Source organism: Malus domestica, chromosome 03 (genome assembly GCF_042453785.1).
Source record: "Malus domestica chromosome 03, GDT2T_hap1".
NCBI classification, from domain to species: domain Eukaryota; kingdom Viridiplantae; phylum Streptophyta; class Magnoliopsida; order Rosales; family Rosaceae; genus Malus; species Malus domestica.
Window position 1 is genome coordinate 9,121,032 of NC_091663.1, and position 142,547 is coordinate 9,263,578.

General features: G+C 36.6%; 12 protein-coding genes and 5 long non-coding RNA genes across 24 annotated transcripts; 9 read left to right on the forward strand and 8 right to left on the reverse strand.

Moving 5' to 3' along the window:
* Window positions 1-10,708: 10,708 nt before the first annotated feature.
* Window positions 10,709-14,511, forward strand: LOC103421782 (laccase-17-like). The gene is made up of 6 exons (XM_008359827.4): window positions 10,709-10,962; window positions 11,188-11,339; window positions 11,468-11,712; window positions 12,753-12,881; window positions 13,015-13,989; window positions 14,107-14,511. The coding sequence occupies exons 1-6, from the start codon at window positions 10,843-10,845 to the stop codon at window positions 14,235-14,237; spliced, it is 1,752 nt and encodes a 583-aa protein (XP_008358049.3). The 5' UTR covers window positions 10,709-10,842; the 3' UTR covers window positions 14,238-14,511.
* Window positions 14,512-15,969: 1,458 nt separating this feature from the next.
* On the forward strand, window positions 15,970-19,212 carry LOC103422555 (laccase-17-like). The gene is made up of 6 exons (XM_008360621.4): window positions 15,970-16,157; window positions 16,578-16,729; window positions 16,875-17,119; window positions 17,207-17,335; window positions 17,521-18,489; window positions 18,833-19,212. Exons 1-6 carry the CDS (start codon window positions 16,041-16,043, stop codon window positions 18,961-18,963), a joined length of 1,743 nt encoding a protein of 580 aa, XP_008358843.3. The 5' UTR covers window positions 15,970-16,040; the 3' UTR covers window positions 18,964-19,212.
* LOC139194422 (uncharacterized) lies at window positions 19,140-19,584 on the reverse strand. Its single transcript, XR_011579233.1, has 2 exons — window positions 19,450-19,584; window positions 19,140-19,350 (listed from the first exon to the last, which is right to left on the reverse strand). It is a non-coding gene; the product is annotated as an uncharacterized lncRNA (long non-coding RNA).
* Window positions 19,585-20,618: 1,034 nt separating this feature from the next.
* On the reverse strand, window positions 20,619-21,776 carry LOC103421790 (protein PXR1). Its single transcript, XM_008359833.4, has one exon. It carries the CDS (start codon window positions 21,668-21,670, stop codon window positions 20,843-20,845), a length of 828 nt encoding a protein of 275 aa, XP_008358055.3. The 5' UTR covers window positions 21,671-21,776; the 3' UTR covers window positions 20,619-20,842.
* Window positions 21,777-25,020: 3,244 nt separating this feature from the next.
* On the forward strand, window positions 25,021-40,683 carry LOC103421798 (DNA-directed RNA polymerase III subunit 1). Of its 2 annotated transcripts, XM_008359842.4 has the most exons (28): window positions 25,021-25,209; window positions 25,402-25,478; window positions 25,589-25,718; window positions 26,061-26,213; window positions 27,289-27,466; window positions 27,574-27,758; window positions 27,867-27,976; window positions 28,129-28,228; window positions 29,390-29,605; window positions 29,740-29,888; window positions 29,992-30,130; window positions 30,221-30,361; window positions 30,977-31,165; window positions 31,301-31,511; window positions 32,575-32,668; window positions 33,306-33,540; window positions 33,828-34,019; window positions 34,889-34,987; window positions 35,803-36,009; window positions 36,088-36,363; window positions 36,782-36,929; window positions 37,037-37,188; window positions 37,637-37,792; window positions 37,868-37,984; window positions 38,108-38,217; window positions 39,128-39,332; window positions 39,458-39,660; window positions 40,281-40,683. In XM_008359842.4, exons 2-28 carry the CDS (start codon window positions 25,405-25,407, stop codon window positions 40,369-40,371), a joined length of 4,260 nt encoding a protein of 1,419 aa, XP_008358064.3. In that variant the 5' UTR covers window positions 25,021-25,209; window positions 25,402-25,404; the 3' UTR covers window positions 40,372-40,683. The 2 variants fall into 2 exon arrangements, with proteins under 2 accessions (XP_008358064.3, XP_008358068.3); XM_008359846.4 differs by lacking the exon at window positions 40,281-40,683 and having other exon boundaries at window positions 39,458-39,664.
* Window positions 40,684-41,094: 411 nt separating this feature from the next.
* On the reverse strand, window positions 41,095-44,251 carry LOC103421812 (BTB/POZ domain-containing protein At5g60050). The gene is made up of 2 exons (XM_008359853.4): window positions 43,179-44,251; window positions 41,095-42,270 (listed from the first exon to the last, which is right to left on the reverse strand). The coding sequence occupies exons 1-2, from the start codon at window positions 43,824-43,826 to the stop codon at window positions 41,314-41,316; spliced, it is 1,605 nt and encodes a 534-aa protein (XP_008358075.3). The 5' UTR covers window positions 43,827-44,251; the 3' UTR covers window positions 41,095-41,313.
* Window positions 44,252-49,469: 5,218 nt separating this feature from the next.
* LOC108173070 (uncharacterized) lies at window positions 49,470-52,698 on the forward strand. 2 transcript variants are annotated; one of them, XR_011579232.1, is made up of 5 exons: window positions 49,470-49,692; window positions 50,123-50,336; window positions 50,451-51,590; window positions 51,926-52,184; window positions 52,283-52,698. It is a non-coding gene; the product is annotated as an uncharacterized lncRNA (long non-coding RNA). The 2 variants fall into 2 exon arrangements; XR_001789678.3 differs by having other exon boundaries at window positions 51,926-52,698.
* Window positions 52,699-52,908: 210 nt separating this feature from the next.
* On the reverse strand, window positions 52,909-53,547 carry LOC139194640 (uncharacterized). Its single transcript, XM_070819530.1, has one exon. The coding sequence runs from the start codon at window positions 53,545-53,547 to the stop codon at window positions 52,909-52,911; it is 639 nt and encodes a 212-aa protein (XP_070675631.1).
* Window positions 53,548-54,987: 1,440 nt separating this feature from the next.
* LOC139194423 (uncharacterized) lies at window positions 54,988-57,565 on the reverse strand. 3 transcript variants are annotated; one of them, XR_011579235.1, is made up of 5 exons: window positions 57,395-57,565; window positions 57,153-57,312; window positions 56,979-57,047; window positions 56,223-56,281; window positions 54,988-55,184 (listed from the first exon to the last, which is right to left on the reverse strand). It is a non-coding gene; the product is annotated as an uncharacterized lncRNA (long non-coding RNA). The 3 variants fall into 3 exon arrangements; XR_011579234.1 differs by having other exon boundaries at window positions 55,069-55,178; window positions 57,395-57,552; XR_011579236.1 differs by lacking the exon at window positions 56,223-56,281 and having other exon boundaries at window positions 55,123-55,184; window positions 57,395-57,552.
* Window positions 57,566-61,734: 4,169 nt separating this feature from the next.
* LOC139194424 (uncharacterized) lies at window positions 61,735-64,299 on the reverse strand. 3 transcript variants are annotated; one of them, XR_011579238.1, is made up of 5 exons: window positions 64,130-64,299; window positions 63,888-64,047; window positions 63,714-63,782; window positions 62,958-63,016; window positions 61,735-61,919 (listed from the first exon to the last, which is right to left on the reverse strand). It is a non-coding gene; the product is annotated as an uncharacterized lncRNA (long non-coding RNA). The 3 variants fall into 3 exon arrangements; XR_011579237.1 differs by having other exon boundaries at window positions 61,803-61,913; XR_011579239.1 differs by lacking the exon at window positions 62,958-63,016 and having other exon boundaries at window positions 61,858-61,919; window positions 64,130-64,287.
* A 1,492-nt stretch (window positions 64,300-65,791) lies between these two features.
* LOC103421832 (putative pentatricopeptide repeat-containing protein At1g12700, mitochondrial) lies at window positions 65,792-68,034 on the forward strand. The gene is made up of 2 exons (XM_070818908.1): window positions 65,792-66,513; window positions 66,619-68,034. Exons 1-2 carry the CDS (start codon window positions 65,934-65,936, stop codon window positions 67,764-67,766), a joined length of 1,728 nt encoding a protein of 575 aa, XP_070675009.1. The 5' UTR covers window positions 65,792-65,933; the 3' UTR covers window positions 67,767-68,034.
* A 3,328-nt stretch (window positions 68,035-71,362) lies between these two features.
* LOC139194425 (uncharacterized) lies at window positions 71,363-72,292 on the forward strand. The gene is made up of 2 exons (XR_011579240.1): window positions 71,363-71,464; window positions 72,218-72,292. It is a non-coding gene; the product is annotated as an uncharacterized lncRNA (long non-coding RNA).
* Window positions 72,293-73,953: 1,661 nt separating this feature from the next.
* On the forward strand, window positions 73,954-75,351 carry LOC103427202 (putative pentatricopeptide repeat-containing protein At1g12700, mitochondrial). The gene has a single exon (XM_008365273.4). The coding sequence runs from the start codon at window positions 73,954-73,956 to the stop codon at window positions 75,349-75,351; it is 1,398 nt and encodes a 465-aa protein (XP_008363495.4).
* A 1,625-nt stretch (window positions 75,352-76,976) lies between these two features.
* On the forward strand, window positions 76,977-79,419 carry LOC103427177 (uncharacterized). The gene is made up of 3 exons (XM_008365249.4): window positions 76,977-78,030; window positions 78,409-78,951; window positions 79,153-79,419. The coding sequence occupies exons 1-3, from the start codon at window positions 77,098-77,100 to the stop codon at window positions 79,252-79,254; spliced, it is 1,578 nt and encodes a 525-aa protein (XP_008363471.1). The 5' UTR covers window positions 76,977-77,097; the 3' UTR covers window positions 79,255-79,419.
* Window positions 79,420-82,837: 3,418 nt separating this feature from the next.
* Window positions 82,838-86,793, reverse strand: LOC103427176 (probable serine/threonine-protein kinase PBL5). 2 transcript variants are annotated; one of them, XR_528276.4, is made up of 6 exons: window positions 86,507-86,793; window positions 85,406-85,689; window positions 84,984-85,173; window positions 84,462-84,853; window positions 83,518-83,919; window positions 82,838-83,146 (listed from the first exon to the last, which is right to left on the reverse strand). XR_528276.4 is itself a non-coding variant. In XM_008365248.4 (5 exons), exons 1-5 carry the CDS (start codon window positions 86,592-86,594, stop codon window positions 83,617-83,619), a joined length of 1,257 nt encoding a protein of 418 aa, XP_008363470.3. In that variant the 5' UTR covers window positions 86,595-86,793; the 3' UTR covers window positions 83,317-83,616. The 2 variants fall into 2 exon arrangements, 1 of the variants encoding a protein (XP_008363470.3); XM_008365248.4 differs by lacking the exon at window positions 82,838-83,146 and having other exon boundaries at window positions 83,317-83,919.
* A 10,802-nt stretch (window positions 86,794-97,595) lies between these two features.
* On the forward strand, window positions 97,596-101,460 carry LOC103407762 (enoyl-[acyl-carrier-protein] reductase, mitochondrial). Its single transcript, XM_008359879.4, has 10 exons — window positions 97,596-98,080; window positions 98,174-98,271; window positions 98,727-98,858; window positions 98,948-99,091; window positions 99,163-99,265; window positions 99,398-99,497; window positions 99,649-99,725; window positions 99,823-99,901; window positions 100,627-100,745; window positions 100,853-101,460. Exons 1-10 carry the CDS (start codon window positions 97,899-97,901, stop codon window positions 100,950-100,952), a joined length of 1,134 nt encoding a protein of 377 aa, XP_008358101.3. The 5' UTR covers window positions 97,596-97,898; the 3' UTR covers window positions 100,953-101,460.
* A 2,821-nt stretch (window positions 101,461-104,281) lies between these two features.
* On the reverse strand, window positions 104,282-107,404 carry LOC103421855 (mitogen-activated protein kinase homolog NTF6-like). The gene is made up of 6 exons (XM_070818909.1): window positions 106,947-107,404; window positions 106,415-106,544; window positions 106,169-106,306; window positions 105,279-105,611; window positions 104,906-105,089; window positions 104,282-104,807 (listed from the first exon to the last, which is right to left on the reverse strand). The coding sequence occupies exons 1-6, from the start codon at window positions 107,108-107,110 to the stop codon at window positions 104,632-104,634; spliced, it is 1,125 nt and encodes a 374-aa protein (XP_070675010.1). The 5' UTR covers window positions 107,111-107,404; the 3' UTR covers window positions 104,282-104,631.
* Between the last annotated feature and the right edge of the window lie 35,143 nt (window positions 107,405-142,547).

A 142,547-nucleotide genomic window follows, 5' to 3' on the forward strand; every position in this document is an offset into this window, starting at 1 on the left:
TCCCAGCGAGTTTCTACCTTTCACGACCTAGGTAAGCATTGAGGTTCCTCGTTTCTCTTCCTTTTTTATGTTTACTTCAACTTCTAAGTCGACATGCTCATTTTGGTGAGTTTGGGAAGCAGAAACAACAAGAATGGATTGTTTCCCAGATTCCGGTGGAAATCCAATAGGTTCGAGTCCTTTTTTTCGACCAACTCTGGCCACAATCGAGGAAACCAAAGGTATATTTCGATCCCTTGTCCTCTAAGCTTCGTTTTGATATATTGGAAGGCTAAGTTTAGTGGAGTTTTGGAGTGGTCAGAACTGTGTAAAACCCTGGCGGTTGGCAACTGGCCAGAGAAAGAAAAGGAAAAAAAAAAGGCCTGAAGCTCAAACCTGGCCCAAGCCCAACCTAAACAGTTTGGCCACTGTTTCCAGCTTGGCCTAGTTCTGAAATGGGCTCAGAATATTCTTTGTGTTGACTTTTTCGGAATTTTCTCGGAAACCCTCTTAGGCTAATTTCGATGTTCCTAGTCTGTTTTTGGCATCCATTTAGTGAAATTCCAAAGTTTTAATGTGGTTGGCCACCAGGGCATCTCAATTGACTTTTAGGGTTGACAGTTGACTTTTTATAAAATTTGCCTAGGACCACTCTTAGCGTATTTCGGCGCGCTGATTTCGAATCCGCCGTCCGTTTCTCCAAATTCAAACATTTTAATTGAGTTTTGCTAATGAGTCACAATATTATGCTTAGGTGCGATTACTATTGAAGACTTCGGCTTCCTAGCTCGAACGGATGTGACATCGTAAGTAAATATTTTCTTTGATATATACATATATTTATTTAGTTTCCATATATACATCTAATAATGAATTTTCTATATGACTGTTGTAATTAAATTAACATTTATAGAAAATGACGTAACGACGAGAATTAGGAAATCATTATAAATCTTACAGGATGCCTTAGCTAAACTTACGGCTATGAATAATGTTATGTCGACTAGAATTATCAAATCATTGTGGCATGATTATATTTGTGTTAATTGCTCATCGTTTGTTGCACCGGTGTTAGTACTCACCCGAGCCAGGACCAGTCTTTCACCTGTATATGCACATTGCACGGTACACTCACTTTGGATCCATTGTAGATGTCGGTCCTGTCCTAAATTGTTATAGGAAATTAGGACTCGTATGTGTTGTGCATAGCGCCAATCTTCACATGATTGTAATACCATAACGTATATCATTGTTACACCCAGTCATGTTCATGTTAGAATAACTCTGCATGAACTCGTGTATCAGCATGTATCAATGAGCACTTGATATGATATGTTTGCTTATGCGAGATTGTGTGATTACGGACGTTGTTTGTACCATACTTAGGGCATCCGTATTTAGATCTCGTATAAATACTCAGGGGACTTAAATGTAATTATGTAATAAAGGAAAGGACAAATATGTAATAAGTGATGAGCCCTTATTCTATAAAAGAGACTCTTCACCCTCACAATTAAGGCAGGCCTCCTCACCCCCAGAGACCTCACTCTCACCTCACAAACTGTCTCACTTCAAAGAGCCTCATTCTTACATGACAGAGGCTCTTTCCCTCACAATCTTCTCAGAGAAATACAATAATCAATGTGGACGTAGCCTAAACATTAGGGTGAACCACGATACATCTTGTGTTATTTACTTTCTTGCAGATTCACGGTCGGATTTACATTGTTCCAAGACCCCTCTGGTTTTGTGCATCAACATTTGGCGCCGTCTGTGGGAAACGACACGAAAAACTATGTCGGCTCTCTTTCATTTTTTTCATCTCACCACCGTGAATCTGCAAAAACCCAGAAACTCCCTCCTTGGGCTTTTCCAGAAAACCCACACAGAGACACGGACACAAAGCCCTCGTCTCTCTCTCTCTCTCGGTGGAGAAAGTAAGCATGGTCTCAACTTCTCTCTCCACTCACTTTGATGTTTCCTCCACCTCTACCAGCTTCAAAGCCAGGCCCTTCGAATCCTCTAAACGGACCCTCTTGCCCAAACCCTCATCACTCTTCCATCTCTCATAACAACGCGCTATCTTGAGGATAAACAAGTTGCGGGGGCGTCCATGACTCGGCTAGAAAAGCTGGCCATTTGCACACCAACTGGCGAAGCTAAGAGTGGATGTGATTGAGGTGGGGTTCCCAGCTTCGTCCAAATATGATTGGGAGACAGTGAAGCTGATAGCAAAAGAGGTTGGAAGCCGTGTTGACAAGTGCAGCTACGTGCCTGTCATATCTACATATTGTAGGTACGTTCGTGGCGACGTCGATGCTGCATGAGAGTCGATGAAGGACGCAACGTGCCCATGCATATCCATATTGACCAGCGAAATCCACATGAAGTATAAGCTGAACAAGACTGCCGACCAAGTTCTTGAACTCGTGAAAGAGTCGGTGAGGTATGCTAGAAACCTTGGAGCTCAGAACATTATGTTTGCCTGTGAAAACGCTAGAAAACTGACTTTTGGTTCCGGCGACTCAAGCCTCCAGCTCGTCAAACTCTCGTTCAATCGGGTTTCCGGCGTGGTTCCGACGACCATCGGAGTTTTCAATCATATCAACTCACTTACACTTCTTCCAGCCGAGTCGCTGTGTCGAGAATGGACTCTACGACTGTGATCCGAATGCCATGTGTACTCGGGTAAAGCTTGGCAAGAAGACGGACGGGTACCAATGCAGATGCGTTGATGGGTTCAACGGCGATGGCTTCAATCATGTGTCGGGCTACCGGATAGATGTGAGGCATATATACCAAAGCTGCTGATGTCGGTGCAGATCTTGTCAGCAAGGTTGAAAGAAATATTCCCGAGGATGACCCAAGGAACCCAACTGTGATAGCTGATAATGTCGGAGACAATGGTGGAGATATAGCTGGCATGGGATCTGATCTTTTGTGGATCCTATGTTGAATCATCATGTGCTGCCCTTGTGGTTACTTCCATTTCCTCATTTGAGCTCTCTGAGTCAATCAGGGCTGGGGTCAAGGCCAGCAGTGATTGGGTCATGGACAGCATGGGCAAAGAGACAAGATAAGATTCTTCATCATGAACCTGCCCATTTTCTGAAAACCAACTATCGACCACCAACTTCTGAATCATATATGTTCCTCTTTTCTGAAAAAACAAAAGCAAAAGCAAAAAACAAAGAGAAAGCAAAAGCAAGGAATAAACACCCCACCAGAATAATGTGATTTACTTTTCTTGGCAGATGTATGATGTAATTTATTTTTTGGAGACATCTGAATAACCCCATCAGAGGGTAATCAAAATAATAATAAATAATAAATAATAAAATAATAAAAAATAAAAAAAATGGCAAAGCCCAAATTAAATGGGCTGGAATGTTGTGTGGAGGGCGAAGGCCCATAAGCCCAAAATAGCACCAACCAATGACCAAAAGTACGTCAGTACTACAAAAAATTATTCGGCACCCTGCTGCTATTATCACCAACCAGGTGACCAAGAGTACGCCAAGTACTACAAAAAATTATTCGGCACCCCGCCGCTATTATCGCCAACCAGGTGATCAAAAGTACGCCCAGCACTTCAAATTATACATGAGCATCACTCATGTCAATCATACATAAACATTTCATGAGCATCATTCATGTCAATCATACATAAACATTCATAACCATCATTCATGTCAACATTCATGAGCATCACTCGTGTCAACATTCATGAGCATCACTCATGTCAACATCCATGAGCATCACTCATGTCAATCAACAGAAACATTCATGAGCATCACTCATGTCAATTAGCTTCAAAAGCTTTACTACATAGCTTTAACTTCAAAAGCTTTATTACAGAGCTCTAACTTCAAAAGCTTCATTTACAGAGCTCTAGCTTCAAAAACTTCATTTACAAAAGCTCCAGCTTCGAAAGCTTCATTTACAGAACTCTAGCTTCAAAAGCTTCATTTACAGAGCTTTAGCTTCAAAAGCTTCATTTACAGAGCTCTAGCTTCAAAGCTTCACTTGCAAAGCTTCACCTACAAAGCTTCAGTGCAGGGTATACAAATACCGCATCCGAACAACCGCCACTTTGGCCCATACATGGATTCAATTTGAAGTCTCCAGCCAACAGACTCTATTGACCGAAGACTTGGGGGACTACACTATACACCATATATTGGGCCTCAACTGGGCCTCATGAAAAATACTTGGAGGACTTAGCCCATTATTTATGTATTGAAGAGCGAGCCCTTATTCTATAAAAATGACTCCTTCACTTTCATTAGAGAGCACCCATTATTCATGTACTGAGGAACGAGCCCTTATTTTATAAAAGGGACTCCCTCACCTGCATTAGAAAGCATCGCCGCCAACTGAGCAACCGCCTCGCCGCGATCATCACTCCTAACCCATTATTCATGTACTGATGAGCGAGCCCTTGTTTTATAAAAGGGACTCCCTCACCTTCATTAGAGAGCATCGCCACCAATTGAGCAACCGCCTCGGTGCGAGCATCATTCCTAACCCATCACTTATGTATTGAGGAACGAGCCCTTATTCTATAAAAGGGACTCCCTCACCATCATTAGAGAGCATCGCCGCCAGCTGAGCAACCGCCTCGCCGCGAGCACCAACTCTAACCCATCATTTTTGTAATGAAGAGCGAGCCCTTATTCTATAAAAAGGACTCCCTCACCTTCAACGCCACAAGCTGAGCCAACCAAGGCAACACAAGTAGAGCAGCCTCGCAATATGTGCTACTTCTAGTTGAGCATCATTTCAGATTGAGCACCGCCTCGTATCAAGTATCAATCCTAGACGACATCTAGTTACTTCGGCCCACACATGGACTGAATTTCAAGTCACTAGCCAAAAGACTCTCTTGACTGAAGACTTAGGGGACTACTGTTTGTACCATACTTAGGGCCTCCGTATTTAGATCTCGTATAAATACTCGGGGGACTTAAATGTAATTATGTAATAAAGGAAGGGGCAAATATGTAATAAGTGATGAGCCTTTATTCTATAAAAGGGACTCCTCACTTTCACAATTAGGGCATGCCTCCTCACCCCCAGAGACCTCACTCTCACCTCACAAACTCCCTCACATTCAGAGAGCCTCATTCTCACACTACAGAGGCTCTCTCCCTCACAATCTTCTCAGAGAAATACAATAATCAGTGTGGACGTAGCCCAAACATTGGGGTGAACCACGATACATCTTGTGTTATTTACTTTCTTGCAGATTCACAATCGGATTTACGTTGTTCCAAGACCCCTCCGATTTTGTGCATCAACATATGTCATGTGTACTTACGAAATATTGTGTTGTATTGAATTCTTGAGATATTGCATACTACGGTAAGTATTTTCATACTATACATAGTATGTATATTTTGGAAACTATACTTGTTTTATGGCGAGGGGTTATAATGTTTTCAGAAATGTTTTATTAAAACTTTATTTTCAGGCCCACTCACCCTTGGTTTTTGCCCTTCGAGGTTTTAGTAGCTGAGTTTTTGCATCGACGAGGATTCTTGGCAAATATTGGTATTGGAGATTACCTTTAATGGTATAATTCTCATCCTATTTTACTGTACTTTACTTATGCTCTGACATTACGTGTGAAATGAGTTCATTCCCGCTCACCAGTGCACTCTTATATTTAGGCACTATTATGTTTAAATTTATTCACATTTTCCACTACACTACACTTTATGGCTTTGTCACTTTCCAAATATCAGCCAGCACAAGTCAATTGGGAGTCAAAGTGGGCATTCCGGGTTGGGGTGTTTAACTATTGGTAAAAAATAATTAATTAATTAAATCCGAAATTAATTAAAATTAATTAATTAAAGAATTTAATTATTAGAACCCGAACCCCAAGGCCCATCGTTTGATAATTAATTATATGTTAATTATCAATTAATTAGTACACCCCAAAGCCCAAACCTGAGGTTGAGCCCAATTTTATTCTTCATTGTTCATCAGTCCAATCATTTTCTATAAGGGACAAAGCTTTATAAAGTGAGGGAATTTTTTGGTAATGACCAATGGGGGAAAATGAAATTCAACTCAAAATTTCTAGCAGTATGACTATTCGATTGTGATCTTAGTACATATTGTGTTAATTCCATACTCTTAGGGGGCGTTTGTTTGCCCTCACTAGCTATCACTGGACTGGATTGGACTAACTATTAGTTCAATCCGATGTTTGTTATCACACGGGACTAGTCTTAATGAGACTAGCCCGGACTCGCCTACACTAAAGGCTTCATTAAGAGGTCTTAGTGTGGCCCCCAACAACAACGGGATTGCTAGTCCCGTCTCCCTCTTCTGCAAGCAGCATCGCGCGAACCCGCATGAGCAGCATCAACCCTCCCTTCTCCACTGACCAAACCAGAAACGGTTGTCGTCGATCTCCATCGTCCTATAAACCTAACGCCCTTTTGGCATCTGTGTCAGTGATTTGGGGTTTTTTTGCCATATGGGTCGACCCAAACAACGGCAAAAACGGGTCTCATAGTGACCAAGATTCTTCCACCGACAGCAAGATTGAAAACTTTAGCATGGATGCAGTGACTGAGTGATTTCTCTTGACCAACTTTGATTTTCCCAGAAAATACAGAGAGGGGATGAGAGAGAGAGAGAGTTTTCTTGTCTAGTAGCAAGTATGGTGTGCAAATGTTGGAAGCATGGAAGCAAAGCAGAGGCCAAGAATGGCAACAACCCACTAATCTATATATCTTAAATCCCCTGCACCACACACCAACTATAAACCACAAAGATAGTAATAAGAGGGGGGAGAGAGAGAAAATGGAGGAGAGGGAGACACTGGTACATAAAAAACAGGTGGGTCAAAAATGGGGAGAAAAGGGAAATAGGAGGGAGAGGCGGAGGGACAAAAATGGGGAAAAAGGAAAGGGGGATGGAGAGGCGTCGTAAAAAAATGAAGGTTCTAGAAAAAGAAAAAGAAAAATTAATATATAATAAAAAATTAATTAATATATATTAAATTAATATAAAATAATATAATTTTGCAATTTTGCTTCTTAGTCCGACACTGAATCAAACACTTCACTAAATCAGTCCAGCTTAGTCTATTCTAAGCTAATCCAACTTAGTCCATGAAGCTAATTTAGTTCGAGATAGTCCGGTGCAACAAACGCACCCTTAGGTTTTAAATAAAAACTAGCTACCTTTTTCATAATTTTTTTTTCCCATTAAATTCACTAGCTACCTTTTTCATATTTTTTTTTCCCCTTAAATTCACTTAAAATAATGTGGGCTAAAATAAAAAGGTGAGTATATAACGAGACCATGAAATCGACAAACTAGTATTAAAGCCAAACAATGATGTGCAAACTAAGATTCATGAACTTTATGCCTGACAATGTCCATGCATGTTTCACGACTATACATATGAGTTGAGAACGAACCACACATTATAAATTAGAGAAATATTAATAGCTAGTTGGTTAAAGTAGAGATATTGAGATCAAGAAAATAATTAACTAAGAACAAATTAATTTGACATCTGCATAGATAAACCTAAAACCTGTAGTAGGTGCACCAGCAGGGGTAGGTCTAGTGAGCCTGATGACGACGATTTATACATTATATATCGACCTGATCAGTACATACAATGAAATCTTACCATCCACAGTCGATTTCGATCACGACGTTCAGTGCATGCATAGCTACCTTTGCTTAACAAAAAATCACGTCAAGTGAGGTTTACCCATCGACACTATTTATCCCATGAGATAATAATTAATTTAAAGAAAGAATATTATATTAACAATTGTAACAACGACAGCTTCATATGTCAACCTTTTAATCTGCTTTTTAATTACGATTAAACACTGTACGTGAGATAAGTTGCATTGCATGTGGAATACATGAGGTCTAAAACTTACGTTTGAATAAATTAACCAACAGAATTGTCCGCGATATAATAAGATATATAATTTGGCTTTTAGAGATAAGGACTTAAATAAGATGATTCTTTATAACCCGAAAGGTTTTCTATATCTAAAAATGATGATTTATTGCCACTTAATACTACAGTCTAGTGGTAATTTAGTACTACGGTCTAGTGGTATTTCTCTTCACTTGTAAGTGAGAGTTCTAGGTTTGATTTTTGTCAAAGGCAAATTTGAACCACATTATTTTTAACTCATTGTGAGGCTTAGCCTACTCTCTCATCCCCTAGTGTAAAAATATCGTTTGTTAAAAAAAATATTTATATAAAATCACAGGTTTACTACTATTTACAAAAATGTCGTCTTTATTGCCTACAATGTAACCTCCACCATCAAAGTTGAAAAATGTAACCATAGATTCATTATCACCCATATACGTAACTTCCATTTTCATTATCTAAAAATGCCATCTTTATTGTCTATAACTATCTACTTATTGTCTTTTGTTTTGTTTTTTCATATTTATTCAAATTTGATAATGTGTGGAGAATGCACTAGTTTAGGTTCGATAATTTTGTGGTACGGTCATTTAGGTAAGTTATATAGTTTAGGTATGATAGATTCAGTACGGTCAATTTGGTATGATTTGTATTTTTTATGTTTTAGTTCACTAGGTCCAATAAATTAGGTCTAATAGATTCGGTACGGTCGATTTGGTACGATTTGTATTTTTTATGTTTTAGTTTACTAGGTCTGATAAATTCGGTACAATTAATTTGGTACGATTTGTATTTTTATGTTTTAGTTCATCAGGTCTGATAGATTCGGTACGGTTAATTGGTACAGTTTGTATTTTTTTATGTTTTAGTTCATTAGGTCTGGTCAATTTGGTACGGTTTGTATTTTTTATGTTTTAGTTCACTTGGTCCAGTAATTTTTGTATTATTGATTCGTTACACCTCATACATTATTTATAATTTACAAAATGCTTTTCAAATTGTTTGCGTTTGAATCCCTAAAAAGGGTAATATAGGCAAACTAAAAATATAATAAATTCATAAAAAAGTAATTAAATCTAACATAGAATATATAAGCTGATGTCGACATGAATCAAAGAACTATTTTTAGTTTTTCATCTTACATACGGTATTATTAGAAACACAATTTTTTTACAAATTAAAATGGAGTTTTCTATAATAATTAACAATAGAGCTATTTAAACCACGAGGAAATTCTATAAACATATGCGAAAATTAGAGGGGGGGGGGGGTTTATCTAAATGGGGATGACTGTTTTTCTTTCTATATCTCTCCTCATCATATTTTCTTTGTTTTTCTGTATTTTTTTATGCTGACATGTATTTTCTTCTAGAAAAATGAAAACTAAATTATAAATGTGAAATTAAAATTAAAAATAAAATAGTTATTAGATGGTGAAGTACTAATTTTTAAGGCAAAAATGCTACTCTATCATATTTTTCCTATAACATTTGTATTACTTCTCGAATGGGACCCACTTGTATTGGTGAGCCCTACCTACATCAGAAAAGTGATACAAATATGACAAGTATAATATTACCTTTTTAATGTTAGATGGTGCATGTATTAAATGGGACAATTCTTATTTTAAATAAAAATGTCACTCTTACCACATTTTCCATAACATATTTGTACAAAAATGGCCAGTTTATTACCATCTATTTGTATCATCATTTTGTACCACTTATGTAATATAGATGAGACTCATATGCGTTGGTGAGTCTTACCACTATTATAGAGATTATACAAATGTATGAAATTACACTCAATTTTTAATCACCTCCTATTCAAATACGTTGAATGTCTTTTAAAACAAGCAATACTATCCACACTAAAAAGGTGAGGAAGTGACCAAGTCTCACAATTAATAGGTTAACAATAATGTAGTTTAAATACGTTGAATTAAAAATGAAAGAAATTTAATGGAAATGGTGCTCTTGAATCCTGATGAAGGCTTATGGGTATTACCAAATCTTTATACAAAGCCAATGGTCTAATGAATAGTTTTTTTTTGGTGTCACAAGCTTCACCAAAATAATTGGACAAAAATGCCCCTTAAACAAAAAACTTCAAAAGCAACCCAAAATTAGTTTTTTTCGTCATTTTAACAGTGTTTTTTGAATAATTAATTTTTTGTACAGTTTTTTTTTAATAATTAGTATCTTACAATAAGCTAGCAATAATGTGATTCAATCAGTTATTCATTAAATATTATTTTCTCTATTTTTGAACACGTTCGAAACATCTTAAGAGGTACACCACGTGTTTTAATAGAAGTGGTGAGAAATTTTATTTTTTAAGTTATTAACTTTTAAGCACACATATCCCACCATTTGTGTATTGACATGTGATGTATCATCTCGTGTACCAGTCACACTGAAAAATCTCTTCTTATTTTGAAAATATTTCTGTTTTGTAGTCTTAGCTAGAACATTTTCACTATTTACTCCTCGCAAACTAATTAATAAACTGATTTGTGATAGGCCTATTGCATCTGCAAGAACAGATGCATGCCATCTGTTAATAGATTTCATTAAACATTATCGTAATATATAGTTGTTGCTGAGCCTAGAAGTATTTTCGTAGGTCAAAATCACGTCCAAACAATGGAGAGACGTAGAATACTTAGGAAAGAATCGACTTGAAGGAAAGGAGGTCAACAGAAATGGAATGTCTTTGAAACCACTCTACATAACAATTGCGTTACAAATATTAAAATACATACCAAAACTGATGAAGCTCTTCACCTCTCTATATATAAAACAACCCCAAACCTTCATACACCACATAGTACTCAATTTCAGCTGCTTCATCCAAACCCTAAATATCTCTCACTTTCTTCCCCCTCCTCCCCCCCGCCAAAAAAAAACCAAAGAGAGAGAGAGAGAGAGAGTAAAATGGGAGTTCCTCTTCTTTCGTCACCAACACTTCTTAGACTCTTCCTCTTTTCTCTCATTACGTTGTGTCTCATTCCTCAACATGCTCTTGCAAGCATAACGAGGCACTACAAATTTGATGTATGTTCATACGTATAGAAAATGTACTTTTGTCAAACAGTTTGACATTATATATTCTTGTTTGAATGTGTGGTAGAGATGTCAATCTTCAAATACCATTCTAGTTGTCAATATCAGAGCAACCTCTAACACAATCTTGTCGCACATATAAAGTTTGTCTCTATACATGCACATGTTTCTATTTTCCTTTGGTTCTTATTTTATGTCTTTTGTATGATTTTGCAGATCAAACATCAAAATGTGACAAGACTATGCCACACAAAGAGCATTGTAACAGTAAACGGGCAATTTCCAGGGCCTCGAATTGTTGCTAGGGAGGGTGATCACGTCCTTATTAAAGTGGTTAATCATGTTCAAAACAACATTTCCATCCACTGGTAATTAACAGTTATACACAAGTTCGGAAAGAATGTATATGTGCTCGCTTAAATTTGATGTCATGCATGCAATTTGAATCAGGATAAAAATGGAGGTTAATTAATCATTCATTTCTTTAAACTACCAGGCATGGCATTCGACAACTTCGATCGGGGTGGGCTGATGGACCTGCATATGTTACCCAATGTCCTATACAAAAAGGCAATAACTATGTCTACAACTTCACCATTACAGGCCAAAGAGGCACTCTTTTCTGGCATGCTCATATATCATGGCTTAGATCAACTGTTTATGGTCCCTTGATCATACTTCCCAAACGCGGTGTACCTTACCCATTCGCTAAGCCCTACAAGGAGGTTCCGATCATCTTCGGTAATGCTTATCTGCATAACAGTACTCCAAATAAGCATATATATCGAAATAAATTTTGGTCTTATCAATTATGTTCTCACAAGGAAAAATTAATATTCGGTCTCTAGTTACTAATGTTCATTGACTGAGACCTTATTAATTTTTTCAGATTTTGATCGAAGTCCCTAGCATTAATTAATGTATTAATGAATTTACATGCAAATTACATAATTTTTAAAAATGAAAAATAGTAATTGATTTAGGGTTTAATACTCACACCTTTATTAAACTCCTAATTTTTCAATTTTTTAATCCTAAATGTACCCATTCTTAAGTATACCAATTTATTATATTTTTTAATATAAAATGTACCCATTTTTTTATATAAAATCTATTCAATTTTTTTCTAATCCATTTTTAAAACTTATATAGGTACATTCTTTTTCATTGATTTGAGAACGTATTCATGTCAAGTTTAATTGAAGAAATTTACTAATGTTATTAACCTAATTTCTTTTTTTCTTTTTTTTGTATGGTAGTAAATGTTTTGGAAATATTAATTTTTTGGTTAATTTTGATGAATGTACCCATATTGTGTGTGTGTGTGTGTGTAACAGATTGGAGACTATTATTTATCTTTTAATATTTTATTTTGAACAAATGAGATTATCTACACTAAAAGGGTGGGGAGTTGGTTAAGCCTCACAGTGGGCTAACAATAATGTGATTTAAATTTGTATTTGACGAGAATTGAACCAAAGACCTTTCACTTACAAGTGAAGAGGAATACCACCAGACCGTATTACTAAGTGACATCTTTTAATATTTTTAATTCGACAAATTATATGTTTTATTTAAAATCTCATTAATATAAACAACTACAAATTTTAATGTTTAATTTAGAAAATGTAATAACCTACATAGAAATACTCATACATTAATGTCAGAAACTTCGATTGAAAAAACTGAAAGCTAACAAGGTTTTAGTCAAAGAACATTTATAGTTATGGACCGCATATCCAAAATCTCTCTCTAACAAAAGCTATACAATGTGAATACAGGAGAGTGGTGGAATGTAGACACTGAAGCTATTATTAGCCAAGCCTTGCAGACAGGTGGAGGGCCAAATGTCTCTAATGCTTATACCATCAATGGACTTCCAGGGCCCTTGTACAATTGTTCTGTCAAAGGTATTAAAGTAGTGCGGAAAAAAATGATAGACCATTTCATAGTTTTTAACTTGAAAGACACGATTTTAAATCATATTGAGCAAGCAACATTGTACATGTGCGTTTTTTTTTTTTTTTTTTTTTTTTTTTGCAGACACATTCAAGCTGAAGGTTCAATCTGGGAAGACTTACCTTCTCCGCCTAATCAACGCTGCGCTCAATGACGAGCTCTTCTTTAGCATTGCAAACCACACCCTCAAAGTGGTAGAAGCTGATGCGATCTATGTCAAACCCTTTGAGACCAACACAATTCTGATTGCCCCGGGGCAGACTACAAATGTTCTGCTCAAGACCAAAGCAAATTTCCCCAATGCCACATTTTTCATGACCGCTAGGCCATACGCGACTGGACTAGGAACGTTTGACAACTCCACTGTTGCTGCTATTTTAGAGTATGAATCACCCTCCAAAACCCTCCATTCAACCCTCCCAATGAAGAAGCTTCCGCTCTTCAAACCATTTATGCCTGCTCTAAACGACACATCATTTGCAACAAAGTTCAGCAACAAACTCCGTAGCTTAGCCAATGCACAATTCCCTGCTAATGTCCCCCAAAAGGTTGACAAACACTTTTTCTTTACAATAGGCCTTGGAACCAACCCATGCAGCAACAGTAACCAAACCTGCCAGGGACCTAATGGAACAATGTTTGCGGCTTCAGTCAATAACGTTTCTTTCGCAATGCCAACCACCGCTCTACTTCAAGCCCACTTCACCGGGCAATCAAATGGGGTTTACAGCCCTTACTTCCCAAGCAGTCCTTTAATTCCATTTAACTATACAGGCACCCCACCTAATAATACAATGGTTGGCAATGGTACAAAGCTAATGGTACTTCCATTCAACACTAGTGTGGAGTTGGTGATGCAGGACACAAGCATTCTGGGCGTCGAAAGCCACCCTCTTCATCTTCATGGATTTAATTTCTTTGTTGTTGGACAAGGGTTCGGGAACTTTGACCGGAATAAGGACCCTGCAAACTTCAATTTGGTCGATCCTATCGAAAGAAATACTGTGGGTGTGCCCTCTGGTGGATGGGTTGCAATACGATTCTTAGCAGATAACCCGGGTGAGTTAATTAATAGAAAGCAGTACTATAATATAGTGTTGCAAATCTAAAGTAGCTTATCCAATTTAATCAAAGACTTTATTCTAATCAACTATGTGTTCAAAAATGCACATGCAGGTGTATGGTTCATGCATTGCCATTTGGAGATCCATACTAGTTGGGGCTTGAAGATGGCTTGGCTAGTCCTAGATGGAAAGCTTCCAAACCAGAAGTTGCTTCCTCCCCCAGCAGATCTTCCCACATGTTAATGTTTGACTCAATCTGAGCTGCATTTTTTGGATTAGAAACTGCTGCCATTATTTTGTAACCCTTCTTTTATAACTGCACAACTTAAATTTTATTGTATTTGTCCAATTATGTTTCAATAATTCTTGTACTGATTCCTGGAATTTTTGTTCATTCGAATTTTTCCATATGGAGTTGGGGAAGAAAAAGGTTGAGGGGACACTGTAAGGTTTCAAATATTCTAATGTAATCAAGAGGCTGAATATGAAACAATGAATGCTGTACGATTTTTCATCACGACGTATCTGATAGCTAATTGTGTTTAGTTTTCGGTCATTGTTTTTCAACCAAGTAGACAATCACCTAAACTAAGGATAGGAAGTTGCAATCCTACAAAACTCTACAGCAGTTTTTATACTTTCATAATAACAACGCCGGATTTATAGAAAACAAAATTAACTCATCTTTGTGTTGTATCTCTAGATGTACTACAATGTAGGTGTCTATCTACACCATTGCCCAAAACCAAAGAAAGAAATGAAGAAAAGGAGCACCAATCCACCATAAACCACCAACAAAGCTACCGGTTGCATTAGGACATCAACGCCACCATGAGACATGAACAAAAGACACAAGCCCAAAAGGGCAAATCTATCACGGACAAAAGGGACACTATAATCTAGAAAATTCATATCACAAAAATTCAGATCTCTTGCCACTTACACACTACCTTAAAAACCTAAGAGAGGATTTTGGGAGAAGAATTGGATTGAAGACAAAAAAAAAGTGATGGAGAACCTAAGCCTAAACAAAGCTTAGACATAGACTTAATCACCACAAAGGTGACTATTACTGACAACAATAGAGTATAAAAAATGAAAAAAAAGGGATCGGAGCGGAGGGGAGGGAGGAAAAGTAGAAGTGCTTCTCCTTCCTCTTTCCCCTACTTCGACTTTTGCACTAGGTTTTCGCTGAGGATAGGGTTTTGCAAATCTTTTTTATTTTTTTAATAACAAAATAACGGTTTAGTGATATATATTTCTTTCAACTTTTAAGTGAAAGTCTTTAGTCTTCATTTTCTTACCTGGTCATAGTTACTCGTTTTGAAGTGATTTTTAAAATAATTGATAGTGCTTTGGTTAAAATTATTTTGGGTTTCAAAAGCATTAAAGTGCTTCATGCAAGAAACATCAGTTATGTGCTTCTTGTAGATAGTATTTTAAGTGCTTTTTTTTTAGATTCACTTGCATTTTTACTAAGGATTGGTTTCAAAACATTTTCATCAAAAGTGTTTTCAATCATTTTTAAAACACTTATAAACGAGCCATTCCTTTTATAATAAGAAGCCCCCACACAAATTGCTGATACTTAAAGGGACATGCAAGGTGCCAATAAATTTCACATTATATTCATTAGTTCCCTCACTTAACTAGCTACTTGTGTATACATGCATGCAAAGAGTTGTTTATGCGTGTTACCCTTCGTGACAGACTCTCATAGTTGTTGATAAACCAGGAAACTAATATTAAGTAGGTCAAAATCACGTCCATTTATGCAGAGGGACGTGGAAATAATGTTGGACTTGAAGGGAAAGGAGAGAGGTCAACAGAAAATTTTGATTGTCTTTGACACCACTCTAAAGTTGTTCTAACAACCATACACGCATATCCCTATAATATAATAGCTACTCGACCAAACACTACTCTTCCCTCTCCTCTATATATATACACAACCCAAATGCTTATCTTCAACTCACACCTGATTTGAGCAGCTTCTCACTTTCTTGTAGAAAAACGAAAGAGAGAGAGAGAGGGAGAGAGAATAAAATGGGTGTTCATCTTCTTTTAGCTTCACCATTTCTTAGGCTCTTTCTCTTCTCTTTCGTAATGTGTCTCATTCATCAGCATGCTCTTGCAGGCATAACCAGGCACTACAAGTTTGAAGTATGTGCATATTCCTCAACGCATGTATAAATATATATAGACACATCAACGAGGAAAAATATTACAGTTTAACATGTTATGTTTCTCAAATAAAAAATTTGTATATCATTTGGTCGTTTGATCATCACAAACACTTTCCTTAATTTTGAGGCGAGAGATACTCTAATCACAATTTGGCCTATTATTATGCTATGAAATCAATCTCTTCGTCTTTCCCATTGATCATTTGAATTTATATTAGGTTGTCTAGTTTAACTGTCTAAAAATATACTATTAATGATACCTAACAAGATAACATTGACCCCGTAGCCAAAGCTTGTAACATAGTTGAAGTTTGAGCCCTTGCAGATGCATGCATGCAGCCTTTTTTTTCCTTTTTGTTTTGGGTTCTTATGTTTTCCCTTTTGAATGGTTGTGCAGATCAAACAACAGAAGGTGACAAGACTCTGCCACACAAAAAGCATAGTAACAGTGAATGGGCAGTTTCCTGGGCCAAAAATCATTGCTAGAGAGGGTGATCAACTCCTGATTAAAGTGGTTAATCATGTCCAAAACAACATCTCTATCCACTGGTAATCATCAACTACAACTTCATAAGCAATACTGAAACTATAATCATCATTCTTTGTTTAAACTTTAATACACACCATCACCATGCATAACTAATCTAAATTAAGTATTGGTTAATATTGTTAATTAATTTCTTTAAATTACCAGGCACGGCATTCGACAGCTTCAATCGGGGTGGGCTGATGGTCCGGCATATGTGACCCAATGTCCCATACAAACAGGCAATAGTTATGTCTACAACTTCACCATTACTGGCCAAAGAGGCACTCTTTTTTGGCATGCTCACATTTCATGGCTCAGATCAACTGTTTATGGGCCCTTAATCATACTTCCCAAGAACAGTGTTCCGTACCCTTTCACTAAACCTTACAAGGAGGTTCCAATTATTTTTGGTAATTAACTTTTAACTATATTTTCTGCCTATAATAGTACATACCTGTTGAGAAAAGGTATATATACAATTTATACTTGAAATACAGGTGAGTGGTGGAATGCAAATCCTGAAGCCATAATTAGCCAGGCCTTGCAAACAGGTGGAGGGCCGAATGTCTCTGATGCTTATACCATTAACGGATTCCCGGGGCCCTTATACAATTGTTCTGCCAAAGGTATTAAATCGACTATGGAATGTCAATTGTCATTGATAATGTGTCGATATCATTATAATAAATAAAAAATGAAATCGATATAGTCTTGCGAATGTAGTGCTTCCATTCAATATTATAAAACATATCATGCGCGAAGAATTTATGTTACTCTCATCTCAATTGTTTTGCACGTGACTTTCTTGCAGATGCATTCAAGCTGAAGGTTCAACCTGGCAAGACCTATCTTCTCCGGCTTATCAACGCAGCACTCAATGACGAGCTTTTCTTCAGCATTGCAAATCACACTCTCAAAGTAGTAGAAGCCGATGCCATTTATGTCAAACCCTTTGAGACTCGCACAATTCTCATCGCCCCCGGCCAAACCACAAATGTTCTTCTGAAGACCAAACCCAACTTCCCTAATGCCACATTTTTCATGACTGCTAGGCCATTTGTGACTGGTCAAGGCACATTTGACAACACCACAGTTGCTGGCATTCTAGAGTACGATTCGCCATCTAAAACCAAAACCCTAAACACGAAGAGACTTCCGCTGTTGAAACCCAACCTCCCCGCCCTAAACGACACATCATTCGCAACCAAATTCGCCAACAAACTTCGTAGTTTAAACACCCCACAATTCCCAGCTAATGTCCCTCAAAAAGTTGATAAGCACTTTTTCTTCACCATAGGCCTTGGAACCAACCCTTGTAGCCAAAACAACCAAAGATGCCAAGGACCCAATGGGACAATGTTTGCAGCCTCGGTTAACAACATTTCTTTTGCAATGCCAAACACTGCCTTGCTACAATCCCATTTTTCTGGCCAGTCAAGTGGGGTCTACACTCCTGACTTCCCAACCAATCCCATAACGCCATTTAACTATACTGGCCCCCCACCAAATGATACCATGGTGAGCAATGGGACAAAGCTGATGGTGCTGCCATTTAATTCTAGGGTGGAGCTGGTGATGCAGGACACTAGCATTCTTGGTGCTGAGAGCCATCCTCTGCACCTTCATGGGTTCAATTTCTTTGTTGTGGGTCAAGGATTCGGGAACTTTGACCCGAATAAGGACCCTAAAAAGTTCAATCTGGTTGACCCTGTTGAGAGGAACACTGTGGGTGTGCCCTCTGGTGGGTGGGTTGCTATCCGCTTTCTGGCTGATAATCCAGGTAACTATTTAATTGAATTGAACCTAAAAGTAAATTATTAAAATCATAATTATATACTATTACACTACTAATCGCATACGAGAGAAATTCTTGTGTCTGACACTCTGGATTACCTCGATCATCTAACCTCTATGATTCAACATCGTTCACTCATGGTGCCCTAATCGGGCATCTAGGAACAAGAATTCCATCATGATCATGGAGGTAAGACTTATGTAAAGACAGAGATGCGTCAGTAGTGTGATTAGTAATAGTGAGTGTGCCAATAACAACTCTCAACAATAAATCAAAAATTCTAATTGTTGATTGATTGCTTGTTAATGTATCATGTGTGAATACACAGGAGTATGGTTTATGCATTGCCACCTGGAGATCCACACAAGCTGGGGCTTGAAGATGGGTTGGGTAGTCTTGGATGGCAAGCTTCCCAATCAAAAACTGCTCCCTCCCCCTGCAGATCTTCCCAAATGCTGATGATCTTTTCAATCCATTACTTCTGACCATAACTTGTCCAAAGAATTTCCTGACCCATTAATATTAGTTTATTCTTTGGCACCTTTTGGATTTTAATTAATTTGCCAAATTAAATTGTTTTGAGTGTGATTGCATATTTCTTAAGAGGAGCTGAGGGAAGCAAAAGAGTGAAACAATACTTAACACTCCAATTATATTATTAATGTACAATGCCTCTCAATATTCAATAATATTTACTTAATTAATCAATTCAATGCTTTGTATTCAAATGATACAGGTTGAATTCCTAATAAACAAAATTGATAACTATTATGCATCTATCGGTTGGTGACATCCGCCAAGAAAAATATATTCTTGTCAACATACTTGATGAGGAATCAAATGAATCTGGTTTGCAAAGCAGTAACATTATGCTTCAATAAGAATGAGACCACAGCACCAAAACACATATATTGTTAAAAAAAAAATATTCCATCCGTGACTCACCTGTACAAGTACCTCCAAACGAGGTCCGAGGTTGCACAACAGACCCCAGAAGCACACAACTTTCGCATTCCTACTTACAGTCCCGGCAAACCCAAACTCTTCAGATAATACATAGGAGAAGAGAACAATGCTTTCACAGATGTACCCGTTGATGTCAAAGATGAATTTCACTTCATCCTCTCCTTTGCTTTTGACTATAAAACGCAATCCCATAATCCTTCTTCCACCAACGGAGACTTTAGTGTCTTCTGGGACACACAGAACCATGATTTTTTCTGGTCGAAAACACAGAGAACCATGTAGTTCCCATAAACCGATTAAACCTTTCCTTATTTTATATCCAAAACAGAGGGAATTCAAATATACCAAACATACATAATATATCTAAAGAATCATTGTAGAGAATTAAGGATTCTATAGCTTCTGCAGTATTCAGTTGTTGAACTGGTATTGTGTACGCTTCTTTTTTGTGTTTTCAATTACATAAATAAACATGGATATGATAAGACAAACAGGAAGAACAAAAAATTGACAAAAGAGAAAGCAAGATGGCTGGACATTTTGTTAAATAAGAGGAAACACGAACATGCAAGAGTTGATACAGAGATAACAAACCTGGTAGTGCTGTTATATAACTATGTACCAAAGTATCTGATAGGTTCAAGAGTAATTCTGTTCCAACTTCAAAAAGGTATAAGCCTTGCGGAAACAACATGACATACTATTTAACCATGTTTATCCTACAATTCACTGTATTATAAGTGGACTGATCCAAGAGGAGAAAAAGATGCCAAAAATTAAAATACGCTGGTGGAGAACCTTACGCATATGCCTGCCTAGGATCATTATATCCAAGAGCAAAGGAAGCACCAAATATCCGTCGAAGAAAAAAAAAGAACAGAGAATAAAAAGTAAAAGGATGTACTTACACAAAGAACGTAAAGGCCTGGGATCCAGCAACTGAAAGAAGCAACCTTAATTTGTTAAAAATGTATCTACAATTTTCTCAATTGTTTAAAACATCCTCTTATGGTGCTTTCTAGGCTTTTTTTTCCCTCTCATATATCATTATTTCATCAGCCATCTACAGAATTGCAATTGATAGAATCGGCATAACACTTGACATACAAAACTGAATGCAGAAAACACAAATTGAAACAACAATCAAATTAAGAACCAAAATCGATATGGCATTAACAATATTTCCGTTGCAATCAATAATATCACCAAAAACAAACTACAGCTCAGCTTAGTAATTAGCATTACATAGAAAATAGTATCCCCACAAAATTACCCTGAACGTGCTGAGCAGCAGACCTCATGGAATTCAAATCTCCACCGAATTCCAGAAAACTCAAAATCGACAACTACGAAAAATTGTGTCGTAGTGTTCTCAACTTTTCCTCCTCTTCTTTTTCTTGTCCCCTTGCTCTCCTCCTAAAGCACCAGAGCTTCCATCTTCTAACACCCCACTCTTCCTCTTCTTACTCTCTTCCTTCTTTACCTCTTCGCTCCCTGTTTTAGCCCCGCCATCTCCCTTCTTCATTTGACCCCCGTTTTCACCGGAATTGCCAACATTGTCCCTCTTTTTCTTCTTCTTATTTTGTGTATCAACTGAATCAGCCGGCTCTCTCTTTTCAACACCGCCATTCGCCCTCTCTGCAATTTTGACCCCGCCATCTCCCTTCTCAATTCGATCCCCATCTTCATTAGAATTACCTACATTGTCCCTCTTCTTCTTCTTCTTCTTCGTCCTAAGTACCTCTACTGAATCAGCTGCCTCTTCCTTTTCACCACCCTCCCCTCCCATCTCTGAAATTCCACCTCCATCTTCCCCAAATTTACGAACTTCACCCTTCTTCCTCTCCTTCTTCTTCACCCGGGCATCCACTACCTGTCGCTGCGTTTCCGGCTTGGACTCAAGCCCATGACTCACCTCACTCACACCGGTACTCTGCGCCGGATTCTCTCCGACGATCTCTGCGTCGTCGTTTTCGGTCTCTGACCTGTGCCGCCGCGACCGCTTCCTTCCCGATCTCGGCGATTTGAGCTCCTTGTGCAACTGCTTCAGCTCCTTGAACGATGCCAAGGTGCGTCGGAGGTAGACGCTGAACTCTTGCGACGCGCCGGTGTCGCTGGAGACGAAGGAAGAGAGAGTGGAGGTCGCTTTGGAGAGAGAGATTGGCTTCGACGAGAGGACGATCCCCGATACCGTTTTCATGGTTGGGAATTCTAGGGTTTTAGGTCAAAGGGGGCGAGATTGGACACATGGGTTTAAGTAAAACGCGTATTTATTGCTTTGCCAACTGAAGCTAGATTCGTCTCACCCTTCAGCCTCCCAACCGTCAAAATCAAGTTATTTAAATATTTTTAATAGCGCTTTACTACAGTGACGGAGTAATGAGAAAATGTTCTTGGTTCGAGTTCGATCTTCATTAATGTTGATTTTCTGATAGATAATAATTTAACCTATTAATATTATTGATTCTAAAAATGTTATTTCATTCACACTTTACATATTGTTGAATACATTATACATATTGAATACACGCATATCTGCTTTTTCAATTAAAAATTTAATACACCCTACATTATTTTCTATAGTACCCTCACACCCTTGGCTGAAGCTACATGGGGACAAGGAGGGGCTGCCGCTCCATTACGTCGGAAGTCGCCATTGAGGGTGAGGATTTCACTCCTCTGGTACTCTAAACTGCAACCGAAATCTGATGCGCTACTTTGCTGCTTCTGTGTTTTATGTTTTGCTACACCTTTTGCGTTTTATTTTTTTAAATAGGCCAAAACGACGTCGTTTTTGTCCTGGGATAAAAAAATATAGAACGGCATCATTAAGGAGAGCTACAGTAAGGTTGTCATTATTCAAGATTCTCTTAAGTTATTTGATAGTATGAAGGCATTAGGTGTGCAGAGAAGTTTCAAGTCCTGTGAGACTCTATTTAGGGCCATTATGCGCCACACCCGATATATGATGGCTAATGCAATGTTGGTGAGGGAATACAGCCCAATAGGTATGCTTATAAATTAAATGAGTCACTCCGTCATGCCCGCAAGGTATTTGACAAAACACCCAAGTTAATCAACTTAATTGTTTCTCTCATGAATGCTACGCTCATGAGCTACTATAGAGAGAATCGATGAAAAGATACCTTGTATCTCTTCCATAACACGATATGAGTAAAGGGGCAGTGATGAAAAGCCCAGTAATTTCACCATACCCATTGTTCTAAAGGCGTGTGTGAGGTTAACACTCACATATGAGAAAATAATACATGGGTTTGAGAAGAAACATGACAAGGTTGCATTGAATATGTTTGTGGGTTATGCATTAATTGAATTGTATTCCAAATGCGAGAAATTGGCGAGGCTGTGAAAGTGTTTGACGAGTTTTCGCAACCAAATGTTTTATGGAGCGCGACCAAAAGAAAGTCTACCCTTTTATATTTCGCCCCTCTCCAAGACAATTCATGACTTCGCTACTGCTCATACCGTCATCCTAGCTCGAGTTACTAGCTCAACATACGCAACGAGGATGAATGCTAGGTTAGAATCCAATAATACACTTTTAAAGGAAATCATGGTGGCATACGAATCTGTTTCGGCCTATTATATCGCTAGCACTTGAACTTAGAAGCAAGCTACAGTTACCTTGAATCAATCAATGAATGAATGGAAAAAAACCGCTTACGGTTCAAGGACCCCGTATCTTCTACATACTTTACATTCTCTACATTCACTCCACATCAACATTGTGTATACCACATTTGTCTGCTGATTTCAAATTCGAAGGCAACGATACTTCCATTTGCACTGTTAACCCTATCCTATCTTACTCTGGGGCTTGGTTTTTAGAAATGGGGTCGAGACTAAAGTTTTACTTCAAGTCACTTACCCTTCATGCAGTCACCTTTTGCTATTATTTTTGTTGTACCATTTCTATGCTTTCCCGTCTCTGTGCTATGGTGTTTTGCATTAGTTCGTAAGTCTTTGGGCATGACCTTCCTTTTATATTCTACTTATACTTACCGTGAGAAAAAAAAACTCCATCTGAAGCTTCCATGACATAACCCAACAGAAAAGCAAGTACATGCTTAATATTGATCACGATGGCGTTGAAATCACTCAAATACGAAAAATGTGAAGCCTCCCAAAACGTCAATTTATGTTTCATCGGTCAAAAATAACATTTTTTCATCAACGTGTTTGTACTTTTATTAGTTAGCGTTTTGTTTTAAGGAAAACTAACGAAAAGTAAAAAAAAACTTTAGTTTTAATGAAAAATGACAAATAAATGTGTAGTTAATATTACAAAGAAAAGGTAAAAATAGGTTTTTCGTTAAAAGTGAACAGTACCGGAAGTGCTTCATTAAAACTTCCTTTGTTCTAAAGTAGAATATACGGTTGGAGTGCATTTGAAAGTTTTGTTGGTAAATTTTATTTTCATTATTAAAATCTTATGAGGCCTAAACAGTCATTTCATGTAGAATATGTAGGTCATTTAATAATAATTGTATAGTGGGTGCTAAAAAATCTGCTAAATAACCAAAATAATCTCTGAGATTTGCATAACTCATCACTTTGGTCCCTAACATTTCAAATCAATAATAGTGGTCACTGAGATTGTCTACCATCCATTATTTTGGTCATTCTGTTAAAAACTCCGTTAGATGTCCCGGAGCTATTAGCCAGAAGTTTGGGCAATTTTCAAAACTTCATAACTCAATCATTTCGTAACCAAATTCGACTCATAATATATCAAAATGAAGATAGGAAAGTGTAGAATATAATTTTACCAATTTGGAAGCCCAATGGCTGCCGGAGATGGCCGAAAAATAGCCTCAAAGTTGACTGGTCCGAGGGAAAACTGGAAAACTCGCCGGAAACTAGGTAAACTTTAAACGTTCATAACTTCTTCAATACTCAACGAAATCAAGTGATTCAAAAACGAAAATCATACTTCTCGACGAGAAAAGGAAAATGGTAACTTTTTCAATGGCTAAATAGCCTTGGTTTGGCCGGAAAACGGCTTGAAAGTGGCTAAATTGAGACCAAGACAACCACTTTCGAGCCGTTTTCCAGCCAAACCACGATGAGTTAGCTGTCAAAAAGGTACAATTCTCTTCGTCTCGTTGAGAAGTATGATTTTCGTTTTTGAATAACTTGATTTCGTTGAGTATTGAAGAAGTTATGAACGTTTAAAGTTTACCCAGTTTCCGGCGAGTTTTCCAGTTTTCCTTCAGACCAGTCAACTTTGAGGCTATTTTTAAAATAGGTATAATCTTATTCTACACTTTCCTATCTTCATTTTGATATATTATGGGTCGAATTTGGTTAAAAAACGACTGAGTTACGAAGCTTTGAAAATTATCTAAACTTCCGGCCAAGAGCTCCGGGACACTTAACGAAGTTTTTAACGGAATGACCAAAATGATGGATGGTGGACAATCTCAGGGACCACTTTTATCGATTTGAAATGTTAGGGACCAAATTGATGAGTTATGCAAATCTCATAGACCATTTTGGTTATTTAGCCATAAAAAACCTTCTAAAATTCAGTTTTAACATTTCAGCCGGTTTGAGCGGTTCGAACCAAACCGGTCGCTGAAGCATGTGCCGCTAGCCTAAAACCCAACCCAAAACCTTTCTGAGCGCTCTCTTCTCTTTCACTCTCTCTAACTGCAGCAGTTGCTTCTGCGCCACCTCCATTGAAGACTCCACCGTCGGCGCCGCAGCCACCATCCGGTACTGCTATTTATCATATCTTTAAATTTGCAGCAGTGTAATGGAAATACAAATATACAATTTTTTTTCCGTTTAATTTCAATAGTTATGATCAAATTAAGCCGGCATTCGAGTATTTCAATCTAATTTTGTGATTAATTAATTCATCTTTAATTAATTAGTTTTCGTCTCTTTTGGGTATGATCAATGTAGAGGATGAATAGAGGGCAAGCCAAGACCATAATCTTTACCAAACAGCCTTTCATCGAAGACGAAGGACACCTTAGAATGTAAGCCCTTTTCATTTTTCTTCAAAAAGTAAATTTTGATTTGTTCAATTTTGTAAAGTGAGACGCTTTCGGTTTGTATAATTCAATGCCTGTTATCATTGTGCCTGTAGAGAAAAATGGAAATTCAGTGCGATGTCCGACAAGGAGATCAGGAAAATGGCTGAAGTTCAAATCTTTAAAGGTCAATATTATGATTCCAATCGGAAGCCTATTGAAGGCGGCTTATTGGACCCCCGCTTGGTACTCTCCCACCCTTTAATTGTTGCTTTTGATTCTTGTTGAAGCAACTTCGGTTGAATTATATGGAAATTGTCGAAATGTTAGACTAATCCATGGATTTGTGCAGGCATTAGGACTGACCATAAGAAGTATTAAACAGGATTAAGGGAACAAGTTAACCAATACACTCAATATAATTGACTCACACACAGAATAACATTTTCTGAAAGTTCTAGTTTTGTTTGAATTCATTTCACATGGACGAGTGCAATTAGAAACGATTCAAATAAAGAACAAAGAATGACCAAGTAGTACTCTAACAGTAGATTATTCTTTCCTTTGGATGTTCTGGTATTGCTTCAGGGTCCTGCAAATAGGAGTAGTGGTGCATGTGCTACCTGTGGTGGGACAACGAAGGACTGCCCGGGGCACTTTGGATACTTGGTGCTTGCCCTTCCTGTTTTCAATGTTGGGTATTTAAGTACTATTGTGGACATATTGAAGTGCATTTGTAAGGTACAGAGAATATGTTAACTCCATTTGTAATTACTTTCTAATGAATTTGAATTATGTTCCTTTATATGTTTTTTTTTTCCTATTAAAAAGTTAAATCTAACAACTTTTTATATATTTCTTCTTTTTAGTTTGAGATTGGTTGAGATTTTGGGATATTTGATTTTACGAGACTTAGGTTTAGGCCACCAAGTGCCTAAAATTGAATCTAGGCTCTCCATTTTACACCTTATCTGGCCACTGTCAAGGGAAATTCAGTGCTTCTCAAATAATTTTGAGAATTTAGCATACATGAAATGTGGTTAAATTTACATCTAAACAATGTGTTGGGCTAAATGCTTGAGCTTGGCTTTTATTTAGGTCAGACAAGAACATAAACCTTGAACGTATCTTGCTACCACCTAGGACTGGCAAGAGGGGAGGGTCGGGTTTGTGCACTGAGTGTTGGATCCAATCCCCTCCCCATTCCAGGTTGGGTATGGGGATCCCTATTGAGTGAACGGATTCCGCAATGTGGGTCAAGTTCCCCATCCCATCCACAATAATTTATTTTGTATAATTCACAAAAAAATAATATTAAATAAAGATATTCGCTAATATGATCAATAAAAAATATATATATACACTTTATGTAAATTTCTGAATAAAATAAGAAAAAATGACTCAAATAAATATACAAGTTGTGATCAGTCAAACCATAACAGTCACAAACTCTGGAACTTTATGTATAATAATCTTGATGTTTTCTGAAACTACATCATTGAGATTTATGTTTCTTAATTTCTTTTAGTGATTCATAGTTCCCTTCATATGGTTTAGAGAATGTTTTCTTTTTTGTAATAGATTAAGGCTTTTATTGTTTTCTCTTGCAAAATTCATGAACTAATGGGGCAAATAAGGGAAACTTCAGTTTTGCTAGAATTAATAACCTCACCATTGTGTAAAAGAGACCCATACTCTTGCACTAATGACTCAAAATAATAACTGCTTTGACACTGGACTCTTTACAATGCAATCTTATTAGCCAAGTAAACCCTGTTTTTACTGGAATTTCAAGTTGTTATTGCATGATATGCAGTTATGTTCTGGCATACTTTTGGAGGAGGGAATGCGCATCGAATTTTTGAAGAAAATGAGACGTCCCAAAATGGAGCCCATGAAGAAAAGTGAGTTGATGAAAGTGATAGTGAAGAAGTGTAATAGCTTGACAACCAATAATAGACCAGTGAAGTGCTCCAAATGTGGATTTATAAATGGTTTGGCTCATATATTCCCTCTTGATACTTTATCGTTTTTGTTTTTCTGGCTGGATCTTCTATCATCTTTCAAAAGTAGTCATGGCTTGATATGTTATGCTTTATAGGTTCAGTGAAGAAGGCTGTGGGTGTGCTGGGCATTATCCATGATCGTTCAAAATTTATTGGTGTTATGGATGATTTTAGATCAGCAATATCTCACACGAAAGAGTCCAAAGCGTCCTTTAATCCGGCTACTCATAATCTAAACCCTGCTAGAGTTTTTTCACTGTTCAAAAGGATGGTTGATGAGGTACTACTTATAAAATAGTTAAAGAACAATGAAAATGGTGCATGGTTATATATTCTCTTGCATTCTGTTCCTCTTGAAGCATATTTGTATTTTCTATTGTTATTGCAGGATTGTGAGTTGCTTTATCTTTCAGATAGACCAGAGAACCTCATAATGACAAACATTGCCGTGCCGCCGATACCTATTCGTCCTTCTGTTATTGTGGATGGATCACAGAGGTCATCTCAATATTTTATTTACTCAATATGAAGCTTTTGCTCCCTTTTCTTTTCATGTTTGTAAATAGATACCATAAACATCTTTTTTCAGTGCTTTTATGGTAGTACAGCTGCAAATAATACTTATTAGGGTTCTACTTTTCCTATTGCAGTAATGAAAATGACATTACAGAGAGGTTGAAGAGAATTATTCAATCAAATTCTAGTCTCCGACAGGATTTAATAGAAGCAAGTTCTGCAGCCAAATGTTTGGTATGAATCATGGAGGATATATGTCCTCCAAAGTTTATCACCAGTGTCTCGTTGTTTACTTCACATTTGTACATGTAATTCTTCATGCTTGATATAGACCTACCCAGGCACTAGTATAGAAATCTTGTTTCGTATATAATGCTATTTGCACACAAATATTTTAGGTTTCCTGAGATTTGAGTCACATTCATGATTTTGTGCCTTCTTTTTCTGTTGGTTTGGCCAAACTACATTCTACTCTTGTCTTAATAGTTTAAAACCTAACAAACACACCTTTATAGTTCCTAACCATGTCAAATTTGTCCAAATAATACGTTGTGTCAATTTTGGTGATGGAACATGCATAAGTCACTCAGAAAGATATAATTGCAGCCAATAGGGATTCAGAGTGGTTTTCAAAAGGTGTTCGTGGTGATGTGGGTGTGTCCTAGAAACAGGTACGTGCTGCTTTTGGGAAACCATTTTGGTGCCAGGGCATCCAAGAAGATGTATACTCTTCGTAGATGTGCTGCCTTGGCCTTGTTGTGGTGTATATGGTTGGACCGGAACAATGGAATCTTGAAGGAAAGGAGGAGGATCTGAGCTCAATTTGGGAATGAATTAGACTTTAGTTTTAACAGGGCCTTCTTTGTTCAAAAAATTTAAAGACATTCTGTTTCATCCATTTCTTCTGGATTGGGAGGCATGTTGTACCAAGAGCTTTTCAGGAAGCTGTTTTCTATGTTTCGAATGTAGGTTTTTATTTTTTATTTTTTTTGGGTCGAGAATGTAGGTTATTTGGCTGCTGGTTCTGGGGTTTCTTGGCTGAGGGATGCTTGTTCTTGTACAGTTGTAATTCAGTTTATTGTCCTATTTTCGTTGGCTGAGGATAGTATCTTTTTGTGGACTGGTGCTCCGCCCTTGGTTGTACTGTTAACCTTTATTGACCCAATTGTTCTGTTTTGTATAAAAAGAAAAAGAATTGCATCTGTTTATTCATTAGTTGATTGCTGACTTACTGTTTAGAAATCGTGAGCTAATTATGTGGCCGCTTTTTGCGCAAATGCTGTTTAAAACATATTTGAATATCTTGTTTGCTGGTGAAGTTTAATAGGATAGTAGATATTGCTTGTGGTTCTATAGTATGATTTGTAATGCTTAATGTTGAGAACTGTTGTTCAGGCGAGTTGGGAGATACTTCAAGTTGAGGTTGCACAGTACATAAACAGTGATGTTCGTGGTGTTCCCTTTTCCATGCAAACTTCCAAGCCATTGGCTGGTTTTGTGCAGCGCCTGAAAGGGAAAGGAGGGCGCTTTCGTGGGAATTTATCTGGGAAGCGTGTAGAATATACTGGTCGAACTGTTATATCACCAGACCCTAATCTGAAAATTACCGAGGTTAGATATTCTTCTAAAATCTCTGACATAATTGTGCTAATTTTATTTGCATATTCTGCTAAAACCTCTGACACAATTGTGCTAATTTTATTTGCCTGTTATGTTTGTTTCCTCTAAATCTTGATTGAATCTAGGTTGGAATCCCTATCAAAATGGCTACAATATTAACTTATCCAGAACGTGTTTCCCATCATAATATTGAGAAGTTGAGGCAGTGTGTCAGTAATGGACCTGATAAGTACCCTGGTGCCAGAGTGCTTAGAAATTCTGATGGGACTGAATGGTACGTAATAGTTTTGTGCTAATGTTGCTTGCTTTTGGGTTCTTTTCTTATATTGAAATGCTTGCTTTGTTGCTGATGTTGAATTTATTGTTTTGTGCCGAAGGGTTTTAAAGGTTAACAGAAAGAGCATTGCTGATTCACTAAAATATGGTGACATAGTTGAACGCCACCTAGAAGACGGGGACGTTGTTCTTTTCAACAGACAACCAAGCTTGCATCGGATGTCTCTCATGTGTCATAGGGTGATTAAATGTTTATAATTATTTTTGTATGTGGCATTGTTTTGTGATTTTGTTGATATTTAGTCACATGTTATCATTTTGTATATGCAGGCTAAGATTATGCCTTGGAGAACATTGAGGTTTAATGAATCTGTTTGCAACCCATACAATGCTGATTTTGATGGTGATGAAATGAATATGCATGTCCCGCAAACAGAAGAGGCCCGGACAGAAGCTCTTACGTTGATGGGGGTAAATAAGATTGGATCACACTTCATTGAGATATATGCCTATGGCTAATGGCTATGCATAAAAATACAGTTTTTCACTACATTATTCACAATCATTGGTATATTTTGAGCATTGCAGTGTCTTGGTGTTATTATTCTGATCTCTCAGTTGGGCAAGCTGCTGTTTTCTAGGTGTTGTGCTTTGATTGGGTCGTTTCTAGCATCGCTAACATCTGTAAATCCATTGTGCTTTGCTTTCTTTGGATTGATCTTCTTGTCCATTTCCCTTGTAACTTTATTGTTTGTCATTAATTAGATTGGTGCCTCGAAAAAAAAAAAATTTGACCAAATGAGCTTGTTCGTTTCTGCTATGGTAATGAGTTTCAGTAGGTTATTTCTATTACTGTCTTTGTTGCTGCCCTGTCAAGCTAGGTAAAACCCTAATTTTGGTGGTTGTCTCCTTGGTCCTGGGAGGTCATACATCAGTGATGCATTATAGACTGTGAATGCGTTTTATTTTCGTTTCTATTCCCTATTTTCTTGGTGTGGAAAGTCATGCGTCGTCTCTTTTGGCTTATACTTCTGTTGATTGTTCGCTGCAATTGTTTTTGGTGTAACATTTCAGTGTGTTTGTCAGGTGCAAAACAATCTATGTACTCCAAAAAATGGAGAGGTTTTGGTTGCTTCCACCCAAGATTTTCTAACGTCCTCTTTCCTTATTACAAGGAAGGACACATTTTATGACCGTGCATCTTTTTCTCTCATGTGTTCATATATGGGGGATGGAGCGGATACTATTGACTTGCCAACACCTTCTGTAATTAAGGTGAGTTACTGAAGCCATCATTTATTTCTGTTGTAAATTTGTTACACAATTGTACCCTTACACTTGAGAATTTCAGTTATATGTCTATATCGTTTCTAGTATTTATCTTTTCTCTCCTTAACTGTTGTTTTGCAGCCAATAGAGCTATGGACAGGAAAACAATTATTTAGTGTTCTAGTACGCCCAAATTCAAATGTGAGAGTCTATTTGAATTTTACAGTTACAGAGAAATCCTACACCAAGACTGGAGATGGAAGAGAAATTGAAGCAATGTGCCCAAACGACGGATTTGTTTATTTTCGTAACAGTGAGCTCATAGCTGGGCAACTTGGGAAGGGTACTTTGGGTCAGTTTTCTTGATTAATTCTGTGTCTTTTGATAGTATATGTTTGTCTATGTCCTGCATTGTTTAAAATACCTAGATAGACCATTTCCACTACATTTCATTTGATAGAAGAGGAAGGATAAAAAATAATTTTGCATTTTTTACGAGAAACAAATTTGTAACAACAGATTATTGAAGTTATAGAGGATAAGATTTTCTCTGACAACCTGACCTAACAGCTACCTGAAAACCATACAATAAGCAATACAGTAAACAAAACCTTCTAGGTAAGCAGCTCCCTCATATGCATTAATAACCAAGAAATATGCATTTGTAGTGGGGTAAAAATTCATCAGAACTCCTGAGGCTCGGGCTTATTGAATTGTGAATATGTGACTGGAGAGAGGGGAAAGGGGAGGATTCTTTTATTTTTGATTTACAAGGGTTCAAGGGCTAAACTACTCATTTTGCTTGTTAGGCCCAGTGACCACCTGAGCTCCCATGTCACACAATATATGTTGTCTACATGTTTGGCTCAAGTCACCTCATATGTGAGGGGGTGGGTTGAGAAATCTCACATCTAGAAATCAAAGCCATACATACTTGTATGCCGTGTCCTCCTGGGTCTCTCATCCCATTTTTCAATTTGTTTGGCTTGGATGATTCATTCAATCAAATGCGTTAACTGCAGAGTGTAGTTACATGGAAGAAATTTTTGGTGTTACGTAGACTCCAATATTCCTTGGAGGGAAACAAAGGAAATACTTAGCTTCGCTCCATTTTAAGTAAACCTATTGTTCTCAAAAGAAGTTAATGAGGTAAAGGTTAGCATAACTGATAATAAACTCTCAGAATCTTTATACAGAGCTAAGATAGTCATGACTTCCCTTAGAACCTTGTAACCCTACCAAAAAATTTAGTTGAGAATTGGGTACGACTTTTTCTGATCTAGTTAATTTTCTTGATTTGAAACTTGAAAGTCTCTTGGACTTTTATTTTCATTTTATCATATATTGCATTTGGATATCTGAGTGAGTGATATTGAACCATTGAGGCTTACAGTTTTGCATTTATATCATTCCAGGGAACGGCAATAAGGATGGACTTTACTCTGTTCTATTGAGAGACTATAAAGCTCATGCTGCTGCTTCTTGCATGAATCGCCTGGCAAAGTTAAGGTATGTATGCAGCACAATTATTTCTTGAATGGTAGTTCTTTTAAACCCATCTTGACATTTCAAATTAGTTTTATTGTCTTCTGTCATATTTCTAACCTATTGTTTATTTTATTGCATACATTTATCAAAAATGTTAACTAAAAAGGTATGACTAAAAGTTACTCAGCAAGTTGAATTTTTTAACATAATATACCATGTATGCTGACCCAAAAAAATCCTAGTCCGACGTATTTGAGATGGGTGATCAGAAAATAAAAATCATGTTAGAGGTGGTACATTTTTAATGCTCTAAATATTGTGTTGAGATTTAAAACTTAGAAGGTTTCTATTTGCAAATTTTTTTATTTTTCTTAGACGATTTTGTCTTCCTGTTGTAGCTTTGATGATTATCCATCACCGAGTTTTGACATTCCATGATATTGATGCTGTATATTATTTTGCTTCCCTTTAGGAATGTCTAACCTTGCGTTCGTAAATTAGAAATTATCTTTTTCAATCATATTCATCATCTAATCTTCTAGTTGGATGACTCATCAAATGATGCATCCATATTTTGATGTCATTGTTCTTTGTGCATTTAAATGGTACATACAACAATATTATGTGTTTAATTTTGTCATATTTGCATGGGTGGCAGTGCCCGATGGATTGGTAATCATGGATTCTCAATTGGGATTAGCGATGTACAACCAAGTGACAGTTTGTACGATGAGAAAGAAAAATTAATTAAAGAAGGTTATGACAAATGCGGTGGCCAGATAAAGTTGTATAATGAAGGACAGCTACCACTTGTACCTGGTTTTGATGCCGCACAATCACTTGAGACTGGGATAACTAGTTTACTAAACAATATTAGAGATCAAACTGGAAAGGTGAGTTTTTTAATTACTGTTTCCTTTGTTTATGCATTGAACTTCCCTTTTGGGTTTCCTTTTAGTGTATTTTTTAAGTCTCAATCTCAATTCTTAGTTTTAAAGTACAAAATTCTAGTTTTAACTTCTTAGAGTATGTCTGTTTAAAATTACTTTCATTTGAAAACTTTGCGCCATGTGTGTTGGAGTAGCACAGTTTGTTTAGCAATTATTTATATTTTCTATTGTCATGCAAGAATATTTCAAAGACGATGGTTTTGAAATTGTCTTTTGCCATGTTTCTATAGTTGTGCATGCAAAAGCTCCATTGGAGAAATAGTCCCTTGATCATGTCCCAGTGTGGTTCTAAAGGATCTCCTATCAATATCAGCCAGATGGTTGCCTGTGTTGGCCAGCAATCAGTTGGGGGTCGTCGTGCACCTAATGGATTCATAGATCGAAGCCTTCCTCACTTCCCTAGATTTGCAAAGATGCCTGCTGTAAGTTCTGTGCCGATTTTAGTCAATTTTGTATGTGTGTGTGAGATGTGATGTGACTCATATCATATGCTAATTTGACATGCATATAGTCTCTAAAAAAATTTGTCTGGCATATATGGCTATAAGATTGTCTACATTATGGATTGAAGGCAGGTTGCTCTTTGTGGCTTCGACAACGATTGAAATTGAAGAGAATAGGGAGAGATTAGAAAGATAATAGAATACTTCAAAAAGAAAGGAGGCATGCCAACCCCTTGAAAAACTCTATAATTGGTTATGTTTAGAAAAATTCGTGCTTTGCAAGAACATTGGTTTTTGTTTTTCTCCCTGATAAAAGATTAAGTTGTTCGGAAGAAATAGGAGGATATTTGAGAATGTGGCGGGTGAGGAGGTGAGTGGTTATGGGACAAAGTTTCTTTTTTAATTTATAGCTTCGGAATTTAAGGAGCTTTCTTTTCTTTCTCTCTCTCTCTCTCTCTCTCTCTCTCTCTCTCTCTCTCTCTTTTATTTTATTTATTTATTTTCTGTTTTGTAGTTAATTCTGTTTTTGTCTTGATGTTTTCTCATAGGACCAAGGTGTTGCTGTTGTTCTTTTAGAAGTATACTACTTGTTGTGTTCACTTACATTGTACTGTTTTTTTTATTTTTATCTTAATGAAGTTATGTCTCTTGTGAAAACAAAGAAGTGAAACCAGCTGAATGTTTATTATTTGAACTTTAATGCAAGTTTTTGTAAGTCCATTGTGAAACCTAGTATGCATTGGAGGTATTCACTTTGTGTTTATAGTTTGATGAATTATATAATGTTTTTATCAACCTTTTCGTCTGAATTTATGTGTTTAATGAACATTCTGTTATTATTGATGCAGGCAAAGGGCTTTGTTGCTAGTTCCTTTTACAGTGGCTTGACAGCTACTGAGTTCTTTTTCCATACAATGGGCGGGCGAGAAGGGCTTGTGGATACAGCCGTATGTTAACTAGTCATAACTTCATCAATCTTCCGAGTCACATTATTAATGTGTTTTTTTTTTATTTGGTTCTAGACCCACTTGATTTGGGCCTGTGCATCACTTGTCAAACTTACAGATTGCTTGCTACTGGATATTTAATATAGCTAAAATATATGGGGTGATCAAGAAAATTATAGACGGTGAATAGTATGAGTTAATACTTGTTCAGCATGTACATAGAATAGCTGATATGTCATGAAAATGTTCCTGGACAAGCCCCTTATTTGGTTGTTGTTTGTATTTTGTTGCTTTATATGATATAAATTGCTATTCAAGTTTCCTAACAGTAATTTAACTCAAAAAATAATAAAGTAAAAAGAAAAGGAACAGAAGTTTTATTACTATAGACAAGGTTTCGAGACCCCAAACTGACTTTGTCTCGTAATTACTCCAGCCCAAACTGACTCTGTCCCGTACTTTAGGCTTCTCAGCATGAAATGTAAAACACCACCTTGGAATTACCTAATACACCTATATTTCTTTTAACAGACATAGCAAAAGAGCTGATGCACACTAAAATTTAAAATATTTGGTTGATAGTCTACTCCCTCTCTTTACACATTATACACAAATGTAAGAATTCAGTTTAATCTAGCTCCATCTTCACACATTAGAAGATTCAATAAAATTAGCAGTAACCTCATTGTCAAACCTGGACAGATTGTTAATCTATTATAACATTTGAATGTATTTGTGGGGTTCAGTTCTATCAGCCAAACAGAGTTCTTTGGGTCTTGAAATACTTTGTCTTTGATTTTTGTTTACCTTTGCAGGTGAAAACAGCTGATACTGGATACATGTCTCGTAGATTGTCAAAAATTTTGGAGGACCTATCTGTCCAGTACGATAACACAGTAAGGAATTCAAGTGGATCTATAGTTCAATTTTGTTATGGGGATGACGGTATGGATCCTGCAATGATGGAAGGAAAAGAAAGTGGAGCTCCTTTGGACTTCAACCGATTGTTTTTGAAAGCCAAGGTATGAAACGTTGATTTTCATTTGGTTCAGAAGTAATCATGGACTTTTCATTGTTGAGTTGATGAGGTCCATTTACAGGCCACATGTCCTGCTGGAGGAAGTGATACCTTGTCTCCTGAAGAAGTGTCTGAAATAGTGAGTAGCAGGCTTTCAAAACACGATATGACTCCTGATGGCGGTTGTGCTGCTGGTTTCAAAACTTCTTTGGAGAAATTCCTGGATAAATTTGTAAAAACATTTAGAGAAACACATGAGACTTTTGTGCTGGATCAAAATCCTGCATGGAAGGAAAAGTCTGCTACTCTGGATAAGATTGTCCAAAATATATCTGGTGTTACTTCTCAACAGCTGAAGGTACTTATTTTCCTATGTTTTAGTGCAAGTAGTCACCTTTTGCATTCCCTATTTGTTTTTACTTTTTATAGTCTTAGACATATCAATAATGTGAGCAACTTCAAATGCAAGCGTCTGCATGTGTACTTGCCAAAATTGTATTGGTGTAAGGCATTTGGATGTTTGATGTATTTTATATCAGTGTGCAAGTTGGACATTCGTTCACGATTTTTTATTATGAGATTGTTTATGTAATTTTGGGCTGAGCCATTTCCTGTTTGTAATATTTGGTGTTATGTTCCTTGTGTATCTTTTGAAATTGTCTGGTTATCTATTGTTTTCTTCTGAGAACTAGAGTTAGCCCTTTACATTTTTGGAGTTTGTTGGTTAGAACATATGATTGTGCCTCTATTGAATTTCCTTTACATTTAAATTGTAGGTCTTCCTCGATACTTGCATTTCTCGTTATCATTCAAAAAAGGTCGAAGCTGGGACAGCAATTGGAGTAATTGGAGCTCAAAGTATTGGCGAACCTGGGACGCAGATGACATTAAAAACTTTTCACTTTGCCGGAGTTGCAAGCATGAGTATCCTTGATTCATTAGAATGAGTAAAGTTAAATATGTATAAAAGCTGCATGGACTTTTGGCTATTTACTGGTTGGTTTTAAATTTGATCCTTAACTCTTTGTTAGACGTTACCCTTGGGGTCCCTCGTATCAAGGAAATAATAAATGGAGCAAAAAAGATCAGTACACCCATCATCACTGCAGTACTTGAGTGGGATACTAATGCGAAATTCGCACGGCTGGTAGCAGGCCGGATTGAGAAAACAAATCTAGGGCAGGTATGTATTTTAACTTATTTGTTACTAATATTGTAAATTTGACAATAGCCTACTGTTGATCACTCAATGAAGTTTATATTTTATACTGTTGTATATGTAGTTTTCAACTGAACGTGATTAGTTGGCAATGCAAATTAAGGTTTCTGTTTTTTTCCTGTTACCTTTCTTAACAACTTTGGATCGGTAGTCAATTAAGTTTTTTGGCTTAGTTGGATTGCTCAAGAACAGGTTTTTTTTAGAAAGTCAAACTAGTGTTTGATTTGTTTCAGAATGTTTTAAGGTAAAGGTTGATGTTCTATTAGTAGTGTATCTTACTTATTGTTGGACGTGCATGGATCTAATATTCTTTAACCACCCGAAACTTTTCTTCCTGGTGACTTGGATAGGGTTGTCTATTCTCCGTCTCCATTGTATGATTTCACTTATACATTTGGCTGTTGTTTTGAAGGTTGCTAAGAGTATAAAAACTGTAATGACTTCAAGAGCGGCATCTATAGTCATCACACTTGATATGGTCATGATTCAAGATGCACACTTGTCTATAGATGCTAATGTTGTAAAAGAATCAATTTTACGAACACCGAGAATCAAACTGAAGAGCGAGGTGAGAATTTGACATGTTAGTTAGCTAACTTTTATATGTTCTTAATAATGACTCATGGTCATGTCTCATATGCAGCATATTAGGGTTTTGGATATCAGAAAGTTAGAAATTCTTCCTCAGGAGGCTGATAGGAGTAGGCTCTATTTTCACCTCGACTATCTAAAGAGTATGCTCCCAAAAGTTATAGTACGGGTGAGACTTCTAATTTTTTTCTGAAAGTTATTTCATAAATGACCGTGCTTATTTTCCTGTTTCGATTTACCAAGTTTAGAATATATCAAGCTGATGTGATTCATTAAATTCTTTCAATAACAGGGTGTAGGCACAGTTCAGCGTGTTGTTATTAATGAAGAAAAGGTGAAAAAAGAGAAAAATGATATTGAAGTTAAAGGAGACGAAAAGAAGTACAAGTTGTTTGCAGAAGGGTGAGTTTGTTATAAAATATAATTTCGCGTGACGTAAGGTTTGAACGGTTTACATGTTAGATCTCTTCAAACTATTATATTTGCATCAGTTTGGCCTGATGTTTGATTATATTTCTCATGCAAAATGGTGATTGATATCTCTCGTACTGGTCCACATTCGGCAATCGGCATATGATTTAGTGCACATTTAGTTAGGAGTCTTTCTGGGTTCTTTATTTATGATGTAATGTGTATCCAAATTGGATGATTTATTTGTGATGCCATGTGAATTTTCAGTTGCTGCTCATAGTAAACTAATTTATTTATTACAAAGTCACTTCCAGAAAGATGGAACAGTACCCTGAATACTTTAACCTTGGCGTCAGTAACTTCACCTTTTAGTTTTGATTAACATTTACAGGAAAAAAAGCTTCACCCAGTAGTGTCTTCCACGTCTTTTCTGTCCTGGAAAAGGACTAAGATGAAATATTCAATAACCAATGAACCTTAGGAGCCAAACTTGGCATAGGCAGATACTTGTTATGTGCTTCCATCGTCAAAATCTTTAGTTTTCATTGGTGAAGATGCCTTATGAAGAAAAGATATCATTATCCCGAACGTAGACAAACAAAATAGAAAAGATATAACCCAACCCAAAAATGATGTGGTGGGTGGGAAACCAGAGGGGAAAGAACAGGGTTGTTTCATTCCCTCCGTGACAGAAAGAAAACTGAGTGAGTTATAGGTTATGCAATATAATTATGGGCATTAATTGAATTTCGTTGTGTGTGTGTGTGTGTGGTTTCTGTAGTTTTCATCGTATTGTGTTATGTTTCTAATTTCCAAGCGGTAGTTGTTATTTTGCTCCAAGAAAATGATTCTAAATGTCAGCTGTTTTGTTAATCTTATTGCCGGTTGTGTTACTTTATAGCACCGGTCTTCTAGCGGTAATGGGCACTGAAGGAATTGATGGTTGTAAAACGACAAGTAATGATGTTATGGAAGTGCAGCGGACACTTGGAATTGAAGCTGCTAGAGTCTGTATCATTGAGGAGATAAAGAAAGTAATGAAATCACACGGAATGAACATAGACGATCGCCATATGATTTTTCTAGCGGATGTTATGACATACAGGGTAAATTCCTTTGATACCGAATCTTTTACTGGAAATCTAAAAAGAAAAATTGGTGCACACTGATGTATTAGACATGCAGTTAGAGTGAGGATGCATATTCATGTATAAATTATTCTACATGACAGGGTGAAGTTCTTGGAATCACAAGATTTGGCGTTTCAAAAATGGACAAGAGTGTTTTGATGCTTGCTTCATTTGAGCGGACAGACGATATCCTATTTAATGCTAGTGTAAACGGGAGAGTTGACAAGATTGAAGGCGTAAGTGAGAGCATCATCATGGGTATCCCAATGCAGATAGGCACTGGAATGTTCAAAGTTAGGCAAAGGTAAGAATTTAGTATTTATACATGCGTTCATAGTTTGAGTCCTTATGTTGCGTAGGTTCACTCTATTGCACATGTATGCTCTCCGAACGTTCAGTAATTTTGATGCGACAGTGATAAGGAAGTCTGATTATATTATGTTCTTAGAGCAGTAATACCACACTAAATATGTTTGACAATCAACTGTGGTTGCAACTGAAAATCTTCTCGACAAGTGTTATTCTGAACTTGCCCGATCTCCTGGGTTCACCGAATCAAATTTGAAGTCGGCAAACTGTCAATCTGTCTAGTCATTATAATTAAATGGATTAACTCCATCCTGTTTCAGTTAATGAATCATTGTTTCCCCTTCTTTCCTTGAGTCGTGCATTCGGCAGCATCAGTTTCTGTGTACCGCTAGTTTTTTTTTTTTTTTTGGACAAATGTGCACCGCTGGTTGAAGGACAATTTAAAGAACTGCATTACTAATCGCAATAGTGGTTTGCATGCTTTGATCTACTTCTGTATCTAACATGCGCCATATCTAATATATTTTGTTGGTTTTATGGCCTTACTTTCTGTTGTTTCGGGTTTTGTTTTGTGAACCCCCCGGAAGCTTTAACTGAATGTTTTTCCATGAGCAGTGTTTCTTCTTGTCTGGAGCAACCCACAGATTTGGGACTACCACGTTCAGATGTGCAGCTGGATTATGGGCCACAACCGATTCTTACCTGATTTGAAGAAAAATGATTTGTGAAGCGTCTCACTTCTCCACAACTGCGTCACACAGCCTCGACGCTTACATTTTGGTTGCTCTACCATCATGTCTAGATGGCTCGCCTTTCACCTCAGTTACCTGAGGATTGACTGGAACATCGGGTGGTCCTTGCAGCTAGACCTGTAAACGGGTCGGGTTTATTGGGTTTGGATCGGATTCAATCCGACCCGTTAAGTGAACGGATCACCCGAACTTGATCCGTTAAGCTAACGAATCATCTGTTTCACCCCGTTAACAATTATTATTATTATTTTTTTGCATAGAGTTTATTTTTTGTTGTTAAGACTTGACTGGAATTATTAAAACATCCTCAACTAACGGATGCTAACGAGTCTAACGGGTTGACCCAAAGTGACCTGTTATTTAACGGGTTGTTAACGGGTTCACCCATTAGCGACTCAACCCGTTAAGCATCCATCCAAATACTAAATATTAACGGATCGGGTTAACAGGTCGGATCCAAAATGCCAGGTCTACTCGCAGCAATCCAATATTCGGCTCGGTTACCAGATCATGCACATGCTCGACTAATAGAACTCATTTTAACTGGGAAGCTTGTGCTCTTTGCAACATGTGGCAGTCGGATTTCAAATCATTTGTGTAAACTCGTCTGATTCATTAGCGGCTTTAACTTTGCCTACGATAGATGGTACAAGGACAAGTAGCTATCTCAGATAAAATTGCATAAGGAGTACCTGTATAATTTTTATGTAAGATTTTCACAGCATTGATGATCTTCAAAACCTAAAGTTTTCATCAAAAGTGGGTACAGGAAACAAAATATATCTTTTTATGTAAGATTTTCACAGCATTGATGATCTTCGAAACCTAAAGTTTTCATCAAAAGCGGGTACAGGAAACAAAATATATCTACATGTACATTTCTGTGTTGATTTTATTCAGCTTGGGTAGTCACAAACAGTTATTTCTACCTGGGTATTTTCGTGCTCCGATACGTGTTTGATAAATGCTCTTCTCCACCAAACCTCGAACGCCTTCCGAATGTTGGGGCAGTCGTCTCCCTTGTTTAGAAACCGATCGAACCAATTAAGCAAAATAGTCTGCTGCTGCTGCAATGGCAGCGTGAGAATTGTCTGGCTTATTCCCTCTTCAACCAGTTGCTTATCAAAAGACCTCGAAGAAGCCCTCCTCATCCATCCGAAGTCTTCATACAGAGCTTCCAGCCATGTTGATAGCAGCAAGAATCTCGTTTCTTTGGGCGCAAGCAAATGCCTGCTCCCAATTGCAACGCACAGCTGAGCAGTGATTCTACTGATTTCGTGCCTGTACATGGTTGGAATGTTCGAATGCAGGACAGCAAGCTCCTTCTGATCCGCCCATAACTTCACAAACTCATCACCCATTTTCTTGTCCACCAGAATACCAACAATCCACTGCATGTTATCGGCCTCTCTCGCTATCTCCGCCATCAAAACCCCGCGATCCCGCCTGCCATCATCTGCGGATGTCGCTTCAGATAAGCACAGAACAAGAGAACTGAGACATCTATGGCAAAGATGGTAAAGGGTTTCTTTAGAGACATCAATCATGTTGCCGTCACTGGCTGCATCTTCTCTGAGCAACCGAGAAATGAGAGTTTTTATTTCCCGACGAGCTCTATCATCCTTCGCTTGAAGAACTCCGGTCAGCAATCTCATGAAGATATCATCGGCTCTTGCAGAAATGGACGGTTCAGATGACACTCTCATAAGAACTTCACCGGCTAAGTCTTCATGAAGCTGGAGCTCACCAAGTTGCGATACAACTTTCTCCTCTTCTTCCTCAGACCATGGAACAGCTTCCAAATACTCCAGGCATGAGGTAATCCCTTCATCAAACATGATAGCAGCAGATACCTGCAACAAAACATTAATTTTACAAATATCCACCATCACTAACGCAATGAACAAAATTAACGCAGACGTGATCCTTGTCAACCAATATTCGAGTTTTTTTTCAATTTTGAATCGATTTACAACAATTCTTTTGTATTTTCATATATATATAATACAGAGTCGGGTCGTTGTTTTAAGGTTTGATGAATTAGGAAAACAAAAATGCAGCTTTGCACAAGAAATTGCAGATGAAAAATGGGACTTCTAGGTTTTAAATTCTTATGATAGATTTTTTATTCTGTCAATTCTATTCCATCCAAAATAAAGTGTTTTGAAGGAAAAACAATACATGGAAGCCCTAACGGAGTTAACAAAAGGATCCTCACTCCACATTATAACAAATTTAGATACAAAAACTCACAAATTTTAAGTCAAGGACCAAAGCTTCAATTGAACTATAGTTCAAAGAATATTACTCTAAGTATCTCGACATTTACAATAAGGATACCGCTAGAGAGATTAAGTTTTTTTAACCAAATTTGCAAATCAAATTATTTGGTTGTTGATGATTGAATTATTCCTTAAGCGTTGATTAACGTGATTATTTCTTATTCGTGATACATCATTTAATTTTCAATTTGATTTAAAATTTTAATCTTTCTAGTATTACCTTTTCAGTAATATATCAAATTAAATACGCAATACATAAATTTCCTAATTACGATCATTTTTGTTTGCGTCTGCTTTAGTAACTTCAATACATCATGAACGTGTACTGCCTATCCCAAAAGTGTACAGATTTCCAAAACCCATATGTCCTAATCCAAAATTTTCTCACCAACCAAACAGAGTATAAGACGAAGACGAACAAAACAGAGAAAAGGCTTATAAGCTACAGTCAACAAAAGCTAAAAGCCAAAAGCACATACCTTCAGCAAACCCAAAACCCTAGAGACCTCCTCACCCATCAACCTCCTCTTCAAATCATCATAATACATGAGAACCACAGCCTCCACATACACCTCCACATCATCGCAGTCCGAAATCTCCACGCAGTGCGAAACGCCCCGATCTTTTCGGAGTTTTTCGGCGAAGAACCGGCTTTTCGCCTCCAGGACGCTCTTGTGCACATCCATCGAGACCCTGAACCCGTCCTTGGCCACCACCATCAGCCTGACGTCGCCGGACACCAGCCCTCCCCAATTGGGGTTCCGAAATGGCGCGTTTTGGAGGAGCCTGTGGACTTTCTCGTGGACCTTCCGGTCCGGGAGGAGCTTGGAGTTCCGGTGCTGGCCGTCGGACATCATCTCGTGGAGGGTTTGGGACTGGGTCACCCGAGTCAGGGACTGAGTTGTCCTGGCGAGTTGCGGTGGCGGTGGCGGCGGTGGCGGTGGGGGTGGTGGCGGCGGCGGCGGTTGGGAAGGAGGGGAGGAGAGGGGTTTGAAGGCCGAGGAGGTGGGGGAATATAACTTGGAGAGGGATCTTGACGGCGAGAAGGAGAGGGTTTGATCGGAGATGAAGCCCTGTTTGATCATGGCTGACACCTCCTTCGATTTCAGCGCGTTCTCGGCCGCCATTGGAGCTCTGATAGCTCGGTGGGGGAATTAAGTGGGTGGTCAAGAAAACCCAGAAGTGGGATTTTTCTGGGGATGCAAGGATGAAAGAAAGATGGGTTCTTGGAGGATTGGAGTGAGTGAAAGAACTGAAATGTTCTAGGAAAGTAGAAAGCGAGAGAGAGAGAGAGGGAAATTAATAAAGAATGGTTTCTCGGGAAGCAGACGGTAAAATATTTTCCGGGAAAATTGAAAAAGTAGGAATCCAAGAAAATCGAGAGAGAGGTAATGGTGTGAATGATTATACCGAACCTGAGAAAAAGGGTTTGTTCAAGGAAGGAAGAAGGTAATTATATTAACAGGTGAGCTGCCCACTCACTCAATCACTCACTCCAGTCGTACGATATTGTTTTATTTGCTGTAAAATTGTGCTTTTTTGGGTAGGGAATGAAGGAGGAAGGGAGTTTATGGACCCATCTGTGTATTATTACGTATAAATTATAATATTAATCAGCTTTTAATTAGTCTATAAAATGGATCTGACTTTGGTTTAATTAACCCTAATCCAGATTTTGATAATCTAATCATAGTAACAATGGGATAATGGTTTTTCTTTTTTTGATAGAAAGAAAGTGTTTTAGTTGCAGAGGAGGGCATAGGAGTTTGGGGAAATGGTGTCTCAGGCCTTCTGTTTTGTGCAGGAGTGACACTGTCATTGCATATGTAGTGGCTAAAGCAATATAGGAAATAACTTCCGTGCGACGGGTGAATGATATCACTTGAGGAGCGCGATTCTATGTTCGTTTTTGCTCTGCCTTGGTGATGCGCTCCTAGCTCGAAGAGCTACATGCTGGAGATAGGTTTAACGATGAATTTTGGCACTGAAGTTTTTCTACTGGTAATCTTGAAGGGTGATCGAGATGAGAAACTGATATTTGGGTACAATGAAATTAACTTTTTTTTCTTTCAAGTTTTCTGTGAAGTCATGTTACGTTACGTTGCCCAAACTAAATTATTTGTGGGTGATTTTAAAGTATTAATTTGATTTGTGAAGGATGATTACTCTTGAGATAGTGTGGCTGGGTGAATGTTTATACAAGAATCATTATAATTCATAACCAGTGCCACATGCTTGGACCAAATGATGTTTTAAGACTAGCACCCAGAGGCATTATTGTGTTTTGCAATGCTGCTCCATTATCCTTGTAATATTTGTGCAAAGTCAATAATAGAGTGAGTTTGACCACTTAGTACTACGATCTAGTGATAATTTGAACCACATTACTGCTAGTCCATTGTGAGACTTAGCCCACTCCTCCATTACTTAGTGTAGATAATTTTGTTTGTTTGGAAAAAAATAAAAATAAATAAATGAATGCTTAATTAACCTTGGCTAGTTTTTTAGACATTAGACACTAATTTAGAAGATGTAACGCTAAACCACAGCAAGTGGCCCAGTAGTAAGAATGCAAATTGCAGCTTCCCAAATAAACAAAAAAATGTGGGAGGTCCCGAGTTCAATGCTCCGAACTGGTGAGTCTGTTTTACTACCACGAGCAGGGTGAAATTCTCCATAACCTCTTTGGGCCTAGAGGTGGTGGATAACAGTGATTTGTCACTAGTTAATCTCTTTATAAAAAATAATTAAAAATGAAAGAAAAAAAAAAGAAGAGATAACGCTACATAAAAGTTAGGGCTGAGCAAAAAGAATTTTTTTATAAATATTATAAGGTAAATACAGTAATAAATAATAATTTTTAATACATTTATGAAATCTGAGCTTGGAGGGGATGGATAACCGTGACTTACCACTAGTTGTTCTTTTTATAAAAAAATAATTAAAAATGAAAGAAAAAAAAAAGAGATAATGCTACATAAAAGTTAGGGCTGAGCAAAAAGAAATTTTTTATAAATATTATAAGGTAAATACAGTAATAAATAATATTTTTTTAATATATTTATGAAATCCATAACCTCTCTAGGCCTGGAGAGGATGAATAATCTTGACTTGCCAATAATTGTTCTCTTTATAAAAAATAATTAAAAATGAAAGGAAAAAAAAAGAAGAGATAACGCTACATAAAAGTTAGGGTTGAGCAAAAAGAAATTTTTTATAAATATTATAAGGTAAATAAAGTAATAAATAATATTTTTTAATATATTTATGAAATACAGCACTCACTCGCTCATAGACATGGTGAAGATGATGCGGACAACCACAATTGCTTCTTCTTTAAAGGTTGGTTATGGCATCGGCAGCAGACTGAGACTGAGACTGAGACTGAGAGGTATGCCGCATGTGCCTTGTCAGGACATATAGCATAATGATAATGAATTTTGAAAGAAAGGGCTAATACGCGAAGCAAAGAAGTTGCTGACAAAAATGGAAGAGAGAGGCTGTCCTCGAGACAATTACACCTATAACACCATTGTCCGGGGGATTATCAATAAGAATGAGACGTCAAGGGCAATATGACTTGTTTGAAAAATGGTGGAGAAAGGTTTTTTGGCAGATGCATCAACACACGAGTTGGTTCTTAACCTACGCTCTAAAGATGAAGTGGATCCCGCTTTGTTGCCATTGATATAAAAAGCATTATGAAGTCAATTTGCATATTTGAAAGTCGGAACAAAATGTGCTCATGAACTTTGAAGCTGCTTCGCCTTTGAAAACCATGGATCATGTATGTTATCTGTACTTCATTTGATTAAGCCCTGGTTTGGCATTGAGGTGCTTAAAAAAAAAGTAGGGATGAAAAAAAGTTGGAGTAAAATTTGTGTTTGGTAACTCTGCTTATTTTCAAAGTCACTGTCATTTTAAATATATCAATTTTGATTTTGTTGAGTAAGATTGGATTGGCGTTTAGGGTTAGGAAATTGGGGGAAGAAATGAGAGAGAAAAAGGTTTTTTTTTATTTATTTAAATTAATGGCACATCTAGTATTATACCATTTTTTGTCATTTCACAGTCGCAGCTATTTTACATAAAAGTTTACCAAATACTATAATACTGTTTTTTTCCAAAAGCACTTTTACAAAAAAGTTTACCAAACATTTAGCAGTTTTATTTCACAACTACTTATTCTTACAACACAGTAAAAATAGTTTTTTTTTTCAAAGCACAGTAATACCAAACCAACCCTAAATTTTCACCGTCGTAGCCAAACTTTTAGCATATTGTCATAGCTGGTTGAGCAATGTCATGGTTTGGAACTGCAATTGCAAACATTCAAGTGTGCGATGATGTTCTGCAGCAGGATGATTCCTTTTTTCCATTTTGTTTGTATAATTATGTTGTGAGGTAAGAGTCTAATTTGGCACCAAACAAACAATGTAATACATAGACGATGGAGTCCACGCCAAATTCCATTTATTCCTTCTAAACTTTTGATGAGTACAGCTGATATGACGACGTCACAACGTTACTGACCAGAAGAATCGTTAGGTGACTAGTTTAACCGATTTAGTATGCTTTTAGAATCGTGTCTAACTATTATGCCACTATGAATTGTTGTTGACACTCAAAATTAATATCTTGCTCTCACAATTAATAAATATTTTAGAGTGTGAATAACAATTTTCTAAGTCGAGACTCGAGAGAGTATCTCCTTACACTACTTAAAACAAAAATATATATACAATTCTATGGGAAAAAAACTCGAGTGGAGAGTGCATTTTCACCTAGCACGCTAGGTGACGGGTCCAATTTAGTTCATGAGTTACAAAATTGGGTTAATTATATTTCACCCTCTCAGGTTTGAGTATAATTGTAACCTCATATAATATTTAAAAACATTTTAATCACATTCGTTAGTCAAACAGTTAATTTGATCGGTAAATGACAACTTGGCAAATGCAGGGTCTATATATTTGTTGATGCGGCAATCAAATTTGTCTGCATAGATTATAAAATAAATTATAAATACAAATTGGGCCCTACCCCTTCAATCCGAGACACACTCCGTGCAATCCACCCCCTTCGCCTGCTACGAGATGGGTTTGGAAGATGAGAACTCAGAGAACACAACGAGGGGTGTTGGAGTTGTCGCCAACAACGGGTGGTGGAGGGGTGCGGATGGATTGAGGCTGACCGTTAAAAAAAATTATTAGTTGTCTAACCATGTGGCACAAATGTCACTTAATACTACGATCTAGTGGTATTCTTCTTCATTTGTAAGTGAGAGGTCTTAATTCAATTCTCGCCAAAGGCGAGTTTGAACCAAATTATTGCTAACACATTGTAAGGCTAAGCCCACCCCCTCCCCCTTATTGTAGATAATATCGGTTGTTAAAAAAAAAAAAAAACCATGTGGCACAAATTGGCAACCTCGTAAGCAGAAATGTGAAATACAATATTACCGTGTCATTATTTAACTAACAACTTAACAACTTTTCTAACAATTATATGAAATTGAAATGAAATAATAACTAAACGTATAAGATTGAAATGTTTTAAATATTTATAAAGTTGTAATTGTATTCAAACCTGAGAAAGTAAAACGAAATTTACTCTACAAAATTGGAGTTATTAAAAGTTTAAAACATAAGGTACAATTTAGTTCATGAGTTACAAAATTGGATGGAATTCTTGGGTCATGGCCTGCAAACTAGAAAATGGGCTTTTTTTTTTTTCAAATTTTAATTGAGGATATTTATGTAATTTTATTAAAAGAAAAGCTAATTCCTATTTTCTTCTTAGATCCATACTCATCCTGCCGTCACTCCTCCTGTCCTCTTCCGAGCAAACTGCAATCTCCGCGCGGTTCTGCAAAAACCTAGCTCAGGACCCCAACCACCATTATCATCCTTTGCGGCTCTTCTTTTCTTCCAGCAGTTGAAGCGCCGCCGCTTGACCAATGGCCAGGAAGCACCTGCTGACCACCGATAGAAAGTAGTCAGGCCATTTTTCATTTTCTTCATCCATTTTATATCATATTTCTTTTTCAATTATATCAAAATTGAAAATTTTGAGTTATTTTATAGTTGGAGGTTTTTTATTGTGTAGATTTACAAGGACAAAAAGCGTGGGAAGATTCTGAATTTTGGCGTTTGTTTGGGAAGCTTCACAATGTTTGATTGAAAAACAACTCAACACATATGAAAGAACTTCTGCCCCATTACGCATCCACTCTACTTTTCTTTAACTCTTTAACTTTTAATCGTGTATGCTTACTTCTGCAAAAATTTATATTAAAAAAACTGTTACTTAGTGTTAACGGATGAAATGGTGACCCATTAGCTCAACAGGTTTGATCCGAATAACCCGTTAAATTCACAAATTAATTTTGAGTGACCCATACTTAATGGCTAAGATTAAAACCAAGCCGAACTCAATTAAACTGACCCATTTACAGAGCAAGACTCAAGGTAGACTACGTACTCGTTACTTTATAATATACTAAATTATTTTGCTTTTTCTTTTTTCAAAAAAAAAAATTAATGCACTAATTAACCTTGGCTAGTTTTTAAGAAATTGGGTTATTTCAGAAAAGGTGAAAGCTATGTCAAATTTAGGGCTCAATAAAAAGAAAAAACTTTTTAAATATTATATTTTTTTGGCTCAAAATTTTTAAATATTATATAGTAAATACAATAATAATATATTTATTTATGAAAGAAAATAATAAGAAAAATAAATAAAAAGATAAGTTTTTTTTGTTGTTTTGTTTTACTGTTGGAACTGATAAAATCGGTCCTTAGTTCTGCAAAACAGAAAAAGCAAAAAGCAAATATGGAAGGATATGAAACTTGAGATTTATCGACGAAGCCGGTTGGAGGTTTGAGACTCGCTCACTCACAGACATGCTGAAGATGCTGCGGACGACCACAATTGCTTCTCCCTTGAAGGTTGGTTATGGCATCGGCAGCAGACAGAGAGTGAAAGTGAGGGGTATGCCACCTGTGCCTTGTTTTCTTCTTCATAAATCAACTATTTTTCTATTCTTCAACAATTACTTGGCTCCGTTTCACTCTCGACCTTCTTATCCAACCAAATCTGCAAAAACCCAATTGCTTCAGCGTGTTAAAGTAACTAATCTTGAGGATGCACTCCATGTGTTCGACGAAATGCTTCAAATGCATCCTCTGCCTACCATTGCACATTTCACTCAAATCTTGACTCAAGTCGCTAATTTAAAATCTTGACTCAAGTCGCTAAGTTAAAACATAAGGTACAATTTAGTTCATGAGTTACAAAATTGGATGGAGTTCTTGGGTCATGGCCTGCAAACTAGAAAATAGGCTTTGTTTTTTTCAAATTTTAATTGAGGATATTTTTGTAATTTCATTAAAAGAAAAGCTAATTCCTATTTTCTTTTCAGATCCATACTCATCCCACTGTTACTCATCACGTTTTCTTCCGAGCAAACTGCAACCTCCGCGTAGTTATGCGAAAATCTAGTTCAGGACCCCAACCACCATTCTCATCCTTTGCGGCTCTTCTTTTCTTCCAGCAGCTGAAATGCCGCCGCTCGATGAATGGCTAGGAAGCACCTGCTGACCGTCGATAGAAAGTAGTCAAGCCATTCTCAAGCGGTATAACTCCCATTTTTCATTTTCTTCATCCATTTAATATCATATTTCTTTTTCAATTATATAAAAATTGAAAATTTTGAGTTAGTTTATGGTTGGACGTTTTTGATTGTGTAGATTTACAGGGACGAAAACCGTGTGAAGATTCTGAATTTTGGTGTTTGTTTGGGAAGCTTCACAATGTTTGACTAAAAAACAACTCATCACATATGAAAGAACTTCTGCCCCATTACACATCCACTCTACTTTTCATTAAGAGCAACTCCACCCTTGGTGGTTGCTCGGGGACAGGCGAAGGGAAAGGGCCCGAGGGCCAATGGATAGGCCTCCAGCCTTGGGCAGCCCGAGTGAATGTGGAAGCCCGAGGGCCAGGCCTGTGGAGAATTGACAAGCATGCAGCCCGAGTTGTGTGTGCTTTTTTAATTTTTTTTTGTGTCAGGCGCGCGCCCCTCACTTGCGAGTGGGGGCGCATCAACCGACAAGTTTACAGGGCACAGGGCCCGCACACCAGGAAATGTAGTGACTGTTGGAAAACCACGTGGCTTCCCATGGTCCGTTCGATCCCAACGGCTCTTTAATACGAGCCATCCGATTTCCAACGGTAATATAAAAAAAAAGCTGATTTAATATCAACCGTTCGATCTGATATCAATGGTTGATGTTAATCTGCTTTATAAATTAAAAAAAAAAAGAAAAAAATAGTTTTAAAATTAAGAAAAGTTATTGTTGTGACATGTGGCACAATTTGGAGTGTTGGAGTTCAAATTTTTTTAAATCCAACAGCAAAGATTAATTATTTGAATAAAAAAATAAAAAATCCGAAAAAAATATTTGAAAATTAAAAAAAAATGTTTCTACTTTTCTATAAATACCTTCTCATTATCATCTACCTTACACCACAATTTCATATTTTCTCAACTACTTTCAATCAAATTCCTATCTTTCTTTCAAAGTTTCAATCCAATTTCTTTCAACAAAATGACTACTACTGCAGGTACGAATTGATCGCTTCTTGAAGATGTTGCGTTGTACTAGTTGGGTTGAAGTTACTCATAGTTCGCTTACGGGTAATGAGATGCAGTTGCGAGAAATGTGGAGTCTTATTCATACCAATTATCTTGAGAAAATGGGTGGGAGTAGAACCAAATAATCGATGTCTAGTCGTTGGAAATTACTTAGCCAATCGTTTACTATTTGGAGAGACGCCTTGGCACAAGCTAGTAGTAATCTTCGAAATGGGGAAATTACACAGATCAGGTAACAATCTATTATTTATTTGTTTGTACTATACCCAAATTTACATTGTAATTATTTGTTTGTATTATTTATTTGTTACCTAGTTTAATTTATAATTATTTGTTTGTATTATTTATTTGTTACCTACTTTAATTATAATTATTTGTTTGTATTATTTATTTGTTACCTACTTTAATTATAATTATTTGTTTGTATTATTTATTTGTTACCTACTTTAATTATAATTATTTGTTTGTATTATTTATTTGTTACATACTTTAATTATAATTATTTGTTTGTATTATTTATTTGTTACCTACTTTAATTATAATTATTTATTCTCCCCCATTGTGTAGCTAATTCAAGCACAAGCTTGGTATGGTGCCAAAACCAAAACCAAAAATAAATCATTCAACCGGTGGGAATGTTGAAATATTGTCAAAGATTGTCCTAAATTCAGAGTTGTGCATGTCGGTCCAGAAGTTGTCATGAACAGCACCTTGCTATACTCTACACCTGATAATAGCTCGCAAGAAGATGATGCAGAAGAAGTGCCTGAAACGTCCATCCCTGAACAAGCGTCGGGTTTGACCCGTTATCCAATTAGGCCTCAAGGTAAGAAGGCTTCAAAGAGAAAATGAAGTGCTTCCAAGCATGATTATGCAAAGTACATGGAAAAACTTACTCGCCATAGTGAATTGACTTTGGCGTAGGAAATGACGAAATTTGAGGCTGATAAGGCTAGAGATGAGGCAAAAGCTGCAGCTGTTGAGAGAGAATTTCATGCTAATCAGAGAGAAAGAGAGCTACTTAAGCAAGAAAGGGAACTGGTTAGAGAAGAAAGAATGGTTCAACGAGATCGTGAGATTATGAACACTCCTTTAGAAGGGAAGTCTCCAAATTCTAAATATTTTTGGAAGTCAGAGAAAGAGGATGTGGTGCGTATGAGGCATGCAAGAGAAGCGAGAGCAAGATGAGATGGTCCTAGCACGACAAGAGAAGATCATCCTAGCACCACAAATTGGTTAAGTGATGATGATTAGAGTACTTTTTGTAATCGGAGCCCATAGTTTTCCAATCACCTTGGGTTGTAATTTATTATTTATTGAATTGAGTATTTTATGTTGAATTTAGTACTTTATTTAAAGTGAGAATAAATTTATTCAATATGGTAATATATTTATACTAGAAGAGAATCTTTATTCAAATGACATAAACACACCAAATAAAATTACATAAACACACCAAATAATAAAAACCTCACCAAATGAAGTAAAATAAAACACACCAAATAAAATTACATAAACATACCAAATAATAAAAAACACACTAAATGAACTTAATTATCTTCAGCTTGTTTCAATACCCATTGGTGCTCTATCAAGTCATTTTGCGGTGCATTGTGCATGTTTAGCCTTTGAAATGTTGTATATCGTTGAATGATCCTTTCATTGTAACGTCCATCCCTTTCTAATGGCTCATGTTGCATAGGCTCATCAGTGGCGTCATGAGCACAATATATACGTGTTCTTGAATTGTTCATCGTGTCTGACTCATATTCATCAATGGCTTCGTAATCATACTCATCTTCCATAATCATGTTGTGAAGAATGATGCACATCATCATGATGGATCGAAGCGACTCTACATCAAATGATCTGGCAGCACTCCTGACGATCGCCCAACGAGCTTGGAGGATACTGAAACAACGCTCCACATCCTTCTTGCACCCCTCTTGACATCTTGGAAAGTGTTTTTCCTTTGCACTTTGCGGACGTGGCACTGTTTTGACAAATGTTGACCACTTTGGGTAAATGTCGTCAGCTAGGTAGTATGTCCCGTCGTACATACGTTTGTTGACCTCATACATGACTTTTGGTGCATTTCCTTGTAGGATATCGTTGAACACTGGGGATTGGGCAAGGACGTTGAGGTCATTTTGAGCTTTCGGAACCCCGAAAAGGCATGCCAAATCCATGTATCAAAAGATGCCATTGCTTCCAAAATGATACTTTTTGCTTCTTTTCTGTCTCCATAAGCGCCTTGCCATGCACTTGGACAGTTTTTCCACGTCCAATGCATACAATCAATGCTCCCAATCATCCCAGGAAAACCTCGCATCTTGGCCTTATTCAGAAGTTTTTCCAAGTCCATGTGAGTAGCTTTCTAGAGGTACTCTGCAGTGTAAATAGATTCGACTGCTCCGCAAAACTCATCAGGGACTCAAGAATGGTTGATTTCCCCATCCTCGCTATCTCATCCACTTGATCTGCAGCTGCTCCATACGCAAGCATCCGCAGCGCATCAGTAATTTTTTGCTCGGGAAGGAGACCCATAACACCACAAGCATCCTTCTTTTGCACAAAGTAAGAATCATGGTTGCAAACAGCAATCATGATTTTGTTGAACAAATGTCGTTCCATTCTAAAACGACGTCTGAAGTACGTATCAGGAAATGCACTATTATGGCTAAAATAATCGTCCAACAACTTTTCACCTCGTTGTTGCCTGCTTCTATCAAGGTTTCTGGAACGGGTGGGCCTGCATATATGAGCCACAGCTTGGATGACTTGACGAGAATGTGAGTCTCTGGCCATTCTTGCTTCGTCATCTCTCCTTCTCCGCTCCTCATCCTCTTCCTTATCATTTTTGGCTATATGGAGATTGAACATTCCTTCAGATTGGTTAAACAATTCTTCCTCTTCTTGATCGATTTCCCACATCATGCTTGAAGAAGAAGACATTGTAAGTAGAAACTATGAATAATGATACAGATTTTGATTTAGTGAAGAAGGAAGCAAAAACTATGAATAATGATAGAGATATTAAGAAAATTGGTGTGAGATTTAAAAGGATGGATGATGGATTATATGAAGGATTCTGAAATGATTAGGTTGTAAATAGTGCCACGTGGCATGCCGTCGTTCGTTAAAAATCTGATAAGAATATATTCTAAAAGATTCTGAAAGATAACAACATGTGGCACGACGGCATTGGATAAAAATCTTATCGAATTCCATTACCAATAATTATCTTTTTGAATAATGACACGTGGTGCAACGAGAACGATTTACAATCTGATTGGAATCTATTTTCAAAGATTCTGAAAAAATAACGATACGTGGCACGATGACATTTGATAAAACTCTTATCGAAATCTATGACCAATAATAGTCGTTTTGGGTAAATGACACGTGGCGCAACGAGAACGATTTAAAATATCTTATCCGAAATTACAAAAAAAATTATTTAGTATTATTTTGTAAAAAAAAATTAATAAATATTTTATTGCCCATTGCCAGGGCTATTCAAGTGCAAGAGTAGAGATGCAAAAGACAGTTATTGTTCATTATGGCAGTTACTGTTCACAGGGTGGATTGAATAATGGATTGCCTAGGGGAAGGGCTCCAAGGGTGGAGTTGCTATATGACACACCCAGTCCCGAAGGAGGGCATGCTGGCCGTCACGTGAGAGTGACGTAACCATTTGCACAGTACGGAAGCTTTAAGATACAATTTATAAGTTGATACACCCGAAGGTGAGTCCTGATTTTGTCCAATCTGTCAGAACACCGTCGAATTCCTCGTAGTCACCACACCTTTGTGATTCCTGAACCTGGAGGGGCGCAAAACCAAAATTGAGTGGGTCAGTAAAACAATTCTTTTTCCAAATCCAAACATTTCTCAAAACGTTGTAACCCCTCTCCGTAAAACCTGTATACTTTCCCAGAAATGTAAAATATAAATATACATATATATTCTCAAAACTTCAAGTCGTTAACTCAACATTTTCATAACAATTATGCCATGCCACATCATCTCAACATTTCTCATATTAATTATGCCATGCCACATCATCTCAACAGTAATAAGGTATGAATGCATCAACATAATCATATCAGGTGCAAGAAAGTAATCAACCGTAGGCCCTCTAATAGCCCTGTACGGTTGAACCTAGAGCTCAAAATCTATCATTATCACTCTACCGGAGTCACCTCTGTGACCCGTCCGGCCTTCTGCACGCAAGTTACGCTCTAGTGCTTCTCATAAATCATCTGTGCACATAATCTAAGGTCACCCACCAGTCGGAATCTCACTAACACTCTCGCGACTGGTCTGTCGTACCCACTCCGCGTGGACTGTACGACTAGCATCTACTTGGATCCAAGGCGAGCGTGCGATGCGGTGAATACTATAAGCACTAAACCATGGTGCAGGATTTGAGCTCAATATATATCATCATCATCATAACAGTAATTAAATACTCATCTGTGCGTCCACCGCACCATTTCATACATATGCATCATAAATCAATTCTTACCTGTGCGTCCACCGCACCAATTCATACATATGCATCATAAATCAATTCTTACCTGTGCGTCCACCGCACCAATTCATACATATGCATCATAAATCAATTCTTACATGTGCGTCCACCGCACCAATTCATACATATGCATCATATATTAATTCATGCATGGCATTTCAACTCACATTTCTATATACTTTTCATATCAATTCTATGCATGGTATTTCACTTCCCGTTTTTCCACATAACTCATATGCATTTCATTTTAAACATATTTTCATTTCAATTCAATTTCTGGGAAACGTCAAGTATATATATATACGGAAAACAAAACTGCCCACTCACCTGGAGTTCGTCCAACAACTCCCTAGCACCACACATCAAGGCGTCATGACGATCGCCACCTAGAATAGTAATCAAATCCAGGCTCAGAATTCATATCGATAGAATACATAACTTATATAAAATACGTCACTACGTTGATCGATCCGGAAGATCTGCCACTCAGATTTTAAATCCATAACTTCCAGAGGTCCACATTATACCTCTAGGACAACATCCTAAAATTTCATTACCATCCAACGGTCGGATCTCCGTCAATTTCCAAAACTAAGTGACGGTTAACATTTTATATTATGGACTTACAATTCCAATTCCGGAAGATCCGTAACTCGGATTCCCAATCCGTAAGTTCCAATAATCCTCAAATATTACGTATTACAACGTATCAAAGTTTGGTGACGATCCAACGGTCGGATCATCAATTCACATTTTCACCTAAATGTGAAAACTATAAAACGTTATTTGAACACCTAACCAACAATCCTCAATAACTTTCTCATACGGTGTTCAATTTAGGTATATGAATATACCACAGTGATCTACTCGACGTCACGGACGTCGACATATTTTTAAAATAATTTATTTTTATTTTTTATTTTTACTGTAGCACCTTCTTCTTCCTTGGGTCGCCGGACTGGTTTTTCCGGCGGCCGTTTTCCGGGCAGTTTTTCAAATTGCCATAACTTTGTCATTTCTCAACGAAATCAAGTGATTCAAAAACGAAAGTTGTAGCCCTTGAAGAGACAAAGAGAATGGTACCTTGCACAACACCTAGTTCGCCGTGGTTTGGCCGGAAACTGCCTCGAAAGCCTCGGAGGTCGCCGGAAACTGGGTATTTTTCAAATGAGTATAACTTCTTCAATACTCAACGAAATTGAGTGAAACAAAAAGGAAAGTTGTAGTACTTGACGAGACGAAGAGATTGATACCTACCTCGACTCCTAACTCGCCGGGGATTCGCCGGAAAACGCCTCGAAAGCTCCGGCCAAACTTTGAACTTGTCGATCTCCGTGTTCTTACGTCCAAAAACTTCCAACGAAGCACTCCGAGCTTCCTTGGGACCTTACTAAACTCGCTGTGATCTTGTTTTAGCCTAAAACGTAACCAATTCAAAGCTCATGAACAGTGTCATCTCACGGCAACTTTAGAACTAGGGTTTTCGAAGTGAAACTCACCTGAAATTGGTATCCCCGTGCTCGTGAAGTCCCCAGGATCACGATGGTGGTCTTAAATGGAACGTTGGTACAAGATTGTGGTGGTTCTTGGTGGTTGCCGTGAGTTCGAGAGTAAGAGAGAGAATGAGAGAGTTTTCAGAAAAGAATAAGAGAGAGAGAGAGTCTGGAATGAAAGAAGAAGAGAGAAGAAAGGTTACGGGTTTTAGGGAGGGAATTCAGGGTAGGAGGCCCTACCTAAGTCCAAGCACAAATTAACACATACAAATATAAATCTAACCCTAGTTTAGGATCTTAAAGTAAAACAAATGTCATACATTTACACACCTTAATCCCGTTTAAGGTCACATTGGTCATCTCACGTCCTCGGAATTAATAATTCCGGGACGGGCTGTGACAATCTCCCCTCCTTATAGAATTTCGTCCCCGAAATTCCAATCACCAACCAGAACATCAAAACTCATAAAATAGTCTCGGATACATAACTCTCATCCGTTCTTCTGTCTCCCATGTAATTTTCTACTGAATGATTTCCTTCACAAAGCTTTTACTACTTACTCTGTCTTAATTCTTAGGACCTTCTTTTTTCCAATCCAAAGTCGTCCTTGGTTCCTTATCAAGTCGAATCCAATTTAATTCTCAATAGTTGCACTAGAATCTCATGTGACGACTCTGCCACCTAGCGACAACGCATCGAACACAAAATACATTAAGTACCGTTGCCCTGTCTGGGAAAAAGTTATTACTCAGCACTGGAGTAATTTTACTAACTTGGTACATTGACCAACTATCACTTCAAATTCGATCATAACCATCTTGTGTACAAGGAAGCTTGTACACATAATCCAAAGTAATATCTTTCCATTTCCACTGCGAAACAGAAAATAATTATCTCAATCCAAAGGTTTATCTCTTTCTGCCTCAATCTGCTGACCGATACAACGTCGGATGGTATAATAAATCTTATTACTTCCGGAATATTGCAGAAGCTAAACAATGTACTTCATCCAAATTTGCTTGCTTTAAATCCTCAGCATTAGGCACATACGTTTTCGTTTGCTTGTATCCATATACCATTTGAGTCTCGAGTACGACCTTACCAAACAGGCCTAACTTGAAAATTAGCAAGTAGAGCTTCTTCTCGATCTCCAATTCTCAACTTTACTTCAGTTGATTTCCAATCCACAAGAAGATAATCTTGGCAAACGTGCCAGACATTAATCTTACTGTAGTCTTCTCGCCAAGTGCTTGAGCTAGAACAAACTTTACGATCACCCTGATCGTACAATCATGTTCATTAAGCAATACAATTCACTTTCGCTGCCTCATATCAAAATCCTTCCAAGTAATGGATATTGAAGACTTTTTGGATTCGTAAAAATCTTGCATTCTTACCAAATATAATGCCTTCATAACTTCACAGCAAGAATGGTAATCATGACTTCCAAGTCACCCGTAGGGTAATTCATCTCATGAGGTTCCATTTATCGTGAAACGTATGCAATCACCCTAACATTTGCATCAACATGCATCCAATACCATTCAAGAAACATCACTAAAAATTTATGATTACCATTATTCTCTGGGATTACTAAAATACGTGCATGAGTGAGGAAATACTTCAGTTGTTGAATCCTTTGCTCACAATTTCCTTCCCACTCATACATAACCTCCTTTCTCAACAGTCTCATCAATGACAAAACAATGACTAAAAATTCTTTCACAACCATCCAAAATAGCCTGATAAGTTAAGAATTTCCGAATCTCAATTATGGCTTGTGGTTGTTCCAATTTCTCAATTTCTGCTATCTTTTAAGGATTCACTTGAATACCTTAAGAATATATAACAATTCTCAGAATGCCACTTGATTCGTTTAACTTTAGCCTTTGCTAAACTTAGCATACAACCAACGTTCTCTCAATCTTTGCTTCATCGACTTAATACATTTACATGCTCTGCTCTAGCTTAGAGTATACCAGAATATCGTCAATGAAAATGATATCAATTTATCAAGGCATTATTGGAATACTTCATCCATCAACTCATAAAACAGCATGAGTATCCATATAGCATCACCAAACTTCATAAAGACTATAACAAGTCCAGAAAACCATCTTATGATCAACGTCACTTAAAATATTCAATTGGTAGTAACCAGATCTCAATTCAATCTTTGAATCTTCGCAATTTACTTCTGAGCTGGTTAAATAAACATCAGTACATCACCATGGATAACGGTTCTCAATCGTTACCCGACTCCATTGTCTATAATCAATGAACAGTCTCAAGATCCATTTTTCTTCCTCACCAACAAACTGGGCTCCTCAAAAGTGTTGTACTAGGTTGAATAAAACTTTTATCAACCAATTCTCTCAACTGAATTTCCAATTCCCTTAACTCATCCTGAACCAATCTCCAATATAAATTTATACCTGGCAACAAATCAATAATGAACCTCATATCTCTGCCTGAAGGCAATCCAGGTATACTTTCAAGGAAGACATCAAGAAAAGTCTAACTCTTTCGACATTATTCACACTACTCCAAACAACATCATTTAGCACCACATGAGCTAAGTATTTTTGACAGCCTTTCGAAAACAATCTCTTTGCTCTCACAGCATAAATAACAGCCTGACTCAATCCATTTTGCATACTTACAAAAGTAATCTCTGTTCATCCAGATCGATGGAAAGTACTGGTTTCCCATAACATTTCGTCTTGTCACAATTATAACCAACCAATCTAATGGAACAGAATTAACTGATACAATATATATTCTATTATTATTAAGCATTCCAAATAAGTACAATACTAACGTAAAATAATCTACCGGTTTGCTTGCTTAACGAATCCACGAATGAGTTATTAATATTACGGTCTGCAGCCCGCAATACTGATAAATCATCGTTGTCTCGATAAGTAGGCAACCACTCTCAAAGATATAACATTACTATTTTGTCACTCAATGCAAAATACATACACTCATCTCAACTACATTTATTTACTACTCTCAAGGTAATAACATACATAATAAGAAATATATCAGCCGAAGTCAACTAGAATGATCAATACGACTGATTCAACTCTTATCTCAATAGTACGTCGGCCGGATCCACTCCGCGTGGTCGGTACGGCCGAGCCTATAACTCACCAATTTCTCATGTGTCAGTCGAATCCACTTCTCATGGTCTGTACAGCTGAACATATAACTCATCAAATCTCTTTGTACTCACGGTCAATCCGACCAAACTACTAAGTCCATAACTCTGCTGAATCGACACTATGATATCATGGAAAATTGTTGAGTACAACTGATTCTAGGGACGATTCACAATTCTGTGTCCCATCTGTTCACATAAACACATGCATTAATTTCACACTTCCCAAAGTGTTAATTTTGTACCTGCTGCACAAAGTACATTTCCTTTACTCGAGACACCTTGTCTCAAATATCTGGGATTACCAGTATATCCATCACTTTTACTCTGACCAACGACATTAAAACCTCAGCTGGAAGAATTAACTCTAGCTTCACTTCTTTCGAAGCTCTGAATCTTTCTATATCCTTGATAAGACGAATCATTAACTTTATCGTCTTCTTTTAAATTCCCATTCATTTCTTATTCTTCTTTATTCTCGTTGATCATGTTCTCAGAGTCCTCAAGACTCAACAGCATCTCGTATATTCCTGGTAAGAAGTATAATGGATAGTGGTCACCCAAAATACCACTTCCCTTTTTGCCACCCAGCTTAAAACAACATAACACCTCCACCAAATTAACAACCATATCTGGATGGAACGAGGCAAGTCTGAAAACTTTCTATAATATCCCTCGATCATCACCTTCCTTGTCTCATATTTGTAAACTCTTGTTTACTACCATCGATAAATGCCGGAGGGATAAACTTTTCCTTTAAACAAGTCCTTAAACAATTCTCAATCGACTGATTCCTCTGGTGACAACAATTCATACTCCTGTTTCCACCAGGATACAAATTCATAACCAAAACCAGGTAGTCGTCTCGACCCCTTGTCAGAAGGAAATTTCCTTTGACTTGCATAACCTGAAACATCTTTTCCAAATGGTTAAACCGTTACTTCGCTCTCTCAGGTTCATCATTTCATAAGGTGATTCAAGTTCAACTCATTACCCATCTTAAAATGTCCCTTTAGACAATAGACTGAAGCACCATAGTAATAGTTTCCCCCTAAACCGCTAAATCAGGGAGACTAAGTTCCTCTAACTACGTGGCTTGCTACGAGGCGGTGTAGTTCTGACAGAATTCACTAGGACTTCTCAAGATGTCCAAGATTGCAACCATGCTCTGATACCAACTGACACACCCAGTCCCGAAGGAGGGCATGCTGGCCGTCACGTGAGAGTGACGTAACCATTTGCACAGTACGGAAGCTTTAAGATACAATTTATAAGTTGATACACCCGAAGGTGAGTCCTGATTTTGTCCAATCTGTCAGAACACCGTCGAATTCCTCGTAGTCACCACACCTTTGTGATTCCTGAACCTGGAGGGGCGCAAAACCAAAATTGAGTGGGTCAGTAAAACAATTCTTTTTCCAAATCCAAACATTTCTCAAAACGTTGTAACCCCTCTCCGTAAAACCTGTATACTTTCCCAGAAATGTAAAATATAAATATACATATATATTCTCAAAACTTCAAGTCGTTAACTCAACATTTTCATAACAATTATGCCATGCCACATCATCTCAACATTTCTCATATTAATTATGCCATGCCACATCATCTCAACAGTAATAAGGTATGAATGCATCAACATAATCATATCAGGTGCAAGAAAGTAATCAACCGTAGGCCCTCTAATAGCCCTGTACGGTTGAACCTAGAGCTCAAAATCTATCATTATCACTCTACCGGAGTCACCTCTGTGACCCGTCCGGCCTTCTGCACGCAAGTTACGCTCTAGTGCTTCTCATAAATCATCTGTGCACATAATCTAAGGTCACCCACCAGTCGGAATCTCACTAACACTCTCGCGACTGGTCTGTCGTACCCACTCCGCGTGGACTGTACGACTAGCATCTACTTGGATCCAAGGCGAGCGTGCGATGCGGTGAATACTATAAGCACTAAACCATGGTGCAGGATTTGAGCTCAATATATATCATCATCATCATAACAGTAATTAAATACTCATCTGTGCGTCCACCGCACCATTTCATACATATGCATCATAAATCAATTCTTACCTGTGCGTCCACCGCACCAATTCATACATATGCATCATAAATCAATTCTTACCTGTGCGTCCACCGCACCAATTCATACATATGCATCATAAATCAATTCTTACATGTGCGTCCACCGCACCAATTCATACATATGCATCATATATTAATTCATGCATGGCATTTCAACTCACATTTCTATATACTTTTCATATCAATTCTATGCATGGTATTTCACTTCCCGTTTTTCCACATAACTCATATGCATTTCATTTTAAACATATTTTCATTTCAATTCAATTTCTGGGAAACGTCAAGTATATATATATACGGAAAACAAAACTGCCCACTCACCTGGAGTTCGTCCAACAACTCCCTAGCACCACACATCAAGGCGTCATGACGATCGCCACCTAGAATAGTAATCAAATCCAGGCTCAGAATTCATATCGATAGAATACATAACTTATATAAAATACGTCACTACGTTGATCGATCCGGAAGATCTGCCACTCAGATTTTAAATCCATAACTTCCAGAGGTCCACATTATACCTCTAGGACAACATCCTAAAATTTCATTACCATCCAACGGTCGGATCTCCGTCAATTTCCAAAACTAAGTGACGGTTAACATTTTATATTATGGACTTACAATTCCAATTCCGGAAGATCCGTAACTCGGATTCCCAATCCGTAAGTTCCAATAATCCTCAAATATTACGTATTACAACGTATCAAAGTTTGGTGACGATCCAACGGTCGGATCATCAATTCACATTTTCACCTAAATGTGAAAACTATAAAACGTTATTTGAACACCTAACCAACAATCCTCAATAACTTTCTCATACGGTGTTCAATTTAGGTATATGAATATACCACAGTGATCTACTCGACGTCACGGACGTCGACATATTTTTAAAATAATTTATTTTTATTTTTTATTTTTACTGTAGCACCTTCTTCTTCCTTGGGTCGCCGGACTGGTTTTTCCGGCGGCCGTTTTCCGGGCAGTTTTTCAAATTGCCATAACTTTGTCATTTCTCAACGAAATCAAGTGATTCAAAAACGAAAGTTGTAGCCCTTGAAGAGACAAAGAGAATGGTACCTTGCACAACACCTAGTTCGCCGTGGTTTGGCCGGAAACTGCCTCGAAAGCCTCGGAGGTCGCCGGAAACTGGGTATTTTTCAAATGAGTATAACTTCTTCAATACTCAACGAAATTGAGTGAAACAAAAAGGAAAGTTGTAGTACTTGACGAGACGAAGAGATTGATACCTACCTCGACTCCTAACTCGCCGGGGATTCGCCGGAAAACGCCTCGAAAGCTCCGGCCAAACTTTGAACTTGTCGATCTCCGTGTTCTTACGTCCAAAAACTTCCAACGAAGCACTCCGAGCTTCCTTGGGACCTTACTAAACTCGCTGTGATCTTGTTTTAGCCTAAAACGTAACCAATTCAAAGCTCATGAACAGTGTCATCTCACGGCAACTTTAGAACTAGGGTTTTCGAAGTGAAACTCACCTGAAATTGGTATCCCCGTGCTCGTGAAGTCCCCAGGATCACGATGGTGGTCTTAAATGGAACGTTGGTACAAGATTGTGGTGGTTCTTGGTGGTTGCCGTGAGTTCGAGAGTAAGAGAGAGAATGAGAGAGTTTTCAGAAAAGAATAAGAGAGAGAGAGAGTCTGGAATGAAAGAAGAAGAGAGAAGAAAGGTTACGGGTTTTAGGGAGGGAATTCAGGGTAGGAGGCCCTACCTAAGTCCAAGCACAAATTAACACATACAAATATAAATCTAACCCTAGTTTAGGATCTTAAAGTAAAACAAATGTCATACATTTACACACCTTAATCCCGTTTAAGGTCACATTGGTCATCTCACGTCCTCGGAATTAATAATTCCGGGACGGGCTGTGACACTATAACTCTTTCAGTTTTAATCGTGTATGGTTACTTCTGCAAAAAATTTAAATAAAAAAATTGTTACCCGGTGTTAATGGGTGTAACGGTGACCCATTAGCTCAACGAGTTTGAATCGAGTAACCCATTAAATTCCCAGATTGATTTTGGATAACCCATACGTAAAGGCTCGGATTGAAACCGTGCCAAACTCAATTAAACTGGCCCGTTTACAGGTCTAGACTCAAGGTAGAGTACGTACTCGTTACTTTATAATATACTAAATTATTTTTCTTTTTCTTTTTTTAGATAAAAATAATTAATGCACTAATTAACCTTGGCTAGTTTTTAAGACATTGGGTTATTTCAAAAGAGGTGAAGGCTATGTCAAATTTAGGGCTCAGTAAAAAGAAAAAAACTTTTTAAATATTATATTTTTTGGCTCAAAAATTTTAAATATTATATGGTAAATACAATAATAATATATTTATTTATGAAAGAAAATAGTAAGAAAAATAAATAAAAGATAAGTTTTTTTTGTTTTGTTTTTCTGTTGGAACTGATAAAATTGGTCCTTTTTTTTTTGAGAGAAACGATAGCATTAGTAAGTTAAATGTTAGATTAGCTACCGATGGAGTTCGAACTCACGCCGTCATGTAAGGGCACAACACATTTTCACCACTGTGATAAAAAAGGGCATTTGAAAAGAAATTACAAGGGTAACAGGAAAACAAAAACACCAAAAAACTGTGATAAAATAGGTCCTTAGTTCTGCAAAACAAAAACAGCAAAAAGCAAATTTGGAAGGATATGAAACTTGAGATTTATCGACGAAGCCGGTTGGAGGTTTGAGACTCGCTCGCTCGCAAACATGCTGAAGATGTTGCAGACGACCACAATTGCTTCTCCTTTGAGTGATCCATACTTAAAGGCTCGGACTAAAACCGAGTTGAACTCAATTAAACTGACCCATTTACAGATCAAAACTCAAGGTAGAGTATGTACTCTTTACTTTATAATATACTAAATTATTTTTTTTTCTTTTTTCAGAAAAAAATAATTAATGCACTAATTAACCTTGGCTAGTTTTTAAGACATTGGGTTATTTCAAAAGAGGTGAAAGCTATGTCAAATTTAGGGCTCCGTAAAAAGAAAAAACTTTTTAAATATTATATTTTTTTGGCTCAAACTTTTTAAATATTATATGGTAAATACAATAATAATATATTAATTTATGAAAGAAAATAATAAGAAAAATAGATAAGTTTTTTTTGTTTTGTATTTCTGTTGGAACTGATCAAATCAGTCCTTAGTTGTGCAAAACAGAAACAGCAAAAAGCAAATTTGAAAGGATATGAAACTTGAGATTTATCGACGAAGCCGGTTGGAGGTTTGAGACTCGCTTGGTCGCTCACAGACGTGCTGAAAATGATGCGGACGACCACATTTGCTTCTCCTTTGAAGGTTGGTTATGGCATCGGCAGCAGACAGAGAGTGAAAGTGAGAGGTATGCCGTCTGTGCCTTGTCTTCTTCTTCATAAATGTACTCTTTTTCTGTTCTTCAACAATTACTTGGCTCCGTTTCACTCTCGACCTTCTTATCCAACCAAATCTGCAAAAACCCAATTGCTTCAGCGTGTCAAAGTAACTAATCTTGAGGATGCACTCCATGTGTTCGACGAAATGCTTCAAATGCGTCCTCTGCCTTCCGTTGTCCATTTCACTCAAATCTTGACTCAAGTCGCTAAGTTAAAACATTATTCGGCAGTCGTCTCCTTGAATAACCGAATGTGTGCGTCGGGAATGCGTCCTAATGTGTACACCCTAACCATAATGATTAATTGCTTTTCCCATCTCAACCAAATGGGGTTTAGTTTGTCTGTCTTGGGAACATTCTTCAAACTTGGTTTTGAACCGAATGTGGTGACCTTCAACACATTAATCAATGGCTTCCTTCTTGAGGATAGAGAGGCTGATGCTGTCCGGATTCTGAATAATATGATGGAGAGTGGTAATTGTAAGCCAGACGTGTTTACATTCAACACACTAGTAAAGGGTCTGTGCATGAAAGGTAACAATATTGCAGCTATTCAACTACTTAGGCAACTGGAAGAAGGAGGTTTGAAGCCTGACATTGTTTCCTATAACACGATCATTGACAGTCTATGCAAGGATACTATGGTTGTTGATGCTTTGAACCTTTTCTCTGAAATGATGAGTAAATGTATTGACCCCAACATCATTACCTATAATACTTTGATTCACGGAGTGTGCAAATTAGGGGAGTGGAAAGAAGCTGCGAGACTGTTGAATGAAATGGTGAGCAAAGGTATCTTTCCAGATCTGCAAACCTTCAATGTTTTGGTAGACACCCTTTGTAAGGAGGGCTTGATTGGGAAAGCAAAAGGCATGGTCGAAATGATGACCGAAAGAGGTATTGAGCCTAACGTGGTTACTTACAATTCGCTCATGGATGGTTTTTGCTTGCGAGGAGAAATGAGTGAGGCGAAGGAAGTCTTTGATCTAATGCTTCGCCAGGGATCCATTGTTAATGCTTATAGTTATAACATATTGATAAATGGCTATTGTAAGCATAGAAGGATAGATGAGGCAATGCTGCATTTTAAGGAAATGTCTGGTGGAGGACTGGTTCCAAATACTGTTACTTATAGCACACTAATAGATGGTTTCTGCAAGCAAGGCAGAATACGCGATGCACAAAAGCTGTTTTCCAAGATGCAAGCTTGTGGCCTTCTTCCAAATGTTCAAACTTATGCTGTATTACTGGATGGTCTGTGTAAAAACCAACAATTGTCTAAAGCAATTGAATTGTTTGAAGAGATGAAGGGCAAGAATTTGGATCCAAATATTGTGGTTTACAGTATTCTTATCGAAGGTTTGTGCATAAGTGGAAAAGTTGAATGCGCAAAGGATCTCTTTAGCAGTTTATCATCAAAAGGACTTCAGCTTAATGTCAAGACGTTTACCATAATGATTAGTGGACTTTGTAATGCGGGTCTCATAGATGAAGCAGAAAGTTTACTTTCAGAAATGAAAGCGATAGGCTGTTCGCCGGATGGTTGCACCTATAACACAATTATCCGAGGGCTTTTTAATAACAATGAGACATCAAGGGCGATGGGACTTATTCAACAAATGGTGGAGAATGGTTTTTCTGCAGATGCATCAACAGCTGAATTGGTTCTTGAGTTATTGTCTAAAGATAAAGTAGATCCCGCTTTGTTGCCGTTGATAGAATAAGCACTATGAAGTCAATTTGCATATTTGAATGTCGAAACAGAACCTACTCATGAACTTTGAAGCTACTACGGCTTTGAAAACTGTGGATGTTATCTGTACTCCATTTGATTAATTCTCACTGTTGCCTTGAGAGCCAAACTTTTAGCATATGGTCATATCTGATTGATCAATGTCATGGTGTGGAACCGCAACGCCTAACATTCAGGTGTGTGATGGTGTCTTGCAGCAGGATTATTCCGACTAATGTTGATGTGATTCACATTCTAAATTTCAGCTGCACTAAATTTCTGCTGTAGGATTATTCCTTTTTTTTCTTTTTCTTTTGCTATATCTACTCAGCTGCAAGTTTCAGTTTTCAAAGCAGAGTGTTTCGGCTTAGTTACCTATCGGGAGGAAGCGTCAGGCTACTTGTGGGTAGGCGTTTTGTCAACTTTGTTAGAGGTATGCTGCTTGTTATTTGGTGGTGTTTGCTCTCTGCTTTCGTTTTGCTTTATTGATTTTAAGCAGAAGTAGGGTTTACTATGTTTCTAATATACGGTAAATAGTGAAAATGGAGAAAAGCAGAAGTAGGGTCTACTATGTTTCTAAAACAAGTGTTTTTTTTTTTTTTTTCAAAGCATATTGAACAATGCCCATTTAGTAAAATTTTCAAATAATAAGTATACCCCATATTCTACAAAATTACAATTTTTTCAAGTGCATTATTCTCTTTGACAATTATTATATTACATTCAAATATCTTTTTTAGTCAGCTAACATATTCACATCAGTTTTATAAAAAAGTTTACCAAAAACTCAGATACTGTTTTTTTTTTTTTTGTTAAAGCACTTTTACAAAAAAAAAAAAAGTTTACCACACGCTCAACAACTTTATTTTATAGATGTTTATTCTCTCAGCACAACACAGCATAAACAATTTCTTTAAAACGCACAAAAATATCAATCTAGCAGCCACGCTACACCTAATTTTGGTGTAGAGTAAAAAGGAAGAATTTTTAAATAATATACGGTAAGTGGTGAAAATGGAGAAAAGCAGAAGTAGGGTCTACTATATTTCTAAAACAAGTGTTTTTTTTCAAAGCATAGTGAACAATGCTCATTTAATAAAATTTTCAAATAATAAGTATACCCCCATATTCTACAAAATTACAATTTTTCAAGTGCATTATCTCTTTGACAATTATGATATCACATCCAATATCATATATTTTTTAGTCTTCTAAGGCAACGAAAATAGGGTTAGAGGGCTCTCTTTAGCCCTATAGCCCTCCAAGAAATTATATTTTAATAAACAGTGTCATGCCATATTTCATACCATCTTCAACAGAATGGGTCAAAGGGTCATAGGCCAAACGTAGCCCTGTGACAAAAATATCATCTCCAACCGAGATGGCCAAAAGACCATAGGCCAAACATAATTTATTACCTTAATTGAATTAATATGGTTAATTAAATTAAACTATCATATTAAAATAAGATTTTCGGACATATTGGAAGATTATTGAAAGAGGTGGCCATTAGAGAATTATTGAAAAAAATTAAAGGAAAGATTATTGGAAGAAAATAGAATATGAAGAATTGAAATAAAATAAGGGAAAATAGTATGGAATGGTGAAAGGTATGTGAGAAATGATGTAGGAAAAAAATTAGAATTTTTTTTTTAGAAAAAAATTCTTCCAAAAAAAAAGTGGGTTGCGCTAAAAAAAAATAGAAAAAAAAAAGTGAGTTGGGCTAAAAAAATTCATCAAAAAAAACGTGGGCTGGGCTCATCGGGCAAGTTGGCTGGCTGGGGATGGCCAGCCGATTGGCCTCAATTGCTGGTTTTGCCATGATGGGGCCCATAAGTCCTTTGACTTAGCCCTCGATTGGAGATGATTTTCGTGTCATTTCGAACTATTTTTAGCTCTATGGTTCTCTGGTCGGATCGGCCATCTCCAACCGAACAAGGGCCAGATGGGGACCAGGATCCTCTCCTGAGCTAAGGATGAGGATCCTCCTCATCAATTGGTGTGGACCGTTGGATGAAAATTCAACGGCTACAAACAGAGGATCCCTTTAAAGTTATAATAATTGTAGCCGTTGGATTTTCATCCAACGGCTCACATCCCTTGATAAGAAGGATCCTCATCCTTAGCTCAGGAGAGGATCCTGGTCCGGCCAGATGGCTCCCTTTATCCCTATAGCTCTCCAAAAAATTAATATTTTAATGAACAATGACAGACCATATTTCTTACCATCTCCAATCAATGGGCCCAAAGGGCCATAGGCCAAACATAGTCATGTGACAAAAATTCATCTCCAACCAAGGAGGTCAAAGGATCATAAGGCAAACATAATTTATTATTTTAATTGAATTAATATGGTTACTTAAATTAAATTACCTCAATAATTTTTCGAGTAAGATTTCGAGTGACACGTGTCGCTAAAAACTCTCCAAATTTGTTGTCGATATGGAATCTCAATATTTTTTGGCTTGGATTTCGAGTGTCACGTGTCGATATGTGAGTAACTTTACAAATTTCTTATCGATATGGAATCTCAATAATTTTATGTCTACGATTTTCGAGTGCCACATGTCGATATGTTAGTAACTTTAGATTTCTTGTCGATATGGAATTTCAATAATTTTACATCTCGAATATCGAGTGACACGTGACGATATATGAGTAACTCTCCAGATTTCTTGCCGATATGTAATCTCAATCATTTTTCGAATAAGAGTTGCTGCCATAGTAGATAATGTGAGAATTGTCTTATTGAAAGCAAAGTAGCAGCATGCATACATTGTGGCTATCTGGACAAACTGTTTCTTACTGAAGCCAACTTGTATTTGTATATTTTATGAATTTAGATATGTGGTTGGATTAATCTATATAACGTAATGACTGTAGTTGTTTTTTGTGAACCTTCTTTTATGTTATTGGAAAATATTTTGAATTTGATGTATGGAATTACTATTTTTCTTTGTTATTTGAAAATTTGTGTGGTTTTCAATAAGTATAAATATGAGAAAAGTTCAACAAACAAACAAAGATTTGTCAATTTTTTTTCCCTTGTCCTATCCGGTTCAGTACCAAACACAGTACAAATAATACGGTTATTAGTCAAATACTGCATCAAATGCCCGACTAATTTAGTCAGTACTATCATGTGGCTATTTATCCTATCCGACATAAATAGTTAGTACAGTCCGAACTGCCAAACAAGACCTAATTCTTCCTCCTCCCCCGCTTCATTTGCATAGTGTTCATTAATTTTGCTTTAGTTGGGGTCATCAAATTTGATTACATTCTTCAATCTCTACTGTACTCATTTTGTGATAAGTCAATTAGGATTTGTAAATCATTTTAATGCATATGAGATACAATTTCTACTTTTCAACATGCTTTCCTCATCTTTGAACATCCCTTCATTTCATTTTGTCAAATAGTACATCAATTTCCATCTTCATTGTCTTAATATGTTGTTACAGTAATTTAACTCATGTTTGTCCATAAATTTGTACTAATTTTACTTCCTACATTCTCATTTTGTCTATAAATTGTTCTAAAACTTTAATGTAAATTTCTTTATTCTTTATTTATTTTTCTTTTGTTGATGCCAGGTGTTTCCATTTACTAAAATTGCATCAAATGCAGACTTTATTATGTTGATGAAATTGAGAGCATCAACTCATATTATCTAAATTCTTAGCTCAAGTAAGTCCTCAGTTCCATATGCTTTTTATTTTTTGATATCTAAGTGATTGACATGGTTTTTGATCATTAGATCATGTGATTTTACATTTACGATTACATTGTTTCTGACTATTTATTAAATGTAATTGGAGAAATTGTTTCTTTAATCTACTCATACTATGGGATTTCAAAGTTGAATCCGCTTGCTTTCAATCCTTCCGAACAAATTCTCTTTATAAAGTAACAAAACAAAAATATTTCTTGATGAAAAAAAGTTGTTTACTCTATTCAAATGATCGATTGGTCACGCCCTATTGGTTCTAAACATAAATATACCAAAATGGATTTTCAATTTTCCATTTTACATATTTATTGGTTCAAATTTAAATGCCATTGTAAACTTAGACATCTGTTCATTACACTTAATTTGAGTTTACAGTTTTTTCGAACATATTTATCTATACAATTTCTAATCTCGTAGCAAAGCATGGGTCAACTTTCTAGTAATAACTAAACGTATAAGATTGAAATGTTTTAAATATTTATAAATTTGTAATTGCATTCAAACATGAGAAGGTAAATTGAATTTTACTCTACAAAATTGGAGTTATTAAAACATAAGGTACAATTTAGTTCATGAGTTACAAAATTGGATGGAGGTCTTGGATCATGGCCGGCAAACTAGAAAATAGGCTTCTTTTTCTTTTTTAATTTTAATTGAGGATATTTATGTAATTTCATTAAAAGAAAAGCTAATTCCTATTTTCTTCTCAGATCCATACTCATCCCGCTGTCACTCATCCCGTCCTCTTCCAAGCAAACTGCAACCTTCGCGCGGTTATGCGAAAATCTAGCTCAGGACCCCAACCACCATTCTCATCCTTTGCGGCTCTTCTTTTCTTCCAGCAGCTGAAGCGCCGCCGCTCGACGAATGGCCAGAAAGCACCTGCTGACCACCGATAGAAAGTAGTCAAGCCATTCTCAAGCGGTAGAACTCCCATTTTTTCATTTTCTTCATCCATTTAATATCATATTTCTTTTTCAATTATATAAAAATGAAATTTTGAGTTAGTTTATGGTTGGAGGTTTTGATTGTGTAGATTTACAGGGACGAAAAGCGTGGGAAGATTCTGAATTTTGGCGTTTGTTTGGGAAGCTTCACAATGTTTGACTAAAAAACAACTCATCACATATGAAAGAACTTCTGCCCCATTAAGCATCCAGTCTACTTTTCTTGAACTCTTTCACTTTTAATCGTGTATGGTTACTTCTACAAAAAATTTATATAAAAAAATTGGTACCTGGTGTTAATAGGTGAAACGGTGACCCATTAGCTCAACGGGTTTGATTCGAGTAACTCGTTAAATTCACAGATTGATTTTGGATAACCCATACATAGGGGCTCGGGTTGAAACCGAGCCAAACTCAATTAAACTGACCCGTTTACAGGTCTAGACTCAAGGTAGAGTACGTACTCGTTACTTTATAATATACTAAATTATTTTTCTCTTTCTTTTTCAAATAAAAATAATTAATGCACTAATTAACCTTGGCTAGTTTTTAAGACATTGGGTTATTTCAGAAGAGGTGAAGGCTATGTCAAATTTAGGGCTCAGTAAAAAGAAAAAAAAAATTAAATATTATATTTTTTTCCCTCAAAATTTTTAAATATTATATGGTAAATACAATAATAATATATTTATTTATGAAAGAAAATAGTAAGAAAAATAAATAAAGGATAAGTTTTTTTTTGTTTTGTTTTTCTGTTGGAACTGATAAAATCGGTTTTTTTTTTTTTTAGAGAAACAATAGCGTTAGTAAGTTAAATGTTAAATTAATCATTGACGGAGTTCGAATCATACCGTCATGTAAATGCATAACACATTTTCACCACTGTGATAAATGATGATTTGCAAAGAAATTAAAAGGGTAACAGGAAAACAAAAACAGCAAAAAACTGTGATAAAATCGGTCCTTAGTTCTGCAAAACAAAAACAGCAAAAAGCAAATTTGGAAGGATATGAAACTTGAGATTTATCGACGAAGCCGGTTGGAAGTTTGAGACTCGCTCGCTCGCAAACATGCTGAAGATGCTGCGGACGACCACAATGAAGGTTGGTTATGGCATCGGCAGCAGACAGAGAGTGAAAGCAAGAGGTATGCCGCATGTGCCTTGTCTTCTTCATAAATCTACTCTTTTTCTGTTCTTCAACAATTACTTGGCTCCGTTTCACTCTCGACGTTCTTATCCAACCAAATCTGCAAAAACCCATTTGCTTCAACGTGTCAAAGTAACTAATCTTGAGGATGCACTCCATGTGTTCGACGAAATGCTTCAAATGCGTCGTCTGCCTTCCGTTTTCCATTTCACTCAAATCTTGACTCAAGTCACTAAGTTAAAACATTATTCGGCAGTCATCTCCTTGAATAACCGAATGGGTGCGTCGGGAATTCGTCCTAATGTTTACACCCTAAACATAATGATTAATTGCTTTTCCCATCTCAACCAAATGGGGTTTAGTTTGTCAGTCTTGGGAAAATTCTTCAAACTTGGTTTTGAACCGAATGTGGTGACCTTCAACACATTAATCAATGGCTTCCTTCTTGAGGATAGAGAGGCTGATGCTGTCCGGATTCTGAATAATATGATGGAGAGTGGTAATTGTAAGCCAGACGTGTTTACATTCAACACACTAGTAAAGGGTCTGTGCATGAAAGGTAACAATATTGCAGCTATTCAACTACTTAGGAAAATGGAAGAAGGAGGTTGCAAGCCTGACATTGTTTCCTATAACACGATCATCGACAGTCTATGCAAGGATACTATGGTTGTTGATGCTTTGAACCTTTTCTCTGAAATGATGAGTAAATGTATTGACCCCGACATCATTACCTATAATTCTTTGATTCACGGAGTATGCAAATTAGGGGAGTGGAAAGAAGCTGCGAGACTGTTGAATGAAATGGTGAGCAAGGGTATCTTTCCAGATCTGCAAACCTTCAGTGTTTTGGTCGACACCCTTTGTAAGGAGGGCTTGGTTGGGAAAGCAAAAGGCATGGTCGAAATGATGACCGAAAGAGGTATAGAGCCTGACGTGGTTACTTACAGTTCGCTCATGGATGGTTTTTGCTTGCGAGGAGAAATGAGTGAGGCGAAGGAAGTCTTTGATCTAATGCTTAGCCAGGGATTCATTGTTAATGCTTATAGTTATAACATATTGATAAATGGCTATTGTAAGCATAGAAGGATAGATGAGGCAATGTTGCTTTTTAAGGAAATGTCTGGTGGAGGACTGGTTCCAAATACTGTTACTTATAGCACACTAATAGATGGTTTCTGCAAGGAAGGCAGAATAGGCGATGCACAAAAGCTGTTTTCCAAGATGCAAGCTTGTGGCCCTCTTCCAAATGTTCAAACTTATGCTGTATTACTGGATGGTCTGTGTAAAAACCAACAATTGTCTAAGGCAATTGAATTGTTTGAAGAGATGAAAGGCAATAATTTGGATCCAAATATTGTGGTTTACAGTATTCTTATCGAAGGTTTGTGCATAAGTGGAAAAGTTGAATGCGCAAAGGATCTCTTTAGCAGTTTATCATCAAAAGGACTTCAGCTTAATGTCAAGACATTTACCATAATGATTAGTGGACTTTGTAATGCGGGTCTAATAGATGAAGCGGAAAATTTACTTTCAGAAATGAAAGCGATAGGCTGTTCGCCAGATGGTTGCACCTATAACACAATTATCCGAGGGCTTTTTAATAACAATGAGACATCAAGGGCGATGGGACTTATTCAACAAATGGTGGAGAATGGTTTTTCTGCAGATGCATCAACAGCCGAATTGGTTCTTGAGTTATTGTCTAAAGATAAAGTAGATCCCGCTTTGTTGCCGTTGATAGAATAAGCACTGTGAAGTCAATTTGCGTATTTGAATGTTGAAACAGAACCTACTCATGAACTTTGAAGCTGCTTCACCTTTGAAAACCATGGATGTTACATGTGCTCCGTTTGATTAATTCTCACTGTTGCCTTTTGGTTGGGAGCCACACTTTTAGCATATTGTGATAACTGGGTTAGCAATGTCATTGTTTGGAGCTGCAATTGCTAACATTCAAGTGTGTGATAATGTTCTGCAGCAGGATCATTCATTTATTCTTTTTTATTTATAATTTTGTTGTGAGGCAACAGTCGAATTTGGCACCAAACAAACAATGTAATATATAGATGATGGAGTCCACACCAAATCCCATTACCCAACTGCTAGATTTTGATGAGTACAGCTGAAACAACGCACCAAGCCGGTTTTCAATCATTTGACATGGGTGGTCGTTGTTGGTCTCACAACTTTGCTAATTAGAAGCATCGTTAGTTGCAGTGGCGGAGCCAGAATTCTTTGTGAGAGAGCAATCGAAGTAATTTTCACAAAATCAACATACTCATTAAATTTAAAAGAGAGAATCAAAAGAAGTGTATAATACAACTAAGTGGGAGGTACAGAATATAGGAAGAAAATACAAAGAAATCTGATTTGAATTGTTTGGCAGAAAAATGAGGGCAAAGAGGAGAGGAGAGCTGCAAATAATAGTTGATTAAGTTGCTTTAGAAATAACTTTAACTTGTTGATTTTAAAACCCCCTCCTTGAGTTTCACTAAACCACAAAGACAAAATAACAAAACTGTTAGAAAAATATAAGGCACGACGTCATTCAAAGTAACATTTTCACGAGTACAATTTGTCTTTTTTTTTTCTCATGTCTCACGGTTCTACTACTTTAGGCTTGAGGCCACTACAAATTTCTTATACTATGGTCAGGATAGGCTTGTAACGACTTTGGTCCTTTATTGGCTACGCCCATGGTTAGGTGGCTAGTTCAATCGATTTATCATGATTTTTTAATCTTGTCTAACTATTATGCCACCACAAATTGGTGTTGACACTCAAAGATGGTATCTTACACTCACCATTAAAACTATATGAGTGTGAATAACAGCTTTCTATGTCGAGACTCAAGAAAGTACCTCCTTGCACCAAAACTTATAACAAAAAACACACACACACACACATACACAATTCTATGGAATGAAAACTTGAGTGGAGAGTGCATTTTCACCAAGCGTGCTAAGTGATAGGTCCAATTTCGTTCATGAGTTACAAAATCGGAGTGTTATTAAAACATAAACACTTTTAACACGTGACATGTTTTAACTGGACAAATACTTGTCACTCAACCTGCCAAGACACACCCAAATTTTCCCCCAGCTTCTTGTATAAACCTCTTGCCTCACATTCAATTGTTCCACATGCTAATTATATGATCAATGTTTTTTCTTTTCGGTTACAATTCTTGAAAGGAAACCAAAATCTTCATGAGAAAGAGGTTGGTGTGCATGAATATTTGTCATAAAAACTGCCTGCTTTCCCCCAAACCATACAATTTCTCCTTCTAGCAATTTAGACATGATCAAAATGTGTCATTTAGGCAGAAAGGTCAATCAACTTCCAACTTCCTCGCAGTCGACTTCGTTCATTCCATAACAAACTTTAGGACACAACACACATCTCTCTCTCTCTTTCTTTTTCTGATCCGAACAATTTTGCAAGGAAACCATCTTTCTGCCACCTCCTTTCACGAAGCCAAACTCAACAGAAATGGGAGGCAGCAGCACCAACAGCAACCACAAACTCGAAGACTCCGAAAAGAAATCATCACCTGCTCTAGTGGCTCCGCCAATGATAGGCTTAAGAGCCACCCTCACTTGGGTTTTTCTCACCATTTCTGTTCTCTATCTCCTCTACTATTCCAACAGCCTTCTCTACGACCGCCAAGACTGTCCAACCACCACTTTAGATCCCTCGACCGAACGCCATCTGGAAACCCTCTCCAATGTCGCTACTTCAGCTGATCTCAAACTCGGGGAGGATGGCAAAGAAGACGACGAAGAATCCCCACAAGTGCCGGTACTCTATCAAAAGCCTCACAGATTCGACACGGAGCTTAAACACATTATGTTCGGGATAGCTGCTTCGTCGAATTTGTGGGAGAAGAGGAAGGAATACATCAAAGTTTGGTGGAGGCCTAAGGAAACTAGAGGGGTAGTTTGGTTGGACAAAAAGGTGAGGACTAGAAGAAATGAGGGACTACCCGAGATTCGGATTTCAGGTGACACCAGAGGATTTAAATACACGAATCGCCAGGGACAGCGATCTGCGTTGAGGATTTCAAGGGTGGTTTCGGAGACACTGAGGCTCGGAGTGAAGGATGTGAGATGGTTTGTGATGGGGGACGATGACACGGTTTTTATGGTGGAAAATGTGGTGAGGATTCTTAACAAGTATGACCACACGCAATTTTATTATGTGGGAAGCTCGTCAGAGAGTCATATTCAGAACATATTTTTCTCGTATTCTATGGCGTATGGCGGAGGAGGTTTTGCTATAAGTTATCCTTTGGCAGTGGAATTGGAAAAGATGCAGGACCGGTGCATTCAGCGCTATCCTGGATTATACGGCAGTGATGATCGAATGCAGGCTTGCATGGCTGAGCTAGGCGTGCCACTTACCAAGGAAACTGGATTTCATCAGGTACGAGGGAAACAAAAGATGAAAATGTTTGAAAATCGGTAGATTTTCTGTTTGTTTTCCATTTTTTTCCTGAGTATTTTGATTGAATCGGAAAATTTTGGATCCGAATGAAGTGGAAATGTTCATTTGTTTATTTACGACTGTGTCATCTGCCACTTCATTCGGTGACAAGAATTTTGCGATTTAGTACTAGTGAGTTACATTCTTATTGAGTATTTTGCATCAGCCATTTTCTGGCTTCAATTTTTGTGGCTTTTTCGTAGATGAAATTTTATGTGGTGGAGTTTTCAGGTGTCATTTTACATTTCTTGGTAAGCAAGAATTGTTGAAATAACTTCCAAATACAAACTATGAACTCTGTGTCTTGTGCTTGTGCAGTATGATGTGTATGGAGACCTACTAGGCCTTCTGAGCGCACATCCTGTGACTCCATTGGTGTCGCTTCACCACCTGGATGTAGTTGAACCAGTTTTCCCGCACATGAGTCGAGTGAAAGCGCTTCATCATCTATCCCGGTCCGTCAAGCTTGACTCAGCTAGTATAATGCAGCAATCAATCTGCTACGATAAAGATCGATACTGGTCCATCTCTGTATCATGGGGCTATGTAGTTCAAATTGTTAGGGGAATCATGTCTCCGAGAGAACTAGAGACGCCCTCCAGAACCTTTCTGAATTGGTATAGAAGAGCTGATTACACAGCATATGCATTCAACACTAGGCCTGTGTCCAAGCACCCATGTCAGAAACCCTTCATTTTCTACTTGAGCTCAACTCGCTATGATGAGGGTAGAAAGAAAATCATTGGCTACTACACTCGTCACAAATCTCCCGTTCCTCACTGCCGATGGAAAATGGCCTCACCAGAACAAGTTGATTCCATCGTAGTACTGAAAAGGCCGGATCCTCTTCGTTGGGAAAAGGTATGGTGTTTCCAGCACATGAAATTTGACTCGTCATTTGAATGCATGGTTTCTTTTACAACACGTAAAAGCATATAGCAATCAGACTTATGAATTAGGGTTACTGATTTTACTGCACTCACAGATCCTAGATTCCTAATACAATCCTCATATTTTTCGTTCACAATTCCGTTACTAACTGAAAGAAACTTCCTTTTGCAGTCACCAAGGAAAGATTGTTGTAGAATTCTTCCATCGCAGAAGAACTCGACCATGTACTTGTTGGTCGACAATTGCAGACTAGGTGAGGTTAGTGAGTTATAGGTAGCTTATAGGAATTGGGAAACATCTCTCCTTGATCTATTTTTTTGTATCTGGTTCTGTTTCCCGCGGTCCGAGATTCTTGATGGGAACAGAATACAGAAAGCTCAATAGAAAGTTCATAGAATATCATCAATGAAATGAGACAGCTACTCAGTTGTAACTTCATCATTAGAGGGAGTTAAATTCGGATTTTGTTCAAGTTCTCTCCCGTTCCTTCGGACCAGGATCCTCTCCGAATCCTTTTTGAGGGGATCCTAGGATCCTAGGGATCAATTCATCGTAGCCGTTAACTACATAGCTCCATGACCAAATGGACGGCAGTGGCGTTCTCGTAGATGCCGTGGATTCTGACGACGTGGGGGTCCTCGGAGAGGTGGTGCATGATATGAATCTCTCGCTAGACATCCTCGTAATCCTCCCATCATAGGAGCTTGCGCTTGGGGATGGACTTGCAGGCGTAGGGGTGTCCGAAGGAGATTTCAGTGCAACGTTTGCGAGGCGGTGGAGGCGAACGTCCTCTGTTGCGTTGACGAGGCGGCGCTGTGCTAGATGTGCGACGAGAAGGTTGACAAAGTGAGCAACCTCGTCAGCAAACACCAGAGGGTTCCTCTGTCCTCCCACGTGCCCAAATGCGATATCTACCCGGTAAACTTCAAAGTTCCGAGTCCCACAGCGAAAAAGTCGACAAATTTGATCGTATAAACACGAAATTCAAATTGGGTTTTGCTTGAATTTTTGTGTGTTTATGATTTACATGAGGCTGTTGAGTACTTTTCTACTTAGAAGATCGAGCCTTGCTACGTGGAAAGGATAAAAGAATTCAAAATGATTTCCAGCCTCGTGGTGCACGGCTAGATTGAATTGATTCTTAAGATTCTCACAGAAATGATCCGGTCTCATTCCTTCACCACTAATTATTAGAATGGTATTATTTTTAAGGCCTAATTGGATAAATAGTCTCCCGTGGTTATAAGGTATTCGGATGATAGCCCTTGTAGTAAAAAAAATGCACATTTACCCCTGTGATCTAAGTTTGTTAGGATTTATGCCCGAAATTAGAACTTCTGTTATTCCTCCGTTAGTAGCTTGCAGGTGGGTCTCACGGGTAAGACTAAGATGGTCATTTCATCATTTCCATTTCATCCCTTCCATTGTTGATCTCCTTTCAGAACAATGAAACGGTCATTCATAAAACTAGGTTGGGTTTTACGAAAATTTGTAATGACATTAACTAAGTTGGAAAATAGTGAGGTGAGGTCATGAAATGCTTTTAGAACACCAAAAACGCTTATAACATATTTTTCAAAAAAATGTTCAAAATATTTTATAAATAGCTGGGCTACTCTCGGTATAGCAATTAATTGTGTGGTGCAACATCAACTTCTCCAATATTAAAAAACACTATTTTTCAAAAAGAAGTACATGATGTATGCTTATTTTAGGAAACACTTATATTAAAGTTTTGGATGTGCTTCTAATGGAAGCCCATAAGTGATTTTCTAAGAGCAACTCCAACGTTGCAAAGGCCCCCTAGGGCAACTCACTATTGAATAGCCTTCAGTGATCAGTAACTGCCTTTTGTATCTCCACCCCTAAACTGAATAGTCATGGCAATAGGCAATAAAATATTAGTATTTTTTATTTTATAAAATAATAAAAAATAATTTTATTTGTAATTTCATATATGATTTTTAATCGGTCTCGTTGTACCACATGTCATTAAATAAGAAATTACAATCCAAAGTATTTGAGAAAATATAAAATTATGGTGTAAGTTGGAAGATAATGATAACATATTTATAGAAAAATAAAATTATGGGCTAGAGCCGATTGCTGGGGCAATTGGATGATTGGAATCGCCGGTCCATCGGGGCTAAAGAGCACACTGGACTTGCTCCAAACAAGCATATCCAAATGGGTGTCAATATGCTTCCATAAAAGCACTTCAAACAAAAATACTTGGATGAGTTATCAGTTTTGTATAGACACACTCCCAAACGGAAAACCATACCTTCCGCGAGTAGAACTCATAACCAATGATAACTTGATGGGAAAAATGAAGATATCAATTGCATCAATTTTGGTACAGCTTTTCCATAAGAGAGTGTATGCACGACTCTCTCTCTCTCTCTCTCACACAATAATGTAATAATAATGGATGATGATGAATGCCTTGGTTTTATTAGACAAATCTTTGAATGTGGTAACACTTTCCCAATTGGTCAAGCTTTGCATGGTATTATCTCTCATCACGTCTTGTCACCAAATAGAGCACAAGCATCACGTTTTGTACCAAAGCAAACATGGTGCCTTTTTGCATGGTCTATCACCCTCAAGTGATAGAATTTAAATTTTGAGATTTATGTCTATTCATTATATAAATTTAAATTTTAAATTCATTCAACGATGATAAATAGGATGGTGAATAAAAATATTCCCAGAGCAAACATTCTCTAACGATTTTGGCACTCCCAGTTTTGACTACCCACGCTTACAAATTGAGTATCTTATGATTTTCGACACTCACAATGCATGTGTTGGATGCTAAACTGAGACTGAAAGCCCCCACACTAGCCTAACTCTTCGCATTGATTGAAATAAAAAAAGCTCGACTTGTCCAAAAATATTATTTTTCTTCAATACTATGTAACATTAAAAACGATACGGGATAATGAGTGAATGAGATTGAAATAAAAGATCTTAACAATTATGGAAATCAAATCTAACGACTAAAACACATATAGCATTGATGTCAGTCCCATCCAAAGAATTCCTCTTTTTTTTTTTGTTCAAATAAGGGAGGACACTAATTCCGATGGCTGAAGTAATGCTGGTTTGGAAGTGCTTTTAAAATAACTAAAAGTGTTTTTAGTGAAATTGTTTTTGGAACCAATCCTTAATACAATGATAAGTAAACCCTGGAAAAGCAGTTTATTACTTCATGCAAGAAGCACAAAGTAAGTGCTTCTTGTAGGAAGCACTTTAAGTGTTTTTGGAAACCAAAAGCATTCTCTAAAAGAACATCCAGTCATTTTAAAAGTAGTTCCAAACAAACCTGTAAACATCCATTTGCCAACAAAGTAACAAGTTAACATCTTTATACAAATTTGTTCAATGGTACTTATTAAATCAAGGCTATATGTCGCAAGTGCGCGCACCACCGCCAAAAATAGCTCGACTTGTCCAAAAAATTATTTTTCTTCAATATTATGTAACATTAAACGAAACAAATAATGAGTGAATTGAGATTGAGATAAAAGATCTTAACAATTATGGAAATCAAATCCAACGGTTAATACACATATAGCATTAATGCCAGTCTCGTCTAAAGAATTCCTCTTTTTTTTTTCTTTTTTTTTTCAAGTAGGGGAGGACACTAATTCATATGGTTGAAGTAGTGCTGATTTGAAAGTGCTTTTAAAATGATTGAAAGCGCTTTTAGTGAAAATGCTTTTGGAACCAATCCTTAGTATAATGGCAAGTAAGTCCTGAAAAAGCAATTTATTACTTCATGCAAGAAGCACGAAGCACTTTAAGTGCTCCTTGTAAGAAGCACTTTAAGTGCTTTTCAAAACCAAATGCATTCTCTAAAAGAACATCCAATCATTTTAAAAATAGTTCCAAACCAATCCATAAACATCCATTTGCCAACAAAGTAACGAGTTAAACATCTTTTTACAAATTTGTCCAATGCTACTTAAGAGCTCAAAGCACTTTCGGCAGCCTAAACGATATTTACCCTCCTAAACCCTAAACCCTCAAAACTTACCACACTCAGCCCCGGTTACACAATAACAAGTCATTCACCGGAATCTCCAATGCCCCTCTTTGAATTGGGTTAACCGGAAGAGGGGCATCATAAGCTCCCCAACAACGATGTTCCCCGCATTACCTGCATGCAGAAAGGAGGAAGTAGATATGTCCACTTCGTTTTTACAATAAAGCTCGTGCACGAGAACATCCACTATTCTGCAGCTATATTGTACTGCAGAAAATGAAACTGAAACAAAAGCGGAAGTATACACGCCCGGTGGGAAACAAAAAGAGAAAAACGAGGCAATATGCGAAAGAATGGAACTATTATAGAAATTAAGGCTAACTAATCCAATAATGTTTCTACAATGAAGCATTTTTTACATACACTAAACGCCATCTCTCATGTACACCGCAAAAAAGAAAAGAACGAAAAAAAAAAAAGAAAAAAAGAAGAAGAAAAGAAAAGGCAGAAATTCTGTGTATGAACATTGAGGATGGCAGTCGTACCTGTTATCTTCTATGATGCAAAAATTGATAACTAGGCACATCATCTACAAGACCGCAAAATGTTATTGGCTGCTTTATTCTTTAATGTAATCCTCTGGCCTAGTCTCTCTCTGGCCTGTCACCTCCAATCTGTGTTATATCATCATCTCTCCTCACTTTTGGAGAAGATGGACCCTTTATCGAGGTTTGAACTGGATCGGTTTGGGGGTCATATTTCTGGGATGCAAGGTAATGCAGCGCTGTAACTATGTCAGTTATGACAGGCCGCATATTGGGCTGCTCTTGAACGCACATCGCAGCAATAGCAAGAGCTTGGTATAATCCCCTGACTGGATAGTGACCTTGAAGCAACGGATCCACCATTATTGAGAACTTCTTCCGGTCTCTGAACATGGGTCTTGCCTGAAAACAATATAATGGTTAAGGATACACAACCAGTTGTGAAACCAAACTACTGATAATTATATACATGTAACGAATTTCTATTTACTCCACTGAAAAGATAACAACCAATATTTCCAATTCTATATGGACTACATCGGCTAGTTTCTATGCATGTGCGGGCAACTCAGTTGGAAATACTCAACATTTCTACTTTGGATATCAAAGTAGGGACAACAAATCAACCGCAAGATGAAAAATCCCCCAAGGATAGTCCCTTTTAGCTGAATGATGCCCCTGTTCATTTCCTTCATCTGTAAGGAAAGTAAGTTTCAACAAAATCCGATCATAATACTTGTATCCAGCCTCTTGGGCCCGACCTAACATATGCCTACAAATCTGATAAACAAAGGCTTCCAGAAATATCAGCATTTCCGAGAATTATTGTGTAGCACACAATATTTCAAAGAACAGCAGCTACCATGAATTTAACATATCCAGTTCCACCAAATGAAGTGTAATAGTAGATATCGAAGAAGAGAGTGCAACTAGAGCTATCTTACCCATGCTACCAGGTTCTGCTCTCTGACGGGTCTTGTATTATCAATAGCTTTCCTTCCTGTGATAAGCTCCAAAAGAACAACCCCAAAGCTATAAACATCTGATTTGAAAGTCAGCTGACCTGTCATGGCATAATCCGGTGCACAATACCCATACGTGCCCATAACCCTAGTAGAAACATGAGTTTTATCTCCACTGGGACCTACTTTAGCCAAGCCAAAATCCGATAGCTTTGGATGGTACCCCTCACCGAGCAAAATGTTCGAGCATTTCAGGTCACGGTATATAACAGGGGGCTGCATTTTCTCATGCAGATACTCTAAACCCCTAGCAGCACCAGCTGCTATCTTCATTCTTGTATTCCAGTCAAGCACATTCCTGCTGGGTGAAGGATCTGTAAAAGCAAAACAAATGTGATACTTAAGTCAAACTCATTGCGATATAAAGGGCAGATGCAAAGAAAGTGAAAAGGTAATCTCAATCATAACACAAGAACGGGATTTTGGAGTGTTTCAGATGCATACCATGCAAATGGTTTTCCAAAGATCCTAATGGCATATATTCATAAACCAATAGCCTCTGATCTCCCTCGGCACAGAATCCAAGCAGTTTGACAAGATTAGGGTGGTCAGCCAAACTAAGTGTCAATACTTCGACAACAAATTCCCTAATTCCTTGGCATCCATTACGATCAAGCTGCTTGATAGCAACAACCTAGAACAACAACAACAGCAAAATTGGGTCAGCCCTTGAGCTTATAAGTCATTTATTAAATGAAAATCAAGGAACAAAACACATATTTTACACAATGGCATAAAAGGGAACGTGTAATGTCCAGCATTCAACTCAACGTACAGGTTCAAAGCTCAGTTGAAGAAAACAGTTTTAACAGTGTAATTTAAAAGCACTCAATGATAGAAGTAACATTCGCATAAACACTACTGACCTGATTAATTTTCTCCAGTTGACCCTTGTAAACTTTTCCAAACCCTCCTTCACCTACAAAGCAATCAGACCTGAAATTGCCAGTTGATGCTGCAAGTTCAGCAAATGTAAACGTCTGTGCCCGCTTGCCAGCGGTTTTTCCATCGTTGGAACCCTCCTCTTTTATATTCAACTCCTTTACATCCAACGACAACTGGTCATCCTTCGTGGCCTCCTCCTTTTTTACAACCATTTCCTTTTTCACACCCAATTCCTTTTTCAAATCATCATTCGTATTCACTTGACCTATCAAAACGGCCAAATATGCAGACAAGTAAGTAAGTAAGAGAGATTTGAGAATGCCAAGAAAAAAGACAAAATACAGCACATGGTAAGCAAAATCCAAAATTCGATATCGATTAGTTCTCTCAAATATGGGGTGAAAAATCGGAGTCATGTAATATATAAATGCAAACAAAGAATACAAACTGACAAAATTCGAAACTAAAAGGAGTGTGGAATATGGATTGGACCTTCCCAACCAAGCAAAAAAACAAACAAAATGAATGAGCAACAGTCTCAACGAATTGAACACCAACAGGAACCAATTTAAATTTATTAATTTAGCACCAGATGAGAAAATTAACAATTTAACATAATCCCAGATAAACAAAAAGGATTAAAATTTTACAAATGTGATTAAATCCCATTCAGCCATATGTCTTTCCTCACCCACTGCAAAATTTCAAATATTCACACTAATTTCATGGCAAAGTCAAAAGCACCCACCTTTTGAATCGAAATTTCAAAAAATAATGGAAGAAAGTCAATAACTCATACAATGAAACGAAATTTAAAGGCTTTTATTCACAGATTGAAAGACACACATAAGCCCAGGTAGGATAAAGATTACCACCCACGAAATTCAAACAGATTTAGAAAAAGAAAGCAAATTATAGCAACCGAAAATAAAACCCACAATGCCAAAAGTAAAAAAAAAAAACTTCCAAAAATATTCTCAAAATAATACCAAAAAAAAAAATCAAATATGATCATATAACACATCGGTTTCATCTCAATGACCCCAAATTTAAATCAAATAATTCTGGAAAATAATTTTCACCTTGATGATTGGGTTTGTTGGTGTTGATGTTGGTAATTTCCTTCTCTGGTTCTTTGACTGATTTCTTAGAGCAGCAAAAACAGCTCATCGTTTTTCCCCCTTTCTTTTTTTCTCGTGCTCTCACTCCTTATCTCAACTGGCGCACAAGAACAGAGCACCAGATAAGCATAGAAAGCCAACCAACCAAGAAACCAGAGCAGAACGAGAGAAGAAGAAGGAAGAAAGCGTTTGCAAAACTCAGACACAAAGTGACAGACTCTTGTATATTTTTTGTGAACTTTTTCTTTAATATAATGGGGAGGGGGGGTGGTTTGTGATGCAAATCAACCGCAAAAGTAAATTCAATTTTGACAAATTGATGTTCGCCACGTCATTAACTTTCCCTTTTCAACATTATTTTTTATCTTTTATTTACCACGCATCTATGGAATTTTACATTCGACGTTTTTTGACAAGTAGATTACGCAATGTTATATGTCTGTCGTTGTTATCTTTTGACTTATGGTTATAATTCGACTGATACGAGATGCTTACGATGTGTATACAGTGTATGCTATACACATACGATGTGTATACGAGATGTATCATCATGAATTCCATTCCCTATACCATGTTCAACGTTTCTTGACAAGTAGATGGGCCAATACCATATCCATGTAGCATTGTTCAATTTTGGAACTATATTTATAATTTGATTAACACGATGTGTATGTATACAGTATGTATCTAAATTGTATTCTACATGTATACAATGTGTGTATTTTAATTATTTTATTAATTTTAATCAATTGGGAAACAGCCTATTTGCTATTTAAGAGTAAAGCTGCGTAGGATAGACGTTCCATCTCCTGGTCCATGGAAGGTTGCATAAATCTATCAACAAAATGGTATTAGCCTTCTTCGGTGTTTGGTAAGACAATATGGTTTTTTTTTTCTTTTTTTCTTTTTTTTTGACATTTTAGTATGAAGGCTTACTTGTCATTAAATTTCTTGCATGTAAGGTTCAGTTTGATTTGTAAATCAGAAATTTGGAAGCAAATACTGAACGAAACTTTTATATGGCAAACATATTATTAGAAATCTGATGTTTTTAATTGCATATCTCGTAGTTAGAACAACATAATTGAAAACCTAAATGGCCGACTAGTTTGCAATTTGGCCTCAATAAGGCATTCTTTACGGTATTTCCCCAATATATAATTACACCCAAGAAGTATTTTTTTTAATTTTTTTTAAACGATATCTACACTAAAAGGGTGAGGAACTAGGTTAAGCGTTACAATGAACTAACAATAATGTGATTCAAATCCACCTTTGGCGAGAATTGAATTTAAAACTTCTTACTTACAATTAAAAAGGAATAAAACATGGCTTTAGAAAAAGATTCTCCGCGAATCAAAGCCTCGGAATCCTTTTGACCCAACAACACGGGCCGTTTGATTTTGATTCAACAGCTACAAGCAGAGGATCCCTCTAAAGGTTATAATAATTGTAATCGTTGGATCAAAATTCAACCGTCCGTATTAGTGGATTAGGAGGGCGAGGATCCAATTCCTTAATCTTATGCATAACTTTCGTAATCTAAAAATAAAGAGTAAATTACATAGTAGCCCATCAAGTTTGAGATCTATTACAACTCCATACAACATCTTTAAAATATTTCACTTTCATACCTCAAATACTATTTTATTTCAAAATAATGCATCCGTTACATTTTCCATCCATTGATCCGTTAAATACTGACGTGGCTGTCACATTTTTGCCACGTGGCAAATTTTTTTTTTAAACCTTAATCTTCTAAATTTACGAGGAAAAAAAAAATTAGATAATCTAGATCCTCCCCCCAAGCCCCTGTACCTGAACCTTAAACCAAAAAAAAAAAAAACTCTGAAACCCCGATCCCATTACCCCCCCCTCCGATGCAAAAACCCAGTTCCTATTAAAAAAACCCCAAATCCCATTATTCCTCCCCCGAACAAAAAAAACCTAGATCCCATACCCGGCGAAGTCCGATGATCCACACCCATCCTCCACCTCCTCCTCTGCACCCAGCTCCACCTCCTCCGCACGCATCTTCCGCTACCCCAACTTGCAACCCAGAAAGAAGAAGAAAAAAAAAACCCAACACACCCACCCTCGCACACATCCGCTTCCCTCCTCTACACACATCACTCCTTAAATCCCATCACCCACCCCCAAAAATTGCACCCGAGATTAGGCGGATCTACCATAAAACTAGTCCAAAAATCATCTCAAACTCAAAGTATTTTCAAAACTCACCCACATTGAAAATCATGAGATCTTGGCGCGGGTGGGTGGTCGCTGAAAGGTAGCCGGGGGGAGGAAGGGATCTGGCGGCGCCGGGGGCGGGGGGTGTGGTCGCCGAAAGGTAGCCCGGGGGAGGAAGGGAGGTGGGTTGTAGGTCGCGGCGGGGCGGGGCGGGGCGGGGGGGGGGGGGGGGAGGGAAGGGTTTTGAGCTTTTCTTCTTCTTCTGTTTCAATTTTTTTTTAGGTTTCTAGGGAGGTCGCTGGGGGTGGGTGAGGGATGAGAGACATGGTTTTTTTTTTTTTTTCAATTTTTTTGTTTTTGAGAAAATTCAGGTTTAAAAAAAATTAAAAATTTATTTTATTTGTCACGTGGCAGACATTTGGCAGCCACGTCAGCATTTAACGGATTAATAAATGAAAAATGTAACGGATGTACTATATTGAAATAAAATAGTAGTTGAGGTATGAAAGTGAAATGTTTTGAAGTTGTTGTATGCGATTGTAATAGACCTCAAACCTGATAGGCTACTATATAATTTACTCAAAAATAAAATACCCTACAGATAACGAGGGCCGGAATCTGCTGCATGTGTAGCACTAACAACAACATCCGAGCCGTCGGAGCCGTGCCTATCGCTCCGCCACATTGCTTTCTTTGGTCAAACTCGCATTAAATTTACGGCATTTTTTGTAATGTCTGTAACGTGTTCCTATCGCCTAAGTGCTCTGGTTACGTGGCCGTTTATCATTGGTACTCGTGATTTTAGTTGCGAGCTGGTTCGCAACTAATCTTTGTCCTTTTCCTGTGGCGAGCAACCGAACATCTCTTCTTTCTGAACATTCACCGGCAGGTGATGGTCATCCGTCACAGCTCTTCCCACAGCCGTCGGATCTGTAATAAAACAAAAGTTGATGCTTGAGATTCCCCGGGTGGGTCCCACTGAATCAGCATTTTTGGGACCCTCTGACTTTACGCGTTTGCCCTTAATAATGCTGTGCTGTGTGAAACGATGGTCTCGAACGGTGATCGACGCGCTCGCCTGCCATAACTCTGCTGCGTATTTCCCAGGGGAAAATAAAACTGGAAAAAAAAAAATAGAGTTTTTGGTGTCCAACAAATTGTAATTTGACATGTGGATATCACAGCTGGCACTTGGCTTTGACTGTATTTAATTTACTTTGTGAAATTTTGAACCCAAAAGCTGTTTAGGTGGGTAAGTTAGGAGAGAAATTTTTGGGTAGGAAAATGATGTACATGGTGCGGATGAATTAGTAACTGTCGTTAACGAAATAAAAGTACGTGTAAAATTTTGTTTAATTATTTTTAGTTTATTGACACATTATTATTTAGCGGTGTATGTTTTTTTTTTTTATGTAGATGGAAATAGGGGTGGGTTTGATTTCATTCGGTTCGATTTTTTGTCAAAACTAAAATCGAATCAAAATTTTGGTTCAGTTCAGTTTGGTTTAATTTTCTAGGTTTATTTATTTATTTTAGTTTTGTTCGATTCGGTTTCGGTTTTTTTTTTATCATGAAATTTAGAAAATAGGCTTGCATTGGTAGACTAATAATAAGAAAATAGAGAAAGTGGGAAAGTGGAAAGGTAGTTGTACATATAAATAAGAGCATATAAACCAATCATATTCTATCAACAACGAAAAATGATCACCGTATCCATTAAAAAAATAAACAAATACAGAAACTCATCTAAGTTCTAAGGCTTTTTTAAAACTTTCCTCTATAACCCATGAAATATTCTCCCTATCTGAACAAAGTATGCTCCTTGAAAAGCCCTAGGCTTAGTTTCAAACTTGGCAACAAAGTTTCACAAAAAAAACATTATGAGCATACATTCATAAAATATAAAGGGATTCGGTTTGGTTCGGTTTCCAAACCTCCAAAACCGAAACCAAACCAATAAGGTTCGTTTGGTTCATTTTTTTTTTCGGTTCTATTTCTTTTCAGTTTTTTATTTTTTTGTTTTGGTTCGGTGTTCGATGTTCGGTCCCCTTTTTTTTTTCAGTTTTCGATTTTTTGAACCCACCCTAGTTGAAAAAGTACATGCATTGAGAATCTTCACATATAAAAATTTGTCTCCCTATGATTTCATTCATAATACGTCAACTTCCTCCAGTTAAATTGCATTTACCAAATTTTTTTTGCAAACAATGATTTTATTACGAAGCATTACATGTTTTGTTAGTTATGAGAAGTTGTTATCAACGTTCCAAAATATGTTATCATGCACCTGTCTCTCTATGTATGACATCAAACTCGTTTTTTGACACAATAGTGGAAGAGGTGAAATCGATCCTAGGACTTACATATAGGTAATGATCTATCAATATGTGAGACAGTTTATGTTATTTTTTTTAAAGAGAAAATTGTAGTAATGGTTCTTTAACTTTAACTTAACTAGAGCAATAGTCTCTCAACTATAAATCAAAACGTGTAGTTATGGTCATTTTCGTCAACATCGTTAAAACTTCCGTTAAATTAAGTCACGTGTCACGCAAGTGAGGTCAGAATCAAGGGGCAAATATGGAAAACTAAATGAAAAAATTGTAGAAATGGTCTCTCAACTTTAACCCAATTGAAGAAATGGTTCCTCAACTTTAATCCAATTGGAGCAATGGTCTCTTAACTTTAACCCAATTGTAGCAATGATTCTTCCAACATGACTCGTTTTGACATAAGTTTTGACAAAGTTGAAAAAAAAAGACCACAGCGGCACGTTTTGAGAAGTTAAGGGACCTTTTGTTATGGATTTTTAATTAAGAGATCATTACTTTAATTGAGTTAAAATTGATAGATCATTACTACAATTTCCTTCTCTTTAAACTTTGGAAAAAAATTAGGTGGAGGAATATTATATATCTACCTCTAATGGTAAGTGTTTGTACCATGGTAAACGTCACTCTAACATTTAGGAGCAGTCTACTTCACATAGTGTTTCAGAAGGGATTTCGAAAAGGACCGGCATGCACGACCAATACTTATCGTGATGCCATGCAGCACGCACTTTCTCAAGCACATTTTATTCGAGAAGCTAACTAATGAAGTTGTACTTCTTGTAAAGTTCATATCAAAAGAACTCGATTAAAATCAGGATCGTTTAGTTATTGAGCTGTATACAGATATATGAACAGATTTAATAAAAACATTACGAACCGACAATCTATTTGCTACACTTGATTGACTTAACAATTTTAATTTAATTGATATTATGTAGAATTGACCTTTATAGACTGATTTATAATATGAATGTTCCGATCATAAGCACAAAATTTTGTAAATAAGTTACAAAGTGTTTCAAGGAAAACTCTTGTTTAACCTTAAGGAGCCAAACTCATTTTTTTAATCAAAAATAGTTTTTCTCATTAATAAAAAAAAAGTAGTTTTACTCCATGCGATCTTTATGTAAAGATAATGATAAACACATTTTTTATCATTCTAATTGCTAAAGATAAAGATAAATAGACATCTACAGAACCCTACACTGATCAATATTAAAGTTGGTGTCACTGATATAATATATCGTCAGAAATATTATTCTAACTGCACTTGAACCAAGGCAAGAAAAGTTACGCATCACTTGGAGGCGTAACCTAATCTCTTGGATCATATTAGTTAATAATAATTAAGAGCAATATTTGGCTTCTCAAGATCGAGAGGAGTTCCTCCTCAATTCGTTTAAAGGCCAATTATAGAATTTCGTGTTTATTATCGGAACTGTTCGTTTCTCTATAATTTTTATATAAAAAATCAATTAAAATTAAGGTTGTTTAGTCAATCAATTGTTGCAAATAGATTGATGGTTCTTAAAGCTTTTACCGAATTTGTCAATATGTCTTTATGCAATTCAATGACTAAATGATCTCATATTTTATTGATTATTTACAAAAAATGATATGTACAAAGTGCTTTATAATATGATCCATTCCGGTCATAAGCACAAAATTCCGTAAATCGGCCACGTAGTTAATTAGAATGAACTTCTCATCATCCTTGAGAATCCAAGTTACTTCCAATAATTAAAGCCTAGAATGTGGTTAAGACAACATATAAAAAAGGCGTTGTAACAAACGCCTATATTTAATAAAGGGTGATGCCAGAGATATCAAATGTCTAAATTAAATTTTGTAAACCAAATAATGTGGATGCAAGTTAGACTTGACGTCACAAGTGCGTTGATGCGAGTTAGACTCAAATCGGAGTCGTAACGAGAAAGTTACAATTATTAAAGTGTGTAAACGAGTAATTACGAACCAATTATATGGGCTCCTATTCCCTTGGGCCCAATCAGATTTTATTATTTTCATCTTCTGCCGATCGTGCACACGCACGCACATGTACACCCTCACCCTTTTTCTCCTTCCTTCTTGACTCTTCTCTCTGTCCGTACACCCGAAACACCACAGCTTGCAAGCTTAACCAAATCGACACTGATCGAGCTTATAAGGACCATCATCATCCTCCTCTCGACTTCACAATCATCACCATACCCTTAGTTTTTCGTTTTGGTGAACGTTGACCCGTCAACTCTCGAGCTCCGTCACAGTGGAGCTTTGGACGACGTGATCGTGAACGATTCATGAAGTTTTGAGGCTTGAGGAAGCTTCCAATCAATTTCCCTAGCATTTTGGAGTAGTTTTGGAGTGGAGTGGACGTCAGAATAGGCAAGTTCGAGAGGGTACATAGTTGGCCGGAACTTTTGAAGGTTTTTCCGACCGTTTTCCATTGGATTTTGGACCTTTAATATGTACGAACATGTTCTACTCTTCAAGACCTTCAAATCCATATAAATTTCATGAAATTTGGTTGAGAAATGAGAAAGTTATAAACTTTATAAGAATTTTCCAATTTCTGGCAAGTACAGACGGTGGAAACCGGCGAAGTGACTGAAGAAGAAGGAGAATATTCTGTCAAAGATAACGGAATATTCTTAACGGCGTCAGGTACCATCAGTTATCTTTAACGGAATACCCTGTCTAATTGATGGAACACTCCTAACGATGTTAGGATTTCCGTCAACATGCCAGGCACGTGCCTGTGCGTGGCGGCGCGTCGGACATCCAAAAAAATTTCTAAAAATATGGGGTGTTCGTGTTGTCAAGTAGATCATCTTGGTATATTCAAACACCTCATTTGAGCAATGTATGAGAAGTTATTCCTAGAATTATTGTATGTGCTTTAAAAATTAACGTAAAATTAGTTATTTCGCATATAGGTGAGACGTACCCCGAGGACGAGCGTGGCCAAGCAAGATTAAGGGGCTACGATCCTACTACTTATCAGTGAGTATATATATATCGTGGTTTCCATAACATTTTAAAAATGATTTATGCTTTAAATGCCACTTTGAAAATGAGTTGCATTTTATGTATTGCATTATTATAAATTGTGAACTATATCGTTTGATGCTGCGAAGGCTCAAGTGAGTATATTGTGATGGTATTGGTTGCATGGCATATTGTTATGCATAAATGCATTTAGAGCTCATCATTGCTGCACCCCGATGTTAGTGCTCCCGCCCGAGGCTAGGACACAGTCATTCACGTGATGTTCACCTCCCGCACCGCACGCTCACCTTGGATCCAAGTTTGGTGACAGCCCTGTCGTACAGACCACAATAGGTGGTTTCGACTCGTAGGTGACCCACTATTATTCACACAGCCTTCACGTGATCGTAGTACTTGAGCGTACATATTTACACCAAGCACTATCATACAGACCACAATAGGTGGTTCCGACTCGTGTGCTAGCATATATTGATGAGCTATAGATCCAGTCGTACAAGTCACATTAGGTGACTCCGACTGATATATTATTTTATATTGATTTCACCTGGCTTACATCTTTTAATGCATAAACGTTATGGCATGGCATACTTCAGTTTTACTAGCCTTGTGCATTGATATTCGTATGTATATACGTAGTATTATTTTCTGGAACTATACAGGTTTTACAATGAGGGGTTATTATGTTTAGAAAAGATAAATGTGTTTTCAAACGTTTTGTTTTTTCCCACGCACCCTTCTATTTTGCACCCCTCTAGGTCCTAGGTAGCTGTACATCTTGGTGGTTCATGAGGACTTCTCGGCAGTTCTGATGATCTTCTAAATAACTGTAGGGATGTTCTCCCAATTTGTACAATTAATACTTAGTTAGTTCGACTGCACTTTCGTTTACCTATGCTCTAATATGTGTGTATCTTATACTTGATCACTTTCACGCACTTACATATTATCTCTAGTTTAAGTAAGTTTAGTTTTGGTATATACTTAGTTGCATTTTCTTATTATTACCATCATTTCTGTTGCGCACTGGGCTATGTTACCCCCACGTGATGGCCATCACGTCTCGACTTCGGTTGGGGTGTGTCACTTATTTTCTATTTGTGACATATTATTTGATTTGCAAATTTAATTTAAAATTTTAATCTCCTTATATTATCCTTCTATAAAATAATACCTCAACATAATAGGAAGAAAGAAGGGAACAAGAAGAATTAAAAGTCAACGGTCTACAGTCCAAAAGAATTGCATGGAAGATGAAAGGAGCAAATCCTTTGTCGAGCACGGACGTGTTGGAGACTCTTATCAGGTTGCGCTCATGGTCGGTGCACAACAATGGAAGAAACAGTTTTACAATGATTTTATGATTGGTTAATGAAATTCAACTGTTCATGCAGTGGACACACCAACAGAAATTTCAACACATGGAAGAACAAGATTAACCACAATAATTGGCGTTAGTGCGTGGTGATTTACCGTCTCAAATACTACTCTTTTTTTTTTCTTTTTTTTTACAACACATTTTAAGTTCAATACCTAACACTAATGAATCACAATGATGGTTAGAGAGAGATTTAAATGTTTTTGTGAGTCTTTTCGACATCTGAAATGATAGTGTTGTGACAAAGCCACAAGCTACTCCTCTGTTTTTAAACAAAAAAAAAAGCACAAATAATACACTTAGAAATATAGAATATTGTAGTTTATCTGAGCTAAACAGGTTTTGAGAATAAAATAAAAAAATAAAAAACATTGTCATTAATGTCCACATTAAAATTTTTAAGTTAGATCCATCTTTTAACACATATACATCTTAACCGAATGAATGTCACTCAGTTTGTTCAGTGTCAAAGCTCTATGCACCACATGTTCAGTTCTAGTGATTATTGTATACCAAAACAATTTTGAGATTGGTTTAGACTAATACGAAATCTCACTTAGTCAAGTTCTAAGTTATAAACAGTCTTAATTAAAGAAATGTCGCAGATACTTTAGAATAATCGTTCTACACACGTCTCATTCCAACATCTTGTTATAAAACAATAGAGGAATCCAAAATGATGATTTCATATATATATTTTTATACCACACGTGTCATGAACTAAGATATTACGCACCCTAATAATTTGGAGTAGTCAGATAGATTATAGAGTAAGTTATCTAAACACAAATATACTACATTAGTAGAGCATTAAGCCGACAGTTAATGGGCAGTCATCTCGTGCATGGATCTGTGCTTCAGTAGAGAAAAGCTCCGCCATCCACGTATAGCTACTAAAAAACCTTTTTAATTTCTATCTAATCTAAAAACAAATTAAAAAAACTTTTAATTGGAGATTGCACTACCTACTCCCTATTTATTTTCTTAAAAATAAATAAATAAATCAGTTGGTGGTATTGCCACGGAAGTTCATTTTTTTAGAGATAAAAAAGATTTACAGAGACATTTCAGTTTCCTCTTACCATCATCGTACGATTCATCAACGCTAGTAATCCAAAACCACTAAATCATCTCATAGTGGTTACCTACTCCTTATTTCCATTGGATACTAATTGAATCAGCCACTGACCATTTATAATGGTTTGTGGCATGCCGGAAGAGAAAATATAGGGGTGTGCTATTCATATACTTTTTGTTAATTTCTGTGATTTGATTTTTTTTAATTTATTCGATCTGAAAGCTAAAAATTGAAAAAAAATATGTGAAAAATAAAAAGAAGTGTGTAGATAGTACATCCAAAATATATTGTTCAAAGTTAAGCAATAATTGATGAACATGATCCAGTGTCGTATTTTGTACGGTTACCACTCGTTTATCACATTCTAATTTTGGTTTGGGTGTCCTCTCATTAATCATTACTGCTTTGCAGCCTGCAGGAGTATATTCTTTCCTTTCTTGACTCATTGCTCAAGTAATCCAAAGACAGACTTCCTGAAATCATGATATAATCCAAAGACAGAACTAATCTGCCTGTTAGGTGGGAAATTGAATAAGGTGCAATGGTTAATTTGGAAAAATTGAAATGTCGGTGATCGGATGTTTTTTCCACCTAAACACTGTCAAAACAATGTTTTACTATGAAAAAAATTGTTTAACTGCTCTAATTTTTTTTAATAATATAAAAATTTCTTGAAAACTCTTCTCTCCTTTGTGAGAGCCTTTCTCTCTATGTGAGGGTTTTCTCAGTGGTTTTTTTTTTTGAGGGTTTCAATTTTAGCAATTTGATTCCAATTAACTGCTCTAAGTTTGACTTTTGAGCTAACCTACAATGGGTGTTGAATAGTAGCTATTCTCAACATGATTTGAATGCCTGTGCAAAATAAAGACTGATCGATATTTACTTGGAAATGTTTTATCTTATATGTTAATTATGGGAATTTTCTAGTGTATATATACATATCAGAGGAGTTTCATGTCAAAGTTCGGAACTTCGGTAGTGAGACATAATGAAATTTTCGAGGTTTTGATGATAGATCCCAAGATTCATTCGAAATCCAACTTAAGCAGCGTGATATTTGACAAGGCTTAAATACATACACAATAAAATTATGTACCTCTTGAATTTCTTATAAGCCAAGTAAATCAGATATTAACAATGGATGAAAGAGGATCCAAAATTTGATGTAAACACATGTTCCGTGGAGGAGGGGTAAAACGGGTCAAATATCTTAACCGGGTAATTTGAGGTCTAGACCCGGTTTGAGTTTTAAGTTAATCTCGGGCGTCGGTTTCAACCAACGGCCACGATTGACTTATGCCCATAGCTCCCTTAAGCTTCTCGAAGCTCCCTGGGTTGGAGCTCAGAGAACGGTCTCGAGATTGAAAAATGGCGTCTCTGGTTCGATCAGCTACTCTCAGAGCACTGAAACCACTTTGCAATGTCACCCTAAATGACGCCGTCCTCCGCCGGTCCCAAACCCTGAGCGTGCGGGCTTTCTCCACGACCTTATCGCCGCCGTCTAAGGCGGTGGTATACGAGCAACACGGTCCTCCCGACAGGGTCACCAGGTTTAACTTTCTCTCACAATTTCACCTCTTTTATTACTCATTTTTATTTTAAATTCTTAATTTTTAAATTAGTGGGGGCTTTTTGGTTGGAAGAGTGATAGAATTACCGCCGGTTGAAGTGAAGGAGAACGATGTGTGTGTGAAAATGTTGGCTGCTCCTATCAACCCTTCTGATATTAATCGAATTGAAGGTTTATTTCTCTTTTTATTTTCTGGGTTCAGTCTCTCATTTTTGTTTATTATCTGTTTGGTTGCTCAGAAAATGGAGGTAAATTTATTACTTTTAACATGAGCTCCGATTTTTTGCTTTATTTTTAGGATTTATTTTTAGGAGCAATTTTTTGATGTATCCGGAACACGCCCATGAAGTTAACCCTAATTACAATACGTAAATTTGTTTTCTTATAATACATCTTAGAAGCGTGACATATCAATCACGTCGTTCACTTTTAATATAACAAGTGTAATAGGACAACACCTGACTTTTTTCCCTCTATTATTAGCTTGTTTGGAAAAATTCAAAACAAAAATTAACATGAGTAAACAAAGTTGCAAAATATTTTAAGATCATGTTTTGACGATATTTTTATTGAATTTACTATTTGTTGCTTACTAGTGGGTCTTTCTTGAATTGAACCATGAAAAGGGGTGTACCCTGTGAGGCCACAAGTTCCAGCAGTTGGAGGATATGAAGGCGTAGGAGAGGTACAATCAGTCGGGTCTGCGGTTAAAGGTCTCTCGCCTGGCGATTTGGTCATCCCATCTCCGCCTTCTTTCGGTAAATTCTTCATTTCAAGATCACGTTTCATTACATTTACAGTGATGCAAACAAAATATTTGAATGCATTTGGATAATTGTTTGCTTAGGGACATGGCAGACTTATATTGTGAAAGATCAGAGTGTATGGCATAAGATCAATAAAGATTCACCCTTGGAATATGCTGCCACTGTTACGGTTAATCCTTTGACTGCTCTAAGAATGCTAGAAGACTTCACCACTTTAAAGAAAGGTATAGCAACATCTGTAATTTCTACGCTGGTTTCTTAATCGTCTTATCACTGACTAATTTGGTTTGAATAGGAGATGCTATTGTTCAAAATGGAGCTACAAGCATCGTGGGGCAGTGCATTATTCAGCTTGCACAGCATCGTGGTATCCATAACATTAACATAATAAGGGACAGGTGCTAATACGAAAGAGTGGTTTATAAGAAAATTATAGCAGTATATTTCTTTGATTTCTGCATCCAGAAAAATACTTTTTTTTTCTCTCAAAAGAATCTTACCTTGGTTTTACCATTGTATGCTTTCTACAGGGCTGGATCCGATGAAGTAAAAGAAAAACTCAAAAACCTTGGTGCTGATGAAGTGTTTACAGAGAGTCAGCTGGAAGTTAAGAATGTCAAGGGTCTTCTGGTATTATCTTTATTTCCTTGTTATAGTTGATATTCTCAAGTGTCTTCTGCAAGTTCTGGAATTGGTTAATTAGTTTGTATATTGTAGTTCGGTTCTTCCTCCACTTAGTTGTTTCACTAATCTGTTGGCGTTTAATCTGATTATATACCAGGGTGGTATACCTGAACCTTCATTGGGATTCAACTGTGTTGGAGGCAATGCTGCTTCTCTGGTTCTTAAGTTTTTGGGGTATGATATGCCCTACTGTATGCTTTGAACAGTGCAACATTTTTAGTGGTATTAGAATTTGACATCCTTTTCTAAATCTAATGTATTTCTGTTTTAGGCATGGTGGAACTATGGTAACATATGGTGGAATGTCTAAGAAACCTATTACTGTATCAACTTCATCTTTTATTTTTAAGGTATGTCAATTCTATTTTTTTGGCTTTACTTTTTAGATGAAAGTATATTGCACACAGAAACCTCAATTTTTTATTTCTCCGCTGAGAACTGTGAGTTAGTGTGGGTGCAACAGGGAGTGAAGGCAAACATGTGGAAATGAGAAGGGATGCTAGATTAGAAATAAAAGGACGTGGGGAAACCATGAAATAGGAAAGGGAACAATAACAAAAGCACATAGGAAAATCTGAATCCTACAAAGAAGAAAAGCAGTTAGATATGGCTGATACCAATAGAGGTCAAAAGAATGAAGGTTGCACGTTCCGAAAAAGGGATTGAGTAGACCCGGTGTCATTATATATGCATTTATGGTATGTCTAGTCTTGAACTATTCTAGCAAGTTTTCTTGAGTGTTAGTTTTACAACCCTAGGAGGTCAATTTGGTTAGAAATTTAAAGTTGTATAGTTACGGAAATCCTTTCTGGCATTTAAAACCTAGATTAGGTTAGCTCTTCACGTAGCGTAGCCGCGGAGATGAAGGGAGAAATAGGAATTATCTGTTGGGGCATGGTGGGTTGTCATGTTGGTTGGCGAGCCTTTGGATTTCATAGTCTTCAAGGACACAATTTTGTACACCGACCAGTTCCTGTTAGTAGAGAAATTTCTCATTAGTTCCACAGATTAATGTATCTGTTTGTGATAATTTCATTCTGCTTGTGTACTGTGTCTCATATATCTCCGTGTGTAGGATCTTTCCTTGAGGGGATTCTGGTTGCAGAAATGGATGAGTACAGAAAAGGCATTTGAGTGTAGAGTTTTGATAGATCACCTCCTGGACCTAGCACGGGAAGGGAAGTTAAAATACGAGTAAGTTCTCTTTTGTCCTCTATACACTTGCGGCTTCTTTTCTTCCTCCAATTTTTCAAATTTTAGTTGCTGTATTTTTAACATTTAGAGGTTTTCCCTGTTTGTAGAATGGAGCTGGTTCCTTTTGACAAATTCAGTGCTGCACTCGACAACGCGCTTGGGAAACAAGGAAGCCAACCGAAACAAGTTATCAATTTTCAGCTTTAAGCATGACGTAAGGCTTTTGTTTTGGCGATCCTTGGTTTTATTACAAGGTGGTGGATTTTATTGCGTTAGGATTTTACGTCATATGTGGGATCTCCCGGTGCATAATGTAATTGTTAGAACAAATGGAATTGGACATTTACAGCATTTACTTCCTATTGGAATGAAGAGTACAAGACCATAATGTTGAGCTGCTTCTTTCAAGTCCTTCATCCCTTCAACAACAGTAGAGCATCATGTGGGTCAATGTTTTCGCGATGGATACGTATTCAAGTTGTAATAGTAAAAGAGCGGCGGCTGGTGGTGGTGGTGGGTGGTATGGAAGTGGATGAGAAGATTATAGTTCATCAGAAGCCATGATTCGAGTTCAGTGTCCGGATCAAGACGACCGGTATGCTAGATTGACGAATGCACTCAAAAGGATTAGGGTTACAAGTTTACCATGCATGCAAGCATGTCAATTGTCAAAGAGTTGATGATTCAAACAAGTGGAGACTTGCTACTTTGAAAACCTAGCTGGCCTTTTTAACATTGACAACCCCAATTTAACACACTAATTTTCAATCGTAAATGAGGGGACAAGTAAGTCCCCTTGTGGAGGGACATGAGCATTATTCTTTAAAATATATCTAAAAGCTAGAAATTTGATAAAACGTACGTATTAACTTAGGAAATTAAAAGAAAAAACACTTTAAACATAGGAAGCAATTAGATAGATATAGTTTTACTCGAATCATACTCTTCTTCCTCACATTTCGTTTGCAGTCCAAGAAACTCAAATAGCCATGACAACAAGATATGAATGCCAATTTCCAACTTGTTAATTACTATCTGCACAGTCTAACATGTGTGACGAAGTTTTATTACAAAAGGCATCAATATTAGTGGGAGTTAGGTATGATATTTAAACTTTTCTTTTCTAAAAAATATAGTTAATATGAAATATTTCTACAATGAACGATATCATACTTCAATTAGAGGTTTTAGAGGGGATAAAAGAGTTATATTTTGACATTTTCTCCGTGATTGGAAAACGAAGTGAGACTTTTTTAGCCGTATGTATATATAAATCATGGTGTGGTACCCTTTATTATCTGTTAAATGTCCACGTTTCAGTTTTATTTGTTATTAAAAGTTTGTAACCAGTTTAATAATTGTAAATTTCTTTATTTTTTAAGCTCCAATTAGCTAGTGACCTTTATATGCATGCCAAAATAAAGAAACCCATCTAGTTAATACAACACTTTTTCCTTATTAATAAAATTGTCCTCGTACCGTTGAAGTTTTAAAAAAAATACAATAAACTTCAAAGCACAGTGGTGGAAAGATGTTGTACCCTTGCATGACGGCGTGGTTTCGAACCTCGTTGGTGACTAATCTAAAATTTAACTTACTACCGCTATCGCTTGATTTAAAATAATAATAATAATAATAATAATAATAATAATAATAATAATAATAATAATAATAATAATAAGAATAGTTCAAAAACCTTTATTAATTAGCCTCATATGATATGATACATGACCAAGAACCTAATAGTACAAAGGATAATAGTGAAAATCATCCATCTTCGAAGGCTTTGCACAAAAGAAAAATACAAGAACGAGCGCACAAGTGGAAGCAGCCGCTAGAGCTAGTACAAGAAACCAATTCTCGGTTGCCTCCTTGAGCCAAGAAACTCCACCAGAACTAACAACATCTTTCACAACCACGTCGTACTCTGGATACCTTAGGGTTTGAAAAGCCGGATCAAACAGGTCTTCAACCCCGTGAACAATCAGCCGTCCATTGTTATAGAGATCCCATTCAGTGACTTTGACTAGGTTAAGAGAAGCATATCCATACGTGCCAGCAGGTAGGGAAGTAACGACGAGAGGATGACCGGGCAGGAGAGTGTCGACCTTGGAACCGTGACGGAAGGAGACCTCCATGGAAGCTTTGTCCACCTTGAAGGGAACAGCATGGTACTTAAGGAGTGTCAATGGGGGCTGTGGGTACTTGGAGTTGAAGAAAGCTTTGTCTTGTGGGCAAAAGAGGGTAACAGTGCTGTTAGGGTTTACAGCCTCAAGAAGGATGTCTAGGGTAAGTGACATGGCATGATACCCTTTGTCCGAGAGGATGACTGATACCAAACCGCCGTTGATTATCTCGGATGGTTCGCGTTGGTTCGTTTCTCCGTAGGGTTGGACGGCTTCAGCTTGCATGGTGTTGATAACAAAGAGAGGTGAAGTAAGAAGAAGAACGAGAAGAAAACGGAGTGCAAACTTGGGATCCATGGACAAGAGAGAGCTAGGTGTATAGGGCTATATAATTGCATACAAACAAGAGATGTAGAGAGAGTTTGGTGAAACAAAACGTGAGGCAGAACCGCATATTTATAGTACCGAGCCAGTTTCTTAATCCTACCCTAATTCTAATTGATTTCCAAATCGTAAAGGGAATATCTTTGTCTTTCTGGAAACAGTCTCTTGGCGGTTTCCAATTTTTCTTGGGTTTTTGGGCCAAAATATAATGTCCACTTGAATAATCACTTGGAATCCGTGTAAATGTAATGACTTCTCCAAAAATAAATGTAAACAATTGCTAATTAGCCAGACATAATAGAAAAACTTATAATCACTTGTATTAACACAAAAAAGCAAAAAAATAAAAATAAAATATTAACCTGGTCCTGAGCTCTACCATTTATATTTACTCACTTATCTAGCAGGCAAAGATTTACCTTTGTGGAAAGAATAATCCATTTGGATCGACGTGAGAGTTCAACTACATTGCATTGCCAGAATCCATGTTGTATATTTGACAAAAGATGACCCCTTGCTTCTTTTGTGTTACAATCCTCTTCCTGTTGCGCCCCCTTTCTCTTCAGTCCACAGAGACAAAATGTAGGACTGGTGCCAACAGTTCATCACGGAAGAAAAGACCCACTAAGCAAGATCACTAACTAATAATACTAATGAAAATGCTAATTTGATAGAAAAACTGTCTTTTATATATACTTTCCCCAGTTATGTTGCTACTGTGGACTTTACACAACCAATTGGATCATATAAATATCCCTTCAACACAACATAGGTCCTTGAAAGGATCTCAAAAACCCACCAAAGCATGAAAGCCAAGATTTTTCGGAAAATCGATTCCTATTCGAAGAATGTCACCGTATTTACAGAGTTATCCATTTTTTAGCTAAGTTTCACCGCTACAATGTACTAGTTGTATGCAAATCATTCCAAAGGGACCATATAGCCGCTAGCTTTGTCAATTGTCACATATTTATGCATACTAAGTGAATGCTAATTTACTCAAAAATGCTAATTTACTCAAAAAGGTTCACAAGAAACTCCAATCCAAAAAAGTATAAAGACCGCTATATTCTTACTTTTATATACAAACCACGTCAAATCCAAAGAAGGCCGGGAGAACCCTCAGCTCTTACTAGACTCTCAGATTGAATCAATCCAGAAGCTTCACATTACCATATCACTCTCGTTATGAAACCGCCGTTTCATCATCTCAACACAAAGGAGAACCCCCGTCTCCCCTAGTTAATCTTCTTATATAGAATCTCCTCACAAATGAGATACATTACCAACCTTCCGTAACCAAAAGCATCCTTCAAATGAGATGCCGGTCGGTGGAAAACACAACAGAAAGAGAATACAGGTCGTGGCCGACAAAATTATCCCAACATGTTGTCTGGATTGAAGTGTAGAGACTCCCTCCATATAAGCTCCTTTATATCTTCTTCATCCAGGGATGCCTGCTCAAAGTCAAAGACGAACGGAGATGGGCAAACAGGCTCCTCATTGATCTCGTGAAGACTTGATAAAAATGGATGGTTCAGTGCTTCCTCCACTTTTCGTACATAGTGAACCAAAAAGATAAATGTTTAGTACTGTGAAAATGAATGAGAAAATTGAGGACTGAGCGTTATTTAATGCTACGAGGCTTACCAGTAATACGTTTGCTTGGATCAAAAACTAGCATTCTTTCTGCAAGATCAATTGCCAGTGGCGAGACATTTGGGAATTTCTCGGCAAAGGGTTGCTTCGGGAAATGTGGGAGCTGCTTGACATACTTCCTAGCATTATCACTTCTTAAAAAGCCAAGATCTGAATCATCTGGTGAACCTAGCAGCTGTATTTGAACAATCAAGAATTTGAAACATCAAAACTATAAAATTAACGGCATAAACTTCCAAATTCTGTAACTAGTTCTGACATCCCTTCTAAAGAATGTCAATAATAAACAATATACTCTGCTAAAGCTGAATCACATCTATCATGTTCAAGAGTCGCTAGAGAATATGATAGAAAGTGCATATACCTCAGTTATGAGACTCAACTGCTGAACATAGTCTTTACCGGGAAACAGTGGTTCCCTCTTAAGAATTTCCATGAAGATGCACCCTACTGACCAAATATCAATTGCTGCAGTGTATTCTGAACAGTTGAGTAGTAACTCTGGGGCTCGATACCAACGAGTTACAACATATTCTGTCATGAAATCTGTCTCTGATGTAGTTCTTGCAAGCCCAAAGTCACAAATCTTAAGGTCACAATTTGCATTGAGAAGCAGGTTACTCGGTTTCAGGTCGCGGTGCAAAACATTTGCAGAGTGTATGTACTTCAATCCCCGCAGTAATTGATACAGGAAATACTGCAAGAAACATTATATGCTGCTTAAAATTTAAGTGATCTAAACTTTGATTTCAACAGAACTTATTAGGTAATTTACTATACTTTTGAGTATATATATATACATGTTGCAAATACCACATGACCAATACATAATCTACATATCATCACGAGAGAGTGAGATGGAAAGATAACCAAACAGAAGCACGAAATTTCAGAATTGCGGCAAAAAAATGAAATACAGATCAAATATTCATTCTGCCTGCCCGTGTCCAATGTTTATGTCTGGCTTACCAGGTACCAATTTGCATATCAGACTTTTAGGTCATATTAAAAGGCATGTGACACAGTGCTGTACATGGCCTCTTACCTTATTCAAGCAAACGTACATGTCGAATTGTAAAGATACCGATCATAATTAACAGCGAAATTCACCTTATTCAAGAGATTAGTAGCTGTTTTTGAACAACAAAGTGCTTGATTCATCGACATCATAAACCTAATAGTTTTACCATTGAAATTTTGATTAATCGACATTCCTTCAAAACAATTATCACAATATGACAATGCTCAACTCACCTGACAGTGATCATCTGTCAAAGCCTGGCTGGAGTGTATTATCTGATTCAAGTCAGTATCCATCAATTCATATACAAAGTAAACATCATTGAACTTTTCCCTATCTGCCGGCTTTATGATGTCCTTAATTTTGATAACCTGCAAAACAACAACCCAATTATTTCTTATTTGGGTAATATTTATCATTCAGCTCCATTTGGGTAATTCCAACTTTCCAAAAGGAAGGAACAGCAGATGAGGTTTTACATTGTCATGATCCATATGACAAAGGAGCTTTATCTCTCGAAGCGTCCTCTTCGCATCGATCCTATTGTCAAATGCATTCCCAATTTTCTTGATTGCAACCTCTTCTTTTGTCTCAGAGTTTGTTGCACAGCTGCCATAAGGGAAACATTAACCACCTCTACGCTGAGTGCTCTCATTGGGTAAAAATCAAGATACAAATTAACATATATTCACAATAAAATCTCTCAAATTTATCAAACTAAAGTAACACTATGTCCAGTTCAAATACAAAAGCAACCGAAATCAAAACGATCGAAAAAAATCGAATACTGGGTCATTGAATTTGAATCCAAAATCTATCCTTTTGGGACCCAAGAAAGGCAAAATCCCACAAAGCTAAAGCCTACCCAGTTCAATTTTGGAACCAAACTTTCCAAATCCAAGCTTAAAAGTTCAACCCTGCTTTTCCCAGAATTCAAACAGATACCAGTTCTCAGCCAAAAACCAAAGTCAAAACAGAAACCAAAAAAAGTGGAGAGAGAGAGATAGGTACCAGACGATGCCGTATGCACCGCGACCGACTGGATGAATAGGAGGGGCATATTTGGCGGAGACTTCAAAGAGATTACCCAGAATGTTGTACTGTACATACTTGCCACCGTACAGAGAAATCCCTTCTTTGTTTGCTTGATTAGCTTCAATATTCTCAGACTCCATCTCTTTCTTTCCTTCCTTGTAATTCTCCGAGAGAAAGGAATAAAAACAAGAAAAAAGAAAGCCCTGCGGAGTTCTCACACCCACAAACACAGAAGAGGGAGAGAGAGATAAGGATTGGAAAAGGTCGAGTGACCGCCTGAAAATGGTGAGTGAAAGCTATGGAGGGGCCATTTGACACCGCCTCTGCCTGACAGCCACCAAGCTCTTCTGCTTTTTTTGTTTCTTTTGGATTCCAACTTTTTAACTTTCAAATTTGAACGCGGAAAAAGAAAAGTCAGTGAGTGAAGAAATCATAAGTCAAGTTTTGGTCTTTTCTTTCTGTTTTTTTTTTTCCAGTCTTTACATTCTGTTGAAACTTGAAAATTCGTCTTCGTGGGCCCAAACTATGAGCAGGCCCATAAGGCTGCAGCTTGGATGGAGCTGCCTTCTGGCTTGGGTTGCACCGGAAATTACAAACTAGGAGTGGGCCTTCAAACTCTCTTAACGACAAAATGTATTCTCCTTCTCTAACTGTTTTTGTTTTCAGTTTCAAGATATAAATAAAGTGAAACATGATTTGGGTTTCAAGAGGCATACCAATAAATATGATGCATTCAAGAGGATGCACGTCCCACCTCTCGTGATAGCTTATATTAATTTTATGGGTTAATCTCAGTTTACTACTCTCAAGTTTAGTGGTTTTCAACATTTGTTACATGAAGTTTTTTTCGTCTCAGAATCATACCTAAAGTGTTAATTTTGGGACAGTCTCATACATCCGTTAAGTTTTCGTCAAAACCTCTGTTAACTGATGACGTGGTGCCCACATGGATAATGACTTGGTACCACGTGAGAAAACCCAGCAACCACCAACCTTTACCCACAACCCAACCCCGTGAGCCGCCAGAAATGGGTTTCCAATTGGAGGCTAAGAGAGAAAAATGAGAGTCCCGCCAATCCCAATCCCGCTACCGACCACAATGCGGAGCCTCCCCGCCTAGTTCCCAACAACCCATCGGTCGCGTCGGCACTTATGTCTCACCTGCTTCCATAGGAGATCAACGGCTTCGAGGAGCAGCGTGAAGGGACGATTTTTAGGTTTTCAAGCAAGGCGGTGTCGACGAGTAGTAACCGGTTCCCGTTGATGAAGAGGACCAGGTTGCAGCAGAAGAAAGGTGTTGATGCTGAGGCTAAGAGATATGTGGAACAGAGGAAGACTGCTAGAAGAGCAAGGGCGGAGCTAGGATTTTTTTCTTGGGTGGGCTAGTTGAAAATAGTACCATAAAATCATATGATTATTTTTTTTGCTTATATAAAATATATAATAATCAATATAAAAGAACAACAATATAATATAAACTATTCTCAAAATCATAACCATAACCGATAAATTCAAGGACCATATAAATAATTAACCTACTAATTCAATCAAGAATAAGTAAATAAAGAGATTAAGAACGTACCAAATGTGACATCCATTGAAAAAGTGCAACGGAAAGTCAGGAATTGCAGATATAGGGATTTAATTGTGTATTAAAGAACTTATTAATCTTTTCTTGAGTAAGAAGCATAGAGGCTAAACTACATAGGGTAAATGGTCTTTTCCTTTAAAGAATAGAATAAAGGGGGACTGGAGATAGAGCTAATTTATCATTTTTAGCATAAAACTATTATTTACTACCTCTCCTCTACTAAATATACATTAAATAATAATATGTATTGAAATTGAGTAGGCTATAAGCATGAGTTTACAAAAGAATAGATCTATTTACAAACCCATTTTTACTTCCAACACATCCTTATTAATATTTTGTCAGTGATCATTTTCAATTCATTCGATCTGAACAACCGACAATTAAGAGAAGTGTGTAAGAAGTAAAAATGAGTGCATGGATAACACTACCCTTACAAAAAAACCTCCCTGGGCTATAGCCCACCTTAGCCTTGTGAGTGGCTACACCATTGTAGAATAGGGGTTGGTGTTTGCTTGAAGATAAAGAAGGCTGGGTTGGTGTTTGGTTGCTGGGAAAATCATAAGCCAAAAAGAAAATAAGGGTTTTATTGTTATGATGTTGCTCATAGAAAATCGAGATCGGCGGTGGCTTTCATTCTCTCTTGGTCTCCGATTGGGACCCATTTCTAGCGGCTCACGGGGTTAGGTTGTGGTTGTTGGGTTTTCTCACATAAGAGGGAGAGAGATAGAGGAAGAAAGGAAGAAGACGGAAACAAAATTAATTTTTAAAATTTGTAATTCTTTAATTTTTTTAATTTTTTAATATTTAAGTGAGTCCAAATTGACATGTGGCACCAAGTCATTGTCTATATGGGCGCCACATCATCAGTTAACGGAGGTTCTGACGGAAAACTTAACAAATGTATGAGACTATCCCAAAATTAACATTTTAGGTATGACTATGTAACGAAAAAAACTTCATGTACCAAATGTTGAAACACACGAAACTTGAGAGTAATAAACTGAGATTAACCCTAATTTTATAATTGAAATCGTTCAAATTTTTAATCTTATTTGAACATCATCCATACAAATAAATCAAAGTGAAAATTATTTAGTCATTCAAACGTATCAAATAAATAAGTGGTTCATTATGAATTTGTTATTTGGTACTCACATAATAAACGATTTTCGATTCAAATGTTTTTTGTTGTACGCATAATTTTCAAATGAAAAATAAGAAATTGAATAGTTCCAATTATGTCGGCACTGGTGCGACATGTGCGTTCCCTCACGGTGGATGAAATTATTATCCTATTTGTTTGGTGTGACTAAAAGCACCCAATAAAATTTGAAACTAATGAACTCTATTTTTCTATCACCGAAATAAAAATAGTAATATAAAATTGCAGTAAAAAAAACTTATATAAATACAATTAGAAGGGGGTTTTTGGGCTTATAAAATAAACAATAGGTTCTGAAATAATGCCCTTATCAATTAAGGATAAGTGCCCCACCTGTCACGCTAGGCTTTAATTTTTGCTGTGTTTTTGCATTTAAATGTATTTATACGAAGATCATGACTTCAGTTATGTACTGGACTCTGGTGGCACCTATGGCTTTATTATTTAATTCCATTTAATTTTTCAATAAAAAATAATTTCATTTTAGATCCTCTTCGAATCAGTTTTATGGGAATCCTCGGCACCAATTAGGCTCATCCGTTGATAGAAATCCGACGGCCAAAATGTCTTCCCCTTCCTCTCTTCCCCATCAACTCCTTTCTCCCCCACCACCGCACCCACCGCTATTGACAAACCCCAAATTCAATTGTAGGTCTTTGTTTCTCTCTCTATAATTCCTCTACGGTTATGAAAAAGATCTTTGCAACCAAAAGACATTGTTTTACACGCCCGTCTCTTTGTTGTTTCGTTAATATTGATTGAGATTTTAGGGTCGAAAGACCAACAATTGAGGGATGTGACGGTGCTATGGCTCATTTTGGAGAGGGTAAAGTGAGAGCCTGCAATTGGGGGTTGTGGGTTGGGTGTGTTGTGGCAATGTTGGGGCTGATTTTGAGGTGAGGTTGAACTTGATTTGGAATTTAGGTGACTAGTGGTTCAAGGTTGAGAGGTTTGAAGCGAGGGATAAAGAGAAAAGTTAAGGGAAAGAGAAGAAGGAAAAAAGATTTTGACCGTTAAATGTGTATTTATCCATGAGATTCATCGGTCCGTATCATTTGCATCGTACTAATCATGGAATCTCAACAAGTCGTGGGTTTTCTTTCCTTATCTTGAATCAAAACAAACGAAAAAGTCAGAAAGTAGTATTAAGAAATTCTTGTTGTCGTTGGAAGTTAGCATCGTCAAACAGTAGCATGAACATGCATCAAACTTACTACTTTCGCTTGGCGGAAAAGAAACTTAGGGTCTATATATACGGAAAAGGATTCTCTCCTGAGCATATGCTCAGGATCCTGCTGAGCAGGACATGAGGACCGTTGGATGAAAATCCAACGGCTATAAAAAGGTGGATCCCTTTAAAGTTATAATAATTGTAACCGTTGGATTTTCATTCAACGATCCTCGTGTTCTGCTTAGCAGGATCCTGAGCATATGCTCAGGAGAGAATCCTTTTCCTATATATACATCTGCATCCAGAAAAAATGGCTCATAACGCACCTTCTTGCAACACGTGGCAAAGCCCGTACGGATTGAATTAAAGATTCGAAGGTGAAAGATTATTCCTTTTCCGTCCGATTTTTCAATCCTTGTTGAGCTGTTGATATCCAATGTCTGTAAACCTAGACCACTTGAAAAGAGTCAAGTCCGGCGTTTGAGGAATTGTTCTTGATATGCATCCATCTCTCCATTCAACTCAGTATCATACCGAAATCAATCAAAAAGTTCAATATATGTGACGTAGAAGAAAGTAAATAGGTATTTTCCCTTCACATTAACTATGTAGATACGTAACTTAGCAACATATACAATATAGTTTCGACCAGTTTCACCTTCCAATTAATTGCAATAGAACAACTTATTAGGTAATGCGTAGTTTAGTTTGATTTAAGTGAAAACTAGTGAAGATTATTTGAATTTTTTCCATCAATATATATAAAGGGGTGATTCCAAACCAACATGTCTTCCCGCTTTGCAAGAGTCCCGGAAGGGAAAGGGAACGTCTATTGTGCACATCAGTACCCTTACTTTGCAAAGAGGTTGTTTCCACGACTTAAACCCATTACCTTTCGATCAAAAGGGAGCAACCTTTCTGTTGTGCCAAGGCTCGCTCTCTTCCATTAAAATATAGGGTAAACTTGGCTACTAAAAAATAAGTAGGAACTCCTATTCAAAATTTCTCAAAATTGTTCGTTGTCAATTTATAGAACTTCATGTTTATAATCAAAATCATTCATATTATAAATCACCTTATAAAGACCGCATATGCAAAAAATCAATTAAAACTAAGGTCGTTAAGTCATCAAACTGTTTAAAAACAAATGAACGGTATTGGAAAAAATATTTCGAACCGTTTATGTATTTACTACAATAGATTGACCAAACGACCTTAGTTTTAATTTATTTTTTGTAGAGATGATCTTTACAGTGTGATTCATAATATGAATAGTTCTAATCATAAGTACAAAACTCTGTGATTAAAACACTAAGAGTTTTGAGTAGGAACTCTTGCTCATCTTTGAGTAGCTAAGTATGGTTCTTTATATAATTCTTTTGACATTCTATATTTGGTTGGATAAATATCACTTGTCAATGTACAAGACTTGTAGCCAATGGTAAAGAGGGGATTACAAGGCTTTCTTAAAACTAAAAACTGGAGGTCTCGGGTTCAAAACCCGTTGTTGGTGTGGAAGCCAAACTTGTGGCCAGGGAGAGGTTGAAATTCACAAAATTAGTTGTCGCTAACACGCACATGATCGATTGTCACTACAAGCAGAACAACATGGCTAGATTCCATAACTCCCTAATATATATATATATATATATATATATATGGAAGAATGGGATCCCAATTCAACTTCATGTAATGCAAGCATATTGTGATCCCTCCTCCCTGTGATGTTTTTTCTTTTCATTTACAAGAAATGATAGCGGTATTTCATTGATCGTCATAAACAAATACAAGGGTGCTAATTGGGTACATTGCTCCAGTGACCAATACATTGATCTGGAGTGAATTTGCACAAACAAGCGATTAATTAAAACCCCTACACGACTACCACAAGCAAAGTGCACCAATACAAATTTGTCACAAAAACGATAAACGCAACAAACGCAACAAAAACGATAAACCCCTAATTTTCTTTCAGAAGGATAATGAAAGTGACAAATAATTAAAGAGAGAGTTGCTTATTCTAATCTGATGGTTAGCATTAGCTAATAAGTCGTTTGATTAGCTTATTTAATCAAGAGGACGACCCTTCAAAATTAAATTAAAGTTCAACCGTATTACAAACTAAAGCCTTGGTGTTAAGACAAATTCTTCATTAAGAAATTCGCATAAAGATTTAGAAAGTACACATCGAAAGAGACTTGAAGACCAAAAGTACAAGCAGTGCAACATATTCTTAAAGAAGATACGATATTTCATTCTTTGAAAAAAAAAATGGCATTACAAATACATATCATGAAGAACTCAAAGGGTCATTGCAAACCATATCTAAAATATTGCAATAAAGTATCAGCAAATCGCTGCCATGATCCCAAAACACCAAGTGAAGGTGATTCAGCAAATCAAATCACTCCACCATTCAAACATATATCCAAAAGAGATGTAGCACACCAAAATGAAAATTAAAATGAAGCAATTCTCATATAGAGAGCAATCAAACTAGCAAATTCTTCCATAAAATGAGAAATCCGAACCAAACTCCAAGGCATATCCTGTATATAATTAAATAGAAACAAAATAAAAGAATAAAACCGCGTCGCCGCTTTACATCCTCCGGACATCCAAGAGCCATAGCACCGAACTGGCTAAACCCATAGTATCGTACTAGGTAAACTCAATCCCGACAACTATAACATTTACAGTGACAATTCTACACCAAAACAAAGTAAATGGAAAGGGAGAGAGGAAAAATATAAAAAATGATTGTCAAGAAGATTTCCACCGCCACAAAAGCCAAAACAAGGAGATGGCGACATATAATTTTTCTTTGATTTTTGCTTTAGATGTGTAGGGTTTTTATGTATGTTTTTTGTTTGGTAAATGAGCTAGAACGCGCTAAAATTTCCGTATACATAGAATAAAAGGAAAACAAGCTCCAACCAAATCAACTTAAATTGAGCACAAGAAGTAGCAACTACCAAATACCAACTAGTCAAAGTACGTAAGACTTAGATTCCTCTAATCTTATCCCTGTGAGTGGGATTGGAAATGAATGCGAGTATTGAAGCTACTTTGCACGATGCGCATCAAAATTGGAGTGTTTCGAGTTCCTTTACGCACAATTGTAAATTGTAATGAAGTGGCTCGCTTAATAATTTTATTTCTCACTTTTTAATTCTCTCGATCCAGATTTTAACGTTTTTATTAAAATTTAATAAATTCATAGTATTGGCCCAAAAAAAATACATAAGATTGTTAGGGCTTTTGAAAGGAAAAAAATATTAAGAAAGTTAAATAAACAAGGGTCTTTCTGTATATCCTGTTTAGTTTTGACCCTTGATCATTCAATTTAACACTGAAAATAAAAAAGGGCGGGCAATAAGAGAAAAGTCGAGTCTTGAAGGCACTTTCCCTAATATTATATATATATATATATATATATATATATATATTTAGCCCCCCCCCCCCATTTGTTTGGGGATTTAACAATAATCCTTCAATTTAAGAACCAAAAAATATTTATAATTACTATTTTAGGCCTAATAAGACAGAATTATTATGGTAGGTGTATTAACTATTTCTTAACAATTTTAGGGTAAGGAAAATTAGAGCATCATCTATCACCCAAAACACAAGCCGATAGATTACATATTATAATATAAGTGATGATATGGAATATTTTTGCACTGTATCGTTATTTATATTATAACACATAGTGTAATGTCTCGTGTTTTGTATACGTTGAAAAAGTCCCAAAAAGGGGCCTTTCTTTTACTGAAATAAATGCTCAAATCAAACTCCCAACATACCAAGCAACACAGATCTGGCAATAAAATTGGAAGGTAAAGTATTTTATTTGAACAAAATGGGTACATTGAAAACACAGTAAAATTACGAAGCTGAAAAACAACCCCTTCTTGTTCTAAATCACTGTAATACTAAACAAAACCCTGAAGGCCTACGTCACATCTGCAACAAAAAGGCCTACGGGCACACACCAACACAGCAAACCCATTTCCCCAAATTTCTCTCTTAACCCCAACCTCAATCCCTTGTGTCCGAGAAATTCTGAATATAAATTTCATGTCACGTCACTCGTATGCTCATGACACACGTTAAGAAGGATTCGTGCATTCAGGTCTTCCAAAGTGGGTCTGTGTGGTACTGGTACCTGAATGCAATGATATCCCTCTTCGCGTGTCTTATGTAGACGGGTGGTGCAGAACAGAATTCCTTACCCAAGAATCTCCGGTCACATCCCATAAACTCAAAGACCAAATAAATTAAAAAAATGAAGAAAACTATATTACACAAAGTTAACAAGAACCTCAATTTTAAGAAAAATGAGGGATCAGGAGCGATCGGACTGAACATCGGAGCAGTACCCACTTGGGGTTTCAGCTGGGGTTTGGGAGCTGGAGCTCAGGAACCCTCCATTTTCCCTTGGCTTTCGAGCTCCCCTGCCCGCCATGGGAGCCAAGAACTTGACCAGTTCCTTAAATATCTTGATCTTGATCTGTCCCCTCCTGGGAGGGAGCCTTCGATTTCGGCTGTGCTTGGACTTGGAACCTGGGATTTCCAGTTTTTTCAAATTCGACATGATGAATTTGAAGGGTGACGACAAGAGCAGAAGAACAGAGGAGAACAGAGTTTTTAGTTGAAGGCGATGAAAAAGGAGAATTTCTTCGACGAAAAAGAAAGAGAGTGTGATGGTTTTAAAGGCATTTTGTTTTGTTTAGGGATTTTTGGTGGAACTTTCATGCTATTTGGAGTGGCCGTATTTCAAGACGTGGCACTTTGTAGTGGCTGGCTTGAACTCTCATGCTATTTTTCGTATGCCGGTAAAGAACATATTCTTTTTAGGGTAAATCTCCGTTTATTCCATCATATTTTATGGTTTTCAACATTTAGTATATTAAATGTTGACATGGCGCCTATATAGATAATAACTGAACGTCACGTGTCATTAAGAGGTCCATGTGAAAATTAAAAATTCAAAAAAATAATTATTTTAAAAAAAGTTTAATTAAAAAAAAAAAGAAGCAAAACCCAGATTGTGGGTTTCGCAGTTGGATAGAGAGAGAGAGGGAGAGGGAGACAGCACGAAAGAGGGAGAGGGAAGAGTAGAAGGATCCCTCGCTGAATAACTTCCTCCAATTGTCAATGTCGAAGAAAAATATTAAAATAACATAAGCAAAGTAGGGACACTCCGTACATTGACAAGATTTCATGTTGAATATAATATTGGGCAAATTAAACCAAACCAATAAAAGTGTTTGCCCCAGAATTGTGAGAGCAATTACACGTAATGAGTTTACTATTACCGAATTGTTTTGGTCTTGTATTGCAGTGCAATAACATAAGACAACAAACTTAAACATGATAATTTATTATTAAATTAAAACGTTATGTAACGGTAAATCTGTTTTATGTAAATTATATATTTATTTATATATACTAAAACTCAAATCAAATGTTACTATTCATTAACAGTAGCATGACGAAAATGCTCTCCAAATATTTGTCTCAAATTGGTTTGTCTTGGTTTTTGTATGGTGGAAGGGCGGTGATGTAAATTTAAACTAACCTAAATAATAGATTAATTTAAACCAAATTAAACTCGCAAGCGCACGAATCAATTGTAGAAATAAACGCAAATACGAGGTCGATCCCACAGAGATTGCCTTTAATGCCAATTCAACCAGTTGATTACGCGAAACTTAACTTAACTAAGGAACGAATGATTGATTAATTGATTATGAATAATAATTGAAACTTTACTTCAAATTAGACTAAGAATGTGAATAATGAAAACACGCAACAAAAGAAAGTTTAAAAGAAATTAATGTGATGAAAGCCTAAGGTTATGAATCCACCAATAACAATCCTATTCCCTTTCCTTCAAGCCAATTACTATCCAATTACCATGCCAACATTTAAGGTTGTTCTTTCTAAGATATGAATTGATCCTTGGTCAGGCATCCACTCGTGTGCTTATACATGAAAACTATATCCTATTGGTTAGGCATACAGTTAAACACATACAAACCCATTAAACACAGAAGAATTATGTCAACCAAGCAGGACTAGTTTGATATTGATTATCCTCACTAGTTTGTCTACTCTTCCTAATCTTAGTTCCAATAAACCTAATTGATATTGGTCATCCTCTCAGATTTATCTAATTATCTAGAAACAAGTTCACAATGATGGCCAATCACAAGAACATGTAAATCTAGAATAGATTAAGCACAAAGATTAAGAACTAAACATGGCATGTAATCAAATAATAATCAACAAAATAATTCGGAAATAATCATGTCATGGCTTCATCATAAACCTTAGAAGACGAGTTTAGTTACACATGGTCATAATAAAAATCACAACAGAAATCATGGAAAAAAATAAAATCCGGAAAAGAATGGTAAGAACACACTCAACAGCCTGTCTTCACTTTGGACGAATCTTCCTTGTGTATTTCGTTTTTCTCCCCTTCTCGCTTCTCCTTGGGACACCCTCGGGCCCTTTTTATATCCTAATAAAACCCTCATAAGTCTGATAAAAACTATCCTAAAAGAAAACAGACTCCTAAGTAATTAATAAAACAAATTAGGAAAGAGTTCCTCTTGACTTGGTAAACACGGCATCTGACTTGCACGCCAGATTTGGAGCCGATTTATCTTCTGGAAAAATCTGTAAAAATATGGAAAACGTAGCTTTATCTCTTATCTTTCCAGGAATATATCCCACATCACTAGGAAAAATCGGGAAAGCCTCCAAATCTTCATTCTCCCACAACTGCGCAGTTCTGACGGGACAGTGACTTCTGTGGGATTGATTTGTAAAACTGGAACGTTTGACTCCATGAAAAATTACGAAATTTGGACACAATGATCTTCCATCTCTTAGCTTCCTTCTCCAATTGTCCTTGCATCAAAACTCCTCCGAAAAGTCAAATTATCATCAAAAATGTCCTGCATGCGCAGATTGACAGAAACAGAGAAAAGGAAAGTAGTAAGGCTCTTTTAAGACCAATTCTTTAACAAAACTTAGTGAGAATTAACCTGAAAATGTGATAAATAATGCACCTATCAGGCGGTTTTACCCTTTCGATTTCACGCATCGATCATTGACTGACCCTCTATTTCAACTGTATCTTCTCGATTCTTTTTTTCCGTTTCACTTCTCTCTCACAAATCTCTCTTATGTCGCTCTCAAACTCACCCTCTCTGGCTCTTAGTTCTCTCAGGCTTGGTTTTGCTCCTCTACTCACTGCCTAGAAGACCAAGTTCCCGAGGTTCAGAGTCTCCTCCTCGACCTTTTCCTTCGTAGTATTGGCCCACAAAAGTACATAAGATTGTTAGGGCTTTTGAAAGAAAAAAAAATTAAGAAAGTTAAATAAACAAGGGGCTTTCTATATATATATCCTGTTTAGTTTTGACCCTTGATCATTCAATTTAACATTGAAAATAAAAAAAGGGCTGGCAATAAGAGAAAAGTCGAGACTTGAAGGCACTTTCCCTAATATTATATATATATATATATAGTCCCCCCATTTTTTTGGGGATTTAACAATAATCCTTCAATTTAAGAACCCAAAATTATTTATAATCACTATTTTAGGCCTAATAAGACAGAATTATTATGGTAGGTGTATTAACTATATCTTAACAATTTTAGGGTAAGGAAAATAAGAGCATCATCAATCACCCAAAACACAAGCCGATAGATTACATATTATAATATAATTGATGATATGAAATATTTTTGCACTGTATCGTTACTTATATTATAACATATAATGTAATGTCTCGTGTTTTGTATATGTTGAAAAAGTCCCAAAAAGGGGCTTTTCTTTTACTGAAATAAATGCTCAAATCCAACTCCCAACATACCAAGCAACACAGATCTGGCAATAAAATTGGAAGGTAAAGTATTTTATTTGAACAAAATGGGTACATTGAAAACACAGCAAAATTACAAAGCTGAAAAACAACCACTTCTTGTTCTAAATCACTGTAAATACTAAACAAAACCCTGAAGGCCTACATCACTTCGGCAACAAAAAGGCCTACGGGCACACACCAACACAGCAAACCCATTTCCCCAAACTTCTCTCTTAACCCCCAACCTCAATCCCTCGTGTCCAAGAAATTCTGAATATAAATTTTGTGTCACGTCACTCGTAAGTCCAAGACACACGTTAAGGAGAATTCGTGCATTCAAGTCTTCCATAGTGGGTCCATGTGATACTGGACCACTGGTACCTGAATGCAATGAGGTCCCTCTTCGCGTGTCTTTTGTAGACCGGTGATGCGGAACAGAATTCCTTACCCAAGAATCTCCGGTCACATCCCATAAACTCAAAGACCAAATAAATAAATAAAAAATGAACAAAACCATAGTAAACAAAGTTAACAAGAAGCTCAATTTTCAGAAAATGAGGGATCCGGAGCGATCAGACTGAGCTTCGGAGCAGTACCCAAACCCCAGCTGAAACCCCAAGTGGGTACTGCTCCATTTTCCCTTGGCTTTCGAGCTCCCCCGCCCGCCATGGGAGCCAAGAACTTGACCAATTCCTTAAATATCTTGATCTTGATCTGTCCCCTCCTGGGAGGGAGCCTTCGATTTCGGCTGTGCTTGGACTTGGAACCTGGGATTTCCAGTTTTTTCGAATTCGACATGATGAATCTGAAGGGTGAGGACAAGAGAAGAAGAACAGAGGAAAACAGAGTGTTTATTTGGAGGCTTTTTCTCTCTCTAGAGTCTAGAGAGAGGGGATGAACAAAAAGAGAATTTTCTTGGACGGAAAAGAAAGAGAGTGAATTGTTGTAACAAAGTGAATGCGCTTTGGGGATTTTGAGGGGATGGTTTTATAGAGGCATTTTGCATTTTGTTGCACAAGACTCAGCTTGCTGACTTAGAGCATCTAGAGGCACTTTGCATTTGTTGCATAAGACTTAGCTTCCTCACTAAGACATTCTAGAAGCATATGTGGAGTCTGTAGATAAAACTGCGCAAGTACATAAAACTCCGCAATCAAGCTATTTTTCGTATGCCGGAAAAGGACATATTCTTTTTAAATTTTACGTTGGTAGCCTATTTGAAGAAAACAAAGAGTTCACAAGAGTGGCTTTTGTAGATGGAGCCGTTTTGAACTAGATTGTTTGTTCAATGTTTAACATATGATGTATGCGTTTTTATTTGAGTTTTAAAAAAGGAAAACTAATGAAAATGGCTTGAAAACTTTGAGTTTTAATGATAAGAACAAAATAAAGGGTAAAGTGAATAGTACCAAGATTGACTTTTTAGTGTAAAAATGTGGTTTTTCGTTAAAGTGAACAGTACCAGGTGCTTTTCGTTAAAGTTCCCTTAAAAAAATTCTATCGTTTGAAAAAAAAAATGTAAAAGTTGCATGTTTTACCACTAGAGTTTGCGATTCTTGTCAAACGATGAATATTTTATATAATAAAATTTGTTCTTTGACAATATATATATATATATATATATATTAAAATTTGTTGGGCGTTTAAATATAAAGATAGAAAATCTTCCTTTACCTCGTTTCTCTTTTATTGTTGGAGTGGAGTCTTAACTATCACCACATTAATAAAGGTTCATTTTGTCATCTAAATGTCAAACGAATTAAAATATCATATCGTAGGATTGAAGAGAGAAGGGGGGGCACTCTTATTTATTTATTTTTTAACATAAATATTATTGATTCAAAATATAAATGGTTCTGATCATAAATCATAAGCACAAAACTCTGTGATTAAAACGCTAAGAGTTTTATGTAGGAGCTCCTACTTATCTTTGAGTAGCCAAATTTTGTTCTTTATATAACTCTTTGGACGTTCTATATTTGGTTGTATAAATATCTTTTGTCAATGTACTAGATTTCTGACTAGTGGTAAATGACGAATTATGAGGCTTCCTTAAAACAAAAAACCGGAGGTCTCGGGTTCGAAACCCGCTGCTGGTGTGGAAGCTAGACTTGTGGCCAGGGGAGATTGAAATGTCTATGTGAGTCTTCCCGACCCCCGAAAAAAATCGATAATCATGACTTGCCACTAGTTGTTCTCCTTTTTAAAGGAAAAAAAAATGTACGAGACTTGTGAGGGAAATGTCAATACACATATGGGATTAATTAGTCAATCCTTCACACTATTATATAAGGAAAACTAATGAAAAGGGCTTGAAAACTTTGAGTTTTAATGATAAGGACAAAATAAAGGGTAAAGTGAATAGTACCAGGATTGACTTTTTAGTGTAAAAATGTGGTTTTTCGTTAAAGTGAACAGTACCGGGTGCTTTTTGTTAAAGTTCCCTATTATATAACGTTGGACTTTAATTGAGTTTCGGATAACAATAACGTTGGACTTCAATTGAATTTATTCCTCCCACATCATTATTTTCTACTCCTGCATATACCGCAACGTGCATGTTCCATGTACACAAGTCCTTTTAGGGGGAGACTAATTTGTTTGGGAACAATTACAATTGGCCGTCTAATTTTGATTTGTATTGTGTCACATGATTAATTGTCACTCATTTACAACGTAATTAGTTGTCACTAACACACGCATGATCCATTGTCCTTACAAGCAAAACAACATGGCTAGATCCCATAACTCCCTAATATATGGAAGAATGGGATCCCTATTCAACTTCATGTGATGCAAGCATATTGTGATCCCTCCTCCCTGTGATGTTTTTTCTTTTCATTTACAAGAAACGATAGTGGTATTTCATTGATCATCATAAACAAATACAAGGGTGCTAATTGGGTACATTGCTCCAGTGACCAATACATTGATCTGAAGTGAATTTGCACAAACAAACGATTAATTAAAACCCCTACACGACTACCACAATCAAAGTGCACCAATACAAATTTGTCACAAAAACGATACGCAACAAACCAATACTAGTGTAGTGGCTCACTGCATGACATATGCGACACATAAGCATCGATCATTCCCTAATTTTCTTTCAGAAGGATAATGAAAGTGACAAATAATTAAAGAGAGAGTTGCTTATTCTAATCTGATGGTTAGCATTAGCTAATAAGTCGTTTGATTTCTTTGTTTAATCAAATGAAATTTCAACCCGTATTACAAAAGCCTTGGTGTTAAGACAAATTCTTCATTCGCATAAAGATTTAGAACGTAGTAGTACACATCGAAGGAGACTCGAAGACCGAAAAGACTAGCAGTACAACATCATGTCCAGATTCATTGCCGGATTCAGTCAAATTCTTAAAGAAGATAATATCGTTGAAAAAAATAACATTACAAATACATATCATGAAGAACTCAATTCTAAAAGGGTCATTGCAAACTAGATTTAAAATATTGCAATGAAGTATCAGCAAATCACTGTCACGATCCTAGAACACCAAGTGAAGAAGATTACGCAAATCAAACAGCTCCACCATTCAAACATAAATTCACAGGAGATGTAGCACACCGAAACAAAGTAAATGGAAAGGAAGAGAGGAGAAATACCAAAAATGATTGTCAAGATGATTTCCACCAACTCCAACAAAGCCAAAACAAGGAGGCGACAGATAATTTTTCTTTGATTTTTGCCTCAGACGTCTAGGGTTTTTATGTATGTTTTTTGTTTGGTAAATGAGCCTAGGAAAAAAAGATAAGAAACAAGCTAAGCAATTGTTAACACTTGAGTTTTATCCATATACCTTAATTTATATCATCAAGCATCATTAAGCACCCTTTGGAATTTAGAGGGCAATTAGTGTGAAGTGTGAACCGAAACAAACATTTCCAAACGACTTCAAATTTTAGCTTTGCCTATATTAGCAGCCTAATTTGTCTTCATACTTTCTCAATCTTTGTCGCACACCAATTAGACACGTAGTCCCAAAGCCATTGACTAATCACGAATTGAATACAAGTTCTTTAGGCGAAAATCCATTGACTAATCAACCACTTGAATACAATTTCTTCTTAATCGTTGCCTAAAAAGACAATGTTTTAATCTAAGATAATTCCTTAATTACAATCCGTCAAACGGTGACGGGTGACACCCTTGATGACTCGTTCGGTCTCGATGAGTCATATGCCATTTGTAAGATTTGTGAGACACATGGCGCATGCATGCCACTTAAGTCGTGAATATCAAAATTTAATGTGTTGGTGAGTATTTATAGCACCGAAATTTACATGTCTACACTAAGCTTTGAGCTTTTTCAAGTATCTAATAATTTAACAAACATTTTTTTGTGCCTACAACCATCTTTTCTCATCTTTCCCTACAAAAAAATTTGGAAGAAATGATTAGAAAGCGATCACCAAGACATAACTAGTTGGATAATTGTGTACCAATAAGATCCCATTGATTTCCTCAATTAACTTAGAAAGTTTCCAAATTATACTAATCTTGTTGTTAATCACCTTATCCTAAAACGCGCTAAAATTCCCGCATACATAGAATAAAAGGAAAATAAGTTCCAACGAAATCAAATTCATTGAACACAAGAACTAGCAACTACCAAATACCAACTAGTCAAAGTACATGAGACTTAGATTCCTCTAATCTTTATCCGTGTGCTGAGTGGGAGTTGGAAATAAATGTAAGTATTGAAGTTACTTTGCACGATGTGCATCAAAATTGTAGTGTTTCGAATTCCTTTATGTGCAATTGTAATGAAGTGGCTCACTTAATAATTTTCTTTGTCACTTTTTAATTTTCTCGGTCTAGATTTGAACGTTTTTATTAAAAATTAATAAATTCATAGTATTGGCCCCCAAATGTACATAAGATTGTTAGGGTTTTTTTTGAAAGAAACAAAAATTAAGAAAGTTAAATAAACAAGGGGCTTTTAGCATTAAACCCCCAAAAGGCAAACACTTTTTCGCAATCGATCCCTGTTTATTTTTAACTTTCTGCATATAATGTTTAGTTTTGACCCTTGATCATTCAATTTAACATTGAAAATAAAAAGGGGCGGGCAATAAGAGAAAAGTTGAGTCTTGAAGGCGCTTTCCCTAATATTATATATATTTAATCCTCCATTTGTTTGGGCATTTAACAATAATCCTTCAATTTAAGAACCAAAAATTATTTACAATCACTATTTTAGGCTTAAAAAGACGGAATTATTATGGTAGGTGTATTAACTATATCTTTAACAATTTTAGGATAAGGAAAATTAGAGCATCATCAATCACCGAGAACACAAGCTGGTAAATTACATATTATAATATAAGTGATAATATGAAATATTTTTGCATTGTATCATCATTTATATTATAACACATAGTGTAATGTCTCGTGTTTTGTGTACGTTGAAAAATGTCCGAATACGACCAATCAAAGTTACCAAAAGCTGCTTTGTACCCAAAAAGGGACAGTTATTTTACTGAAATTAATGCTGAAATCCAACTCCCAACATACCAAGCAACACAGATCTGGCAATAAAATTGGAAGGTAAAGTACTATTTTTGAACAAAATGGGTACATTGAAAACACAGTAAAAATACAAAGCTGAAAAACAGCCACTTCTTGTTCTAAATCACTGTAATACTAAACAAAAAGCTGAAGGCCTACATCACTTCTGCAACTAAATCTAAATCGCCTACGGGCACACACCAACACAGCAACCCCACTTCCCCAAATTTCTCTCTTAACCCCCAACCTCAATGCCTCATGTCCGAGAAATTCTGAATATAAATTTCGTGTCACGTCATATGCTCAAGACACACACTAAGAAAGATTCGTGCATTCAGGTCTTCCAAAGTGGGTCCGTGTGGTACTGGTACCTGAATGCAATGAGGTCCCTCTTCGCGTGTCTTGTGTAGACGGGTGATGCGGAACAGAATTCCTTCCCATAAACTCAAAACCAAATAAATAAATTAAAAAAAATTAACAAAACTATAGTATACAAAGTTAACAAGAAGCTCAATTTTCAGAAAATGAGGGATCCGGAGCGATCAGACTGAGCTTCGGAGCAGTACCCAAACCCCAGCTGAAACCCCAAGTGGGTACTGCTCCATTTTCCCTCGGCTTTCGAGCTCCCCCGCCCGCCATGGGAGCCAAGAACTTGACCAATTCCTTAAATATCTTGATCTTGATCTGTCCCCTCCTGGGAGGGAGCCTTCGACTTCGGCCGTGCTTGGACTTGGAACCTGGGATTTCCAGTTTTTTCGAATTCGACATGATGAATTTGAAGGGTGAGGACAAGAGCAGAAGAACAGAGTGTTTAGTTGAAGGCTTTTTCTCTCTCTAGAGTCTAGAGAGAGAGGGGATGAACAAAAAGAGGATTTTCTTGGACGGAAAAGAAAGAGAGTGAATTGTTGTAACAAAGTGAATGTGCTTTGGGGATTTTGAGTGGATGGTTTTATAGAGGCATTTTGCATTTTGGCGCAAAAGACTTCGCTTGCTCACTAAGATTTACCTTGTTTCAGAACTAGATTGGTTGTTCAATGTTTTGGCATTCGATGTATGCGTCTCTATTTGAGTTTAATAAAGTATTCTATCGTTTGAAAAATAAAATTAACTGTAAAAATTGCATGTTTTTACCAATAGAGTTTGCGATACTAGTCAAAAGATGAATATTTTATGTAATTAAATTTGTTGGGCGTTTAAATATAAAAGTAGAAAATCTTCCTAATTACCTCTTTTCTCTTTTGTTGTTGGAGTTTTAACTAGGCACCACACTAACAAAGCATCATTTTGTCACCTAAATGTCAAACGAATTAGAATAAAAAATTTTACTCTTACCTTTTATTCGTACTATGTTTTTAATAGATGAAAGGGATATGTGTTAATGGGTTCTATTTTTATTAGGAAAATAGTACAAATTATAGTATAAATAGACTGTAAGCATAGCGTTGCACAATTTATAGTTTTATTAAGAAAATTTACAAATTATAGTACAAATTATAGTTTTATTAAGAAAATTTACAATCAATTTTAGTAATTTATTGGCCGGCAAGAAGAAAATTTACAATCAAATTTAGTAATTTATTGGCCGGCAAGAAGAAAATTTACAATCAAACGCGTGGGACCCTTGCAAATATATATATCATAATTTTGCATGCAGCTCTTATGGTTCTAAATCACAAAGAGCAAAATGAATTTATATTTGGGATGATCACGGAGATTTTGTAAAAACTTAGGTTTTTTTTTTGGTCTAAATGGTTCCTGAGGTTTACATAATTCCTCACTTTAGTATTTGAGATTTGAAATCTAGTAGAAGTGGTGCCTGAGTTTATCCATCATCAATCATTTTGGTTATTTCATGAAAAATATCCATTAAATAAGAATAAAATGATAAAAATAATCTCAAATTTTGACTAATCATTTTGGCCTATTGTTTATTAAAATTGAGGGTATTTTTATCATTTTATCCTTATTTGATATAAGTTTTCACGAAATGATCAAAATAATTGGTAGTAAATAAACTCAGGGATAATTTCTTTCAATTTCAAATCTCAGCGATTAATGTTAATAATTACGTCAATCTCAGAGACCATTTTAGCTAAAAAGCTAAAAACTTTTTGCAACGTTTTGTTTATATTATATTATCCTACATGAAAACCGCGTCCCTCCCTCTTTAACGTGCATTATACTCACTCAAACACAGGAATTTGAAAGTAAACGAGGACAATAGATATTAGATTTTGTGGGCTCAAAATCTCACATCTCACATCTCAAGTAGTACCTAATAAGTTGACATTAATTGCTATATATTTTAGTTTTGACATGATGACAAAATCAAGTCTAGGCCAAGAACAAATTAGTGTTCAGGAGACCAATTAGAGTTGAGGTGAGAGGGATATATCAAGAAAATTGCAAACAAGCTACATGTGGTAAATGAAAACAAATCGATCCATTGATCGTAAGAAAAACTTTCATGTCTCGAATTTACTGTACTCCTCTCTTCCTATAAACTCGTCAACTGATCAGATTTGGAAAAAAGAGATGAATATACACTTAAACTTGTGTAAGTTATTCTTGTATATTTCAAGTTAATAAAGTTATTAGTCCTACCAAAAAGTTATGGATCGATACATACCATAATCATTATGCATCACATTGACATGGCATAGAAAAAAATTCGTAAAATCAAATGACGAGGAATATTGTTGGTAGCATTTCGTATTATTTCTTATATATCGTACATGTTTGGTATATAAAAAGTATGAATCTTATCAACAATAATTGTGTGTTATCCAATTAGTTATTTGTTACATATATTTGTGTTATCCAATTAGCTAGGTTGATGTGATGAAGTGCCTCTTTTTTCAGATAGAAAGAGATGCACCTTTCAAAGTGCAGCCATCGAAACTGAAGTCCGCCACCAAAGTTGACCCAATCCCACATCATATAGTATATGCTAGGGTTTGGTTTAAGGGAAGCCTCCAACAAACTAAGAGCTAATTAATTCAGAAAAAAATGTTCTTGGATATTGTTAATTAATCAAAATAACAATATAGGAGGAACTTAATTTAGCAACAAGTGTCCGTAGGTGCATAGAAGAAATGTGGGATTATAATTGTAGTAATGAATGAGACATTAAAGTGTACAGAGAAATGTGGTTTAGTTAATTTGTTCTTAGTTCCCAAAAAGGAACATCAATAATTTTAAAGTATTATGGATTTTGTAGGGTTATAGTTTTTTTTAATAAATGATAGGGATACTTTATTTATACGAAAAAACTAACAAGAAGGGTGTCAATTGAGTACATCTTTTTCAGTGATCAAATTCTTGATATGAAGAGAATACACGCACAACAAGCAAACTTAATTAACCCTTATATGGCAACCACAGTGAACGAAGGAACACATGAACCATCGATATATAGTTTGCCACAATAAATCAATGGTAACATATTCAAAACCTAAGAACACACAAAGTCATCGTAAAGATGTGAGGCCTCACAAACCGCTAGGCAACACAAACATACACAAACACAAACACAAAATACAACTAAGCCAAGAAGAAAACCATGGTCAGCTCATCTCCACAAAGACAAAGCAAGGCGCACAAATCTTGCCCCTCTGCAACCGGATTTGCGTCAATGACAACCCAATCAAAGTGTCTCCATTACATACTTGGCCGTGAAAGGCGATTCGATAACAGATATGTCCATGAGTCGGCAACCATCATCGAATCAAGCTAGATCGGCTACCAACGACATACTAAAAAGCTATCATCCCAACAATTGAAATTAATAATAATAATTTTGATCAATTTCCATTTGTTCTTTACTTATATATTTCTTTTTATCCAGATGTAGATGGATTCCTATTTAGAATGGTGATATTTGGCTGGGTCTTATATTCTACATGTTCCAAACATTTTTTAACCTCACCATATCATACAAAAGCTCAAGTCATGCTATTTCATCTATCACTTTCACACCAAATAAAAAGAATTAGTATCATCATATATGATATTCCAAATTAAATTAATGTATGTGTGGGAGGACTAGATAGAAAAATGTCAGCGAACACGGTTTGGGTCATTTGGCAATTTTTGAAAAATTCAATCAAATAATGTAAATAATGAAAAATCACTTCATTTGGTCTGAGACGTAGAGAAAACTACGTCATTGTCAGGAGGGCTTGTGACGATTGCGAGATGTTGCAAAATATTCGATTTCAAAGAGTTTGGCACAAGAAATTGTGTGATGATGCAAAATTGTGTCAATTTGTAGGGCAAGCAAAAGCGCGTCCCACTAATCTACCATGCATGCATGCATGATAAATAAACAAATAAATAAATAAACAAATAAATAAATAAAAACAAAAATAAGTAAAATGAAAACTAATTATCTTAATCTAAGTCCCTCGTTATCATCAACATAAAATTTAAAAGCAAACTTTAAATACATACAACCATTAACAAATCATGCATAACTTTTTTTTTTTAGTATATCGATATTTTTACACTAGAAGGAATGAGAATTCGACTAAACCACACGATGGGTAACCTAATTTGATATCGAATTCGCCATCTACGAGATTTGAACTAAAGACATCTCATTTTCAAGTGAAAATGAATTTACCAAACTGTAGTACTGAATAGTAAATTATGCATAACTTTGATTGTTAGATGATTGATAGACATCAATAATTTGAAGGACTAATAGAAGAATGTTTACGCAGAAAGCTAACCCAATTAAAGATCGATGATTTCATCATTAATTGCACTAATATTTTTTTATGTAAAACCGCACACCTACTAGATTGCATATACAATTTAAGTTGAAGACGATAATAATGTTAACTAGTAATGAACTGTTGTACCGACTATTAAACTTTGTCATCAATAAGAACAAATGAGAGTTTAAAAAAGTTTAAAATTGCAAAAATAAAAAATAAAAAACAAAGATTTTCATTTTGGTTTATAGTACCACCAATGATTAATTTTCCCATTATCAATGTTAGTTTATGGTACAAATTATACATCAAGCAAAGGAATGGCTTAAACAAAGCGGGGCTTGTTTGCTTATTTCAGTTTTTCCTTTGGGGGGTTTTCCTTTTTAGGGCCAACATCTTGACATGGTGCATTGTTTTGGTTATTTATAGGGTGGTGTTATCCGAGAGAGGATTCTCACCGTATCCTCTTTGTGAAGATTTCGGAGATCCTCAAATCACATCCGTTCATTGTACATCGTGTAGTCAGTTTTCTTCAGGTACTGTTTATATTCAATTTTAAATAAAAAAATTACAATGATTTCTAACCGTACGATGTACAATAAACGGATGTGATTTGAGGATTTCCGGAATCCTCACAAAGAGGATATGGCGAGGATCCTCACTCGTGTTATCCAACCACTTATTTTTACTTTTCACATTCACTTTTTAATTTTCAATTGTTACATTGAATGAATTGAAGAATATCAATGGACAAAATTTAGCAATGGTGTGTGTGAGCCAAAAAAATGATGTGTAAATAGCACTACTCTATTTACATACTCATATTTAAAGAGTAATGCTAGAAAGATCAAAATTTTAAATCAAATTTTGTAAACCAAATGATGTGGATATTGATTATTAGATTATTACTTAATGTTAATTAACGTATTTATCTCTTATTTGTGACACATTATTTAATTTGAAATTTTGGTTTAACAATTTGATCTTCTTAGCATTACTCTTTGTATAAAAACCAAAAAAGAGCTGGTAATAGCACTGCACTTTAAAATAGGTACTCTGCACTTCTTTCTAAAATGATTAATAACATTTACCTCTACACTCAAAGTACTAAATTTAATTCTACCACTTTAATCGACCGTATAGAAAAAGAATAACACAATATAAAATTTCAAAAATTGCTGAATTTTGGCCAAATAAAAAAAGAGAGGATGTGATTTCCACACATCTTTTTTTACTTCTCCCACATATTTTTATTTTTCGGCCGTCGAATCAGATGAATTGAAGAAGATGAACAGATAAAAATTAATAAAGATGTATAAGAAGTAAAAAATTGTGTGTGAATAGCACACCAAAAAAACAAGTGCTGAATAACTTCCTCCAAGTGTCAATTTCGAAGAAGAATATTAAAATAACATATTCAAAGTAGGGACATTCCGTACATTGACAAGACTTCACCTTGAATACAATATTGGGTCACTTTACAAATTAAACTAAACCAATAAAAGTTTTTGCCCCATAATAATGAGAGCAATTACCCGAAATAAGTTCATTATTACCGAATTGTTTTGGTCTATTAATGTCATTGTTCTAAAAATTCTCGTATAGAATTAAACGCTAGACGGTTGGTTATCGTTCTGATTAATTTCTAAACGTTCGAAAATTAGGAGTGACGCCTAGACTTGATGATGCGACCGCCTAAGCACCAGCCTAACCTGCCCGGACCCGCCTAGACATTTGTCTAGGTTGCGACTCACTTAGATAGAAAATAGATAACTTTCATCTTGCATTTTATTATTTCCAATAAATTGTAAGAGACTTACTGAACACTTAAATGAACACACATTATATGTTTGCTCTCCATGTTTTCATTATGTTCTAATACTTCATAATATATATGCTATTCTATTTTCTAGTTTATGATGAAATTACATATATTTTAAGTATAAACAGAAACTTATTTACACAAAATATAATAGATTTACTTAAATCCGCCTAGTCCGTCTAGGTGCCCACTTAGGCTCTGCCTAATCGCTAGGTCCCAGCCCGTCACCCAACTAGCACCTAACGTTTTTTAGAACCTTGAATAATGTAATGCATTGACATGAGACAATAAACTTGAACATGATAATTTATTATTCATCTAAAACGTCATATAATGACAAATCCGTTTATGTAAATTGATCTCTAAAATAGCTTTAGGGTAAAGTGACACTATGAATAATGAAACAATGTTGAAAACCAAGGCTACCACAAGAGCACCGACCATAGACCCATGACCCCGCTGTTAATTTATACGAGTATGTGGGCGCCAAAGTGAGCACTAGTTGACCTAACGGGGGTCCCCAAGGGCCCAAAGCAATCAAAATCTCATTTATTCTAGGAGTGGTTCCACGTACTCTTTAAGTTTCGTTTTTGGAAACCTTTGTTTATCTGTACACTTAATTTACTTTTTGGATAATCAAAATAATTTATTAAACTTTTACAAATACTAATTTTTTTTTTTTGAGTATATCAATATTTTTATACTAAAGAGATGGAGAGTTCAGCTAGGCTACACAATGAACATCCTAATTTGGTATCGAATTAGCCATCAATGAGATTCAAATATAAGACCTCTCACTTTCAAGAGAAGAGGAATACCACCAGATCGTAGTATTGAGTGGCCACAAATACCCTTCTTTTACTTTGTTTGAAATTATATTTTCTGTACACCCATTTTTCATTTTTTTTAGGCTTTAGGGCCAAAATTATCCATGAGATTTGCATAACTCATCACTTTGGTCATTGAGATTTGAAATCAATAGAATTTGTCACTGAGTTTGTCCACTATCAATCATATTGGCACTTCCTTGAAAAATCTCCATTAAATAAGAATAGAATGACTGAAATACCCTTAATTTTTGTCAAATCATTTTGGTCCATTGTTTATTAAATTGAGGATATATTTGTTATTTTGATCCTTATTTAACATAATTTTAAACAGAATGACCAAAATGATTGATGGTGGACAATTTCAGGGATCACTTCTATTGATTTCAAATCTCAAAGATCAAAGTAATATGTTATGCAAATTTCAGGAAACATTTTGGCTAAAAAGCCTTTTTTTTATGCCTATTTTCCTTCTATGCAGTAATTTTATATTTGAGTAAGATTGTTTTCTTTTAAATAAAATTGACAGGTATCTAGAGACAAAATTTGGGTGTACGAAGAACCTGTGGACCAAGGCATATGGCCCCAAACCAATGGATCTGTAACCCTAAAGAAGTAATGCACTTGACCCTTTCCGCGCTAAAACACAGGATCTTTTAGGACATTCAAGTCGCCTTGAATAAAATTGAGTGATACTTTACATTATAAAGGCAGTGGCAAAGAAAAAGGTACACTGCCATGGCCAACGGAGGGCTCCCAAGTGACTTAAAAAGTGTGACCTACCTGCATTTTAACTAATACTATCTGTTTTCATACAGATCTCATATTGAATATTGAAGTAGGAGGATGAGGCTATGAGGCTATGAGACTATGGCTTCCCAAGGAAGGTGAATAGTGATTGTTGGGCAATTTCATGGAAGGTGATCATAGTACACAATTGTCAAACATGTGTTTGGGTTTTATGTAATGTGGGGTTAGACATATTTGGGGGGAGCTAGTTATTAGTGTAATGTGGTGATTGATGAAAGGAAAATATGGGGATAAAATAGAATGGTAAAAGCGTTTTTAGATTATCAAAAACACTTTTGATCGTATTTGATATAACAAGAAAAAACGTTGAAATTCTATAAACTTTTTTTCTTTTCAAATGGAGAAAGATTAGGTGAGATTAGCTCTTCCTCAATAGTCGCATGTGAGGCACCTACCCTCCTCCGAAGGGGTGAGGACCATTACACCCAGAAAACCCCCCGCCGTCCCTTCTCTTATTGATAATAAATAAATGTAAACCGAAGAAAAACAAATACAAGCTCGGGGGGGGGGGGGGGATATGCCAAGGTCCCACAAAGACAAAAACAATAAACAAAAATAGTAATAAGGACAAAATGAAATGTCACGAGCATGGGTAAAGACTATAAAATTTGGAATTGTGGACTACCAGTATGAGCATAAATATCTGCCCGAAAAGAAGCTAAAGCATCTATAACCTGATTTCCTTCTCTATAGATATGTGTACATAAATTGCATTTGATGAAGTCACCAGACAATTCTTCCAATCCATCATAAGAACCCACGGGACCGCATTAGGAGCCTTAAAAAGATAGTGAATAACCAACATGGATTATTCTTAAAAGAATAATGCTAGGGAGACCAAATTTTTTAAACCAAATTTGCAAACCAAATGATGTGATTGTTGATGATGATTGAATTATTACTTAAGCTTTGATTAACGTGCTTATTTCTTATTGATGACACATAATTTGATTTGCAAATTTTGATTTAAAAATTTAGTCTTTTTAGTATTACCCTTCTTAAAAATATCAATGTACTTCTAATAAAAAACAATTTCAGTAAAACCACTCATTACCAGAATTGCATTCTAAGACCATCTCCAAAGAAGATGTCAAATATGTCAAATAGGATTAAAAGAAATTTAGGTGTTCTCCAATGGATATGCAATATATGATGTGGTATGTGAGTCATTTAACTCCTTATTTTTTAGCTGCATTTTTTTACAGCAAACAAAGAATGAGTGAAATATGTTTAATTGAATTTTTAATACATGGGTCCCATTAACAACCAATACAATAAAAACTACAATTAATTTTGATTATTTTTTAATAGTTAATATAACTTCAGACCCAATAAAATAATAAAATAAACAATCCATTGGAAAAGAAAGAAATTTAGCACTTGTATTCAATTTGCCACATCAGCCATCAAATAAAATTTTGACATATTGTATTTGATATCTCCTTTAGAGATGCTCTAAAATTTCAAAATAGGTTTTTTTATACCATATCTTAGAATATAAATGCAACACTAGATTAATAACACCATGTTGCGAACTTGTGGTGTTGCGGTCACACAGAAGTACTTCTCGCTCGGAAAGCTACATTAATCAAAGACGCAAGTGAGTGGAGACCTGTAGAGAAGTGTGCGAGTAGAGCTTCCGTATGCCAACGATTAGGTAAGCACTTAGGTCATCTGAAGTGGAATTAACCTATATATTATCATATGTGCCCCAAAAGGTAGTCAAGGTCTTGCTCACTAGCACAAAGCACTAACAAATGCACCTACGATTGTGTGTGCTATTGACTATTGCTGCTCAATGTCTTCCATATTCACATCTTGAAACGGGGTTAAAATTTTAGAAAAACTAATTAAAAGAGTTTGAAAATTTTAAGGTTTAACGATAAAGATAAAATAAAGGGTAAAATGAATGGTACCACGATTGCCTTTTTATTGTAAAAATGTGATTTTTCGTTAAAATAAACAGTACCTGAAGTTTTTCGTTAAAATTCCCTAAAACTTTTGCCATCCAATTTTTAGATAAAAACTGACCCAGCTCTCCTGTGAATAGTAAACTTGCATCCCAAGAAACCCAAGAAGTCTAGAAGTTCTTATCCCGACGTTGCCGTCCATTGAGCTAGGGGCCCCACAATATGAATAATGTCAATTAGGACTCCAAACTGAAAAATATGAATTATGTCAATTACGACTCCAAACTGAAATTCAAACTCAAGTGCCATAGGTCCTAGGTAGCATTTGGGGCACTATATTTATGTTGGGTGTCGTTTAAGGATGTAAAAAAGGTCCAATATTAGAAAGTGAATGAACCGTTCTACGATAAATTGCATTGAGGGTTTTTTTTGATAAAGTTTTACACCCGATGTGTTATGCAAGTCACGAGATAAATGTTGGGATAATAATAGAATTGGTTTAGCGTTGTTGTGCTTAATTAAAAAGCAACCTCTTGAAGAAAAAAAATGGACCTTTTATGTGTCTGGTAAATGAGAAGAAAGGTGCATTTTCTTAACGAGGTCTAAGACGAGAAATTTTTAGTTGTGACTGAAACACGGATGATACACCACGTATTTTTTATGCAAGCAGTAGAAAAAAAAATTTAATTTTTAAGTTATTAACCCTTTAACACATAACCCACAATTTCTATAAGAATATGTGGTGTAACACCTCGTGTGACGGTCATATTGAAAAATCTCTCGTCCAAGATGGCAGACTAGCTGGTCTGACTCTGCTTTCTAGAAACCATAGGCCCCAGCCGGGGAAGCTACAATAAACCTTTGATGACAAATTTTAAAGGTCATTTATACCTCACTTGTTTCTCAAAGACCATCTTTGTCCTCCATTATTACATTTTAATTTGGGTAATGCTAGGGATGTCAAATTTTTTAAATCAAATAATATGGTTATAGATAATTAGATTATTAATAAGTGTCTGTTAATTTACTTATTTTTTATTGATGACACATTATTTGATTTGTAAATTTGATTTAAAAATTTGGTCTCTCTAGCATTATCCTTTTAATTTGTGTGAAATCCAAACCATGATTACATATTAGACAACAGATAAAAATGTAAATCGGACAACAAAGAAAGGAGATTTGTTATCCTATGCGTTAAAATTCTTAGTCATCATATTTTTGTTCTTGAATTCTTAACCGTACATCTAACCATTCCTTCTTGTTGGGTGCATGACATACATCGGAAAATACTCACAAAAGAAATAATTGTTCTTTCCTTGGACCTATAAATACAGAATATCAGCCTCCTTTTCCCATACCAAATTAGTCATTATCCTTCCAACTTTCCAAGTTCTTTCCGCTGCCTTAGTTTCTTTGGACCCATTAAAACGGAGGCTCTGCTCCTCCTCTGTTTCTCTACAGGGTTCTTCTTTCTCTCTGCCTTTTGCTCTCTACCTTCCTTCTCACATCTCACACTTTCTGCAGCCATGGCAACCGCTTCTTCGACACCCAAAGAGAAGAAAACCACAACCCTTCCTCCGAGGAGAGGCAAGATCAAGGGCAAGATTTTTCGAATCTTAGTCAAAGCAGTGATCAAGATGGCCTCGAAACTGGGAGCTCGGAGGAACAACAGAAAAGAAGGTGGTCGAAACTCTGCCTCTGTAACACCACCATCAAGTGCCTACAACTCTGATGCCAATTCTGGCATCCGTTGCAAATGATCGGATTGCTAGATGGGCTCTGTATTCATCACTGTTTCTCCGGTTCGTGCCTCGAATCGTTTCCTATCCCACTTATCCATGAATATAAGAAATTCTGCTAGTTTAAATGCAGAAATCAAACCTGGTAATGTTTTACATTATGTTCCTGCATAGCTCATATTTTAGGCCAGTTTTGCAGGATCAATATCCGTTTAACCTTATCTTGTATTTCAATTTCTTAGGAGTTGCTTCTGATGGTATTTTGGCTCTCTATCGTTTATGTAGTTGTTATATGATACAGTGGTTATAAACATTATATTTTGCTTTTTACATGTTTTTGTCTCTGAATAATTATTTCATCACGATCAAAACTAAGAGCGGAACTTGCATGCATCGGGTACATATTTCTTTGTCCTGTATCTACTTGAAGAGACACAAATTACGATAGAATACTCGAGCATGCAAATATTAATTTTTGGGTTTTTAGCTAAAATAGTCTTTGAGGTTGACATAACTATTCACTTTGGCTCGTAAGATTTGTCATTAATAGAAGTGGTCCCTGAATTTGTTCACTGTCAATCATTTTGGTCATTCCATAAAAAAAAAAAAATCGGTTGAATAAGACCAAAATGACAAAAAATACCCTCAAATTGTCAAATCATTTTAGCCCATTGTTTATTAAAAGGAAAAATTAGTATCCGGTCCCTAGTTTTTATTGTTCATTGACTAAGACCTTATTAGTTCTCAAATTTTGATTCAAGTCCCTAGCATTAATGTGATAATGAATTTACATGTTTATTATATAATTTTTTAATATAAAAATTCGTAATTAATTTAGGGTTTAATACTCACACCTCTATTAAACTTTCTAATTAATTTTCAATTCAAACATTTCCAAAATAATAAAAAATTAAATTAAATTAAGTTTGTACCTATTAGTTTTTATTATATATAAAAAGATTCTCAATTTTTTAATCTTAAATGTACCCATTCATATAATTTTTCAATTTTTTAAATCTTAAATGTACCCATTCTCAAATATATCAATTTGTTATATGTAAAATGTACCCTTTTTTTAATATAAAATCCATTCAAATTTTTTAATTCATGTTTAAACTTATATGGGTACATTCTTTTTCGTTGATTTGAGAATGTATCCATGTTTTGGTACAATAACTTTTTTTGTTAATTTTGGTTAATGTACCCATACATATATGTATATATATATATATATATATACACACACACAAAATATAATAGAGAGTATAATTTATATTTTATTATTTTTAATCCCATAAATTATGGGTTTTATTTAAAATCTCATTAATATAAACAATTACAAATTTCAATTTTGAATTTTTAATTAACAAAATATAGTAACTTACATTATTACATTAATGTCAGGGACCTCAATAAAAAACTAAAAACTAACAAGGTTTCAATAAGAGAATGTTGATAGTTAGGGACCGCATACAAAGTGTCCCTTATTAAAATGAGGGTTTTTTTATCATTGTGGTCCTTATTTAACGGAGATTTTTCTCTGAATGACCAAAATGATTAATAGTGAACAAACTCAAGGACCATTTATAGCAATTTCAAATCTCAAGGATCAAAGTGAAGAATTATACTAATCTCAGGGACCATTTTGAGTAAAATCCCTTACTTTTTTTTTTAATTTTTTTTAAATATCAAAAGTGGGATCTTTTGGCCATGTATCGTTGATTGCTAGACATTGACGAAGCCATGAATTATATCATGGAAGATCGACCTAAATTAAAATAAATTAAAAAACAATTCATCCAATAACACAAAGTTCTCACTTTTATTAAAAAATTATTAGAAAATTAACTTGTTGGAATCTTATAAGTGATAAAGTCACCAATTGACAATCCGCAACATAAAGTGGTAGGGCAGGAGGCTTAACAAATTCCAGACGTTTGAAAATATGCATGCAAAGGCCAATAAATTATGTATCGCTTTTTGGGGTCGCAAAATAAAACTAATTAAATATGTGTGGGGATCTTGATCAGATATGTCAACGAAAACGATTTAGGGTTTGGATTATTAACCAGCTGATTGCTTTACGGAGATAATATAGGAAATGACAACTGACAAAGAACTTCCAGTGGTTAGATAGACGACAGAATGACAATGAAAGAAACAAAGCCTTTTTTTGGTGCTGCCCTACCTTGTTTCACCTTTTTCGTTGCTTCTTATTAGCAAGAGCCATGGTTTTTGCCCAATGGCACTCGGGACCTAAACCACGAGTGAAATTTAAATACAACCGATGAGCAGATCGTCCTCCTTATTACAGTCCTCCTAAAAAAATGCACCCTTTCTGATTTTTTCTGATTTTTTAACACATTTTTCTGGATAGTATCTCGGCTCGGTTTTCCCCGCTAACCAATTACGTTATGATCATTGAACAAACTTGGTTGACGAACATGGTTTATGCGCCGCTAATGTAGTGGCTTGAAAGGTATTGAAAGGTAAATGAATGCTTATCCTGTGGATGCGGCATTAGCTATGTTAGCACTTTCCCTCTCCTCTCTTCTATTACTTGTTAGCACGACATCACACAATATTGTATACAATCGGTGTCAGAGCAGAATCTCTAGAAAAGCATGTTACCACAATTGAGTAGTTGTTGTAGTATTGAAAGGTTGAGGACCCAGTGCAATGATTATATAGGACCCCTTGCCCTACATGTATGTATTTGTATAGTGAGAACTGGTTGACGGTAGGGGCATATCCTTCGAGCGAATGAGGATCATTTTCGGATTATTTTGTAAGGATATAGCGGATATTTTAATCGTGTTCGTTCATTGTAAATTATGCGATTAGTTTTTATTAAGTATTATTTGTGTTCAATTTTAAATAATTTTTGGCACGATGTATAATGAGTGAACACGATTAAAAAATATCCGGATCCTCATTCCCCTCCAGCATATTGTCCCTGCTGTCCCACTTGGTTTGGGCACTGTGTGGATGCAGCCACCCAAGCACCTGGGACCCAATGGAATTTCTACAACACTAGTCATCAGGATTTAAAGCCGCCCAAAATAAATATAATGGATTGGCATCTTAATTTTCTTAAATAAAAAAGCAACAATAAAGAAAAAGATATCTAAAAACCTTAATAATTTAGGTGGCCCTGCAAAGTGTGACCCAACCTACATTTAACTAATAATTCTTTTACGTAAGTTTGATATACATTATTGACATATTCTTTAGAAACTCCATCCATTAAAATCAAAGATCTAATACGGTATCATAATTTATTTATTTTTACAAATTGTTCGAGCTTGATTCTTGTCCCCCACCCTTTTCTAGGGTTACAAGGCGCATGTGAAAGAAAACTTGCGAACTTGATGTTTATTGTTGGTTCATTCCATGAACTTGAAGCTTTTAGCACAAGAAATCGACAAAGAAGGTAGCTAGCGATTACGCGGAAATTTCGTGGAAGCTTTTGTCAAACACGTGCTTATGGGAAGGGAATTTGTGCACGATAATATTGAGTTTTGTTTTGTTAAGCTTGCCACTTGTGCTCCATTGACTTAGGTGAAGACTTGCAATTTGCACTAGTACCTACAAGGTACAACTCATCATGGCAACTATGTGATCCAATTCTTGATTGTCCAAATCAAGTATGTTACAAAAACTGATGACTTAGAAACTAAGTAAGGGATCCGTTATTATTCACTCATTGAAGGGTAAACTTGGCATTTTACGAACAAAAACGACGGGGTGTGATGAGAAAATTGAAGGGTTTAGTGAAGAGTTTCCTTATGTTTTCGACAATAAATATCCCTCCCCCTTCCGGATTTTCTTTCATTGTAATTTGCCTTTGGTTTTGTGACCCAAATTATGTCAAGAGGCAGAGCCTCTGTTTCGACTGAGTTTGACAAAAAAAAAAATATCCAAGAAATCCAAGTCCGTCTTGAATTTCTTCTCTAAACATTGCCATCGTTTCTACGTGCTCGGAGTCGGAGCAGCCATGGCAGAGACTATGAAGAAGGTCATGTAGCCCCGCAAAACCACTGCCGCCTCTCACTTACCTCGCCGGGCCTCTGGGAATTGCAAAAACACCGAATCTCGGAATTGCAAATACCCCAAAGAGAAGGAAAGGGACTTGCATACATATGAGTAGTTGTAGTATTGAAAGGTTGAGGACCCAGATGACCGATTATATAGGACCCCTACCCTACATCTACAGGTATGTATTTGTATAGTGAGAACTGGTTGACTGTAGAAAGCATATTCCCCAAGCATATGTTGGATATAAGTCAACAATCTGTGATAATTTATATATGCTAATAAATAAGAAATGCAATTGAAACTAACAGAATATAAACTAGACTATGAATTATAAAACAGACAACTTGAAGATCGAGGCTTGCGTACCGCAATGTCCTTGAAACAGAAATTTCGTCCCTACTCTGTGCTTGTAGTTCTACGGACGTCTGTTCCACCAGGATTCAACGATCTAAGTTAGAAATTCCAGCACCGGAAAATAGACTTCTGGCGAATATTAATGTGGTTCTCTCAGTAAGAAGGTTTATGAATGTAGAAGATGAAGTTTATTATTTCTGTATTCTAAATGCCATGCATATAGATGTATATATAGCATATGGATGCCTGTTTGCAACAGGTATGAAAATGGGGTGTGACTGTTGGGAGACATCTCTTCAGAGGGGTGCTTTGCTCTGTGTTCAGAAAGAACTTTCAGACTTCATCTGAAAGGATGAGTCTTTTCATAAAAATAATTAATTAATTAAATTTGAAATTAAAAATAATTAATTAATTCCGAAAATAGTTAATTAAATTAATTATTAGAGCCCCAAGGCCCAAGGCCCATCTTTTGACAATTAAATATATATTAATTATATATTAATTATATATTAATTACCAAATAATTAATACACCCCAAAGCCCAACCCCAAGGGTGAGCCCAATTATAGTCTCCAGGCCTATTACTCCAATTACTTTCTTTAAAGGACAAAGCCTTATAAAGTGATAAACTCTTTTGGGAATGGCCAATGTGGGACAAGGAAATTTCTACTCAAACTTCCAACAGCATATACTCCCTGCTGGCCTACTCGGATTGGGCACAGAGTGGATGCAGCCACCCAAGCACCTGGGTGATCCAAGTCTTGCTCAAGTCTCTGCTTGTCCACATAAAGTATGTTACAAAAAGTTGTCCAATTTTGGGAAAGGAAAAATAACAGTGAGTAGACTATGAATGGGATGACTTGCAGACCAAGTAAGAGGTCCGTTATTATCCACTTGTCGAAGGGTAAACTTGGCGTTTTACGGAGAAAATTGACAAGGCGTGATTTGAAAATTGGGGTACTTAGTGAAGGGTTGCCTTGTGTTTTGGACTATAAATATCCCTCCTCCTTTCCCCATTTCTTTCATTGTACTTTGCCTTTGGTTTTGTGACCCAAGTTCTGTCAAGAGGCAGAGCCTCTGCTTCTCCTCTGTTTCTCTACAGAGGACTTCTGAGTTCCACCACTCACAAATCCTTCTTCTGATTTTCTAATCTCATTTCTCTCTCGTAATTCTCTTCAAATTATTTCTGCTTCTGCTTCTCCATTCTCTCTCTAAATTTCTATAAAATCTCCTCTCTCTGTGATCCAAATTCCATCTTTACTTCCCTTTACTCTGTCTTCTCTGTGCTTTCCTTGTCATCGTAACACGCGTAGCGCAACCATGGAAACCACTTCTTCGACACCCCAAAAGAACAAAACCACAACCTTTCCTGCGATTCCGAGGAGAGGCCAGATCAAGCTTCAGATTTTTGGAAACTTGGTCAAAGCTATGTCCAACATGACCTCCAAACCCGGAGCTCAGGGGAAAAACCGAGGAGAAGGCGGCGGAGGCTCAGCCTCCACAACCCCATCACCAAGCGCCTACAACTCTGATGCCAATTCCGACATCTGATAGACCTGACCAGATGGGAAGATGGGTTATGCAGCTCATCTCTGAACCTCTCCGGTTCGTGCTCCGAATCATTTCGTAATCCCACTTCTCTATGAAGCTATGGAGTTCTGCTATTTCAAGTCAGATCGATGAAGCTTCTACTATGTTGTTTGAATATAAAGTTTTTCGTTTCTGTTTTTGGGCTTTTAGGGTTTCTAGAAATCAAACATGGGTCATGTGTTGAATTATGTTCCTGCAGAACTCATATTTTTGGAGAGTTTTTCAGGATCATAACCCATCTTAGCTTTTATCTTGTATTTCAATTTCTTCATAATTTAGTCGTGTGGAGGCAAAAGAAAAGGAGAAAAAAGAGAGCTTCTTTCCAGGGTTGTTTCTGCGAGTTTTAGAGAGGAGACATATTTGGAAGAGGCAGTTTGTGCATATAAAGGGTATTTTTCTGTCTTTGTATTTGCTTTATGCGTAATT

Coding starts and splice junctions, on each gene's coding strand:
- LOC103422555 (XM_008360621.4), top strand. CDS start 16,041: ATGGGTGTTCATCTTCTTTTAGCTTCACCATTTCTTAGGCTCTTTCTC. Junction 16,158..16,577: donor CCAGGCACTACAAGTTTGAA/GTATGTGCATAT, acceptor ATGGTTGTGCAG/ATCAAACAACAGAAGGTGAC. Junction 17,336..17,520: donor ATACAATTGTTCTGCCAAAG/GTATTAAATCGA, acceptor ACTTTCTTGCAG/ATGCATTCAAGCTGAAGGTT.
- LOC103407762 (XM_008359879.4), top strand. CDS start 97,899: ATGGCGTCTCTGGTTCGATCAGCTACTCTCAGAGCACTGAAACCACTT. Junction 99,726..99,822: donor CTGGTTCTTAAGTTTTTGGG/GTATGATATGCC, acceptor TTTCTGTTTTAG/GCATGGTGGAACTATGGTAA. Junction 99,902..100,626: donor CTTCATCTTTTATTTTTAAG/GTATGTCAATTC, acceptor CTCCGTGTGTAG/GATCTTTCCTTGAGGGGATT.
- LOC103427202 (XM_008365273.4), top strand. CDS start 73,954: ATGGGGTTTAGTTTGTCAGTCTTGGGAAAATTCTTCAAACTTGGTTTT.
- LOC103421855 (XM_070818909.1), bottom strand. CDS start 107,110: ATGGAGTCTGAGAATATTGAAGCTAATCAAGCAAACAAAGAAGGGATT. Junction 106,545..106,946: donor GGTGCATACGGCATCGTCTG/GTACCTATCTCT, acceptor CCCTTATGGCAG/CTGTGCAACAAACTCTGAGA. Junction 105,612..106,168: donor TGACAGATGATCACTGTCAG/GTGAGTTGAGCA, acceptor TGTTTCTTGCAG/TATTTCCTGTATCAATTACT.
- LOC103421790 (XM_008359833.4), bottom strand. CDS start 21,670: ATGAAAACGGTATCGGGGATCGTCCTCTCGTCGAAGCCAATCTCTCTC.
- LOC103421798 (XM_008359842.4), top strand. CDS start 25,405: ATGAATAGAGGGCAAGCCAAGACCATAATCTTTACCAAACAGCCTTTC. Junction 37,189..37,636: donor AGAAAACAAATCTAGGGCAG/GTATGTATTTTA, acceptor GTTGTTTTGAAG/GTTGCTAAGAGTATAAAAAC. Junction 38,218..39,127: donor TACAAGTTGTTTGCAGAAGG/GTGAGTTTGTTA, acceptor GTTACTTTATAG/CACCGGTCTTCTAGCGGTAA.
- LOC103421782 (XM_008359827.4), top strand. CDS start 10,843: ATGGGAGTTCCTCTTCTTTCGTCACCAACACTTCTTAGACTCTTCCTC. Junction 11,340..11,467: donor AACAACATTTCCATCCACTG/GTAATTAACAGT, acceptor TTAAACTACCAG/GCATGGCATTCGACAACTTC. Junction 13,990..14,106: donor ATTCTTAGCAGATAACCCGG/GTGAGTTAATTA, acceptor ATGCACATGCAG/GTGTATGGTTCATGCATTGC.
- LOC103421812 (XM_008359853.4), bottom strand. CDS start 43,826: ATGGCGGCCGAGAACGCGCTGAAATCGAAGGAGGTGTCAGCCATGATC. Junction 42,271..43,178: donor GGGTTTTGGGTTTGCTGAAG/GTATGTGCTTTT, acceptor GTTTTGTTGCAG/GTATCTGCTGCTATCATGTT.
- LOC103427176 (XM_008365248.4), bottom strand. CDS start 86,594: ATGAGCTGTTTTTGCTGCTCTAAGAAATCAGTCAAAGAACCAGAGAAG. Junction 85,690..86,506: donor CAACAAACCCAATCATCAAG/GTGAAAATTATT, acceptor CCGTTTTGATAG/GTCAAGTGAATACGAATGAT. Junction 84,854..84,983: donor TTTGGAAAACCATTTGCATG/GTATGCATCTGA, acceptor TTGCTTTTACAG/ATCCTTCACCCAGCAGGAAT.
- LOC139194640 (XM_070819530.1), bottom strand. CDS start 53,547: ATGGATTTGGCATGCCTTTTCGGGGTTCCGAAAGCTCAAAATGACCTC.
- LOC103427177 (XM_008365249.4), top strand. CDS start 77,098: ATGGGAGGCAGCAGCACCAACAGCAACCACAAACTCGAAGACTCCGAA. Junction 78,031..78,408: donor AGGAAACTGGATTTCATCAG/GTACGAGGGAAA, acceptor GTGCTTGTGCAG/TATGATGTGTATGGAGACCT. Junction 78,952..79,152: donor ATCCTCTTCGTTGGGAAAAG/GTATGGTGTTTC, acceptor TTCCTTTTGCAG/TCACCAAGGAAAGATTGTTG.
- LOC103421832 (XM_070818908.1), top strand. CDS start 65,934: ATGATGCGGACGACCACATTTGCTTCTCCTTTGAAGGTTGGTTATGGC. Junction 66,514..66,618: donor TCTGAATAATATGATGGAGA/GTGGTAATTGTA, acceptor GGCAACTGGAAG/AAGGAGGTTTGAAGCCTGAC.